Source organism: Lichenostomus cassidix, chromosome 4, assembly GCF_008360975.1.
Source record: "Lichenostomus cassidix isolate B80296 chromosome 4, HeHo_3.0, whole genome shotgun sequence".
In the NCBI taxonomy this organism is placed as follows: domain Eukaryota; kingdom Metazoa; phylum Chordata; class Aves; order Passeriformes; family Meliphagidae; genus Lichenostomus; species Lichenostomus cassidix.
This window is the reverse complement of record NC_139484.1, coordinates 20,139,529-20,276,958: the sequence shown is the minus strand read 5'-3', so window position 1 is coordinate 20,276,958 and position 137,430 is coordinate 20,139,529. Positions and strand designations below refer to the sequence as shown.

The following is a 137,430-nucleotide window of genomic DNA, read 5'->3' as shown; positions in this document are numbered from 1 at the left end:
CAAGTTCTTACAGTCCTTGTCCCAGTTACATCTTGTTGCGAAAACCACCAGAGAATGATATATTAAAATTTATTCAGACAGGTGGCAGAGACAAAATTAAAGCTAATAACTCAATGAGAAAAGAAATCAAAGGTGGTTTGGCAATCCTGAGGTGTTATTTCTTGGTCCCTTGGTTGCAGTGGCTCCACAACCAGTGCCCGAATGCCTGGGCTGTGCGAGTGGCTGCGTGCCACAGCTTGCTGCGTGGGACTTGGGACTGCCATGGTCACACAGCTGCACTAGCATCCATGGGATAAGGACCCTTGGAGCAGGACTGGTTGTGACAATGTGTGAAGGCTGGAAAAACCATGGTAATTGTCTCACTAGAGGGTTCTCTCTCAGTTTTACCCAAAGAGGAGACAACTATACTACACCATTGGAAGACTAACAAAACAACACATGCTGCATCTAAATGCATCCCTTTACTTCCATGTTTTGTCGATATTTTTTGACAAAATACTCAGCCCATTTTACATAATGATTAAAAGCATAGAAGAAAAAGGCTCTAAAGCTTGAGCTAGGTTGCCTGAGCTCGGTGTCACTCTTGGCTGCATAAGTCAGTAGTGAAACAGTCCCACCCTCCCTCCTCCACAAGGGCTGTTCAGCCCTCACCCCGTGTCACCCACCCGCTCTGTGCTGGCACAGTTGTTGTGCAGCTGTGAGCTGAACAGGCCTCGGGAACTCAGATGGCTGGGGAAAGCAAATGTTTCAGGGGCCAAGCTAATTTTTAATTTGGATCAGTTTCCTGATCTGGCTCATTGTGTGGTTGTCCAAATCCTTGTGCTGATCTTGTGCAAGGGCAAGACTGAGGTAGGAGGAAGGGTGAAACTTATCTTTTTGATTATGTTGTTGACTTCAGCCAGTTTAAGGTGGTTATGAAACTGTGATAAACTATGTGAGCTTTTTTTTTTAACCAAGGAAATATACTTTAATTTTGAGCTTAACTGGAAAGATGGCTTTAGAAGTGCACTAACCATATGAACAGGGCTCACTTCTAAATAACAGAAGACAAGGAGAATGTATGACTGGACTGAGAAATTCAGTGAGCTGATGTGATCACTGCATATTAGAAAAGGCAGCTGTTGGACATTGCACTACTTGGTAAAAAGAAAAAAATCTGTTGCTCTTCTGCTGTTTATGAACCAATCAGAGGCCAAAGAATTGCAAGGATCCCACCAAAAATTATTAATTGACTCTTAAAAAGACAGTTATTCTCAGCTGGCTTAAAAGAAGCTGATAGCTCAGCATGGGTTATGCCTACATCCAGTGATTTTTTTCTTTCCTGTATTCTCTAGAGTTTTCCTTTGCTCTTTGCTTAAGGCGTGGAAGAAACTGAACTTTGGAGAGTCAGTAAATCAGTATTTAATTAGTCATCAGAAGGCAATGGGCTCTCAGTGAGTTCTCAATAACAGACAGCCCTGACAATGAATATATGTGTGCTACATTCGTTTCCGTTTGCACTTTGAGGAGGAAATTACCTTGTAGGTTTCAGACAACCTGGCAGTCCCACAAAGTGTTGGAAAAGGTTGCCCTCATGACAAAAACTTTTAGACCAATTTTAAATGCTATTCTTTTCTTGCTTGATCCAAAATAATAAAAATTTTGACAAACAGGCTGGAGCAACTTTTAAATAAAAACCCTCCACATTTCATACAGTGTTGCACAAATCACATCTGTAAATCCTCTCTATAAGTAAAACTTAAAAGAAAAAAAAGAAGTTAAACATTTGAAAGTTGCAATCAATCAAAATTAATGTTGCTAGTACAATCTTAGTTAAGCACTCAGTTTGAGTGCATCCTGGTACCTGTCTTTAGTTGTGTGCTCGTATGTGTTCCTTCCTAAAGACCCCTGTGTAATTCAGTGATCAGAACAAATAGTGGTCAAATAATGGAGAGTTATTTTGTTTTCTCCCCAGGTTCATGCTGGAGCTAGCCATTATGAACACTGGTTTTGCAATATTTAGTTGCAAAATCAAGACTGGCTTGCAATTCACAGCTCATCTCTTGACACAAAATTCATCATTCCTTTCCCTGCCGAATTTAAGCTCTCTTCATGAGTGAACAGAAGCACTAGACCTTCTCAAAAAAATTCTCTAGTATTTTCAGTCCTGACAGATAAATGTATTATTTTTGATCCTGTGTTCAGACATACTTGAACTGTTTCTACTGACATTTTCTACATATACTCTGCCCAAAGCACACACTGAGGACAATTAACATTTGATGATGTTCTAAACACATAAAATCAATATAGTCTCAATGGGGCAAGTACTGGGCAACCTGAATTACAAGTGAGGATCTCAGTCCACTAGTAATATAGTTTAACTATTACTATATAGTAATATGGTTTAAAGGACCAAAGCACCCCAAGCACATCCAGAGATCCTGCTGTTGTTGGCAGTGTCAGAGAGAAGGGAAAGGACTACATGGCTTTAAATACAACAGTCAGTGGCTTTTTAGAAAGAGAGAGAAAATTAAAAAAAAATAAATAAGGCACACATTTGCCTCTTCAGACAACTAGTAGCTTTCAATGCAAAACATTTTATCTGGACATCTAAAAGTATCATATTTACAGACAAGGATCAAACATTCAGTATGGACATCATCACAGAAGGCCCCAGAAGAAAACCTTGTAGCAAGAGATAGCAATGCTGCCTTATTCTGTCTGAAAACCTGCAGTCAAAGAGGCCTCACAGTCAGTGCACAGCTGGTCTAGCTGCTACAATGTCCAGTTGCACAGAACATGAACCCTGCATCTTAGGGGACCCTACAGCTACTCCACCCTGCTCATGTGCCAAAGCCTTCAGCACCTGGGAGACAGCCCTGATGGACCATATTCACTTGTCAGAGAGCGACCAGATGGAGCATTGCAATTTATGGCCTGCAGTTAGACAGGCTTGCACTGTGAGCTAATCAAATCTTGCACACAATAGGTCAAGGTTGGTCCGTGTTCGTATGAGATATACTCTAGGGAAAACATGAATATTGTAAGTACCTAAAACAATTTAGGATTCATCTGACAGAGCTGCTAAGGCACGGTCCCGATTTTAGGCTAGATTCTCAGGCATCTGAAGTACCCAAACAGGTCCCTGGTCTGTTATGTAGAAGGGACACTATACTGCTGGAACCATGTTTCTCATTTTTCAGACAAGAAATAAAATTACAGTCATGCCTCATGATTAATTAAATAAATCATTCTTGTCTTTGCTTGTGGACATGACATTTTCAGAGGCAACATAAATGTAGAAAAGGAGCTTCTTTGGTTTCTATGATCCTAGTACAACCTGCTAGCCTTCTCTCTGCAAAATCCCATTTTAAAGCTTTTCTATACTAGGGCACCAAAGACATTTTAATTCCTCTAAAACTGCAAGCACCATGAGAACTCTTGAGCCAGACACATGCAAAATAAAGCAAATTATGTAATCTGTTGCTTTACAGATACATTCCTTTTCCTTTACATTCCCATTTCCCATCCATTCACACTCCCACCTAACAATCTTTACCTCAACTCATTTCCCCAGACGCTGGTTTACTGTGGTTTCATTTTTGTGATGATTTTAAGCTTCTTGGTGTCAATTCTGAATATTTTTCTTTGTCTGAAAAATACAGTATGATTTTTATGAATTTTATGGGTAACTATTATGCTCAAAAAACCATGCAAATTTTTATCCTAAAATAATCTAAGACAATGACAAGTATGTTGCTTGGGAAATTAAGTAGTCAGAATATAACTAATCAAACTGAAATTTAGCCAGGACACTAAAATTACATGGTGAGCTAAACAGAAATGTGATCCTCTTGGATTTTGGTGATTTCAAGTGGTCAGGACTCACTCTGCTCTCCAATTTCCCTCTCAGCAGAACTCCTCCGGCATGCTGTGCTGCAGAGGATGCTGCAGAGTGAATGCTAAAGCCAAAATGAATTTTATAAAGCTTGCATTCTCTCTATGATTACAATGCTCAGATGTACCAGTTTATCAGTCTACAAAAGAATTAATTTCTAGATTTTCTTTTAGGCTGAAAAGCATCCACATATTATGTGCGTTGTTTTGACTTTTATTTTTCTTTGCCTTACGGTCATTCATCTTTGCTGAAAGTGAATCAGAGGAGCAATGCCTGCCTTATCGTTGGTTTGTGGTGTATAATCATGTTAAGGACAGATCACTGGTCTCCTCCTTACTCCAGTGCCATTTATAACAGACAATTACCCCTGCATGGTGCAGTTGTCAGGATCTCAGGATTGTAAATGCTCATTATCAGTACGGAGACAGCTGAATGCAGTGTGTTTCTCTTTAAAGCTGATTGGATTTTCCAGAGCTGTGTGTCATCCTGGAAGTTTTTCCTAGTGCAGATTGGTTTTCCATCTACAGCCAAGTAAGGTCTTTTTGATGTGAAACATGTGGGGCAGAATCTGGGTACTGCTCCCACCTATTCCAGGCAAGGACTAGAGCCCAGAGGAAAGAATAGCAGTGTTCTACACTGGGAAATCTCCAGCTATTGTGTTGTGTTTAAAAGAAACCCTACCAATGGCAGTGTCCATGTTCAAATGACAAAATAAAGGGTGAGGGGGGGTTGGATGCAGTGGCATTGCCTACAGAAAGGAAACACACCAAAGCACTCTTGTTGGTTTTAAAATTAGGTGGAGAAGATGCAAGGAGTTCTAAGTCTTAACGACCTCAGTTCTGCAATTTGCCACTAATTAGTTCTACAATGAGTAACTGGGAACAAAACAAGGAGTGACAGACTAGGTCAGCCAGTGGTTTGCCAGCCCCTTGTCTCGTGTTTCCTACTGGGGCTTTTATGAGATAATTCTTGATTATGTATACATTATCTTTTAATAGTAATCAGGAGTGAAATTGCATGTGTTATACACTATACAAACATGCACTAAAACACTGCACTTGCTCTTTGATCCTGGAGAGCATGGCTGATATTTGTGCTGCTCTTTCTGGTGGGCATGCACATGGCTTAATTTTTTCCCTGCCAACCATCTCCCTGACCCCTGCTGTCCTAACCCAGTAAGCCCCACATTTGTTTCTTCAATGTCTCTTTCTGCAGCTTACATTGTGTTTATGCTCTGGAACTACTTTTCTCCTCCGTGTATTTACGTCCCTGAGCTCACCCCTAACATTTTGTTCTTTCTTTTCCTCCTTCCCACACAATGAAGACCTCATTAATTCTGTCAAAAGAGTGTCTTACTTACATTTTTTCTGCAAGTTAGTTGCTTCTTCTCAGAGTGATGCACATATATACAGCATGCTGAAGAAAGACTTCTGGAAGCATCAGATATTTTAGCACTCCCAAATGCCTCATTCCTCCTTAAAATTCATCAGGCTTCCTCAGACCACATAGGATCTGTACTTTGAGGATTCCTGGACATGTTATACATTTCTGTATCCAGAGAAATTGCACATACCCCAATTCAGCTTAACATATGTCATAAGCAGTCAGTCAGCACCGAGAAACTGAAACACTATTGGTTTCCTGAGAAAACTGTGGTCCACAGCTCCCACATCATCTGGAATTGGTTTGTATTCCGCTTGCAAGGATTTGCCATCTGAGTTTATCTTGGAGGGAGGTGCCTTTGTGTGCCTTTTTTCCCTTTTAAAACTCACCATCTTGGTGGCTACCACGAACACAATTGCTGATATTATAAGCACTGTATGTTATTACATCACTGGGGACCTGGCAGATGCTACATCAGCGTCCTTGCATTAATAGCCTGGCTAGAGAAACATCCCAAATCTAGACCGCTCCACCACCGTCTATTATTAAGGTGTACAAGCTATCAAGAAGACAGTACCCTGCAGGTATGCAGGTGTTGCTTATGCAGGGGTGGGGCACAGCTCAGCAACAGCGTTTAGAAAAGGAGGCCAAGGCTTTTAAAGGGACCGTGCTCCTCTCACCAGTGAAACAGCAAAACCCATTAGTTAGTCAGTCCTCTTTTTTTGTCCATTAAAAGGATTTCCGTAGGTAGGAATGCTGTAGTTCTTTTCACACCATGAGTCTTTATTTCATTTGTGATAAGAAGTTTATTCAGCAGGTACTTGTTTACCAAGCAGCAGGTAGCTGGGAGGACTTCAGCCCTTTTGTCCAGCTGGGCCAGCAGAGAGGGCATTCCATAGCTCTCCTTCCATCCCTGTGTGGATTAGTCCCATGTTCCCTTCCACCACACATACATTTTAGTAAGATTAGAAAAATGCCAGCTTGATTCTCACCTACCAGCCATGCCTACGGAGGCTCACATGCAGTGCACACCCCGCTGGCAGAACTTTCTTCCCCTTTTTGTAAGGAAAGCAGTGTTAACCTTCTAGCATCAACCTGCAGGAAAGTAGGCTCAGTTACACACTCTAACCAGCAGATCTTGTGAACCCAGAGCCTTGCTTTCAGCAAGACAGGCATGATAAAATCTTCCCTCTTTCTTCAATAACATGACTAATAAATGTAGAAATTCCTTTCTCCTCTCTCCCTTTGCCAATATCTGTCTTATCTCCGGTTCTTCCTTAGACATAATTTCAAACATGAAAGACATGTCTATACTATGAACAGGCAACCTTGATTCTGGCATGAGATCCATGGCACGCTGCAGCTTAGTGCTGGAGAGCTGCAGCTTGAGATCTGGCATCTGCAAAACCTGGTAACTGGAATTTCTGCTGCTGGCTTGCTGCTTGCCTGGTGCAATCCTACGCCTGGGGTTAGCCTGCTCTGTCTGGTGAAGGCAGCACCAGGCTCCACTGCAGATTTCTTTCCAAAGCAGGTGCACAGCTGAACAAACATGGCAAGCATTTGTGAAATGAGCTCGCCATTAAACACTCTATCCAAGCAAGTAAAGGGAACCATCATGAAGCCTTCCTGGAATTTTGGCAGCATTTCCAAGAGATCATCTGCAAATTGCTCGAGATGGGTATTACATGTGTGCTGTAGGCAATAAATAAGAGTGATTTTAAGGGGCAGTGTATATTGACAAAGTAACACCTCTCAGAATAGAATACAACCACTGGCATAAGCAGTAGAGACACACTAACAAAACCAGGATCTAGGGAGTGTCTTAAATGTGTGTCTGATAGCACAAATACCAGATAAACAGCAAAGTCCAAAGAATGCAAAAGGTTACAACCACACTAAATCCACTCAGTTAACATTCTAGTTTATTGTTATTAAAGCTCACAGTAATTTTACCTTAACTTAAGCACCCAGAATGCTCCCAAACTCCTGGATGTGCAACCCAGCTACATTACAGCCTTATCTCTGAGTGAGACAGATGCATTCATCAGTCTCCCACTTTGCCTTTCGCTGCAGGCGGAGAAACACAGGCACATTAGCTGAGGGGGAAACCATGGCGTGCTTTGGCCAGATCCCTGGTCACTGAGTTACAAACAATAAGTCTACTCATATTTTGCCCCCAGATCTGAATTTTGAAAAACCCAGGTTTTTTGGGTTTTGTTTTTTTATTTTCCTTAAGACCATACATGTTTTTCTCTGACTTTGTCTTTTTGTTTCCAATGCAAGTGGCTACAAGGAAGGAAAAAAATCCTCTGGCACTGCCTTAAATGCAAACACTGAACCTTTGTTGCATGTGGAGGAAAACCTGCAGGCAAAATTGGTAAGTGGCAGAAACAAAACAGCTGTTTCCAAAACCAGGCAAGAACACAATACTGTGTGTTGTGACACAAGTCACAGAATTGCAGAATGGATTGGGTTGGAAGGAGTCTTTAAACATCATCTGCTCCAACCCCCTAGCAATAAGCAGGGACAGCTTCAACCAGATCAGGTTGTAGAGAGCCCCATCCAGCCTGACCTTGAATGCTTCCAGGGTGGCATCCACCACCTCTCTGGGCAATCCTTTACAGTGCTCTACTACCCTCATAAAAATGTCTTCCTTATATCTAGTGTGAACCTACCCTCTTTGAGTTTAAGACCTTTTCCCTTGTCCTATTGCTACAGGTCCTATTAAAAGTCTGTCCCCAGTCATGATCATGGGGCAATACTGAGATTCTCCAGTGAGGAACCTGATGTTTATGTGCCATATGAGGAAAGATTTAGGGCATATGTTACACGGACAGGTATTTGTCTCAAGGCATAATTAATTTCTGTGTAATAATACAAAGAAGAACTGTAGTGCTGGTAGCATTCTTAGCGTGCTTCAGTAGGTTGTGACATTTCTTTTGGTACTTTTTTCCAAATCTGAATAAATTCCTTTCCAAATTAATTCCTCTTGCTCTACTCCCAGACTCAGTAGATTATTTGCTGGGATGCTGGCCTAATGCAATAAAGCCATTCAACATTGAACAATGTGTATGTGGAGTGATCTTTTGTAGGTACAGATAAACAGCCTGTTTTGTGCAGATGAAAATTGCTAATTCTCCATGCTCCAAGCTGAGCTGAAGCCCTTCAGCTTCATTAATGTGGTGCTGAGCTGGAGTTACTAAAAGTGCCTAGTTAGGGCAGCTCTACGACTTTGTTGGCTGGTGGACAGCAAAAAGGAAGATGCTTGCAGCATTCCATGTTGTCTTTGAAGCCTTCCCATTGGAGATGGGCTGCTTGCTCTTTTTCAGCACCCAGTGATATTTGACAAAGGTGGGAAGACTCCTACTGCACTCAGAAGATGCCAGAAGGGACTTTAAGAGTTTTGAATGACCTTCACTAACACAAAATCTTTTAAATTTAAAACTAACTTTTTCTTTTATGGGAAAGGCAGTTGTCCAAGGTAAATGAGATAAGTTTGTAGTTTAAAAATAGCTTTTAAAACTGCATGGTTACCCAGCCAACCCCAAATTTTAAAGCATTATCCAACCACCTTACCGTACTGTGAATGACCACTAGCTAATGCCAATTGACTGCAAAGCCTCTCTTTTATTTTGTACTATCTGTTTATATTAAACAGAGTTCAGCTTGTGGTTCTGCCAAACCTGGGGTCACAGCAGAATGGGAGTTTGGTACGAATTTTAGACAGAACAAAAGGAAAAGAAAAAGAGACATGAGCGTTCAGAATTTGGCCAGTGAAAAAAGAAATCTAGAGCTTATTTTCTGTTGATTGTTTTGCCCTTCTGAGCAGATAAAACAATATGAAGGTAGAGAGGAAACTGGTTTTGCAAATTCTCATAGACATAAAAGATCATAAAGCCTTGAAATTCTGCTGTCTCAAGACTTTTTTAACCCAGTCTTGCTATTTTCTGTGAAGTAAGACTACTCCCCTTGCCCAGGAAAAGCAACTTTATGCTAGAAGAGGCCACAGATGGGGAAACAGTTTGATCAATGTGGGAGGGATCAGTCCAAAATAACAGTAAAATATATGATACCATCAAAAACGGCGTGTCTGGAAGGAAAGTTTTGAGCACAAATTAATATTGACCTTAGCCAGAACAACTTGCTCTCTTCAACATCTGCAGCTGTGTGGTTACTAGGGAGTTATCTGGCATCATATGCTTTTTCACATCTGTCTACTAAATCAGAGATAGAAACACAAAAATCTAGCACAAAGGGACATTATATGGATTTGTGACACTCCCAGAGGGATTAGTCTTTAAACTAACAAAGATATTACAATGGGACACAGGTATAATGTTGGACTTATATTCTGTCTGCTCCATTGTGCAATGGAAAAACTGTATCTATTTTCCTCTGATGAGCTCTCTGAAACTTCCAAACATGGATAAACAGAACTGCAGTATATATGAGACAATAAGTTTGGCATACATACATGAAACTTCATACTTCTGGGATGAGCAAAATGAATAATCTCAATTTATATTAATTGCCTTACAACACCATGTGTTGTGTGAGGAAAAGCAACAGTGGGAACAGATTGAGAGAGGACAGAGAGATTCACAGTTTAGTTCATATGGTATTTTCATAATTCTTCATCATTTTCAACTTCACTAGCAACTTCCAAGGACTAAGCTGTGAAGCCTTTGTAAAAATGGGTCTGACAGGGTTATTCACAAGGAGTAACAACATTTTTCAGCATGTTGCATGTGAGTTAGTGAAATGAGTGGTATGTTGTATTTTCCCTGCCTGCATCATCTCAGGTTATGTTGTGGTCCAGTCTAAATGACAAGGTGATGAAATTGCATAGGTGTAACATGCCTTTATTTCAGCAGCATGCATGACACAAAGTACTAAAATCCCTGAAGTATAACAGTCTTGAATATTATGGTTCTAAATTTTCAGGTGTCATTGGGGTATTTGTATGTTATTGCCCCACGCTTGTGAAATATGGGAGTTGTTCTTAAATTATGTTCTGACCTTGTAGAAAAATGTATAAAAAGCTCAACCAAATAAAAATGCAATGACATTTGCCCTCACTTTGAACAGTGGAACTTCTAATTAATAAAAAAATTGTATTCTTTTTTATCTTTATCTAGTATAAAACTACTTTTAGGTTAAAAAGAAAAATATGAGATTTCAAATGGGCAGTGCAAATTGATGCAATTGGAATGTACTAAGAGATTTAAGGATAAAAAGCCATAAATAGGTAACCTGTATCAAACAAATGTATGCATGAACAGATGTTAACAAAAAAAAAGTCAATTTTCATTTATAGCTATTAGACATGATGAAGAAAAGCTGTGCGATTTCTTCTGGAGAGCCACCAATATAACTTGAACCTTACAGAAATGGAAGAATAGAATCATAGAAATCACAGAATCATTGGAAGGCTTGGAAGGGACCTTAAAGATCATCTCATTCCAATGCCCCTGCCATGGGCAGGGACACCTCCCACCAGATCAGGTTGCTCAGAGCCCCATCTACCCTGGCCTTGAGCACTTCTAGGTATGGAGCATCCACAGCTTCTCTGGGCAACGTGTGCCAGTGCCTCACCACCCTCACAGTAAAGAATTTCTCCCAAATATCTAATCTAAATCTCTCTTCTTTTAGTTTAAAACTGTTCTCCCTTGTCCAAATAACATTTTCATATAACAAGAATAGAGAAGGGGATTGTAGACACAAGGTAAGCAAAAGTAGTGGTGGCAGATGTTAGGAGTAATAGAGATACTCTTTATGTGGCAGAAAACTATTGAATTTACTTTCTGCTGGATTAGCATAACAGGGCAGCTCAGACAGATGTCAGCACTAGTGCAAAAGGAGGGCTGCAGCAGCAAGGTTGGTTTAGATGACTGAACAAAAGAGCTGCTGATTTGAAGGAGATGCTTTTCAAATAGCTTTAATACCATGAAGTATGATGCTCATCACTATCATGATTAATGTGGTAATATGGGCTTGTCTCTTGATATTTCTTTCTGTAGTGAGAAAGTTCTTCTCTTCTTGCTTCTTACAAGACAGTGGACTTTGCCCAAAGACAGTCTGCCCCCAAAAGCATTTTTTAGCATGCTAAAAATCTGTGTATATGGCCAACCTGGCTCAAGCTGACACTAAATGGAATGCTCATGGAATGAATATTTTGGATTTGTGTTTACTTGCCCCAAGTTTTGACTGACTTTATTATAATTTCTTTCATTTGGTGATATATATAGCTCCAACTCCCAAAAAATACATCTTTGAAATACCCTGATATCATCTAGTCTGTGGTTTCAAGGGTTAATTTGGAAACACACACATCCAATTAATAGAGCAAGATTACTTAGAGCAAGGGAACTAAGAAGCATAATTACAGCACAAAAAAAAAAAATTACAAGTCTAAAGTGAATTCAGATTTTAAACTTAATTTTATTCATCCTTTTTCTTGATCCTTCTTTTTTTCCCCATGAACACCGAAGCTGCTTGTGTATACATGTATACTGAAAGCAAATTTCAGTGTCCTGCAGGAATTGCAGTAGAAGCTCAATTTATTTTCACAGGTAGATAGAAAGAAAATAGATAAAAGAAAATTCCTGCACAGTAAAATAACATACCTAGCTCATAACAGCCAGCTAAACACTGACATAAAACAAATAATGAAGAGCTTTTCAAATGTGCAAGAAATGCAGTAAAGATGCTGTAATGTGGAAAAGTGAGCGGGTTTTTTTCCCAGTCATAAGTAAAAAAGTAGTTGCCCTAAATACATGTAAACAAGGCCACAGCTGGTGTGAGGTTTCCCTGAAGGTGGTGTTTGGTGGCAGCCTCAGCATAGTGCTCACACCCTCCACATCACCACTTATTCTCTCTCACTGCAGCCCACCAGGACATCTGCACAGGTTATATCCATACAGATGTTTCTTTCAGGGGTCCAACTGTTGCCTCATTCCACCCCCAGCCCCAGTCACATCCCGAGCATTCTGTGGGGCAGCTTATGGGGGCTATTCTTGAGGAAAAGTGTGATTGTGCATTCAGCCCTGCAGCCAGTGTGGGCTACACCCACATCGCCAGTCCAGCTTTTCCATTTTTGGCTCTACACTCCTTAGACTTGTGTAATCTAAAATTCAAGCTTTTAAGCTTCAACCATTACAGCCAACACTAAAACACATCCAACAACCTCTTAATATCTGTGAAGTTCTTTCAAGTAAATCCAAGATTTCTTGAGAAGTTAAATCTGGTTGTTTTGTGACGATTTGGAACTGAAAACAGACAGCCTGGGTAACTGGAACTTTAAAATGCAAACTCAACAGCGTATCCAGTTTAGCTTTTGGCATCATATTATGTTTGTCTCAGCAGTAATAACAGTTATTATGTTTTAAAACAAATATCTAGCAAACAAACAGGTCAGATGTTGTTCAAAAAGCAAACGGCAATGATTTTTTTCCACTTGTTTGACAAGGTGATTCATTTACACGCTCCTTACTAAATCACAGGGTGATTTTAATAGGAGAAATCTGGGGTTGCCTGAGATGGATAACTGGGTCAAGTTACCCTTTGGAAGAAGTCAGCGAACAAAATGTGGAACAGAGGAATCCACTGCCTTTACCCTTTGAGCTTCGTGTAAATCTGCTCTGGAAACTCGGTTATGTCTCATTTTCTAGGGCTTAACCACAGTAGCAGGCCTGCAGGGATGTACTTTCACCAACACCTTAAGCAGCTTCTGCTGCTCAAATAAAACCCCAGAGTCTTTTCCCTCCACTCCCATGCCCCATTCCTCCTGCCCCCTTGCCACTCCTCTGTGAAGCTGGTCTTGGTTAGAGCTGAGCAATGGTTTGGCTGGTTTGGCTTTGGTGCCTGGCACAGTTCATTGCCTGGCTGTGCAAATGCTGGTGCTGGCACAAGGAGGGAGTCGGGGGTGGGGTTGAAGAAAAAAACAAGAGCTGTATGGGACCACAGCAGGGTCAGCTCTCCTTGCAGCTTGAAGATGCAGCCAAGCCAATTTACTGGCTGGCTGCTGCCAAAAACATCAGTCCCACATCCTCCTTCCCCCTCTCCTCTACACCTGTCTGCAGCTGTGGAGCCAGGTCCTTCTTGCTTAGGCATCCCTAACATCCGAGTGACCTTGCTTAGCTCATTAAACCACGGGACAACTCTTGATGTGTTTTAACTGCATGGGAGCTGGAACAGCTCACTGAAGGATCAGAGTAAAACAGAGCCAGGACAAGAGAAGTGGAAAGAGTGCATGGCCAGCAGCAGGGAGAGAGGTTGAGGAGGAGGACAGAAGAACCACCCCCTTCCAGCAGCAATGTCCTGTTTGTTTGGCTCAACTGGATCTTCTAACTTCCCTCTCGCACTGTTTTGGGCAGCAGTGTAGGCTTATGTCAGCTAAAAGTGTTGTGAAACAACATCCTATGTCTCATTTCAGCCATGCAGGTAAACAAGATTTCACATACCTACAGTTAAGAATATGCTGATACACATTTTGCATTAAAGCACTATCTCAGGAGCCACATATACTTTCACAGGAAGCCCAGCAAATGGCCTTCAGAGAGGTTTGCTGATCTGCATTTCAAAACTGTGGACCATTATGCCAGGAGTAGTTCTCTCCTGAATGATAGCTTTAAGCACTTGTTATTGATTTAAATTTTGAACTAGCTTGTTTTGATTCAAAACATCATTACACCTACAACTTCATTTGTGCTGAGTTACTGTCCAAGCCTTCACATAAATTACTTCATCAGCTTGCCAGAAGTCCCAAGGCTGTGGTTCCCTGTGCAGACACTGAGGCTGCAGGAACTCCCAGCATCTCCTTTCTGTTTGTCCTGACCTCCAGCTGCTGCCTCCTGTTCCTTCAGCTTTGCTGGGTAAAGTTCCTTTACTTTGTGGGGCTATGCTTACTAGCTTGCTAGATATCCAAACTCAGGCACAATAAAAATAACCCAGCTGCCCCCTTTTATTTTTGCGTGGAGGTAGTGCCTCAGGCTGTAGTTTCAGCAATAATACTGGTTTATTGTATAGCTGAACACCATAATTTCCCCCTGCATGCACACACAGTTTATACCCATCCACTTTTCACTTACAGCACCCTTTCCCTTGTGCCAGTGTGCACAGCTGTGCTAGGAATGGGAATAAGGGACCTAATCAAGCCGTAAGAAAGAAAAAGAACTAAAGGCACTTAATTCTCTTCTCTGGTTCACAGGAAAGTTACACAGATTGTGTGATATGCTGATCTGCCTCAGGTCATAGTTAAACAGATATTTGCAGATATTTTCCTTACAGAGATCCCCACAGTTCTTTTCATTTCCCCCTGGCATATTCCCATTCTTGAGCATCTTCCTGCATTGTGCCAGAACGTAGGCAATTTGATTTCTGTATTAAAGTCTATAACAGCAGATAGCTCTACGAAACAGAAATTCTCCTTCCACTTTGTTATTTATGCGAACAATTTGCATTTTTAAACAAACCAAGGTTTAAAACAGTAGCAGAACTCACCCAAACAGTCACAAAACAATCAATATCATCCAAATCTGTAGCAACCTTCCTAAGAAGATAATCCAGCATGGAATAGAAAAGCTACTGAGCAAGAGGGAAGCGCCCTCTTCACTACCAACAGGCACAACAGGCTGTCCTGGGTGCCCCAGGCATTATTGGCTTTGGCAGAGCAGACCGTGCCAGATCCAAACCAGTTAAACTGGCTCCAGAAGCACCGAAGGAGCCCAAAGGCAAGTAGTTGTTCACCTGACTAGGACAGATACAGAAATAAAATAGTGTCAGAGGTTCTTTCCCATTGCTGTTGTCATTTTGGATTACCAGGGTCGCTGGGCTGACAAATACAACTGGAAAGTGTGTGAGCTATGGAGATGGCAATTTTGCCACCTCCAGATATTCCAGCCTTGGTGATATCTGCACTTTGGTAGGCAGGCTCTGCCTAGCACTGGTCTGTCCACTGTGACAGCCATGTACCCTGCTGATGAGCTGGCCAGCAGTGTTTGGCAGTGCGTGTGAGGTGAAGGGATTGCAGTTATCTGAGAAGCGCTGCTGGCTATGTTGTGTCTGTGGCAGTTTTGCTGCTGATGAAATAGGGTTCCTGGTCTGATAAGGAAGAGGTGGGGCACATAATTAAGCAACCGAGTAGCTGGGAGCAAGTCTTGGGGTATTTGTGTAATGGTTCCTTGGGTGGACTGTACCTGTTTGGGAGAAACAATTTCTGCTCTTTATTAAACTAACAGTAAAGATAATTTACATGTCAACACCGTTAACTATTTCAGCAGTAGGGAGGAGATAAAGTCACAGACCTGCCCAATTAACTGTGAGCAATGTCTCATTTTAGTTCAATAATATCTGGAATTACCTTGACTTCTGTTCCTCTCAAGAAGGAAGTTCAATGGAACTCAAAACCTATTCAAGCCAAATCAAGATGCCCAGGCAAGCAAAATAGCACCACAACCTACTGCCTTTTCATGACCCACATGAAGAGGGTTCCGTTTAGGAGCAGGTCTTAAAGTAGAATGGTCAACTCATCTCTGTGCTCCGCTGCTGTCAGAACAACTTTGCTTTGTTAAACCTTCCAAAAATGTTCAGTAGGTGGAAATGAAGTTCACAGCTCACCACTGCTGCTCGCCTGGTCTCCCCACTCTTCTCACAGCAGCATGATCTCTCTGTTTACCTGCTGCGCTCCTCAGAGCTTGTCAGACCCGTTTCCTAAACCAGTTCAAATCACCAATCCAGGAGAAAAGGGATCCAGGTAAATAAAGCAGGTGTCTAGTCTTACTGGGCAGGTAATCTGAACAAAGAGTGTAATAGCATGCAACATATACCAGAAGTGATTCAAAAGTGGGGGCACAACATGCATATGAGAGTGATGGAAGTGGGAAGCTATTTTCAGTAATTATCTTTCTACTGTGCAGAGACCATTGAGATGTAGGATTCCCCATTTTCTTTTTATCACCTGCCCCAAACTAGTCAAGTTTTGCCTTTGTGCAATAATAGAGTGGTTATTTTGTTGCTTGCTGGTGAGTGAATTCTAACACAGTCTAAATTTCTGATCCTGACTAGGCAAATTTCATTGGCATATTAATGGAAGTAGGTAATTAGGCTGAAGCTGGCCAACTCTCAAAAATTAACATTTTATCCAAGCTTAGAGTGAGGGATTCCACAGGCTCATATGCTGATTTTACCAATAAACAGGTGATAATCCACTGAGTCATGCTTTTGTATCCTCAGGCACAGTCGATGAGAAAGACAGTATTAGAAAGTTATCAGTGAAGGTGAGAAAAGCAATTTGCAAATTCAAAAGAAACTGTCAGCAAGAAGGAATAATTTTGAGGAGCTTGGAAATATTTCAATCTAGTCACTGTGAAATTATTTGCTACATTTAGGATCCTAAATGTATTTCCTAACCAATTCACAAAAACAAAACCACGCAAGCAAGACAAAGCTATCACTATCACAGGACTGCAGGTCATATTGCTTACATGAAAGGTTTTATGTCAAAATACTTTAAGATGACCAGACATAATTTCTGGGAAAGCAGAGACACAGGAAATTCTTCCATCCTAGCTGGACAGAGAGATGTTCCACTTTTCAACTAAAGTAACTGCAGACCAGTGGTTTCTTTACCTCCAGCCTTGCTTCCCAAAACAGTCTTCACGAGCTGCTAAAGCCAGAGGAAAAATGTTCAAGGTTGATATAACCTTTAAATAACAACCCGTTCAGCATTGGGAAGTTTTCCAACTCCTATTTGTTTTTTAAAAGTATTGTTCACATTTTCAGTGCTTTTGTCATCCTTCTTTGTTCCATTCCTGTTTATTCCTACCTCCACTACCTTGTCTGTCCCAACCCAGGCACCCCATTTCTTCAAGTCAAACAGTGCCCACCTTCTGTTCTCCCGGCCCCAAGTCTTTGCATGAAAAAATATATAGCAGTGTGTGTGCAGCTTCATCCAGGCAATCCTGCTGCCCACGTTACAGCAGGAGCCCCCAGCACCTCTAGCTGCTTCTCTGCACTCCTCAGAGCCTCATCAAAGCACTGCCTCCGGGTCCTTCATTTCCCTAATACCTGCATCTTCTGCTTGCTAAGGCAGCTCCTGAGACAACCACCTCTTGCCCTACAGCCTTGCCCTTCAGAGCTGCTGTGCCCAAACCGGTGAGCCTGGGCTCTGGCAGGAAAGGAAGAACCACCGGGCTGCCGTGTCAACAGGGTGGCTCACCCTGGGCCAGGATGGGGAAGAGAACAGAGGAGGAGTAGGAGACAGTGTTTTAAATACTCTTGAAAGCAAAGGCTTCTTCTGTTAGCCACATTATTCCCCAGTTTCAGTTTACTGTGCAATACTGAGGTATGCTCTTCAGTCAGCTGCCTCTCCATCTTCTTTCTCCCCACTTCTCTTTTCTCCCCTCCCAGGATATGCCTATTATTTTCTCTCCCTCTTTAAAGCTTCTTCAAATACTAGGCAGACCTCCTTGGAGAGGTGATACCCTGGCCCAAAAGAAGTGCAAGACTGGAATACACATAAGATCAGTGTCCTGCTGGGAATATACATTGTTGCTCTTAGCCAGACAGTGGCCTGGCACTTAAAAGAAGTCTATGAGATTTGTGTCACTGTGTCGTAATAATTTCCCTTTTCTTAGCAGGAGAATATCCTTTTAAAAAGGCCCCAGTCAGAATCTGAAAAACGAAATGGGAATATTACTTTCAGTTACTACAGACTTTTCACTAAGCTAGCAAAATAATAATTCTGTGCTGCGTAAGTGAAATGGAAATCACCCACCTGGAAAAGGCAGTTGCTTCTGAAAACTCAAGAGAAACATGGCTTCTAAAAAAAAATGCTGTCTACAGAACACATCTTTGTTACAAACTCACTAAATTTACGGGAGTCAGACCCCTGTTTTTCTTCATGGGTTGGAGGAGAGATACTACCACAAGATTTGAGACCATAAAAGTGAATGCCAGGAAATGTATCTCTAATTGATCTTAACCTTCCTTTTCTCCCACATCACAATCTCCCCTAGTTCTTCTGTGTCAGCTATCTTTGTGATGCTCACAACAAACTCCTCCCGTGGTTATATTTCTATGCTCCTGTAGAACATTAACAAAATGTCACGCTTTTCCTGAGAACACTGTCAGTAGTTAATTACTCATGGTAATTACTAACCCGGTGAAGTGTTTGCTTTACTAGGCTCTACAAAGATACATTTTAAATGCCTCAGGGTAAGCTAGCTGCGAAGAGAAGTTTGTTGTTTGTTTGGAGGCTTTTTTTTTTTTTTTTTAAACAGTTTTTCAGTTTGGATGCTCTGGTATGCAATTAGGCAGATAGGTTTAGCCTGGTGAACATGGAAAACCTGAACAGACTATTCCCATTTCCCCTACAAATCTATTTTAAAGCAAAGAACAATGGAATGTTATTTCTTCTTAGAAATAATGGATATTAACTTAAAAAAAAATCTTTGCAAGCCAAAATGAATAGTATCTGCCCCCATTTTTCTACCCAATGGCTCCCACGAACATTGCTAGAAATCACAGAATTCTTTTCCATCCTGCAGAAAGTTACCCTCATAGGGCAACATTTCACAACTATTATTTCACAAGTCACCAGTCCCATCCTACGAGACATCAGTCACATTGATATCAAAAGTGTGAGTAAGACAAGGTTGGCTCTCCTGTTAAGGACAAAAAAACCCACAGCAAAATTGTCAACTCCTTACTGTTCTAACTCAGAATGTTTTCCCAAGTCTCAGTACGCTGATATTCAAAAATTATGAGATAAATTTTAACAATTTTTTAACATAAGGAACATTCTTATACTAAAGAAAACTCACACACAATCTCATCAGATGTTATTCCTGAGGTGAGATGTTACAAATGCAGCAACTAAAGTAGAAAGACAAAATTATTTCCCCACAATTATTCATTAAATCAGTTGCAGAACTAGTGCTAGAATGTAAGACCTTCCTGGGTCCCCAAAACATGTCCTGACTGCAAGTCATGATGGCCTGCCCTTTTTTGCCATGTATGAATGATATAACCATGCAGATGTAGGAAGTGATTTTAATCTGACTGCAAAAGAAATGGAAGCCAAACTTCCTCTGGAGAGTTTTCAAATCACAGAAGTTTCCTGGTAAAACTATTCATCCCGTGTATTTAAAAAAAAAATAAAAAAGTTGCTGTGTGTTGCTGTACTGTATCAAGGTTACATTAACACAAACTGAATTTTCAATGCAACAGAAATGCAGTTAACACAAACCTTAATCTGGTCACCAGACTATAAACTGGTGCAATGAAAACAGATCATATTTAATTTCTTTCTGCTTTTTTTTTTTCTCTTTTTTTTTAAATATGTCTGCCAGGTGTTTGGTTCCCTCTCCAAAAAAGTTCTGATCTTTTCGGACTCTCATCCAAAAATCTCTTCAGAATAACTTCTTGAATTCCATCTATTCCAGCTCTGCTTTGCAATATAATAAAGCACGGTTTGCAGAAGAGCTAATGTCTTTTATTAGAACAAGTGTTAGGGATGGGAAAATCATCCAGGCTTTCACATATAAAAGACAGGACGCCTTTTTGATGTAGACAGTATTAAAATTTAGCAAAGGTTCCCAGGTGAGTATCAATGAGTTAAAGAAGGAAATAAAAATTGTTTGTTTATTGAGAAGCCTTGAATTACGTATTCTTTTAGAAAGTTTGTATTTAAGCAAGCCTTCACAAAAGCATTAAGCAGTGTGAACTTTACCAACACTTTTTGTTAAACGCTTAATCCACACCCACATCAAAACAAAGACAGACGGCTGAGCTCTTTACATATGAGAAGGTGACTTTTCACACATAGCCTTAACAGTAAACCTTTTGCCTTTTTTTCACGGAAATACAAAGCTCCAAGATAATAAAGTTTCCTTAATTTACATTTCTCCCAAGAAGTGGAAATTACAAAACTACAGACAACAAACATTGGCTAATCAGTCTAGAGAAAGAGGTCCAAAGGGAAAACTCAGAAATGGGTTTGTTTAAAAGCTGCAACAGGCAGAAAGGACCTTGAGCTATGAATGCTTTTGTTTTGCTAATCTACCTAACGTTCTATTGAAAAATACAAATCCTTGAATGAATGATTCTGACTTTGTTCTAGTGTGAATTAAGAAGCTGCTTCTTTAAAAAAATTCCAATACTTAGTTTATATTTAAACAATTCTTCTTGAAGACCTTTTCTCAAACAAGTCTTTATATGGGAAAAACAACTGTTGATTTTGTAGTCATCATGTGAGTAACTTTAATAAAAAGTCAGCAGGGCCTTGCCTACTGTGAGATTTTTTTTGAACCTGTAACCCTTAATCAGGATGGCTGTCAGCTGTAGAGCCTGAGGAAGCTGTCATACAGACAATATTCAAATGGAGCTGTGTTTTTCCCACAGCGCTGTTGGAAGGAAACCTTTTTTTGTCAGCAAAGCCGGAGAGACGTTGAGATCCCAAAGGTGAAACAGAGTGAAGAAGGGTCTCCCAGCCCGATAAACACTTTCCAAGAGCAGTGTACCCCCAGAGCTGGAGCTGCACACCACCAACAATTTTTGAACATCTTTCCCAAATATAGGTTAGAAGTGCTGAGAATTTGTGGGAAAGTTTTCCTTCGGAGTAGACCACGGCTTAATGTTTATTCATATGCTGTAGTAAGCAAATGAGAAACTAAGCACTTTGTAAATGCTGCATCATTTTGACTGCTTGATCCACTCCACTGACAGAACAGTTTGGCATAATTGCTGGCATACATAATATTTTCAAATGACAATTCTCCAAACAAGTCAAGGCCTGAGCTAACAGCAGTGAAAGGTGAGGAGATGCTGCCTACATATTGAGCTGAATTCTAGATTATTAAATGCCACAGACAATTAAGATTTATAGTTGATGTTGTCCACAACATAAATGCATTCCTCTGCCTTCAGAACTTTCAGTTGCCCAATAGGTGCTGGTATCTGTCTTCAGCTGTAGTTTTAGATGTAAAAGCTAATTTCTCTGCTCTACCCTTTCCCAGCCATTTGACCACAACTGTTTTGAAAGAGGCCCCAAACACCAACAGTGCTGCCTCTACCTGCAGTTTTGATTTAACATTGGTAGAACCACTCATGCTGTTGCTTCTGAGTCATGCCAGGAGTGGAACAGCTTCAGGCCCATGCTGCTGTGTATCTTCTCTTGTAAATCAGGCAGGATTACACACAGGGCTGCCTTACTAATGAGAAAAACACTTCATCAAGAGTGACTGACAGAAAGCAAAGAACAGCAGTTTAAAGAAATTCAAGAGACAACAAAGTATGGCCAATAACAAAGGCCTAGGGCTTTCAGCAACCTTTCAGTATTACACCGACGCTAGGACACTGTCCTGGGGTTAGGAGGGAGACCTTGCATTTTCAAACATAGCCTGTTTTGTTTTGGCATCTCAGTGTTTGGATATCAAATTCCTAACAATTAGCTACCACCACAATTAAAGAGCATCTTTTGTAGAAGCATTCAGACAAGCAAAGATACAGTGATAGCAGCACTGATGGCAAGAGGTACCCACGGAGCAGAATTGGGGTCAATACACCTGTAGTTCCTGCAGATACTCTGGCTCAGAAAAACAAACTACAGCTGAGTGTCAGCTATGAGCAGCTTGTAGTTGCATGAGCAGCAATTTGGAGCTGGTCAGAGTCCCTGCAGAAATGAGTTGTACAGACACAGGAGAAAGATATCTGTCTGTGAAAAAGAGCCTGCACAGCACCAATGGTGAGCTGTTCTTAATGTTTCTGCTTATACCTGGGTTCAGAAGAAAAGCTTGGTACTGAAAGTATTTTCCCTATTGCCAGAAGGAATCACTTTTCATTTTTGTCCTAAATCTTCTAAAGGTGCCTACAAATCTTCCAAATTTTTGCCTACAAAATTTGCCAACACATAAAACAGGTTCTGAAACCTAAACTTTTTCCACAGTAGAAAAAGATCCAGCTTTCCTATCCTGTAATGCTGTTTGGAACACAAAAACTTTGTAAATGGTGATACCATAACACCATAATGCAACACGTAATGCAGTTTTAGGTCCTTTAAATGAACCCATATTACATAGGCCAACCAGGTAGTTACTACCAGTTCTCTCTGCTCCACCTGGTCAAATTGCAACTTGTGTTTTACTGAGATGACACTTCCTGATACTTATTAGGGAGTTTGCCACAGCCTCTTGCTCTTTTTGATAGCATCACAGATTGTCTTCCCAGCAAATCCCATGGCACACACCATGTTTTTCTCTCCAAATCTTAGTTTCTGACAGAGAACCACAAATAACCTATTAACTCTCAGAAAAATGTGTGACCAGTAGTCCACCTGAGTGGTTTGTTTTGTTTTGTTTTTTTTAAATCATGCCATATTTTCAAGGCACTCTTCATAAGGTGAAAGACCAGAAATATTTTTAAATCCCTTTGATCTTCCAGGGCCCACAGACTGGAGAGGATAGGCAGTCACAGGCTTTGGGAATCTGCAAAAATTTACTTCCAGCTGATACTTAATCTTCCTGCTTTGACTACTAGCAAAGGTAACAGCTGTGATGCTACTCGTAATGATTTGGCTGTCAGACAAAAAAGCTTCCACAGCAGCACATCCAGTTTGAAGACCAATATGATCTAATCAATAATACATGAAAAAAAACCCCTATATGGCTAAAAAAAGCCTAGGATTGACAGTTTTTAGAAGTGTCTTCCAGAATGTATTTTTCTTCCCCAAATCACAGTTTAAGATCATGCCATGCAGCCATTTCTCTTAAATAAACAGCCACTGATGGTGGCACCTTGAAACAGCACCCCCATCTAGAACTCCTAGCATGCACACACCTTCTTTTTTAACTGCGCACCTGCTGTGACTCTTAGGATTTAAATACAACAGAGGATGCACACGGAGCAAGCATACTCCAGATGGGCAACTTCTTGCTGGAATTCTGATACCTCCCACTTCAGCAATAATCTCTCCCCTCCCTGTGGTTACTAAGCTAAAGGCACAGTCTGAGAATGGGAGCATTTTGTTTTACCACAGTGATGGAATTCTGATTTCAGGCTGAACCACTCTCCTCACATAAGCTGTGATCATTCTGCAACAAGGCCCATTATGGTGAAGGTAAAGGACAGGCCTGTTGCATTAATATGTAAGAGATTTTCCCTTTATCATTAAGAGTTTTAGAAAGCTGAAGGGTTACTGAACTTCTTAAGAATAAATAATAAAATTACTCTTATTTTTTGTCCTAATGGAAACAAAATCATTATGATCACAATGTCTTGCTGCATATCTTTCTCTCAACCTGAATACCTTTTGCATCCATGCAGCTGGATTTGATGAAGCATTGGGGTCTCAAGGCAATTAGATTCCTACTAAGTTTTATGCAGAAAGGGAATACACAGAACACAAAGACTCTGAAAATATTTCTCTATGTATGCCTCTCAGGTATGTGCATAAATGCTTCTGCATTATATGCAGAAGCATAAAATTATTAAACATCTTGGAATCCTTAGGGTCCTCCTTCTTGGATTTTGTCCTGAGACTACAAGAAAAACAAAGCTCAGTCAGACCTTGCACATTCTTGGAAACTCTGTCAAACAACAAGATGCAAACCCACAGGAAAACTGACTATATCCCCAGACCAGCCCATCTCATTCCAGCACTTGGCCTAAATAACAGAGTCCTTGTTCTCCTGGGTTTCGACCTTGAACTATCAGGTTTATCTTACAGGGTTCCGTTTGGCCTTGGCACACCAGCTGTCTGAAAGCATTTCCAAATCCAGAATGTGATGACTCTGTACTGGCACATCATACCCTGACCTAACATCTGAATGGGGCAACACAGGTGAACTGTTTAGAATGCTCACTGCTGCAAGGGTCACCGGAATTTCGAGCTCCTTTTGAACATAATGGCACACTAGCTCAGAGAATTAACAAGCAGGTAGTACTGTCTGTTTGCTTACTGTTTTTATCTTAAGCATTTCTGACTGGCCACTGCTGATCCAAAATGGAAGTCAAGCTACACGGATTTGCCTGTCTTCATGTGAGCAGCTCATATGTCCAGGTATTCTAACTAGGTTCTAAATTACTTCCTAGCTCTTCATCAACCTCTTGTTTTAGCAACACTGGGCAGAGTTGTGTCATCAGCTGTGTCCAGTGCTGGGGCCTCCAACATCATAAGGATATGAACCTCTTGGTTCTCTTTAAGGTGATGAAGATCATCAAAGGGCTGGAGCACCTCTCCTAGGAAGGCAGGCTGAGAGAGCTGGAGGGGTTCAGCCTGGAAAAGGCTCTGGGGTGACCTCATTGCAGCCTTACAGTATCTAAAAGGGGGCTTATAAAACAGATGGAGAGCAACTTTTTACAGGTGCAGGTAGTGATAGGACAAGGGGGAATGGCTTTAAACTAATAGAGCAGAGATTTAGATGAGATGTAAGAGGAAATTCCTTACTCAAAGGGTGGCAAGTCACTGGAACAGGTTGCCCAGACAAGTTGTGGATACCCCATTCCTGGAAATGTTCAGGCGTTGGATGGGGACTCTGAGAAACCTAGTGGGTGGCATCCCTGCCCATGGCAAGGGTGGATGGAACTGGAAAATCTTTAAGGTCCCTTCTCCCCAAATTGATATCAATAATTGATACATGCTTGGAAAAAAGGAGTGTCACTGTATGAGATGGTGGAGGTCAGGAGAGAAGCACCTTTCCAGAATGTCACTGTTTTTAAATGACCTAGGCTTTGAGCTAATATTTGTTGCAGGCATAAAGTGATTGGGAGATTCCATTAATATCTCTCTTCCTTTAAAAATCTACTTTATGCAAGCAAGTAGAAGCTTTTAATCAAGCAAGCAATAAAACATGGGCAAAGCATGGACAACACTGCAGGACTGCACAGGAAAAGAGAACAGTGCAGCTATTCTGGAATGGTGGTGTCAGCCTGGAATGACTCCCCACTGTGACATTTTTATTCCACAAAATCATTGATTTATTTTGGATGACAGTACACATATGCACAATTATTCTGAAGAGCTATTCTGGCCAACAACACTAGGCAGGCAAGCATGAAGCTTGATTTTCAGAGCCATAGGCAGTTTTATTGCTGTCTGGGTCATTTCAAAACCTGTGGGAAGATCATGATTCCAACCTCTCAAATCCCAACACACGCTAGAGCAGTATGAAACATTGTCATTTATGTTTGCAGAATTTTATTTCAACTTCTTTGAAAACATAAAAACCCTTCTTAAAACCAATTAGTTTTAAGTGCAGACTAAAACCAAGAGAATATAAGCTGGAAAACATTAATAGATTTTCCTCTTCACATTTTAACCAGCTAAAAAATTAATAGAACTTTGATAAACTTCAGTTAACAATAAAATTGATTGTGTCTATGCATGCGTGAAACAGTACAGACTTTCAAGTTAACTTAATCTTTCTGAGAGTTTTTTAAGCAGGTCTGTGAATAGGCCTGGAACCTTGGACAATTTTTAGCTGCTGAGCCACAGAAATGCAGGAACCTGTGGAATTCAAGATGTCTCTGGGTGGCTTCCAGAGGGCCACAGAGAGATAAGGAATTAAAACCAGTAAATGAAAGTTTGCTGGGCAGATAGCTGCACAGCCATAAGGAATTTTTTGTGAATCTGCAAATAGGGAGGCTGATCTAGACTGTTATCAACAATTAGAGAGGAACCATCTGTGCCTGTTCAAGGTCCATGTAGAAAAATATCTGGAGAAGTTTGCAAAGTCACTGTTGTGTGTTGGCCTTGAATCCTATCAGTACCGATTAAAATATCAATATTGTTAAAGAGCTTATCACTACTGCAGTTATTAGTTTTAGTTGGGACATCATAACAAAATTTTTTACTGCTTATTCAGGAAAATGAATATGTTAGGCCTTAAGCTACAGTGCTTATTCTTTCTAAGTCCTAGCAACATGTAGACAATGAGTTTTAAAAGCCATATGATTAAGTTAAGGGTTGAAGAGATAAAACAAACAGAAAAATGCTTGTCGTAAAGAACCTATATGCTCACGTTGTTCTAATATATATATATATTCTTCTCAGAGGCCACAGATGTATTTATACCAGAATTTCTGTGAATAACGAACAAGTTTCATCTGTTTAATAAATATTTGTCTTCATTGGTCTTGAAAAACTGAAAAAACAGAAAAAGTAGTAGTAGATGCAAATGCCACAGCTAGGTAAAAACTCCTCTGTACCTCAGTACATATTTAAAGGTACTAAGCTTTAACTTCAAAATACTAGAACGGTTTTATTTTTTCCATTACCTGTGGTACATAACCACACCTCAGCAGTGAGGCTAAACCTGTGATAGCCAAGCAGATATTCCAATAGTTTTAGATGCACAAATGAATTAAAAATAACCTCAAGAAGCTCTTACAAACAGGCAAAAAAAAAAAAAAAAGGAGCTATCAGGAATGTGAACATGGATTTTGCACAGGATTAACTGCTTAGAAAGGCTCAGAGTGAAAAGCATATTAATCCTAATGTAGCTGAGAACTCTGTCTTGTACTGAGCAGATCATATAAAAAACCTGTCCGAGATTTACTGTAGCTAATGACATTAGATTTAAAATGCTTAACTTTATACTCAGATTCATATTGTTTTCTGAATTGGCATCATTGATAGCAAAGGAATTTGCTTAAAACAGAGAGAAACGAACCTTACAATCTTCATGGATGCAAATCCTGTCTGCAGCTTATTTCTCTCTGAACTGAATAAACTGCAGAATAATCCAAACCTTATCTGTGCAATTACTGAAAGTGAGCAGTGATACCAGAAACACACATTTAGAGACAGAAATAGCTGTCAAGTCATTCAGCTATGTCATTAAGAACTTATATATATATATATATATATACACATACACACATATATATAACAGAAATACCTATTTTCATGCTGATAAACATTCTTTGAAATTTCTTGTTTGTGGGATAAGAGGAGACCTTGGCCCTTCTGATTCCAAACAATTAAAAAAGCCACTAGACTTTGTTGCCAGTTTCATGCAGTCACAGGAATAGCAATTGCTAATAATCTCTTATACTAAAATCTCCCTTGCAGCCACTTTATGGTATTTCAGTCTCTACAGGGCTTAGATACTGTTTTAAGAAAATCCTTAGCTATTCTGGTTATAAAGAAAATAACCACAATATGAAACAGAAGCCTGTATTTTTGGTTGTTTCCAGATTGCAAATGTAGCTGTATCCTCAGTGTAGATCTTTTTGGAATAAACACTTCAGATCTTTATTTTATGGCAAGTATATTGTTATTCTTAAGCAATTATGTAAAAACTAACATTAATGGAGGATAATGATAACTGGAAACATACCTAAGGAACTGTGTACTACTGCCTCAAGCCACCCTAGGCTGAGTATTGTCTCTAAATCTCAAAATGACGCCACCAGTGTTAGTATGCTAACAAGATTTGTTATCCATAGATTATCTGGATAGAGCTGGAAGCCACTAAAAGAAGAGCTAGAAAGAAATGTTATTGCATCTTATGTCTCATATCTTATCATCAGCCTCCACTTATCCCTGTATCTCTTGACATGCAGAGCACTGGAAAAGTAGTCCCTTTGAAGAAAGCTGAGAACTTATGTGCATGGCATATACAGAGCAGATAAACTGAGGAATGATACACTACTCTATACAGAAGGGAAAAAAACCCAAAACATTGTAGTACCTAGACAAGGGAAGTTTTACAACCACAGATAACACACACAGATCTATGATACACCTAAAAATTTGTTGCAGGTGCAACAAAATTTATGTTTGCAAGACAGATAAGCTCCATAGAAAATTTAATTTCTAAGCGATGTAGATCAAATAGCAAAAAAACAAAAGAGATAGGAAAAGTGTAGTTGTATGGCAAAGAAGGTATTGCTAGCCAAAATGTGTGGGGTTTGTGTTCTTTCTAAGACTTGACACAGCAACGGTGGCATTAAGCAGAGCGCTGAGCAAATGCTCCCTATCACATACAGGTTACAGTCACACTGTCACCAAAGCAACCTGATTAGAGCTCTGGTTTTCCAGTGACACCACCCAGGGTCTGGGTACCTGGCACAGGTACGCTGATGTGATAACCACCTGCTTTCTAGGTGTCGTAAATGCTGAGCTAGGCCCTTATGGCTAAGTAGACATCCTTTAGTATACAACAGGCTGTTTGACATCAATTAAAAGAAAGGAAGTGTATGGATGCACCTTTTCTGAGTGACTCATGTATACAGCAAATTGTGGCTTCACAATTTGTTCTTTCTGTTATGAATTCGAGTTGTCTCATTCACTAAAGCTCTTGATTTCTTCCTGTTAGTCAAGACTGACTTGCAAGGTAGTTCCTTTTATCACAGACTTCCTTAAAGATGCATTTTTACAGTCTTTTTTTCAGAGTAGCAAAATACAATAAGGAATTAGAGAATGCCAGAATCAATTAGGTTGGAAAAGACCTCTGAGATCATCAAGTCCAACCTTTGAACACCACCATGTCCACCAGACCATAGCACTTTCCTTAAACACCTCCAGGGATGGTGATTGCACCCCCTCCCAGGGCAGTCCATTCCAATGTTTAATCACTCTTTCTGTGAAGAAATTCCTCCTAAGGTCCAACCTGAGTCTCCTCTGGTGCATCTTGAGACTATGTCCTCTCATCCTGAATGAAGTAACCCATACTGGTATATTTAGTTTGCCAGGCGTGTTACAAGCAACAATAATATACTTGCCAGTTAGATTAAATATTGTCATTTTCTCAAAGGATGATCTGCTCCAAGCACATGAATAAACTTCATCTCTAGCCTTATTAAAATCTCCATAATTATCACACAAGAAGGGAAAGAAAGGAAATGGTCTGTTTTAAGAACATCTGGAAGGTCTGTGATAAATACAGTAGCAAAAAGCAAATTTTGAAGAAAAATATTTGACTGACATCCTTGAGGATGGCACACTTTGAAAGTAGCACTGCCACTATCTCCTTTCTCCTAACCAGTAGGCCTCAATTGTAAAGATGAAAGCACTTAGCAGTCTCCCAGACTCCAGTTACATCTCTCTTCTAATACAGTCTGTCCTCGGACGCCAGAAAAAAAATTACCTTGTGCTCATGTGTAAATGGCTCAACTTCCTTAAAACTTAAGCTTTAAGAGACACTCTGTAGAGATAAGAGATTGTTTCAGAGATACTTACTGGGCTTCCCTCACAGCAGCAGCTCTGTCGTTCCACCCACAATTATAAAAAGTGCTGAGATTCGTGTCCTGATCAGTGCTCTGAAAGTAAGGCCAATAAATAGCCACTAGTATTGGGTTCCTGATGAGGTAAACTGCTGACACACAGCAGCCCGCCTCTCCTCACACTTCTGGGACAGACACAGACGGTGAGGCAAAGTGCTTCCAAACAGCAGCTTTAGGCTCATGACTCCCTGTTTTTCAGAATCTCATTTCCCTCAAGAATGGGTGTTTTTTAAACCCTTGCAGCTTTTCTGCTTTAAGGAGAGCATCAAGAAAGCCTGCCAGCAATTTCCTGCAAGGACAGAGGGGAAGGGAATTTGATTTTTCATAGCAGATCATCACAAGCTATCACACACTTTATGTGCTGGTAGGTATCAGGCTGGAAAAAAAATTGTGTTACTTTATCACAGACCTCAAACTCAATTGCTTAGCAATATGGCCACACTGATGTAGCTGCTGAATAGAAGACCAGGATTTGGTCTGTGCTTATTAGATTTCTATATACAAGCAATTCAGGACAATAGGAGCAAAAACCTGCTTTCTCTATAGCTACGTGATATTAGCAGCATCTATGCTTACAGAAGAGAATGTTGGCAGAGCAGTGAAAGCATATCTGTGTACATTATTCATGCACATTTATCTGTCAGCAGATACAAGTCAAAATCTTCTCAATAACTACATTCAATATTGATTAAAATAGTGTGCATGTTTTACCATAACTGGAGACAATATTTTATGTGTTTGATAAGCAAGACTTGATATCTCAGTAGTGAATCAGTCAAGTTTATTTAAAAGACAGTGCAAAATTTTGGCTTCCTCGAAGTTCCTTTATGAGCGTCACAGGAATTTTACTTCTAAACTGTAACTGCTAAGGTGCTGCAACTCTGTATTGACGAGTCCCCTAATTCAAATTCACTAGACTACATTTATTTGGTGTGTTAAAGGAGACTAATGGTTAAAGTACTCATGTCTCTTTGTGGCTTAGGTAAAGCATCAGAGCTCTATACTTCACAGATTTCTGGGAAGCTAATAAGATGTGTGGCTGAGGCTGTAAGCCAAGAAGTGGGCAAATGGCAGCAGAAAATCATTTCAAGTCACTTCAGGATCTTTGCTGAGTCATATCAGTTTCAGTGTCTGTGTGTGCAAGTCGATGTGGATTGCATATCACACTCAAAACTATCAGAAGAGATTTTTTGCCTGCTTTTAATATTTTCATAACTAATTTACAACATCTGCCTGAAAAAACACCACAACAGATTGAAAAATGCAGACTCAGATGGTGTGTCTGAACATCTCATATAGCCATGATTTGACAGATCCAAATCCAAGTGTTTTCCACCATTACTGAAAAGCAGTATTCTCCTAATAGTCTGTCTGGTAGATAGTGAAATTAGTATAACATTTCTACTAATTCATTTTCATTTTTTTGATGTAGCAGCTGATGAGTCTGTTATTCTCATTCATGCCTCACCTCTTTTAGGCCCAGTAAGTGACTCAAGGCACTTCCCTTTTACAAGGTGGGTGGGCAGAGTACAAACTGATTTATTTATCAGACGAAGCACTGAGAGGCACTTTCACACAGAGAAATGAGTTCTGGATCCCATTTTTCCCTGGTGTACTCTTCACTGCTCCATGAAAGGAAAAGAGACCATCCCTACCAAGCAGCAACTCATAATAACTATGCTCAGTTCAACAGTGTTTTATCATAGATTTGGTTGATAGATTTGGTCAAAAGGTCAAACTATTCCCATGGAGAACAAAAGTGGCATCTCTGTATCACCTGCACAGAATCAGACACAACTCTCACCTTAGCTTTGCCTGCTTCCCATGGGCCAGCACTGCTCCAGACTTATTTATCTCCAGGTAGCTCTCACCTGTAGTCACCTTAACCAGACAAACTTTTCCATGGCATGAAATGAAGAGGGGTAAGCCTTGATTTCACTGGCACATCAAAGCAGACCTGCAACCCACATTTTTGCTGCAACCCTTGCAACAAATTCTGGTTTATACAGTCAATGGATGCACAGAACCAGCTCTGTCATTATTACAACAGAGCTGTGTTATGTGGTCATTTACAATTTCAGTTCTGTAGGACTTTTTATTTTACTGTGTGTCTTTTTTAAAACAGTATATTGAAAATTTATAGTAGGAATACAAACCACTTTATGGGATCATAATTTTAACAGACCTCCAAAATAAAGTTTTGCTGATGGAAAAGAGCAAGTCTATCAGGGAGAAATAAACATGTTCCTATGCTCACTGCTAACATTTGTATTGTCAGGGATCTTCCTGTATCCCTAGATACATAAAGACTTACAACAATATAGCCCAGGAGTTAGTGGTAAAAAGATTTTCTCTGTTATCCTACTTACTACAACAGTGTGCTTCGTTCAGTCTAGAGGCTTCTTCCATTTCACTCAGAATATCACGTGAACTAAAATAACTCAGAGTCAAGGAAGAATACTAGACTGTATGCTGCAGTTTATCCCATCTGTTTCTAATTTAATCATGCTAATTAGCTGAGCTATCATAAATACATTCTCCTTCTGTCATCACTGTTCACATTCTCCATATTTATCTGCAGATGCCAGGAGCACTTATTTGTTCCTGCTACACGGTAAACATTGTTGTGTCAGGAGCCCTGCTGTGATAAAACTTCCCTAACAAACAGCCACCCTCAGGGAAAAAAACCGTGCCCATCTCGGTAACAAGTGGTAACAGGCTATCAGGTGGTGACAAACACTGCAAGATTTTACATCTAACAGGTTGTCACACTTCACCAGTTCAAAGCATAGATTTTCAGGAGCCCAGGACTAATCTTAACTATTTTTTTTAAACCTTCGTTAGCATATTAACCACGCAGTTTAATTCTGTGTTATCTATTAGATGCAGGGAAATAGCAAATATAAGGGGGAATGTGATTACATATGGTACTATTTTGCAAACAGGTAGAGACGAATAGTGCCCCTAAACTCTTGGGATCACAGACAGGAGTTGCAACCAGTCAAAAAAAAAGGAACAAGAGGACTCTTAAAATTTTGGCAGCTTTTTAAAATATTTGGGAGTCTGTTTAAAATCACAATTCAGTGTCATTGCTTCTGCACAGCAACATCTTAAACATACGGTTTGTTTGGATACAGTAGTCACAAAATTCAGCTTGAGAAACTTCACAGGAAAATATTTAATTTCTATTTCCTGTTTCTCTGTTGATATTTCATAAACTATAATCAGGCTGTGCTTTTTAAGGATGCCTGTTGTTATAAACCGATAAATAAATAATTAAAATCAAATGTTCAATGTCAGATTTTGAGGTTTTTATGCAATCAAACTGTAATCCAGGTCACAGATTTAGAAGATACACTTTTCTTATAAAGTAGATTCTGCATAATTCAGAAGAATTTTACACAGAACTGTATTTTCAGATGGATAAAGATGTGTAAATTCCTCAAAATCAAAGGGAACTGATACCCAGGAGGGCAAAGCAGACAAAACAGCCCATCAGCAACTCAACCACATGAAAGACCACAAAGAAACTCCAAAGCCACCCACGCAGCTGCCTGAGGAGTCTGTCAAGGAATGAGAGGCTCTTGTTCAGCTCATGTTGCTGCTGGAAATGTGTTTGAAGAGCTTGGCAATACATCTGGATTTTACAAGTGGCACACAAAGATGAGAAAAATGAAATCAGATTGAATTATGTGCTGCAGTACACTGGTGGTGTCACATCTCAGCTAACTAGAATGTAATTTAATTTACAAGATAATGGAATGATTTCCTGCATTTGTTACTTCCAAAGGGGCAGCTGACAAACGTCCACAGTGTAACTACAAACTTAACTAGACAGTCACCTAAAAGGCAAAGAAGATAGGATCCTTTTTCTAGTATCTTAAACTGTATTTATTTTAAAATAGTATCTGTTCTAGATACCCAGAAAGCCTCCATTTCTGAAAAATTAGTATCCGGCCTTGAACATTAGAGACATGTAAAACCAGAATAGAAATGGTGACGTTTCTGCATCCTTCAGAAACTACCAGTACTTGCTGGTAGAGTAACAGAATAACACAGCTCTTGTATCACTTGCTATTGCTTTTTACCTCTTTGGTTTATATAAAGCTGACAGAAATGCCCCATTTTACTGTCTTTCCAGCTACAAATCTGAAAACTCTCAAAACTCTCAAAATTCTGCTTTCCTCAGTAAAGAAGAAAGAAAGATGACAAGATACTTAAATTTTCACAGTATTTGCCAATAAGCATTCAAAACAACACAAATTTTGTTCTCTACTATGCCAACATAGCTAGCTGCACTGAAACATGAAGAGAGTTTTTGATGAGAAAACACTTATTTTAAACAAATTATTTTAGACAGCTCAAATTTGCTGCAGGCAGTAGAAAGGAGAATGAGGCAAAACCTGGAACACTGAAGGTGTTTGTCCTCAAGACTTGTTAAATGCTCCCTTGTTTTGTTCATGTTGTCAATCTGTAGTAAAATGAAGAGGGTCTTAAATACACATGGTGAGACTGCAAACTCCTTATTCAGTCTCTGTTTAATCTTCCACAACACATTTTGTTTAAATTTGTGAGTGACTCATAGCAGTGGCTTCAGCCAAGCTTAGCACAGACAGACTTTGTGCATGCCCACACAAATACTGATGAGTCTATTCCCACTGTTGGTTTGTAGGATTCCCACTATCACTATCTTGAGCTTTTTTGAGGAGAGATTATTCTTTGCATAGGCCTTTGCCAAAGCGTCTCATATTCTGGTGTTGGGAGTAGTTGGAGACAAAAGTCTCTAAATGTTCATTTTCATTTATGACCTAATATTGCAGATTACTTTTTACATTAACTCAAATGAAATATTTGTCCTGTGAATTATGCTTTTATAGGCCTCTGCATAATATTCCTTTATTTACAGTGCCTTTTAAAACCAATTTATGTTGCAACAACATTTTCAAAGTAAGAATCTATTCACATGCCATTGCTCATTGTTCCACACAGTTAGGAGACTTCTGTGACTTCCCTCCTCATCAGAATTGTGCTCCAGACCCTTCCCCAGTTCCACTGTCCTTCTCTGGACTCCCTACAGCACCTCAATGTCTCTCTTTCTTGAGAGATGAGAACTCAAGATAGTGCTTGAGGTGTGGCCTCACCAGTGCTGAGCACAGAGGGACAACCCCTGCCCTGGTCCTGCTGGCCACATTATTGCTGACCCAGGCCAGGATGCCATTGGCCTTCTTGGCCACCTGGGCACACCTGGCTCATACTCAGCTGCTGTTCAGCACCCACAAGTCCTTTTCTTCCAGGAAGTTTTCCAGCCTGTAGCTTAAAAAGCCCAGGTGATCATTATATGATCCATGAAAGGGTTCCACTCCACCTCACTTTTCTGAGATGGAGTCTTTACTTCCAGTGCCATAGTTTTAAGCAACATCAATTGTGTCATCTGACCTGTTTCCTGGCTGATCAAATGCCCATGTCAAGCCTGAGGGAGGCTGTGGAAATGCACACTTTGGGGCAGAGTAGGATCTTTCCTTTTGACACCACCCTTCAGTTTAGGTTAGTGCCAGTGATCCTGGCACCACACTTGAGGGCCCTGGCGGCCTATTAAGTGCACCAGCAGTAGTGAAGTGTAGCAGGGTTTAGTTGTGATTGAAGTTTCACAGCCATTCAATAGAGCACTCTGAAACATTCTTGTACATTTAAATGTCTAAGAGCCAACCAGTTCTTAATCCTAACTTTTAAGTCTTTAAATATGCAAGATTGTGTCATACACAATATACACTTTACTGAGGCACCATGGGAAAGTATATACACTTTAGGATTAGGATAGGGTTGAATTAAGGAAATTTGGCATCAAAATTGAGATGGGGAGTTGGCTTTATTGGAATATCATCCTGAGAGCTTTTACACTTGTTTTCATGCAAACCCTGTGAATCTCTTACTGGCTTTCTATTGCATTGGAAGATACCTGAACTGTATATGATAACAGGATACTTCTAGCTCCAGATCTGCCTCACAGTGAGAAGCAGATTTGTTGAGCTTATATTCAGGGAATGAATGGAAGTCAGGTGTTTTCCTGAAGAAATTTGGTGGTGACAGCTATGACTTCAAGGTACACATTTCAGGACTTTTTCTTGGCATTTATGCAGCTAGACTAGGCTTTCTTTGTCTGTAAGGAATCTATTATTACCTATGGGTCCTATAATGGATTTGGTGATTCTGAAGACTTTTTTGTGTTTAGATGCAATATGTAAAGTAGATGAATTCTGAACTGGTAAACTCTAATTTCTGGTCATTGCTTCACCCTTTTTTAAAGAAGGCATTTTTTTCTCAGACTTCACATAGGACTACTGTAATTTGCTCTGCATTTACAAAGTCTCTTTTTTTTTAATCCAAGTTATTCTAGTTGATCTTTAGTTACAATTCTTACTGAAAAATCCTACCCTTTGATTTCATAACCAAATTAGGCTGATCTAATCCTTTTGTGTGCATAGCTGGAACATTCCACATGTACCAAGAGGTGCATTTTACAATTGACCAGCTAATTAAGATCTTTGAGTGTATAGTGTCATCAGGTCAGCCTAGACCTTAGGGCAGCAAATATGAGTCATTTCTCTTCTGATTATATCATACTTTTCCCTGTTTTCAGATCTATTTTTTCAGCAATCTCATTGAAAAATTGATTAAAATTTGGGGGAACCTGGCTTTATATGAGCTTAAATACTACATAATGTACCATAATTTAGGGGAAGTGACAGTAAGAGAAGTATCTAGAAAATCTGCTCCGTTCCTCCTATTTATTGTAATCTATAATACAGTACCTACTTGTAAAATGAGAACTGGAAGATACTGCTAGCCAGGGATGGAAGTATTTCTTCTGTTCACATTCTGCTGTAATCCATCAAACACCAGGATAGACCTACAATTTAGATGTCTTTAATGTCCTCCTACATTTGATGATGGTAATCAGAGTGGTTAACAATTATTCAGTTCCTTTCCTAGTTGTTTTTGAAACAAATTATTTTACAGATACTTAAATCTATCAATTTATGTAAGCTTTTGATTAAATTTGGCAGCTTCCACATTCAAGCATCCTTCAAGCTTCTGAGAAGGCTGGAAGAATTTCACAAAACTGTTTGCTGCTAATGCTGTAACACGAAATAAGTTTTGGGCTTCACATCAGCCGTGATGCCTCATCACAACAATGGGGCCTAGTGAAAGAAGAAAGAAGTCGTTTCTAATAATATTTGGGTTCACATGATCCGAATGGCTACCAGATGGGGCTCTGAGCTGCCTGGAGATCAGTCTGGGGGGTGGGAGTGGCCCCTGCACGGTGCAGAGGGATGAATGGGCTCTCTGTGTCCCCACTGCCCCGAGTGGGAGATCCAGCTGATCACATCTGGTGAGAGCTGGGAGGTGGGCCACTGGAGTAGACATCAATAGGGAACCCATGGGCAGAGGGGCTGACAGTGCTTCCTAAGTTGTCAAGCTGTCCCTTAACTGTCCCTCTTACATGATTTATTAATTCTCTGGCATGATGGAGTAATCTTTGCAGCTAGAACATTTTCAGTAGCTGCATGGATTTTAGTGCTGTTGGCTTCAAAAATGCTTTCTCAGTCAGAAGTCAAAAGTTACAACAAAGGGAACATGAAATGGAAAAAAATGACTGAAATATATATATTTAAGTTTCCAATTATCAGAATAGATCATGTAATTATAAAAGCACACCAGATTACTTATCTGTAATACAGGGAATTCTAACAGTAGTTATAATGTTTGTATTTTTCATGTAACAATTTAGCTCTGTATCATACAGGCAAAATTACAGCTAATTTTCTAATATTTGAAACATTTGTTCTCAAAGATGGCAAATGGATGTTTACCTGTAGTGAACTTAAGAATCAAACACAAACTTATACATTAGGCTAAATAAAATCAATAAAACTACTTCTCTACAATTCATACATTAGCTATCTATCAGAGACAGTGAATTTCAAAGCACTTGAAAAAGTAGAACTCAAAGCTAATATTCACTCACAACTTTTGTGTGTGAAACCAGCTGTTCATTTGGAAGTTAAATCTTCTGTATTATTGCACAATTAAAAATATATATTGAAATTAAAGATGTGATAATGTTTAGCTTGTAGAAAGGTATGCAGTGTGTTTTGTTGTTGTGAAATACCTCATTAGGTGTTCACTATTTTCCTTTTTAGAATGTATCTTTTTGCATATTCCTATTAGTGGCATCAGATCAAGAAGTCCATATTGCACAGAGAAAAAAAAAAAACATGATAGGATGATTTGCAATGATTCTTAGGTGCCCTAGAGAGATTGTTGAGAAAATTGTGCTCTCTGAGCAGTTTTAATTTCCTTATGGTGAATACCACTGCATGATTGAGCTGGACACTATATCCCTTGCGTCCTAGCCCAGTGATTCCATGGATGTGAGCAGGAGAGAACTGGTTCCACACTAGGAAAGGAGGCACTTGTAGCACTCTGTGATTGGAATGGAAGACGAATAGAGAAAATCCAACCTTATTCCATTGAGCTGAACCTAACTTCTCTGGTGGTTGCCCCACAGTTTTGCTCTGCACTGTTAACCAGTAACCATGATTAAGCCCAGAAGCAGCTGCCTTTTAACACTAACTGTGAAGGCGCTTCACGTGTGAATACTGATTTGTCCTGAGTACTGTGTGCACTAAAACATGAACACAAAAGTGAATCTTGTGCTATGTAGAACACAAATGAAAGAAGATAGCACTGAAGTCATGCAAGATATTGAGGTTTTCAATCTGATTTTCAAACTAAACTGTTTATATTTACGTCAGTAACTCAATCTGGATCCTAACCAGAAAAAAAAAAAGAAAAAAAAAAAGCAAGAAAAAAAAAAAAGCTGAACTCATAATCTTTATGCCTAAAAGAACTTCTCCTCTTTTTGTAGCAAAACCAGAATTCCAATGATTTACCTTCTTATTTGGACTGTCTTTTACTATAAAGCATAAGAGGCAGTAAGCAATCTTCTAAACAGACAAATTACTCCAGGCTGCATGTCAAATACTTCAATGTCAGATACAGCTAAGGAGGCACATTCTCTTCATGTGATTCTTGCAAGTTATTAATCAGTTTATTAAGCATTGACTCAAAAATTTCAGATCAAGGAGGAAAAAAAATCCCTTTAAAGGATTGCTGTAGACAATTCAGCTTTGAGAGAGGAAATGAGGCACAGTAGTAAATGCTGAAGCAGGAATTAAGGGTACAAAAGCAGCCCGACCAGTATCTCTGAACACTCTGCTTCTACCCCTGAATGTTTTCTGTACAGAAAATAGTTTTATTTCTGTTTTGCATTCAATTCACTCTTCTTGGGCCTGATTTTTCTTAGTGAAACTAACTAAGAAAATCTATGAAACAAGTGCTTTTTGTAAAAGATGTGGAAACATCGTCCCTTTTCAACAAAGAGGTTTTATGTGTTTTCCTTACCTGCTGCACTATGGGAAAACAAACTTCCATTCACTTTGTGCAAACTGTAATCATCTGTACTCTTGTTTTACTGTGCTCATTGCTGCAATTATAGAAATTTCACGTTCCCAGAAGAAATATGTTGTAGTTAAAAAATACACATATATACATATATACTCCTGAATATTCTACAGTCTGAGAGAGAGGAAAATTACTTGCTGGCTAGTCAGTTTAGGGGCTGATGCTTTCACTTGGTGTTCCACTGCACAGAATAAAACTGACCTGTTCTAGAATTTATAGAAATATGTCTACACAGGCAAAGGCTAGACACAAAGACTGAGAAAAAAAAACCACTTGAACAACTGAAATTAATAGGAAACACCAAATATATTTTCCTCCATTCTATCTCATAGTATGGAATGGAAATGTTTATTTTGTTGGCTGATGTTTATCCACTAAAAATAGCAACAGACAGAAATTTTATAAGATGTGATATATTTGTATGAAGGTTGAGAGGGAGCTGAATAAATCAATGACTAATATAGTGATGAGGGACATAATGGCTTATTTCTACCCATACTTGACATCATGCATTAATTTTGTAGAATTATTCAGGTCTTGAAACAGGGCAGAAGAACAATCTTGATGCCTCTCAAAGGAAATGGTGAGGAGACAGCTAGGAGAAAGAGAGCTAATAGAAACAGAACATAAAAAATGTTTATGAAATGCATCAAGGCAAGCATTGTCGGCTCCAATTAGTAAATCTAGAAGAAACATCCATATCCCAAAAATTAGAGTTTAAAATGTTTTGTGATGGAAGTGATAGAAGAAAGATGTCCAGTTAAGCAGAAGAGAGGAAGACAATGTCACTGCATTGCAGTGAGTCCAGTTCAAATTTTAGTAAGCAAATAAGAATCTCCACATGTAGGGTCACAGAATCACAGAATAGATAATGTTGGAAAAGACCTCTATGATCATCGAGTCCCACAGTTAAGCCAGCCAAGTCCACCACAAAACCATGTCCCTAAGTGGCACAACCATTCAAAAAAACAGTTTTTTGAACACTTCCAGGGACACTTCCACTACTTCCTTGGGCAGCCTGTTCCACTGCCTGGAACCACTGCCACCACCCTTTGGGGGGGAGAAATTTTTCCTAATGTCCTATCTCAACCTCCTCTGGCACAACCTGAGGAGTTTGCTCTTGTCCTGTCACTTGTTACTTGGCAGAAGAGGCCAACCCCCACCTGGCTCCAAACTCCTCTCAGGCAGTTGTAGAGAATGATAAGGTTGTTCCTGAGCCTTCTTTCCTCCAGGCTGAACACCCCAGGTGACTCAGCTGTTCCTAATCAGACTTGTGCTCCAGAACCTTCCCCAGCTCCATTGCCCTGCTCTGGACTTGCTCCAGCACCTCAGTGTCTTTCTTACAGTGAACTTCCACTAATGCCAGTTGTTGTTGATTCATTCCCACAGATAACCACAGGGATAGACAACAGGCAATCATCAAGGAGATATGGTACCTCCTAGGTGGAATCCAAACTGGGAACTTTTCTGTTAGCACAGCCCAGCTGTGCAAGTCCTGTGGCTGGTGCAGACCTCAGCACAAATGTGACAAGCTGCTCCAGCTTACAGCAGGAGTCACCTGGGAAGAGTTCTCCCCAGAGCTGCATATCTGGGCCACAGATCAGGCCAGCAGCTCACCCACTTCACCTGCACACCTAGAGACAGCATTGACTCATTCTGCGGGGGGACACTGGGAGCCAGACTGCTACAATGGAGCCATGGTGGGCTGGGAGCTGGGTCAGTTATTGTGAGAATGGGGACATCAGTGTCTGTGTGGGAGAGCCCGAGGGGCCATCATTACCCCTGGAGGTAAACTCCAGTCTGAAATGGTGTAACTGCTGCTTACACAAGGCTGTGCCTGTGTACATGGGGACACACATGCATAAGTCTCGTTTGGGATTTGTGATGACAGGTTGTTTAGCTAAGGGGGAAGATCCTGGTGTTAGGACCATATTTGGAAGAGGAATGGGTTTTAAATTTCCTTTGCAGTTCTTGATATATTTTTAGTTTGAATTTTTTTGTGAAAATTGGCTTCTCTAACTGGTTTTATGAGTACAGGGACAAAACACTGAAATGAGAAAACTTTATTCCTACTTAAATGAGAAATTTACAGTTAACCATAGAAACACTGCTCCCACAGACACACGCTGCCACCACAAAAAGGGAATCTGGTCTGTTATGTTCTCCTCCTGGTACTGCACTCAGCAAAACACATAGAAACATGTCATTTTAAGCATATCCTTAACCCTTTCCTGAATCAGAGCTTAAAATGCTCCCAGTATTCCTTCCAGCCCAGTACAATTATTGGATTAGATGCATGAAGAGAACAGCATAAGGGAATGTGCTTATTCCATGGGAGAGACTATTTATTTTAGACTTTCTACACATACTATATTCTTCTTTGTCCATTCCTGCTTCATTAATATTAATAAAAGCTTGTGTATTCAAGACATTTGTAATGCTGAATTACATTACTCAGTGGCTCTAATTATGTTATTTCTTCAGTTCCAAATTGACTCCCAGCTTTACTCATATTACCAGGTATAAATAAGAATATGATTCATCATTTACAGAAAGCACATTACATAAGTCAGTTACACAGTTGCACAACTGAGCACACAGACTGTCTGCACTGAAGGTACAAATAAAGAATATTTTCTATCCTTAGTTTGAAATCAAACTTAGACTACTGTACTAATCATGTGAGCTCTGGCTGAAATAAGAACAGAAAACATTCATCACATGTTTTAGATGTTTCAAACTAATAATAGTCTGGGACCAGTCTTTAAAGAAAGACATAGCTGTGCTTAGGAAGTGTGAGAATCCCAAGCACAACTGCTGTGAATAAAAGCTTTGTTTCTTTGATTCTGTCGGATTCCTCATGAGAAAAATTTACTCCATATGTAGCACATATAATGGTTTTGCAATTCTAATGAAAAGTGTTAGCTACAGGCAGATTATACAGCATCCAAACTCTGCTACATTCAGCAGAGAGCTGTGGCCTACAGATGTGGCTCCAATAATAGTAAGTGAGCTCATCCTCAGTGTGGAAGATTATTCATTAGGGAGAGAATAATGTAAGTGATATGATCATTACATCACCTTTTCCTGTACATTATTCTCACTACAGCTGACAGGGACAACATTTCTTGGTCTAAAGATACATTATTTTAAAATTTTGCAGAGTCTAGATAAGAGGAGTGTTTGAAAGCATATGTAAAGATTTATTTGATAGCAAAGAAGGGCTAATGCTGCAGGGTCAGATTGCTTATTCATTATTTCTATGTATTTCCTTCATATAAAATAGTTATTCCATCTTGTTATATCCCATAGCTATAAACACTAGATATTTTAATTGGGGATATATTTTAAATAAAATTTTAAGAAAAATATTTTTAAATCTATATAATCACAGAATCACAGAATCATAGAATGAGGGCTTTTAGTTCAAATATAGGATCAATCTGCTTAGTGCATAAAAGAGGTTTTAATATTAAACTCAAAACTGCCAAAAGTTAAAATGTCATAATTTTATGAGGATGGAGGACCTTGTGAGAAGGCCCTAATGTGGCTGCTCCTGCATCTTTCTCAGCCGGAGAAGCCAGGTACTGCTCGGGTAATTAACTAGGGCTAGGGTCAGGGTTGTCACTAGGGTTAGGGTTCTCCTAGGGTTAGGGTTGAGAGATTTAAAGAGCCTCGAGCTCCAGGCACACTGGCGCTGGAAATAGGGTGGAGTGAATGAAGAAATATGAAAGTATTTCTTAGCTTTTTCTATGCTTTTGATAATACTGTTTTATATATCTATACTCAAGGATGAGGGGAAAACCACACTCATTATGACTGAGATGGAAGTTTTCATGATTGTGTGTTTACTGATACCACTGCATAAAGAGGAGTAAAAATGTAAATTAAGATCAGAAACCTTCCCAGTTTTGAAATTATGCACATTTTGGTCTCATTTTTCCAAATCACACTGTTGTTCCACAAAGTTCTCAGCACCAGAATGAGAAGTACTATCAAAAATTTCCAAAAGCCTTAGCTTAGCCTATACTAGCACAGACATACACATTTGTATGTCATGGCCTCATTTTTTACGTTTCCACTAAATAAAGAGATTGTGAGGACTTAGAATGCTCCTGGTGCAAATCTTACTGAGCATGTCCAGAACTGAACTGATGTAGCAAAAAAAATACCAGTTTCAAAATGCAAACAATACTCCTATTTGTGCAGCAGACATTCTTCAGACAACTAATAAAATTTTAAAAATAAATCTATTCTCTCCATTTAGTGTATTTGATCAAATACTGAGGTGAGAAACAGGAACAGACTTTTCATTCAGTTCTGCTGCTTTCCCTGGTGAGGACCTCTTTGCATAACCACTTGCCACTGTCACTGTTCATAGAAAAGAAACATGTTGTTGGCTTAAACACAGAAGAGTGCAACCGATCCAAACATCTTGTGTAAGGAAATCAGCACAAAATATTTACCCTGGTTTTGGCTTCTTTGCTATTGTATCTACCTCATGCACTTGTTGCATTCACAAGGATTTCCTGCTGTTGTGTGCACCAAGCTGATTTACAGCATGTGTTTCTGCTTCTGTACTATATTGTTTTTCCTGTCCAAACAGTTACCAAGCAATGCAATATCAGTCACCACACAGTGTAAATGCTACAACACCAATAGACAGGTCTCCCAAATGCAGTTAAATTAAATTCCGGAAACCTGCTCACAGAGAGAAAATTCTGTTTTCCTCTCATTCCCCTCAGATGTGAATGCAATGGAAGATATTTTCTTTTTTTTAAACTTGGGTATTTCATTCTTGATAACTATGATTTATAAGTTGTCTTTAAATGGAAGAATTTCCTGATATAAAGCGTTTAAAGATTATTACAGTGTACTACATGTAACAGTCTGACTGCAAAGGGCTCACTTCCATAGAAAAATGGAACACAATAGCAGTGGGTATTATCCATAAAACCAGAATACTTTGCCATCACCTCTCAGAAGACCTGTTAGACATGCATCCCTATATAAAAAATGATTGTTTAAAAAATGTTTGCTATGAGCAGGGGCAGGAGCTTCTGGATGCCACTGCTGATATGTCATGAGCAGAGTGGTTGGTGGCTGAAGGCTGCTGTGGTATGGGAAGTTTCACCCAGACTAAGGATTATGTTTTGCCAGTTTACAAACTCATGTGGGAGCACGAGGCAACTTCTCCTGGAAAACTTTGTAGTGTAGATGAGGCCTGAGGAAATGAGGCTCTCTGGTTCCAAGGCCACTTCTCACACTGGCAGAGCTAAGTGCTTCCAGAGCCCTTTCCTCATCACTGATCCTTTCCACGCCTGTGCTGACGCCCTGTTTGTTCTACTGAAATTGTCTGTGGAGCTGAATAGTAAACCAGATCAGAGAGCTCATCCAACTTTAAAAGCTCTCCTCCTCCCCTCCTATTTTTTTTTTCTATTTTTGAGGACATGCTGTGGAGAGAAACATCCACAGAACCAAGCCCTGCAAAGCTAGGAACCAGAAACTTATAACATCACTAAGAAGCCCAAAGGAAATTAGATACCTAATTAAATCTGTGAATCTGACCTTATACGACCTGTTTAGAATTGTGAGAATCCATCTCTTCAGATTCTGGCAGGTTCTTCAGATTCTTCCCTGGTGCCCTAAAACTCAATTAATCTTCCTTTTCATTTAGTCCGTAAATGGTACTTTAATCTGTTGTTTTCTAGATGCTGAAGTTACATTTCACAAGTATTTCACTGATTTAATTTCAGTGGATGCTGAAAAATGTACTAAAATTGTTGACTTAAATCCTAGCTGAGGGATATGCAAATGCAACAGTATTCCAAAGATATTTGCATTAAAGATCTAATTGAATTAACTGTTCACACAGCTTCTACAGTCAGCTTGTCATGGCCTCCTTTCAAGCTTGGCTACATCCATTTTTGATAGAGAGATTTAAAAGGTTTTCTCCCTTCCCCTGGGATTAAAGATAGGGATGAACACTAATTAGCCACCTGCACCCACACCACAGTGCTACAGCTTGTTTACCTTACAGAATCTGCTGCACCCCTGGGGAAAAATCAGTGTGGTGAATTTTTTCTTTTAAATATTTCAAGTTCAGTTTTTTCAAGAAAGGTTTAACAGTTTGCACAATTGTTAGCATTACTAGGAGAGGCAAGAGTCCCTGTTTCTCACAGTGCTTCCTGGATTCAGTAGAAGAAATAATAAATACTGATTCTTTTCCTCTTCTTTTTAATTTTTCTTGTTCATCAAGCAAGTCACACGTTTGGTGTTAGCTGCAGCACTTTGCTGCCCATAACATATAAAATGAGACTTTGAAAACAAAAGTAACATTTAGCAATCATAAGAGCTTTACTCATATCAGAATGATGTAGAATCCACTAAATAGGCAATTGAAATACAAGAAGCAAAATCAAAAATAAATGAAAGAAACTTCTTAAATCCTTTAATGCTGTAATGCTTAAGTAGTTTCTTTTCTTGTCACACTGTAAAATGAAGCACTATTCAGGACTAGCAGCTGAAATAGTTGCAATTTAAACTACATTCTGATTCTTTTTTGCTATTTTTCCTTAGCTTGGTATTTTCTGACTAAGAATGGTAAAAAAGTGTTCTGCTTTGTTTGTCTTTTATAAGTTCTGACTCAGTGGCAGGCAAGTACTACTTATGGGCCTGATGTAAAGCCCAGTGAAGTCAACTGGAATGTTTCCAATGACTTAATTAGACTTTGGATTGGGTCTGAAGTGCAGCAATTTGCTCAACTCTGGAGCATAAATTACAGACATAAAAAACAAATTATTTGTGTGTTGCGGGATTACTGACAGCAAAATGTATGATGTCAGAAAAATAATAGGCAAAGATAGCCTGCACAAGTTGGAAAAGCTTAAAATACAGCCAGAGATAGGGGAATACTCTTTGGCAGGAATAGAGACAGTCTCAGTTCCAGTGCCAGTGGAGGAAAGTTGAGTAATTTGACAGACAATTATGTGATTAATCTAGCAGGAGAAGACACTATCTGTCTCTCTCAGTCACCGCTCTGCTGCCTGAGCATTGGACTAATATCTGAATGAGATGATGGTCTGCTGATCAGCAGGAAGGGCTCAGAGTCTGTAACAACTGATGGAAACCCTTTGGAAATTTTAAGAGTTCCACTAGCCTAGACTCAGGGCAGAAAAAGAACAGTGCTAGGCAAGCATATTGAGTTTGTTGCTAGAGGAAAATAAGATAATGTTGAAGAGAACAGAATGTGAATGTTACTTGAGAAGTCAAGCAATCTCCACCTGAAGCATAACATTTGGTTGTAGAGAAATATCTCCCAATTATTGTTCTTCTGAAATTCCGTACTGCATGTCTTGATGAGTTAGGAGTGATACAATGACCTTGGTAGGTACTTATTTCAGTCAAAACTTACTTAATTTCCCCTTGTTTGAAAACCTTGGGATGCCAACATTTTACCTGAGCTACCTCAGAGAAACTAACTAAAATATTTGTTACAAAAGGGTTATTTGGTTGAACTACATCTTCTCAGGTGAGTATTTTATTCCAGCACACAATAACCCAATGAGTGAAGAGTAATTCTACTTTGAAAAATTATTTATTACTTGTTGTTCTGGAAAAGCCAATCCAAACAAGAATTGTTATCCTGGAATAGTTGATTATGCAACAACTATGTCAATCCACTAGCTTGGACTATGTATCTTTAGCTTTCCCTATTAGCAAATCAGGGAAGATTTTTATTCAGAGAAGTATTTACATTTAAAAGTTTGTATTTTAAGAAAACTAAAAGAAATATGAAGAAATGTTGGTAAAATGCCTTTACATCAGTAAAGTAGTTAATATTACATTGTAAGCCACATAACTGAAAGTTACGTATTTTGTCTAAAAAGTTGGTATGCAAAACCAACTTTTAAAACTCTAGTTTTAAAAAGACACAAAGGTGCAAGTTCAACTTTAAACTGAGGTGTGTGTTTTAGTTAGCAGGTTTTGTCTCACATAAATTTATATGCACAATTTATTTATACAGTAGCATTTCCTCATTTAAGTAATGTTTTGCTATTAGAAATTATGTCACTACCCCAAAAACAAACAAAACCCCCCGGTGAAAAAGTAAAAAAAGAAGTTTTAGCATTCCCTTTCTATTCAACTTTCTCCATATTTTTCTCCATTTGATTTCACAAATTTGATTTCAGGGTTGAAAACAGAGGATGGACAGAGAAATTGGACAGACAAATGAAAAATAAAAGCCAAGGTTTTGGGTTTTTTCTATTATTACACAAGATGACACAGTAAGAGACACAGAGAAGGTCCTGAATAAACACACCTTTCCTCAGATCACACCTGTGCCTTAAAGTATGGTAATCTTTTACCACTCTATCAGTCTAATAACAGGTTCTCCTCACAAACCTTTCCTCACTTACTGCCTCAAATTTTCATGGCTATCATAACACCTTCCAAACAGGAGCAGAAAGAATAGGAAAGAGAAAAGCATAGACAGAAGAAAGCTTTTGAATTTTGGAAAGAAAAATTTTGAGTAACAGGAAATGTTTGTCTTTTAAAAATCACTAAACAAGAAAAGATATTTTTCTGAGAGAATTCTTTCCCTTTCTTTTTATACTGGCAGAAACTGTTGTCTTTTTTTTAAAGCAGCATCTATTTTGTGCTGGGCAGATCAATACAACATCACCTCACACACTTCTGCTTTTGTTCAGTAAAACATTCAACTTTTCATATGTATACCCTGTGTCAATTAATGTCAACAGATAATAAATTATTTGATGTAAAAAAGCTTTCTTTAACATTATTAAAACAATTTTGGTAGCATTCCCAGGCAATATTTTTATAGTAATTTTCCCACATAAGATGGACACTTAGTATGAAAAGTGACTTTCAGTTCGCAAAGTTTCATTTAATTTGGAAGCCAACATGATTTAGCGGCTAGACGAGTTTAAAAGACAAGGAGCCAGAAGAGTTTAACATTTTCAGGGAGGCTGATCAGTTCACTGAATCACCTTGGGCTACTCAGTTAACTGTTCTGTTCTTCAGTGAAACCATCTGTAATAGTGGGTGAGAACACCCCTACATCCCCCCAGAAATACCCAGCCTCATTGAGAAACAGATGCTTAAGTCTGGTTCTGTTCTCTAAAGCAAATAAATTACAAAAAAAGCGCAAGACAAATATGGCATGAGAACAAGACATTTCTTTAGCAACCTTAAAACTCAAGCTGAGCCATAGCTGCAACGAAAGCCTTGTCAACTGCAATGCTGCATATCATTGAGTTAAAAGCCAGCACAAAATACACTCTGATGTCTACTTGATTACTAAATGCTTGTTTTGAAACTAGGAGGCAAAATTCAGACTTCACTTATATAGCTGCAGCCTCACTGACTTCAGAAAAAGCAGTGGCAATCCATGGAGTAGCATCCTGTGAAGTCTGAACTTCACGCTCACAAAAGAAACTTTTAAGTCAAGAAACAGGCATTGCATTCTTTGTTGACACATGTGCTTAGTTGAAAGCACTGTGCCTTTTTATGGTACTTTATCAAAGAGAAAACAGTTGTCATGGCCATTGTTTTAATCTGGACACCAGCTCAGACTGTCTTGTGAAAAACAGCAACGCTATTACCATATAAAGCTGTACAGCAAATGGAAAATTAATGTGGCAGTGAAGGCACAAGAATAGAGACCAGGAACCCAACCAGGCTCCATTTCCAGATGTATCAGACACTTCCTTGATGATCATGTACATATCATCAAGTTTTGTTGTTCCAGTTTCCTTATCTACAAAATGAAGTTCTTGTTCAAGAGGTTCTGTGCTATGAGACTGAGATGAAAAAAAGCTTAAAAGGTCTGCAGTTAAGGAGGAACTACACATTGTTAACTGTGGCAGCCTTACTTGATTGTTTTCCTTTCCAGTTAATGCATTATTCAGTTAATTTGGCTTATCACTGAAAACATTCTGCTGTAGAGGCATACACAGTTTAAATGCCCCAATGTGTCATCATCAGCTGAATTAATACTCTTACACAAAATGCACATGAATGTTGTACTTGAGAACATGCAGAAGGCCTGTATCCTACTGAAATGCAACACAGCATGTGGGAAATCTGTAATTTCAAACACCATTACTCGCAGTGATTGACAAAACCAAGGAACACAGTAGTATTTTCAGCAAAGCAGTGTGCTATCAGTGACACTCCTTTGCATAATCTTAATCACAAGGAGATGCTGCAATTCTGTCACTGCTCACATCAACAGTAGGGCTTGACCTTGCCACAGCACAGGGAGCCACTAATGCATACAAAGAGCCTCTCATGGCATTAAGCCAAAAAACCAGTGCATTTCTGTGCACAGCTGGCAGAGGCAGAATAGAAGGGAGAACAACCTGACAATCCCCTGCTGCTTTATTTACACCTCAGTCTTGTTGTAGTACAACGGCTTGGGACAGATCGAGCTCAGAGAACTGGACATTATTCAGCCATGTGTTCTGGAGCTCGGCTGAATCCTTCATTTTTTTTTGCAGTCAAAAATATCTTTTTCTGTTGTGGTGTGGTTTAGGGTTTGTTTTTGGTTTGGGTTTTTGTTTTTTGGGGGGGGGGGACGGATTCTTTTGGGGTTTTTTTTGAAGTGGGACAGCACGCATCGAGTGTACTGCTTGTGCTCCCCTACCAAAACACCACTCCGAAGTCCCTGCTGTGTGCTCTCAGCTCGCACTTAACACGTCAGAAAACCCAGAGCGCAGAATGCCCGGGGAGCTACCGGCATCTAACGACCGAAAGCCGAACTACAGCACACAGCCCCGGCCCCACCAGCGAGAGGAAAGCCACTGCCCCTGCACGCCACAGATTTGCACTTGTTCTCGGGCTCAGAACAGCAGAGATAACAGAATGCTAGGGCTGGAATGCAAAAAAAACCCAAGTAAAATTCTTATTACTCAGCAAGATTGTTTCCTATAAAGCCCATCTCTTTGTATTTTTTTTATGTACCATTACAGCTCTTTTAGTAATGTGATTTATCCTGATTTTATTAATGAATATAATTTCATGCACTTGCACTTACTTCAAACAAAGTTGATAGCGCTATGAACTGCTGCTCCTTCCAAAACACATCAAAGAACGAATATTCTGCAGCAATATTAGACATTTATATATCTGAATGACATTTTCCCTGCCTTGCTAAAAGACAGGCTTCTCCAATCACATACAGCCTCCTTATACATGAAGAAAAGTACCTGGTTTCTGGAAGATTCTGATTTGTGCTTCACTTAAATGCACGGCAAAAAAACCCCAGTTATTCCCTAGTAACTTCTCTGGGTCTCTAAAATAAAACAGTAAAAATATAATCAATCAGGTTGGTTGATTTAAAACTCAAATATGTTTGCTTTGCAAAACAAAATAATAATACTAATATTACAAAAACAGCATTAATTTGCAGTATGGACTTTCTTTTCAAGCTGCTGAAGGATTAATCTTGGTTTGCTAAATGGTTGAACCAATTTTTGACAAGAATCTTTTTCTGCAAGCAAGGTGGCAGTATTTCCTTCATTTCTGTTCATTCAACCAGCTCACTTAAATGGATTACTTCAGCTGATTTTTTTTTCGTTATTTCTACATGTAAATAAAAAAGGGGTGGAGATGACAGGATAATCTCTACTAGTTCTACACACTTGAAAGACTGAGTGATCAAACCAATCGCATTCTCTTCCTACAAGTATACTTCAACTTTTTTAATAAAACCTTTTCCAGTGCAGAATATATTCAGACAATCTCCTCAAGAGGAAGGTTCAAATACATTTGAAGTAATTTTATTTAAATAAAAGCAACCAAAAAGAGGGGTTTTTTCCTCATTATTTTCTTTCAATTCCTGTATTTATTGACTAGGAGTTTGGCATGAACCACAAGTAAAAGTGTAATAATTACTTAGCAAAAGAAGAAACTAAACAGTCCTCATCTTTCAAAATAATGAAATGTGTATAAAAATTAAGATGTTATGTTAAAGTCTGAAATGTTTCCCCTGTATGTAACTATACCATACGCTCTATATTAGCAAAAAGGAATTGTAAATTATGCATGAAGACTAGAATAAACACATTTTAGTAGTTACCAAACAGTGAAAAATCAGTCTTTAGGACACAATACAACTGTAATTTGATATAAACAATCATTTAAATCAAAGTTTTCTGTTCACTTACTCAAGATTAATTTTCATGACGACTGATTTAAACCACTCCTTCAAAGTGTTACTGTTTACTCATTCCAAGCTACAGGAAACATTTTTTTCTGCAAATACTGCTGCCAGACTCCTCGCTTTTTCTAGCTGCAGTCACACACTTACTTCTGTAAACAGGATTATGGCACTGGCTCCCTTGGATGTGTGGAAAACTTCTGGCAGCCGCTTGCAGAAGCCACCCCTGAGGCCTTCCTCTGCCAAAACCTTGCCACACAAACCCTCTACAAAGCCCTGGTGGCATAAAGAAACTGTGAAAAGAGTACATTTTTAGTACAATGTAACTAACTGTTCACATTACCGAAAGCGATAGCCCTCAATTCACACCCAATTACTCATGTTCTACCTTCATACCACTAAAAACATTGTTTTAAATGGCTGTGGCTCTGCCATCTTCCTTCTATGCTTAAAATACAACCATTCACGAGTTCTGAAAGCTTTCAAAAGCCTCGATTACCCTCAAATACCTTCTTACCTCAACTCTAAACATTTCTTGACTATACAAACCTTCAGGCCAACACCTTCAAGACATTTTATGAGGTGTTCCTCTAAGGTGGAAGGAACAGCTTTTACCACAACATGGTTTCTATCATTTGTGTTGTATTGAACGGTAACCATTTGTCTAAGAGAAAAAAAACAACCAAGGAAAATATTCTTCCCCAAATTAGGGACTGCAGTGGGATATTCTGGCCAGAATCTGTGGATACACCTTCCACAGCAGTAAAAAACCCAAAAACTTCTGGTATAACTAAGAAGCGTAACCATCGTGTCACATGCAGCCCTTCTATCCTGTCTTTTTCATTCTATGTGGGACGGTGTTAATTAGTTGCTTCCACAGGAATTCTTTCCACAAACTCCAACCAGCCCTTCTTTAGTTTGCTCTGTCGTGCTAAGATATTATACTGCTGCCTGTGCCATCAGCCCATCATTGTTTAGGTGCTGCCCATCTGAATGTTGAGCACCTTGAATCTCATGTGCCATTAAATCCTCATGGAAGGAAAACAGTAAAAATATCGGGCTGGAGTTCTAACCTTGATCAAACCTCTCCAGAAGGCCAAATGTTACATGATTACTAAATTTTTGAGGAATAATTATTTCCAAACTCAAGCAGACTGCATTTTTGTAGTTCCCTGAGATGTAATGAAGGAATGCAGATCCTGGGAGTGTAAAAACTTTGGGTCATGCATAAAGCACAAAGATGCAGTCAGTTATAAATAGCATGCAGGAATAATGCAACCCTTACTATAATCTGCTATAACTACACTGCTGTTCTGCATGAGGGACATGAAATCCAGATCTATTCTTCATCAGCAGAATTAAATCCAAGTTTGTTTACGCACAGAGATCCATAAATAAAATGATATCATGGAGGAATTAAACTAAAACATTTAACAGGCTGTTCAGATTTGGTTCAGATGGGTTTGGGACAACTCAGACTCTAACATCCTCAGTCTCTCAGGATGGAGTTTGACAAGACACAAATGTCATCATGGACTACTAAGCAACAGGCAACTTAAAAGCTTTTTTTTTTCTAACCAGATCACTTTTTTTTTTTTTTTTTTTAAACTGTGTTCCCTTAAGCATCTGGCTTTATCACCACTATTAATATTTATGCTAGGTACCTCAAAGTATTTATTTATTAATGCCCCCTAAACACTTTAGATTGGTCACGTGTTTGAGTGATGATCAGGGAATCACAGAATAATGGAGTGGTTTGGATTGAAAGTGACCTTGAAGATCATCTAGTTCCAACCCCTCTGCCATGATGTCCTGGTTTTGGCTGGGATGGAGTTCAGTTTTTTTAGTAGCTGGTACAGTGCTCTGTTTTGGATACAGTATGAGAAAAATACTCTGATGTTTTGGTTGTTGCTAAGTAGAGCTTACCCTTAGTCAAGGACTTTTCAGTGTCTCATGCTCTGCCAGTGAGGAAGTGCACGAAAAGCTGGGAGGGAGCATGGCCAGGACAGCTGACTCACAGAATCATAGAATGGTTTGGGTTGGAAGGGGTTCTATTTCCAACACCTCTGCCACGGGCAGGGACACCTTCCACTAGACCGGGTTGCTCAGAGCCCCAGCAGATGTGACCTCGAACACTTTCAAGGATAGGGCAATCCTCAGCTTCTCTGGGGAATGTGTGCCAGGGCCTCACCACCCCCACAGCAAGGAATTTCTTCCTCGTATCTAATCTTAACCCTACTTTCTTTCAGTTTAAAGCCACGTCCTCTTGTCATATCACTACAGGCCTTGTAAAAAGCCCCTCTCCAGTTCCCTTGTAGTCCCTTTTAGGTACTGAATGGCTGCAGTAAAGTCCCCCCAGAACCTTCTCCCGGTTGAACAACCCCAATTCTCAGCTTGTCTTCACAGGAGAGGTGCTCCAGCCCTCTGAGCATCTTTGTGGCCCTGCTCTGGACTTGCTTCAACAGTTCCACATCCTTTTAATGCTGGGAACCCCAGAGCTGATGCAGCAGTGCAGGTGGGGTCTCACCAGAGGGGCAGAATCCCCTCCCTCACCTGTTTTTGAGTCCCCAGCCTAAATAAGCTTTTTAGTCAGGGGGAAAAAGAAAAAATCTAAATTGAATTTGCTACACACTTGCTTACTTATCTCACAACCTTCCCACTACTGCTTTAAAAACATTTCATATATTTCTTCATGCCTGCTGGAGCATGGCTGAGGAAGATCAACGGGATATGAGAATGCACCCTTTATATATTTTTATATTTCAGGAATATACACAATTATTGTGGCAGCATGCACCTACCAAGGGCACAGTTCAGGAACTTCTGGCAGCAAAACCAGCTGTGGGATGTCCCCTCACACCCGTGTGGCTGTGGGATGTCCCCTCCAAACTGTGTGACTGTGGGATATCCCCTCACACCCGTGTGGCTGTGGGATGTCCCCTCACACCCGTGTGGCTGTGGGATGTCCCCTCACACCCGTGTGGCTGTGGGATGTCCCCTCATACCAGTGTGACTGTGGGATGTCCCCTCACACCCGTGTGACTGTGGGATGTCCTCTCACACCCGTGTGACTGTGGGATGTCCCCTCACACCTGTGTGGCTGTGGGATGTCCCCTCCAAACTGTGTGGCTGTGGGATGTCCCCTCACACCTGTGTGGCTGTGGGATGTCCCCTCACACCCGTGTGGCTGTGGGATGTCCCCTCACACCTGTGTGGCTGTGGGACGACCGCTGTGGCTAGCGTGACGTGGGATATCCCCTGTCCTATCCCACACCTGTTCCCCTGGCTGTTACCTCAAGAAAAAAACCACATGTCAGAAAAATCCTTAGAAGCATTTCCCGTTGCTCCCCAGCTGGAGCGGGGCGCTCAGCCGGGTTGCCCAGCTGAGGGAAGCGGCTGCACATGGCAGCTCCCGCCCCTCGCTGGGACCTGCTGGGTGAGGGGAAGGAGAGGTTCCTCGGCTGTACCACTGCGGGCTTTGCGGGTGAGGACGACATGAGGAGACTGCCGCTCGTCTTAGCACCATCCGGCTCCTCCGAGCCGACCGGGGCCGGATTCCAGCGCTAAATCCAGCGCTACATCCCACTCGCTGCCCCAGCGCCCCGGCGCGCTCCCCGCCCGCCCCTTCCCCCCCTCGGCGCCCCCCCGCGCGGCGAATGGTGCGAGCCGCAGGTGTGGCCGGCGGGACAAACCAACAGCGGGCGGGGGGGAATCGGCGCGGCGGGAGGGCGGGACGGGACGGGGCTGGCAGCGGGCGCATCACCGGGAGCGACGCGGGCGGAGCGGCCGCCGCGGGAGATTGAAGTGCCGGGGCCGCGGCGGGACGAGGAGCGTGAGGCGCTGCCGCCGCTGCCAGCGTCGCCCGCGGGGAGGAGAACGGGAGGCGGGGGCCGGTAAGTGCCACGGGCCGGCGGCAGCGGGAGCGGCCCCGGCGGCGGCGGCGGCTGTGCCGGGGGGGCGGCCGGGCGGGCAGGGCACCGCGGGGCTGCTGCCGTGGCTGCCGGGGGCCGCGGGGCCGCTCCCGGGCGGGCGGCTGTCCCCGGCCTGCCCGCCGAGCGCCCGTGCCCGAGCTGCGGTGGGAGGAGGCGCGTGGCGAACCGGGAAAGGGCGCGGGAGGCCGGGAGCACCGCGCTGCTCGCCGCAAGGCTGCTGGCCCAGGTGTTGGCACGGGCGGGCCGGACATGGACCGCGAAACCAAGCTTGCTTTAAAGATAAAGTTAGATTTTTTTGGTTTGGCAAAAAATATTTTTAGCTTGAGTCAGCTTCCTGGGTTGATCCAGGGTATGGGCAGTGAGAGGAGAAACTCGTGGCTGGAGCTGCTGCACGTGGTACAAGTGCTGGTTGAAAGTGTTAATAAAGCTACTTGCTAGTTAGAACATCTGTATTAACTCCAATTCGAGCATCTGTAGGAACCCTAATTTGAACAAGAGCTCGTGAGTTATAATTTGGTTATTCTCACCTTGATGGAACATTTATTTTAATGCTGAGGTGTTTCAGGTGCCTTTGGGTGGGTGCTTTTCTCTTTGAGCCTTAGCAAATATGTGTATGAAGTAGATTTATTCAATGAGAACTAAACCTCTTTAGAAATTGGTTGATTCTTGTATAGCAGCACTTGGAGAAAACTGTGGTTCACCATCACTTTATCAGCTTCAGGGGTTGGTTGCAGGAAGAGCAGAATTTTAGAGCACTGACAACTTCAGAACACCAGACGACTTTAATGCTTTAATTTCTATGTATTCACTTATGAGAACCACATTTACATCCTGTCACATACTGAATGGCCTGGTGTGTATAGGCATTCTTGAGTCTAACAGATGTGATGAAAGGCATTTGCCCTTCCCCTCACCAGCCTTTAGAATCACAATGACAAAAAGCTGAAATATATGAGAAGGCAGATTTGTGAAGTATTAGAGCATAGTTCTGCCTCTAAACATGACAAACAGGGCAAGGAAAAATAGGATATTCCACGAAACTATAAGTGGATGCTAGTTTGATAGGTCTCAAAAGCATCATTCCAAATTACTTTTATCTACAGAAGAAACACCTCTCACAAATAGGACTCTACTAGCCTGAGTTCCTTGAGTGAATGCGGTAGCTGAGTCAGTGGCAGCAACTGTTTCTAGTTCAGTCTTGCTAGATGACCTTTCCCATCTTCTGGGGGAGAAGTTTAAACTTTCATTCCAGCCCCTTGCTGGTATTTTTATCTCCTTCCTTGTCTCAAACATCCATCCCTGTGCTGCCTCACAAGCTCTCTGTGTCTTGGAGGTTCTCCTGCTGGTAGAGCCTTGTTTTAATTTCTTTCACTTTCTGTTCTCCTTGTCTAGAGAGATCCGGGGAACTGGCATTTGTTTCCTGTTCCTTTCTGGCAAACCCGAGTTTCTGTTAGGAAAGAGGGTTTGATCCTGCTTCTGAGGAACTGGCAGAGCACAAGGCTTGGCCTGGCTTGTAGCTTCTGCTTATTTAATAACTTATTATTATTACCTAGGGATATCAACTCAAATCACCATCCTCCCTGGTCTTATTACTGTCAGCTGAAAGTAAAAATCAGGGTTTCCATTCTTTCTGTCTTCACTTCTCTTTCCTGCATCTTATTTTGCTCATTTAGGCTAAAAAGTAACTAATAGCATCTTACTTGTTGCTTGTGCTCCTTAGAGCTTTGTAGCTCTTCCTCCCAGGTAGGTTGCACAACCACAGCAAAAAAAGAAACGCCCTAACATGTTTGAAGAGCATCCTTTCTTGTCACATGTTGTGCATCAAAACTGGCTGAAGCCTATTTACAATGCCATGCAAAATTTAATCATGCAATTGCAATAAAAATGTTTGGGCTTCTTACAACTAAGAGTGGCATTCAAGAAAAGTAGTACATTAAAAGTATTGAACGGCTGTGGCTTTTTAAAATCTGTTTTTAATTAAGTCCCCTTTTACTATCTGTTTTAATTCCATCTTCTTTCCTGCAAGTACATGGAGTTAAAAAAATAACCTTTCAATCTCATCGGTTGTGGGTAGGGGAGAGGGAAAGTCCCAAACCAAAGCTTAACTAAATGCACAAACCCCACATACTGTGGATTAGGTTTCAGACAAAATCATACAGTGTGAAGGGGTTGGAATGGACCTTAAAGATCATCCAGTCCCAACCCCCCTGCCATGGGCAGACACACCTCTTACTACACCAGGTTGCTCAAGGCCTTATCCAACCTGGCCTTGAGCGCTTCCAGGGTTTGGTCATCCACAACCTCCCTGGGCAACTTGTTCCAGTGCTTCACCACCCTCACAGTGGAAAATATCTTCCCAATATCTAACCTAAATTTCCACTCTGTGAGTTTGAACCCCTTGTTTCTTTTCCTGTCACTACAGTTCCAAGTCCCTCTTCTGCTTCCTTTTAGGCTTCCTTCAGATACTGGAAATTTGTTTTAAGATTTCCACGCACACTTCTCTTCTTCAGGCTGAGCAGCCCAAATTTTATCAGCCTGTCTTCGTAGGGGAAGTGTCCCAGTCCCCTTATCAACTTCGTGGCCTCCTCTGGACTTGCTCCAACAGTTCCATGTCCTTATGGGAGCACCAGAGCTGGGCTCAGTATTTCAGGTGGGGGGCTTAGCGGAGCAAAGTAGAGGTAGAGAGAATCCCCCCCTCGCCTCGCTGCCCACGCTGCTTTGAATGCAGCCCAGGATATGTTTCGCTTTGTGGGCTGCGGGCGCACACTACCGGGTTATGTTGAGTTTTTCACCAACCATCCCCCCGTGTTGCTTCTGAACTAAAAAGCTACGGCATGATCCTGAGCGGGGGCAAGGCTGACAGCCCGGCCCCGGGCGCTGTGTCCGCCTCCCGCTGCTTCCTCCTCCTCCGGGACTACGGCTCCCAGCAGCGCCCGGGCTGAAAGTGAAAATAAGCGCCAGGTTACGCTCCTGTTTGCGCCCTCCCCTCCCACCCTCCCTCCCTCCCGGCGGGCCGCACGTGTCCTTCCTTTCCCTTTTGTTTTCCGCCCGCAGGCCGGCTGCGTGCCCGGGACGCGCTCACTCCCCCCGGCACCGGGACCCGCCGGAGCTGCCCCCGGCCCTCCGCAGCAGCCGGGCAGCCGCGGGAGCCACGGAGCTGCGAGCCCGAGCCGCGCGGGGAAACTTTGCCGCCTCTCTCCGCGCTCCCCACATGCGAGTGGACAACGTGAAGCCGGCTGCCGCTCTTCCTGCCGCTCCGGTTGCTGCTCCCGCGGGTGCCGGCGGGCCAGCGCTGCCCCCCGCTCCGGCTGCTGCACCTGTGCCCGGCCCCGGAGCTGCGCCGCGCCTTCTGCTCGCCATGTGGGACTAGGAGGGTGCGGCGTTCTCCTCGGTGAACATGGATGCGGCGGACAGGGCCGGCGGAGGGGAGCAGAGCCATCCCGGCAGCGGCGGGGACGCCCCCGGGGACACCTCCATGGACCGCTACCTGCGATCTCAGGGCTTGTACAGGAAGAAGGTGGCCAAGGATGGGTCCTGCCTTTTCAGGGCTGTGGCCGAGCAGGTGAGTGGTTATATAAACAAAGCTCCTTCTCACGAAAGCGTGGGAAATGGATCTCATCAGTGGGTGGTAACTAGTGCTGAAATGCGGACAGGTATAGGTTAAGGTTATGCAGTCATGTGCCAGAGAAAAACACGACTTTGTTAAAAAAATTTCCACCTTGTTAGGTGAGAGAAGTTCTGTGTGTACAGCTGCTTCCTGCCACTAAGAAATCCTTATCTGTTTTGACCTTCCACCGCCTCCTCAGAGCTTTTTTCAGTGTAGGATCTCAGCAGTGGAATACAGCTGCTTGGTATGAGACTGTCTAGGAAACGGAATTTAATAGAAAGGGCTGAAAAGCCACGTTCTTCGTTTTGTTAATTAGTTTACTATAAAATTAGAGAAAGTGAGCAGTTTATTTTCTGTTCTTCCTGTTGAATTCCCTTCCCCCATTTCAGTGTTAGTATTTAAGAAAAAAAGCGACAGCGTCATCGTGTCTTAAGTACAAGCAAACAGCAGTGGGAGCTCTGGTGCTTCTGATTGTGGGAACCCAGATTCCTGTGCTAATTATACACAGCTTACTTTTTAAAAAAAATATTCCTTTCCCCACTGAATTGGTAAGTTCAGGCAAGCAAACACTATTGATTGGAAGTGGGTGGGGTTTTTTTATCTCAAGGGAGTGTATATATAATACATATTGCTATTGTGACTTTTTAATTAATACATAGGTTTCTCTCACACTCCAGTGTTGATAGAATTTTTTCTAACTGTTACATTTTTAACGTCCAATTTTTATTATAGAATCATTTAGGTTGGAAATGACCTCTAAGAAAGTAAAGTCTTTAATTCAGACTTATTAAGTGTTTTTCTACAAATTTGGTCTAATGTATGTACTCTCCATTCAGAAAAACTGAACTGAATTTGAAAGTGATTTATGTTGAGGGTGGTGTGCTAGAGACACTGCAACTTAAATTGTCTGAAACTCCCCTGCACTGTAGTGAGATAACTTGAAACCTGTGATGAAAGCAGTAGTTTTCCAGTGGAGATTTGAGCAGGAGGTAGAATGCAGGTGTCATTTTGGGATCTGAGTTCCTGGCTTCCAAAAGAGTGTTTGGGTAACAGGCCTCTTAAAAGGAAGAGAAAGTAAACACTCCCTGTGAGACTTGGTTGGATCTCCTTTGAATGAGTGTATGTTGGTAGTTGGCTTCCTCATTGCCTCCTATTATAACTTACATCAATTAACTGAAGTCCTGTACAAAGGAATCAGTTAAAGATTAACAATAAATGCTATTCATTTGCTTAGTAAATCCTCATAAAATTGAAGGTTTGAATTTAGCGAACCTCTGAATTCTGCAGTTACTTAATTTTTTATTAAGTAATTGAGGTTTCACTTGCATGAAGATGATGCTGCTGAGTGAGTATGCATGTTAAATATTCTTAAAAATAAAACTAGGGTATTTCCAAGCCTGTATTTAGGCAGCAGTCATTAATTATTTGTGGCCTGTCATCAAAACTCCTGAGATCCAATGTCACCTTGCTCTCTTTCTCCCTTTGTAGGTGTTGCACTCCCAGTCTCGGCACATTGATGTTAGGATGGCTTGTGTAGACTATCTTCGGAAAAATAGGGAGAAATTTGAAGCAGTAAGTATTTTTGTTTTCTTTGTCAGCATTTAAAAAAATTACTGTCTTCCTTCCACTTTGGTATATTCTGCACCTCCCTATGTTTGTGGCAATACTCATCATAGCTAAATAGCAGCTGATGCTCTTTAAATTAATTAGCACATATGTGGTAGTAACTAATTTTCATAAGCCTGGAGAAACCTGTGTGCTCCTTGGACTGAAGTGATGTGGGGTTGGGAGAGTTTTTTAATGTTCACGAAGAAAGAAAAACAAACTTACTTAAATTTTATTAGTTTATAGTGAAGCTACTGAAATCTGGATTTTAATGCCTACTTTACGATTATAGTGCCTACTTTAATATAAGTCATTAAATGTTCTTATTGTGCTAATTAATTGCTTTTCCTGTATATAAGGGATTTGGCTGATGAGATTAATGAATTTTTTTTCAGGGTCTGCAGTTAATTATTCATTGACACTGTAGTTTTTTTTCCCCCTAAACGTCTGTAATAAAGTTTTTCGTCAACCATGGATGCAAAATATTTTAAAATTGATCTATAATTGGTCAATGCCATCAGTGTTAACATCATGAAATACTTTTTTTTCTTCCTTTTAAGAGAACATGAATCAATAATGGTGCTTCTATTTGTGTTTGTATGGGTTCTAGTGTATATACTGTTACCTGATTTCCAGGATAGACAAAAGGAGAGTGAGTAAGGATTTGCTACTAGAGGATTATTACTCAGCTCTCTTCTTCTGTTCTAAATTTACCCAGATCCAAAATACAAAGACTATTTTAGATATGCACTGGCATAGGGAAGAGAAGGAAAGCAGGAATAAGGGTGTGTGTCTGTGCTATAATTTCTGACAAAGTGTCCTATGTTTAAATGTGACTGGTCACATTATTTTGAAAGTTATCAGGAATGAGTGGTATAAAATATAGCAAATCTCTCCGGGACAATGCTTCTGACTTGACTCCTTCCAACTGTCTCCAGTCCACCCAGGATTTACCAACTCTTAGATCAGACTCTTACGTTTTTTTTTGGTCATTGAGGACTTGTTAAATCCCTTTCTTTCCAGAATTACCCTGCTGAGTCTTATATCTGCTTCTCTACTTTTGTTCTCTTGTTCCATTGTGTAGTGTTTTGAAATACCATGCTCTTTTTGACTCTTAAGTGTGTGTTGTTTCCCGTACTGTTGTTTCCTGTCCCTGCTTTGTTAGCCCTAGCTGGTTTTACTATGATTTTAGTATTGTTTTGGTCTCTCTCCTCCAAAGTCCTGGTCCTAGTGTTTTGTTTTTTTTTTTTTTCCCCTCAGACATTATTCAAGGTATGACCTCTCCTGTGTCCATCTTTGCTGTCCTTCTGATAAGTCTCCTTTTAAAAAGTTTCTTGTGAGAGTAGGTGTTTGAGATTTATTCTCATTTCCTGGTGTTCTTCCTCCTGGGGTACCTTGCTTCAGCTCTGCTCATCTTCTTTGCTGCCTGTCTCTCACTATGCTTTGTGTTTTCTCTCTGGAATACAGCATTGTTATCCCTCTTTAAAAAACCCAAGCACCCAAACAGCATAAACAACAAATGCCTCTTTCCCTAATCTCCTGGTTCAGCTGTTTACTTGCTGCCTCCTCAGTAGTTATGCTCTATTGACAAGTATTGGTGGTACTGCCTGAAGTTCCTCTTCTCTCTGTTGTAATAATTTCAGCTTGAATTTGTGTCTTTCTTTCCACTAACACTGTTATAACCAAAATTTCAGGAGTGTAACCAGCACATTAATTTCCATCCTTGACCTTTCTTGAAGTGTTATCTTGAATTGCTGCTGTGTTACATTCATTCTCTAATTCTTCAATTTCCTATAAGAACTTCCTGGTGCCCTTCCCTTCTTCCTGTGTGCATTATCTTCAGGTCAGTTTAATTTTGACACAAAAAGCAACTGCTGTCTGTGATCATGTTCTACTGATCCACCTTTTTAACTTCACACCTGATTGCTTCTGTCTAAATTAGAAGGTTGGGCCAGGCTTGTTGATTCTTCACACTTCAAAATGGCTAAAGCAGGACTTTTAATCTCACTACTGCACTCAGTTCTCCTTATTATCTTGTTTCTTAATCACTGTGGGTAAAGAGGCCATCCAGCTTGCAGTTTAAGTTCATAAAGGAATTTCCTTCTTTCTTTGGACCTCTGTGGATCTTTATTTCAAGTAAATCAAGCATATTGTGACTGAAGAGCAAAATGCAGTCTCTAGCCAGTATGGTTGAAACACTTTAAAGTTAAGGTGTCTCAGTTACTGCAGCGTCTTTTTTTGGTCTTGGCTAATGTGAATTTGGCTTCTTCATGTGTGTTAGGGAGTGCAGCTGAAGGATCACTTTCTTAGGCTGGCACTTGAAGTGTAGCCTGATTGTTTGCATCCTTTGTTGAAAGTAAAAGCAGTTTGTTTGAAGTAATACAGAAAAGACAAAAAAAGTGCTTTATGAGTTGGCTGTGCTAGATCTTATCACAACTTCCATACTACAGAAATGTGACTCCTGTTCCTGATTGTCCATTGCTGTTTATTTACCAAGATATTTGAATTCAAGTTCACATGTCCTCTCTTCAATGATGCTCTGCATGCCTGGGATGAATTGCCCATAAACATCTACATGACATCACCTTTGTTTCCTTCAAGATTCCCAAATTGGCTGCTAAATTTCTTTTCTGGGGCCTTTGTTGGGTTTGTTTTGGCTTGTGTGAGGACTTTGAAAGCTTTTGATGGGCTTGTTTTCTGCAAGGCAAACCTATATGTTTGATTGTTTATTCTGTCATCTCCACATCACTTTATATGGAGGTTGTAAGCTTTTTGAGGGCAGGGGAGTCTTTAGTTTCCAGTGGTACATTCCCATTGGTACAGTGGATCACAGACTGGGGATTCCTCATGCTGCACTATTACATATAACTAATTACTGCTGTTTTTTTTTTTTTTTTAAATGCAGTTCATAGAGGGGCCATTTGAAGATTATTTAAAAAGTTTGGAAAATCCACAGGTATGGTAAACTTGATTTATAATAGAAAGCAGTACTGTTGTTGAAGTTGATGGCTGATTGGATTTTTTTTTCCTCTGAAATATTTTTTTGACTGAGCTTAGGATGTCTTTAAATTATGTGAGTGTATACTTCTATGTGTGTACTCTCTACTGTAAAATGTTTAGGGGAATTGTACTTTTATGTCTTGCTGAACTCCAGATTCAGTGTTCATACATTTATTTTAAACAATGATTTCTTGCATGTCTTGATCTGCCTATGAGGAGGTATAATTGTGTGTTCATTTGAACTTAGTTTTCTTTTGTTTTCAATACAGGAATGGGTTGGACAAGTAGAAATAAGTGCCCTTTCTCTTATGTACAAGTAAGAAAACTTTTCGATATGTTTTACTGGGATGATTTCTGTTGTTTTGTTAGTAAATCAGCTGGAATAGCAAAGATGGAATTATGTTATACGATAGTCCTCTGTAAAATTACAAATGCACTTTGAAAATTGCTGCTGTCAAGGGATTAAATAAAAATAGGAAAGCGAGCTTAGAAGATGACATTTAGTCTGGGATGTGAATATAGGTTTGCAGTAATGCCATGTATCTCACCTGCACAGCTAGTAGTGGGTAATCTCATACAGTTTGTATTTTATTAATTTTAATATCATAGTTTTTCTGTTTAAATTGCTTTTCTTCCTGTTTCTCACCCATGCTTTAGCACTATTGCTAAGCTGTGGGCTGTACCCATTTCCTATATACTAAATCTTTCTTCACAAAGTAGATGGAAAAGATGTGCTGAATATTTATAACTGCTTTCTAATTATTGTGCAAGGGAGTGAGTAATCCACAGCATCTTCACTGTCTGCTGTTTGTAAACCCATTAAAAATTCAGTATTTCAAAATGTTTACTCTAAATTAATGGCTTTGTGTATTGATGAGACAGCTGAAAAGAGGAAGGAATCAAACTAGTTAAATATTACTTTTGGGAAGTTTGAGCACTACATGTGGGAAATTGCATGGAATTCTATGAGGTGGATGGGACAGCTCAGAATTGGGTGTGCTGCATGGATGGGGGAGGTCTGAGCTGAATGTCAGGGCAAAGTTTGACTCAAGTGGCTTAGTGAGAAGGTCTGATGGTTAGACTGAGCCAGCTTGTAGAGGGAAATAACTCAATTTAAGTTGACAGAATTGGATGCCTAATCACATCAGAAATGGGGTGGTCATGATCTGTTGTACTTCTGGCCATGAGAAATGTATTCCCATAAATAGAAGGAGTTTATTTTGCAGTCATGCCACATCAGTTTCCAGGACCACAGCTGATAAATGAATGGAGACAAACCCTGGTTGATAATAGGTTTTTTTTTTTTTTTTAATCTCCATTGAGAGCATCGGGAGAGTTTTGTGGCATAGATGCAACTCTGTGTAGTATTTCACTGCAGAGGTGAACACACAAGAGTAGTTATAGCCATGCTTGTTTTGGGAAGATAGGCTTCTATTGAAAAGGCAATTTAGAGTCTCAGGGAAAGTAGGAATGGTGGTGGAGGTAGGGGAAAGAGTTGCTGCCTTTCCTGCATGCTGGCAGACTCAAGGGAAGCACAAGTAAGAATTTCCTGTTCTTTTCCAAGTGAATAAGTAAGCAAGTATCAGACTTTCCAGGCATAGGATAGAAATTCAATATGAATAGGTTTGATTTTGCTTTTACTCTTCAGAGCTCTCACAAATATAATTTGGTTGTCTTGTAAATTTTTATTTGCTCCCTGAAGTGGGTGTGTCATTGAGCTATGAAATCCTTTTCCTCTCAGAATAGCTTTTCCTGAGAAGTTGTAAGAAGTTTTGGTTTTTTTTTTAATCCAGAAGCTGTGAACATACTCAATTATTTTGCAAGACTGATAACACTTCTGCCTGTGTGAGGAAGAAGTGACAGGTTGCTAAGCAAAGAACTCAAAGGGAAGATTAAGCATGAAAGAGAGAGAGAAAAAAGTCAGTTTAAAATCATGATAGAGTTTGATTATAGCAGAGAAATGACTAGGTGTTTTTTGTGGTTATGTGTGTTCCTTGAGTTTGACTTAGATACTCATATTTTTATTGATACTACTTTTAAAATAAGTTCTCAACTGCTACTTTTTTTTCCCCAGGAAAGATTTCATAATATATCAGGAGCCAAATGCTTCTCCTTCACGTGTAACTGAAAATGGCTTTTCTGATAAGGTAAAACAAATAAAATTATGGCTATTGTGATAGGCTGGATTAAGACTACTTTATAGGCAGCAAGTAGTTGCATGCGAGTTTTATTATTTAACACAATGAAATATTCTGAGAATTCAATTTTAGCAGTTTATTTTGTACATATTTAAGGCAGCTATACTGTTAATACATGCAACACTTCTTTTTAAATAGATGGTACTTGGGGTGTGGCATACCGTCCTACTAATATAAAATTCTGTAAAAATCAATTTTCAGCTGCTATCTCATATCTGTCCTAAACTCTTCTTGACTTTTGTTCAAATTGTGTTTGGTTTAGAAGACATCCACCAAACATTTAGATTGTTTTATTGATATATTGATATCCTGAGAGATAACAAAGCACATGGGTACCTTAAATTGAATTTAAAAGGCAGTGCTTATGAAAAATCAAGTGAGATGCAAAGCCTAAAATATATCTGTGTGAGCCTAAAATATATCTGTGTGTTTTTTTTAATAGGTATTGCTGTGCTTCTCAAATGGAAACCACTATGATATTGTGTATCCCATAGAGTATGCAGAGAAGGCTGCTCTGTGCCAGTGTAAGTATTAAGCTGATTAGTTAAAAGAGTATTTTTACTAAAAATCTTAAAGCTATCAGTGTTAGGTTTCAGGAAAAGGCTCTGTATGAAAGTTTATTATAGTCATTTTTAGTAGCTTGGTTTTCCTTTTGAGTTGTCAATGACTGTATGATTACCATCTATAATGGTGGGATAAAAACTGATAGCTGGTAATTGATTTTACTCTTCCACTTTCTCCTCCTCTTTCCCAGCTCTGCTGTATGAGTTGCTTTATGAGAAAGTGTTTGATATGGATGTAAAGAAAATCATGGCAGAACTTAGTGCTGTTGGTGTGACAGAGGAAAGTAATGGGAGCAGTGAAGTCTCTACTTCAGATTCAGAAGATGACAACTACAGGTAAATGAGATTGAAAAGTTAGCATAAGATGCCTATGAACACATGTTTAATGAGTTTTCTGAATTCCTGGTGAGTAGTAGAATCCAACAGTTAGGATTGAAAATGTTTACAAAATACTAAGAAAAGAAGCACAAAGAAGTAGTGTTAGAAGTGTGAAAGAATGCAGTGTGTAATCTTCACTTACCTAAGGGAGAGGCTTCTGGCTCCTCTGTTTTTCCTGCAGTCTAGCTTTGAGTCTCTTTGCATGATAGATGGTTGCCATCTCACATGTATGTCTTCCTGTTTAGAATAGCAGAATTCCCTGGGAGAACTGTCAGTGTGCCAGTCTGGCATGGTAAACTGTGAGAATTACTTGGCTTATTCTGCAACTGAGTAGAGTTACAGGAATCTAATCCAACTTGTGTGGCTTCCACATCTGGGGGCTGGAATGTTTGCTTGAGATGAAGCTAATGGAGACACAGAGATGTAGCTTGCTCCATTTTGATCTTGATCTTTAGGAAGTGGGTTTATCTCATTTTTGCTGGATGCTCTAGCAAGCTTTGAGATTTTGACCTGATTCCTTTTGCACAGCAAGTCTTTTACAGTGCCCTTTTTGCAGTTACATATTGGCAGTTTTTCTTCTGTTTTAATGGGGGTTCTTAACTTCTTAAATGGGTTCTTAACTCTGGCTTGTATGAAATTCCATTGACACTGTGGAGATGTTGCTTCCCACTGATTGTTACAGTCCTTCCTGAGGGCTCTGCTGTGTGGTAGAAGTTCTTTGAACTTTGGGAGCTGGTTTCTCCCACAGGTTGGAAAGGTTGGAGGAAGGTGATGGAAATCATTGCAGAAAAAGAAAAGTTTTCTGGGAAAGGGATTAGCTTATTTTCGTGTTTGGAAGAAAAAAATACTAGGGAATGTTGCCAATTAAAATACAAAGTATTTCTGCCTCAGGAAACAATTATTATAGCTAAATGTCAGAGAGTGGAAATCTTCTTTATTCCTTTCTGTTCTTGGAGCTTTCCTGGGATTCAAATGCAGTAGCATTATCCTGTATCTTTGGGATTCCTAAGAAAATATGCTGCTAACCTCCTCAGCACCTTTGGAAATAAGGTCATATGCTCACTGGAGACTGTGGAACTCAGTGTTTTTGATTTAAACCATACGTCCTGTAATGCAAGGGCTGGTGTGTAAGTATGTGACTCTTGACCTAGTTAACACAAATAACAAACACTTTGCTCTCTTTATGAAGTTCTAAATCTTTTGCTTGTCTTAAAGTTGACTTCAGCTTGTTTCATCAGCTAGTTTTCCAGCAGATTCTTTTTTTTTTTATAAATACAAACTTTTCAGTTATGTTGTTATTAAGTGTAATAGTTTTGGGAGAAGTTAATGCTGAGAGTTGCCTACAAGACTTGTAGGGAAAAATACTTGGACTTCCTCTGTGGAAAGTATTTTTCCAGTGATGTCAGGTGTAGAAAATAAGAGTAAATTAGAGTGCCTGATGCAAGCTAACTAACAGTAGGTTTTGGTTTTGAGGATTTTTTTTTACATCTACTTTTGCAATGTTTTCCTCATGTAGTTGCAAAAACTTTAAGAGGAATTTTGTTTCCCTTGTCTTCCACCCCTTGCTTTTTTTTTCCAAAGTGACAGCAAAGTCAGTGCATGTAAGATAGACTTCTAAAACTTGTACTTAAACCCAAAAATCTAACTTCTGTATCATGTAAAGAGGTAGTTTTTATTTTTGACAGGTTTTTCACTTCAAGAGATAAATATATTCTGTGGTATGCATATTGTCAGGAAAATGGTAGTTTCAGTATTTTTGTCCACTTCTAGATGTGTCTTACCTGATTTTCAGGCCTTAGTAATACTGTAACTCATTATAAAAACATAACTTGCCTCTGTTGTGTTACAGAAGTAAAGCTACAACAGTTGGTGATATGAACGGAATGAAGTCTCTTTCTGGCAACAAGGTATTTTTCTGTTGAGATTTATTTTCTTTCTAATAACTTGTACTCTGCTCTATTTTTTAGTATTTAATGTTCATGAGAGAATCTTGAGTTAATAGCTTCCCTACCATATAATATCCTAAAAACTACCTGCTTCTTTCAAAAGTAATGTATATTTTTGTTGTGCTCAGAGGTGGGTAGTATCCTTTCTAGTTCTGCTTAGTTCTTAGTTTTATTCTGGTATGGTTAAAAGAATACTATTTAATTATTTTTTTTTCAAAGCTACTTATGCTCTGTGTATTTTTGGCTTCTCCATGTTTCAGTACGAGGTTTGAGCGCTATGACTGGAAAATGGAAAACTGGATATGTTCATGTAGTTGACCGTTTAGCACTTTGTTTTGTTCCATACAGCACCTTGAGAGCAATGGGAATCCCAACTCGTTGGTCCTGCCTAAAAAGGTTCTGAAATCGCTGGATCCCTTGGTTTACAGAAACATTGAATACGATGTTTGGCTCCAATCCAAATGGGGTGAGTAACAGAATACTTAAATTGCAGCTTTTGCAGGCTGTGTGAAGTGAAGCCCTCCTGAAGAACTGATGCAGATGGCAGTTTGGGTTTAGTTTGGTTTTCCTCTCATGGATCAGTGGGCAGACATAGGGCCTGAACACCTGGTTTGCATTTTTACTGCATCAAGAAAGTAATTCTTTTGGTATATTTGAATTTACAGTAATTATTATGTTATTGTATTAACAGTAACTGCTTCTGTATTTACAGATCAGCAAAAACAGGATTTCTCTATTGCTGCTGGCATGCAATACTCCATTGGAGATAAATGTAAAGTAAGTAATACTGAATTATAGTTTATAGTCACATTAACATTTTGCTCAAGATGCCCATTTTTCCTCTTTAACTGTTTTGATATTGCTACTTTCTAAATACACTTGGCTTATGCCTTCAGCTGAGGATATACTTGTTCTTTAATTGTTGGCATTGCTTGTGACTTACAGCATACATACAACTGATCAGTGCAATTTTGCTCCATTAAAAAGTCACAAGGTTAACTCCAAGAGTACTTGTAATAAAAAGACTTGGGGCCTCAACATTAAGCATGGAATTGTGGATCCTTGTATTTGTGTTTGACACTGGAGACAGTGATTACTATTTGTAAATTGGCTTTGATAAGATCTCAGTACTTCCAAATAATAAAATCAGCTGGCTTTAGTTAGTGCAGATCCTGAAGCCTAGGGCAATTCTTCCTCTTTGGGTGTTGCAAGTGTGTTACAAAATTGGTCTTTAAATTCTATTAAGATTTGTATTAAGTGTTGTTGCGTAAGAAGAAGCAATTTTTCCCATTAAATTCTCAAATTGTAGATTAGTCTCCTTAAGTGTGTTAATTAAACTGGTGGTACTTGGCTAAACATGTTTCTTTCTAGGACATTTGACCATCTATTAAAATTATTAATATTTATGACAAAATATTTAGTTTGGGTAATCATGCAGCTCAGGGCCTCTTTGAATTTGTCCTTTTTTTATTTGTGTAGTGGAATCAACCACAGTGACTAAACTGAAGGGAAAACACATCTCTAAACTTAGAAGAACCCCAACCACAAAATACCCCACAAAGCCACAAGCCCCCAATCCCCTGCCCCCCCAAACCAAAACAACCTAATGTGGAGTTGATTATTTATTGCTTAATAGTACAAGCTTAAAATTTGCATGTAAGACTCTAAGGCTGTCTTGTGTAGTATTAATTGAATGGTACAGATATTATTAGTAGAAAGAACTCTGGTAATTAACATATTCTCTGAGTCAAATTTTTTATGTATGTGGCAAGACAATAAATATATGGGATAAAAACATGGGAAGAAAGATAAAGTAAATAGTGAAAATTAGAGTTGACCAAATTAATACAAATGTGAAGCCAAATACTGTAGTGGAACATTAAGAAATACATTTTTTATTCCACAGAAGAATTTTAAGAGCATAGAATGTCGGACAAGTAACACTGATCATCTCTCGAGAAAATTTTTTTGTTGTTTTAAAAAAAACTTTATGAAGAATAACTCCCGAAGTAATTGGTATTCATTATGTTCCTAATTAGACTAAATTTCACTGAAGTGAAGTGGATTTTAATATGGAAAAGCTTTGAGTTTTATTGTAAGAGAGAGTGTTTTCAGTAAAGCTGAAAAGCCTGTGTGCACTGATTGCTTTTGACTTTCTCATGTGGTTTTGAAAAGAATCTTTCATTAAGTAGTGTTCCCCAGGAAGCTGTTTAGTATTGTGTGTGTTTGTTTTAATAGTAACTTTATTTCTTTTTGAAGAAGCAGTAGAGATTGTCTTTTGATTAATGTACTGAATTGTGATTTGTATTTCTCAAGTCTTCTGTTGCCCAGAGGAAAAGTTCTGTTTTAACATTGTTGATATTTTAAAGAGTTACCTCCTCTCACTGTCATCTTTGGAGCTAATCTACTTTTTTTTCTTATTCTTTTTCCTTACAGGTGCGCTTAGACCATAATGGGAAATTTTATAATGCCCATATTCAAGAAGTTTTTTCAGAGAATGGGCCAGTTGTTGTATTTGTAGAAGAGCTTGGAGCAAAGTAAGTGTTTCATATCTTTTGGAAGAGAGCACCAAATGGAGCAAAGCATTACTTTGGTTCAGAGTTAACTTCAGCCCCTGAAATGTATCTGTTTTATTACTTGGAGCGGTACTATCACAAATTTGTTAAGAAAACAGCATACTAATAAATAAAGGAAAAAATTATCATCACTTCATAGTTCTTTCTGTAGTGCCAAGTAGTCTGTGTATTTCTTGCAGAGTAGTGCAGCAACTACATTAGTAGTATTTTTTTTTTCTTTTTCACAAGATTCAATCCTAAACAGATTGACACCAGCCCAATAAGGTGTGGCTTGTACTTAATAATTAGATGCTAGATTTGTGAGAAGCTTTTAATATTGAAAGGTCTGTTGAAGCACTGAGCTCCTCTGTTGGTTGAATGGCTCTGCCTGATTTCATCCAGAGAGAGAGTGCCAAGTTGCTGTTTAGATCAGCATCATCTTTGCCCTACTTGGACAAGAAAATGTTCAAAGTTGTTGTTGTGGGTTGCAGATTTGATTGTTTTGGATGTGCAAGGTGGGGTTTTTTGTTTGTTGCATTTTTTTTTGTGGGGGAGTGGGCAAGGAGAGAGCAGTTTAAAACATCTTGAGTGCTGCTGTAAGTCCCGTGACTTCTGGGTCAAAAAAACCCTCATTGAGTGTAGTTTGGAAAGAGGAAACACTTTCAGTCGAGGTAAATGAGTGAAGGAGAAAGATGACCATTAATCTCATTTAATCTTAATTGAAAAAAAAAAGCTGCAAGATCTGAAGATTATCTTGCAGTTTGTACCCTTTTAAAATTGAAATTTAACCTGTTTGAAAGTCTGCCTTTCAAGTAATGTAACAGTTGCTTGGACATCCTATAGCATCCTCATTTAAAAAGGCAGTAATTATTCTGGGTTATATGCCACCAATATAACGTCTTTCAATGTTGGCACCTATTGAGGTGTTGGTAGTGAGTTTATCTAAGTATAGTGCTTTTGTCTAAGTAAATCGTTTTTGTGATCATTCTTTTTTTTCTGTCTGCCCTGAAGCCATTACAATAGGTACTTCACAAACAGCTGATCATTCTTTACTGGATAAGTCTGTGTCAGCTTACCAGGTTTACATAAAGAAAAAAAAAGGTTTGCTGTTTTACACATTGCTTGAGTGTAATCTTAAAGGCAAAGGATTTTGAATGCAATGTTCTCAAAAGTGGAGAGATCTGTCATTATTGGTGAGCATGTATTAATTTATGCAAGCCCCAGTCTGGTCTTTTAAAATATTGTTCTTTCCATAATTCCTTGTTTTGTAGGCATGCTGTGTCACTGAAGAGCCTTAAACCTCTTCCACAGACCTCTCCTATGGAGGGCTGGAACACTGTGCCAGGGAAGAAGATAAAAAAGTTTTACCCAACATGGGGGCAGAATGCTCAGCCTGGTAAGATGGTACCTGTCTTTGTGTGGCAGAATCTTCTGTCAGATGTTTTGTCCCAGAGAGCTTAAAAATTGAATGAAACAAAAGTCTTACCTGTTTTCACATTGTTATCGCAGATGCAGAGGGCAGAGGGCCAAAGAATCAGAGCAAATCAATCAAACCCCAGTCAGCACTACCTCCTCGACTTCAGCATACTGTGGGAACCAGGCAGCACCAGTTCTTGTGTTCTGGGCCCCAACCTCATCAGACCTCAACTGAGCAAAAAGCTCCAGGCAGGAATCCTTCCCAGTCTGTAAGGTAAAACTGCAAACACCATATTCCTTGGCTGGAACTCCGAGCAAGCTTCTGGAAGCCAAGGTGGCTGCTTTTTAGATGTTTCCAGCATGCTCTTTTGAAACAGGTTACCATTGAATTCTTAAGGAGTGTCCCAAGTCCTTAAGAATACACACAAGTACAGGGACAATATTTTTTTCCTTACATCGCAGCAACTACCTACAAAGCCTCATTTTTTCTTGGAAAATGGATGTTGGTGTGTGTTTTTGTTATAGTTGTTGTTTTTCTTTTTGGTTGGGGCTGAAATAATGTTGCTAATGCTTCTTGGGTGTGGCTAAGATGGTCCTTCAACTTCTGCTGAAGGTGTCAGAGGGGGCTGCTTCATGTTCTGACTTACCACTTGAAAGGAGTGTGAGAACAGCGTTTTGCCTGAATTTGTTGGCAGTGATTTTTTGATTCCTCAGGCTGCTACAGCAGAGTTTCTATTTCCACCACTGCATCTTTCTTCCTCCTAACCCATGAGTTTGTATTGTGTTTGATACTGAATTTCTTGGTCCAAGTGATCTCGTTTCCTTTTTCCCTACACAGAAAAGTGGAGCGTGAGAGAAGTGAGGAGCTGAGCCATGGCAGCAGGGATTGTAACTACTTTGGGCTGTCTCCAGAGGAGCGCAGGGAGAAGCAGGCCATAGAGGAGTCTCGTTCCCTGTATGAGATCCAGCAGCGGGATGAACAAGCTTTTCCTGCTCTTTGCAATGTACGCTTTATTCATTGTAATTAATAGTGCATTTTCCATACTTGTCTGTGAACCTTTCATTAGCAATTGGCTTGCTGTCCTTGAATCACACTGCAATTCAAACATTAAGGATATTTATTTTACACTCTGTTTAGAAATACAGGTATCTGCAATGCTTTATATGTTAAAGATAAGAAAATACACATAGCAGTTTATCCTGGGAATAATTGAAACATCCACCATACACAGTTCTTCAGGCATGTAAATATGGGAGACACATGAGTATCTGTAGCTGTAGGATTTTGGAGAGATCATTCTATTGATGCAATTTTAATGAAAGTGAGTGGGAGTCTCAGTATATCCAGGGAAGTGAGCAGATCCTGTGGGTAAAGAGCTACTACTCTCCACATGGGTTTGTTCTAGAGATGTGTGGAGCTTTTTGGGTTTAAATCCTAGGGACAAACAGAAACAAGAGCAAGGCTGAAAAGAATGAGTAGGTGAAAGACTGAAGTCTAAGGGTCTGTCCTAAGGTTGCTCTCTCCATCTGAGCAGTAAGTTTGCTGTATTTGTTCACCTGCAGGAGGAGGATGTGATTTATTGTCTGAGTGAAACAGATTTTGTCATGTGACATGAATGCTCTTAAAGGACACTTGACAAAATGTAGCAATGAATGAGAAAGAGTGCATGAGTCTGCAGAATACTGAGCCAGACTCCCCCCTGCCACCTTTCTGCCTATCACAGACATAAATATTATGTGTCATGAAGACATAATGGTGTAATAGCAGATGATGGCAAAGTGTCATTGGACTAACTACATAAACTGATATTTCTGCTTTTTTCAACTTCTTTAGAATCAGTCAGTCTGTCAGGCTGCTACACAGACTGTGGATAATGTAAACCAGAAAAAGTTCTCAAATAATGAAAGAAGAAACAGCAAGTGGACAGCAGAGCTGGAAGAGCAGAAGGAGAAAGGTAAAACTAAATGGATTTAGATCATGGGTTTTTTTTTTGTTTGCTTGGTTTTCTTACCAGCCTCAGAATTTATTCAAGATGGGGTATCTGTTTAGGCAATGAGGGGAAAGTTATCCTAAGCAGCAGTACCAAACTTAACTGGACTTGAAGTAGCAAGGGTGCAGTTTGTGAAGAAAGTACATTTTCCTGCTTTATGAATGTGGGTGAGAGAGCAGACACCTGGGTGGGGTGTTTGTAGTAAATGGGAAGAGGAATGAGAGAAACTAAAAGACTTATCAGAGCTACCATAAATTAGATCCTTTTGAAATTCTAGAGTGTGTGGCAGAAAGTGCCAGAGGGAGGAACATTAAGAGTCGTTGATGAGAAAAACAGGTAAAAAGTATTCAATGTGGCATGGTCAAGAACTGGCATACAATGGTGCAGAAAAGGGAAGAAGATGGTCTACAGAATAGTTGGAAAAACAAACCTGTTTACAGTAGAAAGATCTGTCACATGGTCAAAATTTTGTTTTCTCCCTCCTCCCAGTCAGTTATAACACTCTTTAGATTCTCTTCATGGACTTAAAGCTTTTCCTCTTCTGTGAGGAAGTGGAACATGGCAATAATAGATGAAAGCTGTAGCTGTCAGGAGGTAGTTACTAAACCTTTACTAATTGCAGCTGCTAGTGGTTGGTGGGATTTTTTAAATTAGTATTTTAATTTTTTTTTTGTCCTGTCAGCTTTGCCATAACTAAAAACCAAATTTGATCTTGGCTTCTTCCACTTTTTTTTTTCCTGACTAAATAAAATTCAGGCTCTTTAGTCTCCTTATAGAAGCTGCTCCTTCCCTCATTTAAAAAAAAATTTTTTTTTGTTCCCTTATTTCTGGCAACAGCAGAGGCATTGCTGTTATCTGTTTATGGTATGTGTGCTTCTTAGTCTCACTTACAAGATAGAATCCATTCTTGAGTGGTCTCACAAGGGCACATCTTACCTGGTTTTCCTTCTCCAAACATCTGAAAACTTGTGTTGTTTGCAATCCTGTTTCATCAGCGATGCCAAAAGGAATGTGACGTAGAGAAAGCTCTTTATTCCAGTGTCATGGTGGATTTGGCTGAAGAGCATGGCATGTCCAGCTTTCTCTGCTGTTTGTGACGCTCTGATTTGCATTGCCCCTTGTGAAACAAGGTTAACAATCCTATGGGAATCAAGTGTACTTCCTTCTGAGTGTTTAGGGATTCCTATTGCTGCTCGGGAAATTGGCAGTAATTCTCAAAATCAATACTGTTTTCATTTACACTGTTGTCTAGCGGTGACAGAGTATATAATAAGTTTTTAAAAAGTTGGTATCTACTATTGATAAACTTCTGGGCATGGGTTTGATTGACAAGCAGTGATAGCCAGGTCTGAACATAAGCCAGAAAGGAAAGAACTTGTACAGATCTTATTATGTCATGACTGGTTTTTAACACTGTCTGCCCCACTGAAGTATTTACTGGTGCTTGAGAAATGAAACTTTGTGCAGCAGTCTGAAAACTTTTAAAAATCTTTTAATCCACTGAAACATTCTAAACTGTTTTCTTACTCAGTCAAAAGTACACAACGCTTTGAGCTTCTGTTATCTTAACAATTGAATATGAAAATGCAGATCAGAACACTTTCACTTTAGGCAAAGTACAAACTTCTGTTTCATTAGGAGCAATTTAGGAATGTGTTTAAAGGGACAGTTACAGTTCAATCCTGCTTCCCTCAAGCATCACTGAAAAGGTTACCAAGCATCAGTAAAGAATTCCTGTAGAGCTTGTAGAACCCAGGTTGAAGTAGCTGCTCTGTTACTGCCTTAAAAACTGTTTGGTTTTGGATGCTTTGATCTTTGGTAAAAATAGAAATTTAAGTTTTCTGAAGTAATAAATACTGAGGTATAGGTTTGGTTTTGAAAGTTTAATTTTGGAAAGACAAACTAACTGGCTTAAGTTGTGATAGCCATAAGTGGTGTAATGGTTCATTTACTAGGTTATGTCTTGGTGTTGCAGAGTCAAATTCCAGGCAGATCCACTTAAGTCAGAAGCTTGAGCCAAATTCATCTGAGGTAATCTTAAAGAAAAGACCAAATTTTTTTTTAATGTTATTGCTTCTCTGATACATGATTAGCAGAGCAATAGCTGCCTTTAGAGCTGTGATTGCTGCTGCTGCTTTACAGCTTTTAGTGAAATACTCCTAAGGTTGGAGGCTTGTATTTCTGTCAGCTTTCCTCAGCCCTGTAACCCATACTTAAAGTCATTCTCTGCAATCGGAGTCCTCAAACCTGGGCTATCGAGAGCACTTACGAATCTGGATTTGTAATTGCTTAGTACAGTCTGTACTTCCAGTATAATGGGACCACAGAAGATTTGATGTTTGCTAATAGCTACTGTGCTAACAGACCATGAGCTCTGAAGTTCAGTGAAGATTTGTGGCCTCTTGTTGGCTTTTAACCTTTGCTGTCCTTTCAATGAGCAAAATGTTACACTTGTCTAATAGTGATGGGTGCTTAGCCCACTTTGTATGGAGTGTGGTTTACTGTTTTTGATTAACTCTTTGTAAAGTTGATTTTGCTATTAGACTAGCTGTGTCTGTTTTTTTTAACTTTGCTTTAGAAGAATAGTCAAGATGAGAGTTATCCAAAAGCTTCATCTCCTTTGGAACAAGTAAAAACAGATTCTCCGATTCTTGCTGAGCAAGTAAGAAATGTTTGTTTGATTTCAAAGTTTTCCAGTCAGGAGACTTCAGACAAAGGGGAGCTTCATCACAGCCACGTATGTATTACAATACTGGCTTTTAATTACACAGTCATTTCTATGGTGATAATGCTAAAATTTCATTACAGTTAGGAATCTGTTATGTCCAACATAAAAAATGCAAAAGGACAGCCCTTGATACAAAAGTAGAAGTATATCTTATTGTTTTCTGAGAGAGGGGTTATTTCATATCTTTCTACCAAGGTAACTGTGCTCTTCCCTTTAAATCCTTTACCTTTGCCTTTTCAGGTTTCTCCAAGGTTATTGGTAATTGCTTATGAGGGTGGCTTTTCTTTTGGGTGGGAGATACTTAAATGTGATGCTTGTGGAGGTGAGGTGGTTCCAGCACTGATGGCTCTGTGGTACAGGCATGTGCTGGATAAAGCTCAGAGCAGTGCTGTTCACACAGTGATGTAGCTCAGGTCTCTTTGGATATGTTCCTAGTTAATACTTCCCCGTGGTGATGGTGGTAGTCTGGATAAGACTGAGTCATCAAGGCCGCCAACCATGGTGTGATTCAGATTTGTTTGTTTTTACAGAACCTGACTGAGTGCTTGCCGAGCGTAACTCCGACACCCTCTCCAGTCTTCTCTGAGGTGCATTTACCTCCAGCAGTGCCTTCTGTACCAGCCATCGTGCCAGCTTGGCCAAGTGAGCCAGCAACCTATGGACCAGCAGGTTTGCAGAAATATTAACATCAATCAGAAACTAATAACCCTGGAAAATACTTTCACTCTTACTAAGTTGAAGATGCCTCCAGGAGACAGTCTCGTATAATTTCACATTCCAAAGGCAGGCATTCATATGAATGTAGCTTCTCACTGCTGAAATTTGGTTAGAGTTCTAACAGGTCATTGATTGCCTGTATGTACAGTTTGCTTTACTCCCAACCTGAAGGTATAAGAGGGTTGTGTAGTCAATAATTTGTCATTTTTCCTCTTGAGTGGGATAGCATCGAGTTTTGAGGATCTGCTTAAGGTAGAACACATTGTCAGCATGTTGAAACCTGATATGTATTTGTGCTCTGCGTCCCATGTAATAATAAGCTCCTTGGTTGACTAAAGACTCAGCTTGGGGCTTGCATGTCTGAAACTAATGAGATCCATTTGGACCTGAGCTGCAAAGCCAGTGTAGTGGGTTTTTGTGTGCTGTGCTTATCTTCTGGTCTGTGCAGTTAGCTTAGAATCAATATTGCTCATTAGATCAGGTGCTGCATTTTCTCTCATGCTGCTGTTTCTGTACAGGAACAAGCTTTCAGATCAGCATCCTTTGGTCACATGAGACAGTCACAGCCCTGTCACACTTGACTGTGTCTATGACAGAAGATGTAGCCCAGTTACCTGAGCTCAGATTCAGAGTTGACTATAAATGACTAGTCAGAATTAGAACTTCAGACATTCACATGAAAGTTTCAGTTCCCTCATTTTTTCTGCTTCCTATTTCCTTGAGGCATTCATAATTTTAAAAACAAGTATGGGATCAGTTCAGCTATTTCTAAAAAGCTTAGCTTACCTGTTTCATTCTTTCTGAAAATTATTCTCTGCATCTTGAATGAGAAGACATTTTCTGATGTCTTTTGGTTTGTGACTATATAGCTATGTATACATATTTATATAGATATGTATTGATACCTATACCTGTTATATTTTTATATATATATATGTATGTATGTTGGGTTTTCTTTCCATCTAGGTATTCCAGCCCAAATACCTGCTTCTTCATTGATGCCAGGACCAGCAACGGGACCTGACTCTATTGTATCACAGGCTCAGGTAACATCTGCTTCAGTTGCTGGACTTCCTGTGTGGCTACAAGCAGTTAACCAGCCTTTAATGCCTTTGCCTCAGACTCTGAATCCCTACCAGGATCCGCTATACCCCGGATTCCCTTTTAATGAAAAGGGAGAAAGAGCCGTTGCACCTCCTTACTCCCTGTGCAGTACTGGGGAAGACTTACCTAAAGGTGAGAAGCTCTGGGTTTTACACCATTTTCCCTAATAGGTCTTCTTTTCTTAAAATGTAGATAAACGCAGCTGGTTTTGGTCCTGTTGTCATTCTTTGACAAAAGATCCAATAGTTGTCATTCTGTGATTTAATATGTGGGAGGGAATATTAGTTAGGGAATGAAGAGTTGTAACTCTTTAGTTTGCATTGGCAACATTGTGACTATTTCAAGTGGTCACACGTGGAAATGAGACAGGATCATTTCTGGTTCTTAGCTTGCCTCACCATAATTTGAGCTTTTGTGCATGTAAAGAATTATCTTTGGAGAACTGCTTCCTGTCAGAGTAACAGCTTTGCTCCTGTCATTTGAAAGCTGTTCAGCATTTTCCTACTTGTCCGGAAAATCCAGGTTTTGGCATACTATAAAACCAAGGTATGCCCTGACAAGAATATCTCATGTCAGACTGCAGAGTGGTGTGTGTTTAGTGAACTGTTTCATTAAAAACCAGGAGTTCACAGACTGTTAAAACTGAAATTTAGATTGCTGTTGTGTTCTAGATATCTTACTGTGGCAAAAAAATCCCAACAAATCAATTGAAGACATGCAAGCCATAACTTAACACCAGTGTTCTCTACTGAAATGGAACTTTATAGAGTTTTTGTATTAGATGAAGTATTTTAGGTATTCATAAATATTTTTGTGGTTTTTTTCTAGATAAGAATATTCTTAGATTTTTCTTCAATCTTGGTGTGAAGGTAACTCTTTGAACTTATGTTTTCACGTTTGTTATAAAAATCTCTTCTAAATAATTGTTGGTGCTTGGAAAGCAGAACCTTTGTTGCGGCAGCTGTACATTTCAAGCCCATCTTTCTGTTTGAATACTTTCTTATTTTGTATTCTGTTAACTGGGATTCCAGCAGTTGTCCACACTGCAGTTCAAGTCAGCAGAAATCAAATTCATGTCAACAGCATAGTGAGAACTACTGGCGTCCAACTGTGGCTGTACAGTCAGCAAATTGTGCTTTACAAAGTCCCAGATAAATTGTGAATGTGAAGGTGCTTCTTTTGGATGCTGTGCATAGGGAATGAGAAAATGCCCTTAGACCTCAACCCTGGCTGTGTACTGGCAAAGCCACTACAGTACAGATCCCAAAGTCTTTCCCTGGGGACATTCCCTTAAGTAACCTGCATGACTGTCATTTCTGCTCAGGTTAATGACAAGTGTTTTCCCTTTTAAGTAATTATAGTAACGTGCATGTGTAAATGTGGTGCAAATTTGTTCTCTTTGGGGAAGAGGCTCATCCAAAACCCAACGTTTTCCATTGCTTGGCATGGACTAGTTGTTTGCTTTCTTTCTCCCTTCTGTACATAAAAACATTCCTTTTTTACCTTCTTCTTCTGTCAGGCAAACAATTTTGGGCAAGGTGCTGAGAGCTCTTGGGCTTATTTCATGTGACTTTGGCCATAGCAACGATATTCTTTGGTAGCTGGGCATGGAAAGAGGAAATAATCAGCACAGTTTCCATTGTAAATTTGATACCTCTGCCTAATACAAGTCTCGTTGCTTAATAGAAAATCTGTAAGTCATTAATTAGCAAGTGTCACCACAATGTATTTAAACAGGGTGAGTTTTGTAAGATGACATGTTTGGGACTCTCTTTACTGGTACTTTGGTTTATTTAAGGTGTAGTCTGACGTTCTGGTGCTTCAGCACCATCTGCTGGTCCCAGACCACATTCTAGTGGCTGTGCTCATCTGCTGGTGTCACAGGGTACAGCAGGCCTGGGAACTACCTTGTCTGTGTGCAACTCTGCTCCAGACCCTGCCCTGCTGGTAACCATATCCTTCCAGCTGCAGAGAGGGAAGGGGCTCCTGGAGAAGAGGTCTGGCTAGGCTTTTCAGGATGGTTTGCTCCAGGGACTGTTTCTACAGATTCCAGTTCATTAACATGGAGGTAGAGAAAAGGGAAGGCATCACCACCTAAGGTGGACAACTTCAGTATTGTGGACTTTGCAAAGTGAGCTCTAGTAGAACAAAATGCCAATTAGTAAGTGTGCTTCTGGAAAATGAGTTTGAAATGTTTCTCTTCAAACATATAGTAGAGCTTGACTCATAAAGTCAAGCACTGTGTATTTAACTATATAGAAATTGTTACTAAGTTTTCTTACTGGTAACAACTGTAGCCCATTTCAACTGCATTTGGAAGCAAAACAAAAAATAAGAACACCATCCTAGAGTTGTAGGATTTAGAATTGAGGGCAGTCACTATAAAGAAAATTAACTTATAACGCCTATAATTAACTGTTTCAAAATGGTAAATGACTGGTGTACTTTTATGTCTCTCTGAACATTCAAAAGACAAAGTAACTGATTTTTAAACCTTTTTTCCCGCTGTCTTGCAGGCATACAGTTGTCCCATGTGGGCACCCCATTCTTACCTGTACCCCCTCCACCAGGCCTATTTAGCTGCTTGTAGAATGTACCCAAACGTGTCCCTTCCCGTGTATCCGCACAACCCCTGGTTCCAGGAGGCTGCTCCATCTCAGAACGAAAACGAGACTGCACGACCAAACAGGCACTTTGCTGTTCAGACCGAGGCCAGATCCAACGGTCAGATTCCACAGGCTGACAGATCTCCAGCACTGCCTCTGATCATACCTTCAGCTCAGGTGTCAGAAAGTCAAGGACAGGTCTGCGTCGAACTGGAGAATCCAGCACAAGCTCTTCATGCGAACTACGAGGAGTCTCTGAGAGGGAAAAATATATTCCCACAGCCACCCTTTGGACACAATCACTTTCTAGGAGCTGTTCCAATAGCACCTCCTTTCTTTCCTCACTTTTGGTATGGGTACCCAGTTCAGGGTTTCATTGAGAATTCAGTAGCGAGACCAAATGTTGTCTTGTCACCTGAGGACAAAGAGGCAGCAGCTGGCACGTCTGCCAACATGTACGTGAGCAAAGAATGCAGCCCTCCAGTTCCTGGAGTGAACTGCACAGAGCAGCTCCAGAAGACCAACAGCAGCAGTGGCTCCAACACCATCCCATTCCCAGTGGCTGCTGCAGGGACCCCAAAAGACACTTCAACAAGGGCACCTCAGCTGGAGCAAACCTGTGCTTCAGTGGCTCCCAAGCAGAAAACATCCGGGCAGCAACATCGCCCTCCACAGACACAGGGCACGGAGAGGCCGACGGCAGGGCCCAGCACACAGCCACTGCTGGCAGAACCTCCTAAAAACGAACTGAAACCCAGCATGCCCAGCCGTAAGGAGAAGCCTGCTAAAGGGAGAGATTCCAAGGGTGCTGGGAATGTACAGACAGAAAGCAGGGCCCAGAGAACAAGGGAGGAGAGCTCTGAAGATGACAGTGAGGTTTCCGACATGCTGAGGAGTGGCAGATCCAAGCAGTTCTATAACCAGACTTACGGAGGAGGCAGAAGGCCTAGACCTGACAGGGGTTATTCCAGCAGGGGAGGATACCAGTTCCAAAGAAATGAGGAGGCCTGGAAAGGACCACCTGGCAGAAGCAGAGATGATGGCTACCAGTATCAGAGAAACTTCAGGGGGCAGCCATACAGGAATGACAGGAGAAGGGCAACACTGGGAGATAATCAGAGAGGGCAGCAAGCATAGAGTGAGTGGATAATTGGAAAATTTAAAATGCAAAAAGTAATTTGAAGTAGCAGTTTAAACTAATCTTTTCTTTTTAGTGAAGTTCAATGATATGTTTAATTTTTGGCAAGTAAAGACTAGGAGGATGTCAAGTCCTACCCATAGGGTTTTTGGGAGGATTCTAGAGTTTGTTTGGCTTAGCAGTTTTTCCTCAATGTCAAATTAGAAAAAAAAAATAGGTTTTTAGTGTTTGATAATTTTTTCCCCACAAAGGTTTGCGTTTGTGATAGAAGATGGGTATGTGCGTTTACTAGAGTGACAAATGACAACATTTGATGTGATCTAGATTCTAAAATTGACAGTAACATTGCACCAAATATAAATGTATATTTTATCATACAATGCCTTAGTTCTGAACTGAGCTAAAGGAATTCTCAGCCTACTGCACTGTTGTCTCTGATATGCTTCCAACCCAAAGGCCTTTCATCTCAAAAAGAAAAATATCTGTCAAACTTGAATGTTTCTCTTGTGTGTTACACGTATGGCAGCCAGCTAACCCTGTGTCTTAGGTATGTTGTATATAGTTCTTTTCATAATCATAGGGTATATTTTTGAATTTTAAAAAGCATTTATTTGTTGAAATCAAAATCAAGACAAGCAGTCAAGAATACCTGTGTATGAACTGATAAGAATGGCTGTTTCCACCACGAATTCTTCTTAATGCTGGTGTGACTAGAATGGTGCCTATGCCAACTGAATAATTACAAAGACAATAAAAATGTAGATGCTATGCATTTCCAAAATAATTCTGCATCTGTTATAATAGCAGAAGTTTTTGTAATGCCACTTTAACACTAATGCACTGACAAATCCTAGACATTTTGTGAGGAGATGCATAAAGTACGTGTTACGTTTTTTTAAGTTTGTACGATTGAGCTACTGTTCAGTATTCTTTTGTTGTTGCACTGTTGATGTTTTGCATGTACAACTCCTTGCTGGAACTACTTTTAAAAGCAAGAATGGAGAGTCTCAGTGTGCTCTGCTCTTCCCTACAATTCAGAAGAAAGTGGCTTCTGCCTTATATTTTTACACTGTGTCAGAGTTCTGATGCTGTTTCTTCTGAGCCCGGTTACGATCTCCGCAGTGTTCCTGTTGCCTTTGCAGTCTGGATGTTCAGCTGTCCAGACTTTGGAGAGTGCAGTGTGCACAGTAGTCACTCAGCTCTGTTGCTCTGTAAAGTTGAACTGTTGTGTATATTTTTATATCTCTGTATACAGTAGTGTAGGTGATGGTACCCATTCATTGTGTCTGAGATTGTACACCCTTGGTGCAGAAACCAGAGTGATAGTTAGATGATAAAGAGTTTGTTTTCAGATGCATGCTATGTATAAAACCCTAATTAAAATAAATGTTTTGTCTTTTCACTTGTTTTCTAAATTATAATTATGTGTTTAAACCTGTTGCAATGGCATTAAATGAAGTGTTGTTCTTACAGGGCCAACTGTAGACAGCAGCAGAACGAACAGCATGTGGCACGCAGCAAATAGGGGGCATAAACTGAATTTGCAGTTTTTGTTCATAGGGGTAGGAGTAATGCTGAAGGCTTTTTGGTTTTTCTTAATTGATACTTTTTCATCCAGAAATGTATTCAGGATTTCAAAAGAGGCAATCTTCAGTTTTTCAGGTTAAGAACGAAGCAAGCACTGAGGGATTTAATTGCTGTTACCCTTGTGGTTTTCTGTTTATCTCAACTGCTTTCAAAAGCTTAAAAGAAGGGTGCTTGTCAAGCTTACTGGTGAATTTGAAACTTTTAACTCCAGTTGTACCCCAAATTTGTGCAGCAGTCACTGAAATAATCGTTCTGTCCCAGAGCAGGCAGTTCATCAGAAGTTCTGTTACAAGAATGAAGGCAGCAACACTTCCTACAGAAATTTGTTGGGAAATAATGGGGAAAGGAGGCATGGCAGCAACTGGGAGGGATGTGCTTTTAGAATTTGCTTTTAAAAACCAACTTCTTTCAGTTGGGCCTACACCCTGCCTTGCTAGGACACTTCACTCTAGGACAGTGAAGGACTGGAAGGTGTAGATGTATTTTCTCCATTGCTGAACAAGTAAGTCTCGTTTCTCTCTTTTGCTGAAAGAGTTGTAAATTGATTGGCCCAACCTCTGGCTTGGGGCAAGATGTTTTAGATTGCAGGATCCTCCTGTTAGTATATGTAATACTCAACATATAATGAGCCGTGAGACACAGCTTCAGGTATTTACTAAACTACATCTTTACCATACCCTTATTAGAACTAATTAAGAGAAGATGCACAACTCCAGTCCAAGGGGAGTTAAGCTGTGCAGAATACAAGTTTTAATCAGCCTTTGGAAGTTTTTGCCTGAACAGGGTGGTAGCATAAGGATGTATTTGATACCTGCACTTCTTCAGGGAGTCCCTCTACTGGTACAGGACCGGTGGATTGCTCTTACATGATGGAGGTAGTGTGTATATAATGCTCAATACTGTCAAGGTTATGAAATAACCACATTACTAACACAGAATAGCTTAAAGAAAAAAAGACAAACCACTCCTTTCTGTAGCTTCTGAGGCAAAAATGTAAACAAAGAACAAAGCCATGTTTTCACTTACATTGTTTTTCACATGCCAATGAAGGCAGAGAAGAGAATGTTGAATCAAAAGTATCTTTTCTTACTTTTAAAATACATAGCTGAAATTTGTTTTTATATGTCTGTTTAAGTAAGCAGGAACCTTTAAATTTTCTTGCTGGGTCCCTGAAGGACCTTAATGTATATGGACGTAAGATATTTTTTATTTACTTTTATTTTTGTCAATAATAAGGATCAAAGCTTTTACTTTGGGAAAAAGTAATTCCTGCATCTTAACCTTATAAAAACTTGGTGGAAGAGTTAAATTGGAAAGAGGGAAAGGATGTTAATATTTCTTTTAAGATAATCTCACTGATTATTTTTGTCGAGGTCTGAGAAGATGCACAGAGACAGATAATTAAAAAGATGCAGCCACCTTCTGTTACATTCTTTGTATTGCATCTTCTGTGTGTGTGCTGCAGTAGGAGAAAAGGGGTGTGTGACATCGTATACATGCTTCTGAATTAGTAATTCAGAAAAGTAAGAAATTCTGCAGTGTCACAGAAGAGTTGAAGTTACGTGGATATTTTATTTATGAAACCCTCATCCAGAGAGATTCAATCTTTTTAAAAGAGGAGTTGCTCCTGTAGCTTGACATTTGTAGTAAAATTCCCTCTTATACAGAGAACAGCTTCAAAGATTTATTTTAAAATGAAGTTCAGTCAGTACTTGGTACATGAGTAGGATATATTAAATTGAAAACCCTTATATTTTGAAAAATCAGGAGACCCATTTGCACAATTTCAAGGTGGTCTATTTTGAAATTCTTACACTGAAAATAGGGCTGTGTCACCAAAATATAGAAAGTGGCAGTTTTACTCAGACTAGGATGTTTACTGCTACTGTCTCAGATGTTAAATGCAGCAAGAGATTTTAAGCTCCAAAAGATAAATTGTTCTAAAACCTGATCTGAGCCATCTCATCACAACTGTTTAGATTCCAATATGCATGGCTAGATGCCAGTTAAAAATATGCTGGGATTCAATATTTAGTCATCCAGGAAGAAGTAGTTTCCACTCTTCTTTTGTTCAACATCCTTGGGAAGAGAAAAAAGGTCACCGTTATTTGAAGTAGTCTTTGGCAGACTTGAACATAACTGAAATAAAAGGCAGTTATCTAAACTCCTTTCTGCTTCCCTTATTACTCTTACTGGTTTCACATGCAGGTTTCCAGCACAGCGGAACTATCCTGTCAATCTTCATTTGTTCCTTATTTTAAAATCTGGCTTCATATTAAACAATCACAGCACCTTTACTGTAAAGATGCTCCTCTCTTACCTTGATGGAATTGAGTTTGTTTATTCTTGGTCTGTAATTGTTGGGGTCTCTTCTAAAAGTGATTTCAAGCTGAGATAAAAATTTATTCATTCCAGCCAAAAGAGTCTGTGGACTGTTAAGAGAGAAGAGTATTTCAGCTACATTTGCAGAAGTTTTATACAATTACAGGCAACTTTGAGCTCCATCCTGAGCTCACTCAGGGCTGGAAATGCATATGTGAATGCATTTGACATACCAGGATGGACTATATTTTTAGTCAAACCCTGCCTTAGATGCTGCTAAAAGATAAGAGGTAGTATCTCAGTGTGGCTTCTAGCTGTGACCTTTACGTTCTTTTTGTTTTCTACCTACATGTGTGTGCTGGCACACTTAATACATTCAAAGAAAAAAACCCCAACACTTCCACCATAAGCAAAATCTAACAAAGATCACAAGGTAACTTTCTCAGCATCAGTGTATGATTGTGATTTTTGAATTCCAATGACCAATGATGGTTCTTGGAAGGAATACCATCAAAGCCAGGGTAGCAGGGGTTGCAGACACATGGCAGACCAATGTGTTTATGTCACCTGGCTTGTGCTAAGTACTCACTGCTCTAAAAGCCTGATTTCTAGTACGACTGCTAATGAAAAAATCTCTGTAATCTACATGAAATTATTTACAGGAACAAAAGTAGACCTATCAAAAGGGACAGCTTTGAGAGCATAAAACATTGGACACTGTGTTGCTGTCAAGACTTGCACTTCACTACATCTGCATACAGGTATCATTAGTACACTGCTTTCTTTTAATACATCTGGAAGTTATTTTCATGATCATGGTTTACAATTGGTAGTTTTTTGATTCCTTACTACTGCTGCCACTTATTTGATCTCTTCTGATTGTAATTTAGCCATCGTACAGTTGCTTTAAGGCTGGTCTAAGCCAGGAGCTGGTCTAGTTCTTGAGGGTTTGGTTAGGTTCTCCAACCCTGCCCCAACTCTGGGTCTAGGCAGCCTGTGAGGATCAATCCCATTTTCTGTTCCATGATTCAAAACTAAAGTCAGAAACCTTAGAGCAGCCTTGGATGCAGCTAAAATTTCCATAGGCAGGGGTGACAATCTTGCTTGCAAGTCTCCTACCTGTTTGCCAATGTGTTCTTGGAAGGAATGCCATCAAAAACAATCACACGATCAGCAAGATATGTAGCCATGATAAAATCATGTTCTACCACAAAAGCTGTTTTTTTAGCATGGAGAATGAAACTGAAATGAGGGAAAAAAAGAAAATAAGAGAGATTAATGTGATCTCATTGTAATACCACTGCAAATTTCAGTTCCTTCCCCACCACGTGTACTCACCGTTTAATGACTCTGGCAGCCATCAGACGCTGTTCAGAGTCCAAATACGCTGAGGGCTCATCGATCAGATACACATCTGCAGGTTTACCCAGACAAAGAGCTAATGCCACACGCTGCAACTCACCACCAGACAGTGTTTGAACCTGGTGGTGTGGAGGGAAACAAGGCCATGTTTAGTTTAGGTACAGGTTGAGAGTTAAAGATGACAATTAGGATATTGATTCAGGCAATTAGTACCTCTTGGTCGATGATGTTTTCTATCTGAAGAGGTTTCATTACATCAGTTACAAACTGGGGGTGTGTGTAGGCATCTCTGATCTTCTCGTGCAGTAGCTGACGGACACTTCCCTAGCAAAAGGAAAATGTTGCTGTTCAGTTTTATGCACCATAAGAAAAGCAGCAGAAATAGAATTAAAAAAAACAAGTCTATCTAAAATAGATATAGATATAAAATAGGAATAATTAAAAAAAAAAAAAAATCTATCTGTGTATTTGGTAGCAAACGTGACACTTAATAAATAAGGCTGAAAGGTACCGTGGATTTAGGGCTGATTTTCTGTGGTTTGTAGCTGACATTTAGGACTGGGACCTCACCTACAAAAAGACAAAATTAATAACGTAAACAAGAGCCTTTCCAGCATCTTTAAAATAGGTTTCAGCTGAGCTATAACACATTACCTCCTTCATCAGGCGTAAGTCTTCCTGCAAGCATTCGGATAAATGTTGTTTTGCCAGTTCCTAAAAAAAAATCCCACATTACACATTAATTACTATTTAGTAATTTACACCTCTAACATTTAAGTTACTGATCAACAACAACAAAGAATACATTTTAAAGTTACACTGCTTTGAGAATTCCTATATTAACTTCCAGCACTTGCTACTACTTGCTTTTTCAAATGAAAGAAACATCTTAAAACTGCCACCTAAGTTTTTTTTAATGGGGTAACAGAAAAACACAGTGGCATTGCTAACACTCAGTAACTTCATGTTCTCCCTAGTCAGGGAGCAAACTCATGGTATGAAATCTTCATGAGGAAAACAGCTTAACCTGACTCCAACCCAGTAATCTTCAAGTCTAGCTCCCAAAGTGAAAAAGGGCTTTAGGAGCATATTCAGCGCTTGAGAAGCAGCTTCCAACATAAACTGCACTTACCATTTTCCCCTAACATCACCATAATTTCAGAATCGGTGAATTCTCCAGCTACTATGGATAGTTCAAATTCTCCCATCTTTTTTTTCATTCCTGGATATTTGTACATACACATCTTTTTAACCTCTTCTTCATTAGCTGTCTCAGCTACTTTAAATACCAGAGATGCATCTCGAAACCTTAGATTTTCTGTTGGAACATAGCCATCTAGGAAAATGTTTATGCCTATGATGGGAGGAAGAAAAGATCATTAAAAAAGGTCTGTAACAAAGTAAAACAAGATGAATTTCAATTCCTGGCTGTAAATTCCATTCAGGTAGTGAGAATGCTGGATTTTAAATGGTATGCTAAAATAAGCAACAAGACCTCCTCTTTTAAAGTGTGCACATTATGCAGATTGAATGAAGAAAAGCTTTAGCTAACTACTGAATTACTGTAGCAGCACTTCCTGAAAACCCACTATTAGCGATGTGTGGAGTATGAAGGAAGTACTGCTGCTGGGCCCATTCTCTCAAAACCAATTTTTGCTGAGTCTCAGTTCTACAAGCATGGTCAATTCACATGAACTGTCTGTAGACAGTTGTCTACATATGTCTGTACTGTGCAACCTCTCTCCTGCCCTTTCTCTACTACTTACAAGGTCTTTTGTGTAACTCCACTGTTTACAATACACCTGCAAGTATCAAAATTATGTCCATAGCAAGAGATCATTTCATAATTAAGGCTTTTGGGTGGAGTTGCAAATTTAGAATCATGTAACACAGAAATTCTGCAGAAAGTGAAACAGTAGTTTTTTCATTGCTGAACTGTAACAAGAAGAAGACATGTTTATATAACAGACAACTGGCATTTTGCTGTCTTTTTAGGTATGTTTAAAAAGAGAATTATGGCAAGAATTACCTTCTCTTACGCTGAAAGGCATGGTAACAACACCATAAGCACTTGGCACACCATACAGGCAGCAGATAAAGTCAGAGAGATAATCTAACACACTTAGATCATGCTCCACAACAATAATGTACCTGAAAAACAAAACCAGAGAGATGCTTTTTTACTACAATGCAAAACATTTTTCTTTCTTTTCTTCTTACTCTAGACTTGCATAAACAAGAGCTATCAACATGATTTTTAGTTAATATGGTTGCTTCACTTTATACTAAAAAAGAGAGAGTTCAAATCTCGCATTCTTTTAAACTGTCCAATAAACCTGTCAATGATAAATTGAAAGTCCATCTTCAGCTTAAACGGTCAGCTTCTTTATGTACAGTAAGTGGAAGGATATTGATTTGAGTGAAAAATACTTAGCACATTTTAAGAAAATAAAAATTTTTGTGAGAAAGGGTTGAAACAGTCATATTCAGGTGAAAGGTAACCACCAATATTTTCACATCCTTATTACAAAATTCTCAAATGGGACAAGACACTACAGGAAATAAGTTTCCAAAGTGCAAAATAATAGAATATGACTGACTTGGAATATTTGAAACATCTGTAAGTGTACCAAGAAGCGAGAACTTCTAAGAAGATGGACTGGATGTTTTTTCCCTCTGTAAACAGTCATGCATTATTACAGTCTAGCAAAACATTTGAAGCTTGTATTTACCTGTCAGGGTTTATTAGGGACCGAATAGTAATGGCAGCCTTCAAGCGCTGCTTGACATCCAGATAGCTGGAAGGTTCATCAAACATGAAGCTAATCCCAAAAGGAAGAGTGAAGTCTTAGTGAATGCAAGCTTTCTACTTATTAGACATAATAGTAACATTTCAACCATTAAGTACATGGAAATAAAAAATTATCATTATTTATACTGAGAAAGGGAGACAAAAAATGAGAACTGTGCACACTTGCCTTCATTTTCTATAGACTGTCATGTGAAAGTGAGTTAAGTATTACTTTGCCAAAAGCTCTGACAAAGTTATCAGAAGTTACAAGAAATCAACATTTAGAAGTCCTACACACTCATTCTGATTTACCTTAACATGAACTGAAAAGTGCAAAAACACTTTAGAAGACTGGAAGAAGGACATCTTCCAGAAAGAGAAAACTGGACAAGGAAACCCACTTGAAACTCACACCAACCAACCAAAAAGCAGCAGCTCAAGCAGAACGAAACCAACCAACCAAAAATGCATCACAGCAAAAAATTCCAAAACCCTGTAACTTTTCTGATCTTGCTTTCTTGGTCCCAAGGAGTCATGAAACAGCAGAGATTAGACAGGAATCTCCTGCCTGCCAGACAGGAGAGGAGGGACACAAGTTCCAAGAGGTGGGGAAGCAGCTGTACCGTTCTCATTCAGAGAGGCTAAGTGAGGTGTGCTCTCCAACAGGATACATTCAGGTGGGATTAGGGAAAAGTTATAGAGTTGAGACACTGAAATTTAACACTGGCTTCTGAAATCAGCTATTTCCACTCAGATAAATAAAAGTACACAAAATCCAGAAATTATACATGACATAAATAAGGATTTCAGCTGATGAGTTGGCAGAAGCTTTTTAAAAAAAAACCCTTTAAAACATTATTTAATAATTATTAAATATTTCTCAGTATCTCAAACAAAAGTATTATTGTTAAGAATAAGTGTAAATTCGAGGACCATATTCTGAGACAGAGTATTAGAAGCAATGTGTAACAGAAGTAAATTAAACATACATATCAGCCTTCTGAATGCAAACAACTGCACAAGCAAATCTCTGAAGTTCTCCTCCTGAAAGGTCCTCAACATTTCTTTCTTTCAGGTGTGTTAAGTCTGCAAATAAGTGGTTAATTTTAGGTATGATATAACCAACACAACAATCCATTTTTTTTACCTAGAGAAATATGTGTAAACATAGCAAATATTCTACACAGAGGAAAACAGAAGGAGAATAAGCATTGAGTTTATACAATATCAGTATCATACTGCTAATACTAAGTCCCTAAGTCACTATGGCTTCTCTGCAGCACTAGTTGCATGGTTGCTTCTTATCATGCAGAAGGATTACATTTCTATTTCTTCTCCCACCATATATTTGGCAAAGATTTCAGGCCCTAAAAAGAATCTATACCAGCTCTAAGAGTGTTTATTGTGAGACTTGGTTGAAGAGTTCCAATTTTCAGGAAAATCAAGTCCCTCAAACATTACAGCAGATAGGTGAAGCCAGTATTTTCTAAGCAGTTGAATGAACAGCCCATTTCATGAATAGGTTGCATCACTAATAAATTAAGTGGGACTCCAAGCCCATGCTCTTGGTGGCACAATGGCAGCCCCACCTTCATTACCCAGTTCTACCAAAGAGAATTCCCTCGTGAATTTAGCAACAACTAAATACAAAATACCTACAAAACATGACTTGGGCTGGATTATGCACATGTTCTTATTAACTGTATTAATCTCAGAAGTCAGTGTTACTCCCACAACAATTAGATCTATTCAAGCTTTGGGGAGAGAATGGTATATTAGGACAACATTTTCTACATGCAGTGGTTCTCCCAAGGGGGATGCTAAGATTTTGCCACACTTGAGAGCAAGCAGGAGCAGCAGATGTTAAATGGAATTTTTCCAGATTTAAAAATAAGCACTTTCTACTATGGAATAGAAACTGCACTCAGTTCTGTTAACTAGCACGTATCAATCAGTTTGCCTTTGCCACTAGAAAGTGTTATTTGTGTTATTTATATTACAGCATGCCCTAGGCTTTACACTAAAGCACCTTTTCAAGTTGGTATAATTTACATCTTCTATCACATTATGGTAACTTGATCTTTTCAGTAAATATGTGCTTCTCAAATCCTTTGAAAATTGACTGTATAAAATCACTTACCAAGCTGCTGACATACAACAGTTTGTGTCTTAGTTTCATCCTTCCTATCCAAAATTGATCCCACTGTTCCCTGTATGATAAATAATAAAAAAAGCCAAGTAACATTAAAAATTTCAGGCAATTCTGAATTATGTTGCTAAGTAAAACCTTTAAACACAAGAGAAATACTACAGAAGAAGCTCCCAGCTTTCTATTAACTCATGAAATGTCTCACCTTTGCAGCTTTAGGGATCTGGTCCACATATTGAGGTTTAATGATAGCTTTAAGGTCATCTTCCAGGATCTTGGTAAAATAATTTTGTAATTCAGATCCTCGGAAGTAAGTCAAAATTTCTTGCCAGTCAGGTGGATCCTGTGACAAAATTAAAAAATTTGTTCACTCATACCATTAAAAAAACATAGTAAGAAACCTTAAGTTTATAGTTCCAATCAATATAGCAAATAGAATATGCTTGTAGGATGACAAACCAAAAAAACCCTGAACCATTCCAAACCCAAAATTTAGCAATTTTTTTAAACAGGTATCACCAGCTTTAAAAAAAAAAAAAAAAATACACAATTAAGAAGCTACTGTGCTGTACTGTGAACTGAAACTACTTCATGGGGAAAATGAGAGCATGGATTAGTGTAACTACACTTATCAGCTATCTGATATAGCTAATACAAAGGAAAAGGACTGGAATGATAAGAGCACAAACTTGCACAGAAGATGGAACAAATTCTGTGATTTTCTCTGCTTCTAGCTAACATTTCTAAGGAAACAGAAGGAGAAGACAAAGGAAAAATGATAAATTGAAAAAAAGAAAAGGAGCTCTTCAGAGCAATCACCCAGAAAAAAGTCCCCCCTTGCACAGTGTACTACTCTGAGTGGTGCTGAGTTAATTACTTGGATGATAAACAGTATGGAATCAGACTAACACAGTCACATTTCCAAACCAAGCAAATACACAGAGGAAATGCTTCATCAGTTTTAGAGCAGAAGCAACATGGAAGATTCAATTCATACCACGTGTTTCTGTGGTCATAATGATATGGCTCCTTCACAGGAAAGTCTGATTTTGGAAGCATGGTAATTCAATTAAGTACACATTCAGAAAGTCAAAAGTTTTGCTATTTCTGCAATACTACCACCTGAAACAAGAAGTCCACAAAATAATATAAACCAAACTTGAAAGAAAATGTAAAATGCACGTGGGAAATTATTATTTCTTTGCAGTTTTAGGTGGCAGCCATGAAATGAGTAGTTTGTTAAAATATTACTCCTTCAGGTCATGAAACTGCTGCAGAAAGTTCTAACACACTTGTTCTTAAAAGTACTTCTTGAAGGATAAGTTTGCATCAGAATGCAACTGTCCCCATGCAATTTCAAGGTAAGAAAGTGATATCAGGAACACTGATAGGAGGAGTCCTAATATTTATTATTTATGCCTTTTCTCTAATAGCATTGACTCTTTAGAGTAGTGCTAGGTAAAGAAGTCCTGGTAAAACATTTTGCTCACTGGCTGCAGTTCAACTTGGAGTAAATACAGAAAAATGAATTATGAATTCCAATCAAGGCCAGCAGACTACAAGCTGTTGGATGTCTGGTTCTCAAAAAATACTATTTCTAAGTAAGTAGCAACATGAAGAAACTAAGGATTTTCAGAGCTCAGTATTAAAGTGTACAGAGGAAAATATCTTCAACTACTGCTTACATACTAACAACATACTTACTTACATACTTAACATATGAGAAACCCTCCTCAAAAGAATCAAAGATAAAAATGCCTAAGAGATCACAAGGATACATGGTAAGTGCTCATAGACACTAGAGCTTTCAGATAAAACCAAGGTTAACTTAGAAGAAACTCCAATACTTGGGCTACTTAAATCCCTGATGGGAACAGGTAAATTGTGCAGGGAGAAAAACTTGACATTTTTAAGGACTGGTATTAATAAAACCCCAAACCCTTAAGTGACTTCAGCACAGAAACCTACCTCTGATATGTATCTTTAGTGAGTTACAATTATCATTAGTATCTTTGTCTTTCTTGGGAGATATACACAATTTGCAAGAAAACTTTTGTTAACAACACTGCTCTTAATACTGTCCCTGTGTGGAATAGGTCACTGGCTGTCAACAACACCCTCACAAATACAAAAATTCAGTCCAAAACTACAACCACTAGAATGCCAGCTCTATTTCATTGCTGATACGTACATCATATTTTCCAAGATTTGGCTTCTGTTTTCCTGCTAAAATTTTCAAGGCAGTTGATTTTCCAATACCATTGGTTCCAACCAATCCCAGTACTTCACCTGGACGAGGGATAGGCAACCTGTACACAACATTGATAACTCTGTTATATTAATGCTATCAGATACTAACATTTGGTGCTCAAGTGAATTTTACAACCCATTTTCATACTTTCTGATTATTACAGCCTACTTGCAAATGTCTAACTCAAACTGTATCAAATTCCTTAAAAATAGAAGATAATAAGACATATTTAACAACAGTCAGTTTTTAAATAGGCGCTCTGTAAAACAATCACTAACATTTTATTTCATTGCAATACGTTTTAGTAAGAAACACATAATTAACATTCCAAAAGGAAGTTACTGAGGTAAGAACCAAGAACACCTTGATGGGCACTACATTTACACTATCAAAAATTTGATTTTTTTTGTCTCTTTTACATTGACATTTTAAAAATAAAATACCTGTGAAGTTTGAAGGCATTGGCACAGTATCTATGCGTTGTTTCTTTCTCCAGGTTGCTAGGTAAGTTTACAATTGACAAGGCTCCAAAAGGACATTTCTGGAATTTAAATAAATTACAGATTACTACTGCATACAACAATTTATTAACAAAAGACTATGTTTTGGACTGCACCCAGCTGTGCATTTACATTTTGAAATGGACTTCTACCAAATTTCCTTTACACGGTCAACCTGCCAAGTAAGTTCTACACCACATTTTTCACATTAATAGTCTGCAATTTAGACTGTCAGTCTACAATACAAATAAGGCACACTGCATATATTCTCCCCCTCTTCCACAAAAAACATCTTTCTGCTACTAGGTGTCTACAGACACAAACTAACAAAAATCCCAAACAATGCCAGGCGAAAACAAAGCCACAAACAAAACCCACACCCCACAACCCAACCAGTTCAGTCAAGTGACACAGTTCTTCACTTTCTATAAACAGTGACAGTTAACTGGGTCTGATTAGCCCAGGAAAGAAAACTGCTTTTTGAAGTTATACTATGCATTACTAAATATAATAGCAAAATAAGGAAAATGTAGCATCTTAAATAAAGTAGTTTAACTTTTACCTTGATGCAAATACCACAACCAATACAAAGTGTTTCTGAAATCCATGCTATTTTGCTCTGTGATGTGACTTCTATGCAAAGTTTTCCTGGTGAAAAAAAAAAAAAGATAAGATCAATACAGTTTCTGGTGAATCAGAATTCTTGCCAGTGCTACAAAGTTCCACAGAGGGACATGTAACTGATGAACGTTCACTGAAGCTTCAGATCATCTACAGGATTGAAAAGTATCATTATTACTAAGAATTGTTCATGCTTTCAGTGATCTTTCTAAAGGTGTTATGAAACAAAACCCTGACTGATACACAAAAACAATTACAAAAAACTAATGTCTTCTGGTGGAACTTGATTTAAAACTCTCCAATTGCTTCCATACTTTGTTAAATTGTGTGTCTTACCCATTCGAACCACAGGACAACTCTTCTTGCATTCCTGACGACATTTCTTTGGCTTACACTTGTCATGGTTGACTATAGCAATTCTGGTTAATTTGTCTGCCATAATGCACAATTTAGGGTTAAACACATACACCAATTATGCGAAGGAGTAGTGGGAGTCTTCCAGACCTAAAGAAAAAAAAAGAAAAAAAAAAACCCATAAGAGACCATGCTACCTACTGTCAGCACAGAGAACACACACATCCCAAGTTATCACTAGAGTAGTGCAGAAATGAAAAATGAAAATTTATTATATTTTTTCCTTATTTAAGCAATGTGGCAAACAGAGCAAAGTCAGAGATACAAATAACAAAGGTACTGATGTGTAGATAACTGCACAAATTTTTAACACCAACTTTCTACCCCATTACGATTTTTCCAGTGCAAAAATAATGTTGTGATTATATCTGAAAATGGATATAATGAAGAAAAGCACGTTGTAGTAAGAACGTAAGAATCTATACAGCTGCATATTTCACTTTCACAAGCTGCCTTGTGTAAAGCACCCTTATGTACACTATCAAATTATGACTACAACTATTGCCCCAAGAATTTTATTAGAATATACATTTACAAAGTGTATGCCAATATTCTGTATTAAAGTATTAAAACAGTGTAAAATGTAAACCAATTTTCAAAGTGAAAATTCATAGTTTCATATAAAAATTAAACGAGGCAATATGACATACACAATGATGTTTGATTCTTTAATCTTAACTTTCATTAGTTTTTAAATAATTAGTTACATTCTGCATTTCCTAATATGGTATCAATACCTATAATAGATTTCAATAAAAACAAGTAAAATTAACAACACAGAAAGGCTCTGCAAAGGGATTTGGCCACGCTGGATCCATGGGCCAAGGCCAATGGTATGAGGATCAGTAAGGCCAAACACTAGCCCTACCCTTGAGTCACAACCACCCCAGGCAGTGCTACAGGCTGAGACAGTGTAAGGAAAACTGCCTGGTGGGAAAGAGCCTCGGGATGCTGAACAGCAGCTGAACAGGAGCCAGCTGTGCCCAGGTGGCCAAGAAGGCCAATGGCATCCTGGCCTGGGTTAGCAGTAGTGTGGCCAGCAGGACCAGGGCAGGGATTGTCCCTCTGTGCTCGGCACTGGTGAGGACACACCTCAAGTGATGTCCAGTTCTGGGCCCTTCACTAAAGAAAGTGCTGGAGCTAGCTCAGAGAAGGAAATGGGAGCTAAGGAAGAATCTAGAGAGTAAGTCCTGTGAGAAGTGGCTGAGGGAGCTGGGGTTGTTTAGCCTGGAGAAAAAGAGGCTCAAGAGAGCCCCTGTCACTCTCCACAACTGCCTGAAAGGTTGCAGCAAGGTGGGGATCAATCTCTTCTCCCAGGTAACAAGTGACATGACAAGCGCAAACAGCCTCAGGTTTCACAGGGGAGGTTTAGATTCGATATTAGGAGAGATTTCTTAACTGAAAGGTGGACAAGCATTGCAGCAGGCTGCCCAAGGAAGTACTGGAGTCACCATCTGTGGAGGCATTTAAAAGACATGCAGATGTGGCAGTCAGGGACACAGGTTAGGGGGCAGTGGTGGGTTAATGGTTGGAGTCGATAATCTTGGAGGTCTTTTCCTACCTAAAAATTCTGTAATTCTATGGAATAGAATAGCGGTTTACAGACTATGTTTACTACTTATGGCTATTAGATGAAGAAAGGTTGTGAGTTGCAAACTCCTGAAGGAAGCAAGGATAAAATAGGTATGGCATAGTTATCATGTTAAATTCTACCCTTCCATAAACTACAGTTGGAAGGAATCCTCCAGATACTACTGCAATATGAAAGGAAGGAAGATGGACATGTAACAGTCAGAAAAGCAGATGTTACTGTATCCTTAAATCCAATACTACCACACTTATGAATAAGTGGTTCCTTTTAAAAGTGGTAGGCTTATTCCTTTTTTTAATTTCCAAAGTATTTTTAAACTGATGTCAAAAGATATTGTTCACCTGATATAAATGAATGTAACTATTAGTCATGCTGCCAACCTTATTGTGGGAATTTCTACTTATATTTCATTTTTTCTTTAATATTTTAAGTTTCCTTAGCCAGAAATTCCTATTAATATAGCTGATGTTTTCAAATAAACGACTGAATACTAAAAGAGAAAATTAAGTGATTTCACAGTTCTGTATCATCAGACAAGACTGACAAATAGGGCTCAACATTGAAATTACATCCATAGACCAGGCCAACACACATGGAATATTGAGTCTGCAGTTCTCACTTTAATACATTAATGAGAAAACAAGAAACTGAAAGCCTTATTTTTAAAGACTATAATGGTGTCTGAGTCCAGCTGATTTTCCTGGGGACAGATACTGGATATTGTCATTACTTCCAATAAAGATACATTCTTTGGGAAGATATCCCAGCGCTTTTCATTAAAATCCTGTAGTTTACAGCACAGAGAGTATTTGGGGGTGAATCACCCCCTTTCTGTTTTCCCAAGGGAAGTGCCTAACTTGGGTCAGCCCTTTGTCCAAGGCTTGAGGAGACAGACAGACCACTGTGTATCTTCCTGCTCAGCTGTAGGTAGCAGTGAACCAGTTCTGTGGGTTCCAAAAGTGAGCTCCTGAAGACAAACCTGCCGTGGCTCACTCAGCAAGCTGCCCTCCCCAACCCCCAAACCCTGCTCGAGGCTCCTGCTGAGCAGGGCCAAGAGCAGCCCAGATATCTCCCCTCGGCCACCCACTCTTCCAGCTGAGGTTTAGCCTGAAGCTCCAAAGCAGCAGAGTGGGCTGGGGGCTCCTCTCAAACACCAAGGCAAATATGGCTTAAAACAGTCAATTGTCGCCAACTTTCTCAGCAAGTGTTCCACAGTCTTGGCGGGATAATCACACTGAAGTTTATGCTCACTGCTGAATCACTCTGGTTGGCTGGTAAGCAATGAAACAGCCCAAGTTCGGGTTTTTTCCTAATTCTAACTTACATGGGAAAATGCCCATCTGTGGTGGGCATTTTGAAGGGGTCAGAGAATTAAGTATGTACAGTAAGTATCTATTAAAATACTTGGTGGTGGGGGGGAATAGAAGTAATGAAGCAGCACAGAGACATACACCCCTCCTGCTCTGCTCCCATATACATGGCAGAAGTGTCAGTTTATCCAAAATTCTCCAGTGGTCTTAACCATTTTCATTAAAAAAATGTTTGTGACTCCTGCCACTTCTGCAATATTTCCAGGACTATGCTGATGTCTCGAATGACAACTGTCCACAAAAAAAAATAATAATTTCTACTAAGAACTCAGAAACAAATAAACAAACTGGCCAAAACCAGACTGGACTCAAGTTCCATATTTACATCCAGTTATCTGAGTGGCATTTAAGTTAGCATATGGAATAGGACAGTCTGATTCCAAGGAGAAGACAGCAGAACGCTCAGGACACTGAACACAGACCAGCAATGCTACAGTACAGCACACCAGTAACTGTGCAGTGCAGTCAGCAGTTTGGGGACAGGAGAAACTGGTACTCAGAAGCATCTGACTTCCTGACTGTGCTTCTCCTTTCCATATCAAGAAGAACAGAATAAACAACAGAGTACAAAAATATTAATTTACTAATGACAACTAGAGTAAAGAGCTATTTTGAATTAGTGAATGATGATAGAGTGGCAGTAGAAAATCTGCCTGGAATGGACTGCCAACACAGGTGAAAGAATGACTAAAAACTGCTGGCTAGAGAAAAAAGAAAATGTTCTAAAAACCTTGGCAGCATCATTTATTGAAGCCAAAAGCTGTCCATTATGTACAATTATGTCATTTAATACAAAAAATCAAACATGTCTAAAAATAAGACACAAAACATGTTATCACAAGCATTTTAAGTCAGCATTCTTAGGCTGACACAGCTGCTGCACACTCTGACACACCAGATTACAAAAAAAAAAAAAAAAAAAAAGCAGCGCATATGCAGACTTTGCTATCTGTCACAAAAGGCAACAGCCATGTACAATCTGTGGAATAAGTGCAATGCACTTGCATTAATAATATTTACTTCTTTCACAGGCATTATGGCTAAATTAGAATTTACTAAGTCAAGGCAATTCTGACTGAGATGGATTTGAAATTGCATTGAATTATGCAGATTTAAATATAGAAAAATGAAAACATTAAAAGTAAATAAAGACTGAAACAGAATCAGAGACTATTCCAGGAGAAGATGTAAAGGCAAGGTCTGAGTTCAGAATTGTGCCATACTTTAGTTACTTTGCACAAAACCAGTGAACATTTTATAAAATTACGTTGGTTTAGATGTCAGAGAGAAATGCTGTGGAAAGATGAGAGGATGAGCAGCATTTCCAGTTGCCACTGAAAACAAGCTCAAGAATTGCCTTTCAGTTCCATTGCTGATGGACTACACACAGTGATGGCATAACAAGAACATGAAAGTTAAGAACTAGAATACCCAAAGAAAATTTAAATGAAAGATAAAACAGATTTTCAAGCTGCATATGGGAGATCACTAGACCTGTAAGTTTCAAAGCAGAAACCATAGTAAATGATACCAGAACAAACAATATCTACCAAGAATTAAGAACTAGACTATGCTTAAGCTTTTGACATTTGTTTTAGAAATTAAGGCAATGTAAAAAAAGAAGTTTAGACATGCCCCAAATTTCCCTACTGTATGAAATCATTATGTTACTCATAAGACACAACATGAATAAGAAAATATGATGTTCACATGAAAGCATATGGTCAAATATACTGACGCTGCAGAACTAGTGGGTGTGTTTAGCTTGTGCTGAGCAGCATTAATTATCACTCAATCTTTAACATTTCCCTTTAACAAGAAGTAAAATGCGTGAGAATGAATCCATAAATTAGCAATCTAATGAAAGTATTTCACGACCACTTGCTTAGGACTGGAGTTTAGGGAATCACAGCAGGGAAACTTAAATTAGGACGTGGAAACTGTCACAGGAACTTGCAGGTGAAATATCCAAGTGCATTCCAGGGAGGAAACACCACCATGGTCCTTGAGAAAAGCCCTGCCGACTTCTTTTGTTTTTACACATACCTCGTAGAAAACGGCCTTACCCTACTACCTTATCGCACCTGCAAGAGGTCTTGATCTCCTCACCGCCCCACAAGCACACACGTGGCTATCAGCTTCTCCCAGAAGAAGGCACAATGCCGCTCTCCCCCCCACCCCGGGAAGGAAATTCCCCGTTTTCACAGGAGCAAAATGCCGGCGTCCTCTTTCCCTGAGCCAGGCCACGGCCAGCAGCACGGATCCCGCGCTGCATCCGCAGGGAAGCCATTCCCGGGCCGGGGGCAGCAGCAGGGACAGCGCTCTCTGACCCCGGCTGGCACAAAACCCGAGGCGCCGGGGATGACGTACCGCGTGTGCAGGCAGCGCCGGCCCGGGCCGTGCCCACGCCGGCAGCGAGCCCCGACTGCCGGGAGCCTCGAGCCCTGAGGCCCGGGCGGGGCGCGGTCGAGCTGACCCCTCTCCCACGGCAGATCGGGCGCGGCCGCCGCCCAGGCCGAGTCCAGCGGCGGCGGCCGGGCCGGCAGCACGGCAAGAGGAGGGGGGCCGCTTCCCTACCGCCTCCATTCCCGTGCGCGAAGGTCGGAATTGCCCGCCGGCATTACTCACCGGGAGCTGAGGGGAGCGGCGGAGCGGGGGGAGCAGGGGTGGGAGAGCGCGCGGCGCCCTCGCGCCGCGGCGGGGGAACGGCGTCCGGTGATCCCGCGCGCGAGCCCGCGCGCGCAACGTGCTCGCGCCGCCGCCGCCACCCGGCCAAGATGGCCGTCGGGCGCGGGGGGCGGGGCCTGGGCGCGCGCCACGGAGAGCAGGGGAGGGGAGGGAAGGAAGGGCGGCCCTCGCCGTGGAGAGGAGGGGAGGGAAAGAAGGAAGAGCGGCTCTTACCATGGAGACCTCGACAGCCGCCGTCCGGAGGGCGCGCAGCCTCCGGGAGCGGGTCGGGCCGCGATGCGGGAGGCACCAGCCGTTCCGGCTCGCCGAGCCCGCCCTGCGAGGGGCGGCCCTGCTCTGAGGGGAGCCGCCGGGACGGCACGGCGCGTTCCCAGGACAGAAAGGTTTGCTGGCCTCTACCTTCACTGGAGGGATAGTCAAGGGCAGCAGCAACAGTTAGACCGGGTGCTTCTTTTCTCAAGGAAAGGTGTTGCCATTCCTTTTCACAACTGCAGTTTCGGCGTTAGGAACCGAGCTCCAATATCGGATACGCCCGGCGATTGACACGACGCGAAAGGTACCAAGATGGAATGGTCTTGCTGGACTTTACCTGCCCTGGGCAGCCTGTCATCTGCACCTGGGACACTGGGGCTACGTGCTTTCATTCCCATCGGGAAGAACTGTCATTCTCTTTCGGGAGCCCATCACCTTACTAAGGATATAACCCCCAATAATGATTATGTCCAAGGACTGCTCCCCCACAAGGGGTGCCACACCAAGGTCCTGCTGGCCTTTACCTGCCCTGGGCAGCGTGTCATCTGCACCTGAAACACTGCGACTACGCGCTTTCCTTCCCGTGGGGAAGCACTTTCAAGGGCCCAGCACAGGAACCCGGGTTGCATAGCGGACACCGAACACCCGCCGGGATAGCTGGCACACGGAGGAGCCGGACGCGGCCCTGCCCCGGTGCCAGTCCCGCCCCGCCCCGCAGTGTCGTGTGAGGGGAGCGGGAGGCGGCGGCGCTGAGGGAGCGGGCGGGGCTGCGCGTGCGCACTGCGGCTCTCCGCCCTGCGCTGCGGCGGCGGCAGTTCCCGGCGGGATCAGGTGCGAAAGGTGGGAGCTGCGGCTCAGCCCGGGCCGGGAGGGGAGGAGGAGGAGGAGGAATGTCCAGCCCGGGTAAGAGCTCGGCTGGCTGAGGTGGCTTGTTCGTGCCGGGGCTGCCCGCATCGCCCCGCGGCCGGAGAGCGGAGCCCGGGCTGGGGATCCGGAGGGGCCGGTGTGGGCCGTGAGGAGGTACTGCTGCTGCTTCATCGCCGATGGTTACGCTTTTTGTAGGCCTGGGGGACACGGCTGCCGTTCACTGTTGTAAACCTGGTTAATTATCGTTGTAGTTATTTATAATTGTTATGATTAATTGTAATTAATATAATTAATGTTCATTGAAAGCCCTACAAACAAGTTGTGGGGGGACGGCTACCCATTGATTTTTTTAAAGCGGTTTCATCCTCTGGTGGCAGTGGGTTTTCTCGGCAGCTTCCGCCTGATATTTATACTTTACACGCCTTGTAAAGATGTGCTCGTCCTGTAAGGAACAGCTTGTAGCCTTACGAGGTAACTTTGGAAGTCTGGGCTTTCACAAAAATTATATTTTTTAAAAAGTATTTTTTTCAGATTGATTAGGAATACATGGAGAAAATTGTTAATATAATTCCCTTAATTATCTTTATATTTAGTGAAATATATTTGTGACAATGAAAGACTAGTCATTTTCGCTAATAGGCTTAAAGCAATGTGTTGAAGGCAGAGTAAAAATGATAAGTTTATTAAAGTTGTATTGAGAGAGTAATCTGAGGGGTCAAATGTACAGGTGAGCTAGTTGTTGACATAGGGTGCTGCTGAACACTTACTATCATTATTAAATATTAATTGAAAGTTAGTAATTTGAATGTTTAATGTTACTGTTTAATCTTCCACCTGAGTAAAAGATAGGAAGCATAGTCAGAGTCTGGATTTTGGATATATCTTGAGATCTTTGAAGGCTTTAGACCAGCAAGGGTCTAGCCAAAGGAAATGAGAGCAGGGACAAGAGCTTGTGAGGTAAAATGAGTAGTGCAGTTAAGAAAGTTGGTATGAAATTTCTGAGGTATGAAATTCCCTTCTGCTAAGAACAGGAAAAACAGTCTTATGGATGTTGTAAAAACGCTAAAGTAGTCAGTGCAGCCTTTGTTCCATTTTCCTGGAAAAACTGCAGTTAGGTATTTGCGAAAACTGAATAAAATTATGTGATAGTAATACAATCAGAATAATACTTAAAAAAATAAAATAAAAGAGAAGAGCCAGATGAGCTCTGATCCCCTGAAGGATTCTGAGGAGGTGGTTTGGGGAGGGATTTGTCAGTAAGACAATTAAAAATATGCACCAGTATGCACACAGGAAATATTCTAGTGTGGTTTCTTAAGAGTAGTCTGGATCAAACTTTTTTTTTTACAGTAGCCATTACACTTAATAAGGAAGGAATATGAGGAGTCTGTCTTGAGTTTTACAGGATTTCTGCCATTGTTCAAGCTGCTGAAGTGTGCTCTAAAAATAATGATTTTAAAGGGTTTTTTTAAAGAGCTTTTGAAGCTGACTTGTAACTAACTCACTTTTACACAGGGGTGTCATGAAACATGCTCCTGGAGAGTTCAGTTTTGAGTGTATTTTCACTGTTTCCTGTAACGTTGAACACAAAATTGGAGGGATTGCAAGCACTGTACAGCTAAGGGTTGGAATTAAAACCGTCTTGAGAAGATTGGTAGCAGGTTGGAAGTCAGTGTAACTAAGCTCAGTTAACAAAAACTGAGGGAGGAAGAAAACACAGGAAGAAAAAAATCAAAGACCTGATTAGTGGAAAGGGTGTCAGCGAGCAGCAAACAGTATCCCAAAAAATACTGGGCATTTATACTGCACTTGAGCACTGAAGTGCATAGTAAAACAAATATTAATTGAGAATTATGTTCTTTCAACTAGACAGGTGTTGCTTTGTCACATTAACAAGTGTGAGTAAATATAAAGACAAGGGAAGTGATTACTCTGTTAAAAAGGCCCTTAGCTAAAACGGTATGGTTATTTTTTTAAACAATAGTACTGGATACCTAGACTCTGCAAAAATTTTAGGTTTATCAAACTTTGTGAGGGGAGCTGGAAAGGCATGGACACACTAGGAAAGAACAAACTAAGAGCAAATTTGATGAGTGCCCTCACATCAGTGAAAGGGTTACTACATAAAGGCCAGTGATTAACTAATCTTTGAGTTCTCTGTAGGGCAAGAGATGCTTGTTTTTGGAAGGTAATACTTGATTTGCATGCTAAAGGAAATAATTTAGCTTTTAGGCTGATGAAACCTGAAGCTGGGTGTCCACAAATCTCTTGCTGGAAGAGTAAATATCTGGACAGACATCTGCAGAGGACAGTCTGGTCTGTCAAAGGCCCTTACAGGTGTGTGTTGAAACAGTTCTGTGCATACAACATGGTGGAATTAGAAGTTTTGATAGGGAAAACTGCTTTGGAATCTGCAAGTTTCCTTGAGCCTGGATTTTTATGGAGCTTTAATAGGAAAGGCCCATGATGTATCCTTCTATGTCTCCTCTTGGGTGGGTAGTGTGCTTGGAGAAGGGTTTGCTTCCAGGTGTGCACCTTTTAATGGTGTCTCCTGCTGGTTACACTGAGAACAACCCGGCTGGTTTGGTTGGGAAAGGCAGGCTGTCCAGCCATTGAAATCCATTTCACTCTGCTCATAAACTGTACTTGCTAAAACATCTTCAGTTGGCTGTTACTTCACAGGGCTGGGATGTTTTCTGGAAAAGAGTGAACTTCTCTGAGGAAGAGGAGGGATAAAGAGTTCAGGGAGGCAGGGGAAAAGCCACTACTTTGTCTTGATCAAAGGATGTGCAAACCACAGAGTGAAAAGTGGCAAAATGGAAGCGTGGCATTGATCACGTCATTAAGCCATTCATATATTCACATTGTTAATAAGGAAACAGCAGCCTGTTCATGATCTTCTGGAATAACTGAATTGGAAAATTGGAGATGTTTCCAGCCAATGCTTCTATAGATGCAGTGTGTCTTTCCATTTTTCAGCACACGTCAAAGAGAAGGGCTTTTAGAAAAATCAGTTGTTTTTACACAGCCTGAAAAAGAAAAATTTTATTAGGTGACTTAAATTCCTTTTAGAGCTAAGTATTTGTGTGTCATTTAAAACGAGGTACTTTTACTTCTTCTAGTAAAATGTTCAGAAGTGTTACTTCAGTGAGCTGGCCTGTTGCTGCATTATTTTTCTTTAGTACTTTTATCATCAAGGTTTTAAAGTTCTGAGAGTATTGGGGAGTTTCAGCAAAGCTATCCAGAATGTATTGTTCTTGAGCAGGGGTTCTGTCATGAAAATCTGACTCATTTAGTTCAACCATTGAAAATTTTCAGTCTGTGTCATCATTAGTACATAATATGTGGCTAACTTACTTGCCAGCAGTGGTTTGGAGTTGAAATTTGGATTTTGAGTAGTTTTGTGTGTTAGATAGGAAGAAACAAGCTCAAAATGGTAGGAAACACGAATGGTGCTTCTTGCTGTATATTTCAGAACCCCAAAAGGTAATGCCTCAAACTTTTGAGAACCAGGGCAATGCAAGTCTTGTATTATTAAGATATTTAGAACTTTGCTGAAGCTTATGAGAAATCTCAACATCGTTGTCTTAAGGGATTCTGCATACTTTGAAAATTCCAATACTTTTTTCTGAAAGCAAGTATAATCAACTTCATGATATAACCTGAGTGAACTGTGTAATTTCTGTGATTTACGAAACAACCCAAAAACACACCTTGAAGCAAGAGTAAAAACTGATACAGTATTCAAAAGAAGTTTTATGTGATGATTTTGAGATATGATCACTTGAATTACAAGCGATCAATTAAACTTTACTTTGTGAGGTTGAATTTTCTATGTATATTTTCAGAGGCTGTAAGAACAGTATTTTTGGTGTCTATATAAATCTGAGAATTAAAATGAGTGCAACTCAACCTCTCTTAGTCCATTGTCACAAAAGTTAAAAAAAAAAAAACCAAACTGCATGGAGTTTGGACTAATAGGTCGTTTGAGCTTTAAAATTCACAAGTCCAAGAAAATAGTCTTCCCGATGCTTAATAAACATGATTTGTATTTTGGTGCATGCAGCGTGGGGGTTGGACTAGATGATTTTTGAGGGTCCCTTCCACCACTCCAAACCAATCTATGAAAAATGTTTGTTTTTCAAGTAGCTGATACCTGAGTGTTTCGTAATTTTATTCCGAGGTTTCTTTCATTTGGATGACATTATGATTCATTCAATATATATGTGATATCTGTGGGATTAGCTGTGTAGTGTCCAATTTCTCTTCTGAGAGGATGGTGTTTGAACAAGGGTTTTGTCTGCAGCCTCTTGTTTTGTGACACTTGCTGTTGTCACTATTTAGATTTTACTACCCATGCAATTATTTCTTCAGATTTTTAATGGTAGTTAGGACTGCAGTCTTGTATATGAGAAAGCAGGTAAAATATCTGTGTCAAGTCTTACATTTGCAAAATTAAAGCAGAATACCGAAGGGACAGTAGAAAGCATTTGGTGCACTTCAGAATTCAGATTTCCTGTGTCCCATAAATAATTTTTAGCTGTGGAGTCATTGGTACATAGAAGATGTCTCTGCCTTGTGTCAGTTCTGTGGTGGGTAAGGCCTGGATCCTCAGGATACCAGCCTATCTCAGTACCTTATTTGCTCTCTGGGAGAGGCACTGCAAGACTTTCTCTGAGATTAGCAGAGCATGACATGATGTTATGCATATAAGCAAATGATGAGAAGTCAGCTCTAATTCTGACTTTTTAGTGCTCTATGTTAAATTTTAGGCTTTAATGTAGTTCTTTTCATGGAACTTACGTTTCTTTGGATTTTTAAAAAAATATTTTAAGCTACTTCCTAGGAAATAGTAAGGTGCTTCATACTATATAAAACCCAACTTAATTAAATTGTTGTATATGTGGTGATAGTCTGGGTATTGAGACTGAGTGTGATTACTTGAACAATGAAAGTTCACAAATTAACAATTGCAGATGAAGTTGTAAAGTTAAAGAAGTGGTCCGTGAATAAATGTGGCTATAACCAATTGCTACAAATTACACAGTTTGTTTAAACTCCCATTTTCTATTTTAGGGAGCAGTATCTCTTGCTCTAGTTTCTGAAGCTGCATATTAAGAGAATTTTAAGTGTATCTGTGAGAGAGAATGAAGTTGTATTGGTAACCTCTAAATCAACATTTTTAATTTTGATTTCTTAAAAACCAAACAACTGTAAAAACCAAATTCTTAAACCCTCTATATGCATAAATTAGAATGATATAACTAAAATATGTCTTATGAACGTTCCAAGTATGTACTGAATCCTAAAGGACACAAAATTTACATATATGTGGAACCTCTTAGATATATTACACATATATATTCTATGTATTTATACATATTGTTTCAAATATAGAAATAAAAGGTTCTACAGATATGCAAAAATCTATGCTTATATGGGTATATGTATAAACCACAAATTCTGTAGGCTGTTATAGAAATGTAAGGCCAAAGAATTAAACTATGTGAACAAACAAACCCCTTTAATTTTCCCACTAAGCCAAAGATATGTCAACTAACTCATCTGTTTTCTCTTACTAGAAATGACTACCCCAAACAAGACCCCACCTGGTGCTGATCCAAAGCAGTTAGAGAGGACTGGTACTGTTAGAGAAATAGGCTCACAAGCAGTTTGGTCTCTTTCATCCTGTAAGCCAGGTAAAAATCACAGCAACAATGTAAGAAGTTCAATGTGCGTTTATGTTTTGGGAGGAAGACATCCACAGCAGTAAAACAGCTGTAGTATAGGCTGTATGGGTAGCCACTACAAATAATTTTGGCCTTCTCTATATGTGATACAATATGGAAGTTAAAATGGTATCTGAAACCCTACTATGAGGAACTACCTCCTGTGAACTAAACAGATATCTTGTTTTATACTAAATGGTTTTATTTTTTGCTTGTACAGTGAAAAAAACCATAAAAGCAGAAACCCCCCCAGCACTGTGTAATTGTTTCTGTGCATTGGCATTTTGTCTGGGAGTCTTCCATTTTTAACTAAAGATAATGATGCATCTGGGGCACCTAAATGTTCTGCCTGAACTTTGTTCAGGGCCGCCATGTAATGGACTCAGCCGTTACATGGTGGCCCTAAAATGGTGCAAGTAAATGAACCCGTGGTCCTGAGGTGCAGTTAGTGATACCTGCTCAAAATACCTGAAAATCTGTATTCTTTCCCTTTTGGGTGGTTGAGTTGCTATTGCAGAAATATCTATTGGGAATTGATCTGCTGCTGTCTTGCTGCAGCCTAGGGTCAGTGATCCCTTTATGTCACAATGTCATGCCCAGTCTGAATGACTTTGGTCTGATATCCTGAATATTGGAGAAAAATACTGTAGGGTTTTGTTGTTTAAACAGGATGAAGGAAATTTTTTATTGCAGATTAAACTGCAGTTGCTACATTAGTACTGTAACTACTGTGGACAATCAATAAAAGCATGTGATTAATAAAAGGACCGATAATGAGAGAATAGAAAATACAAAGCTGGAGTTGCTTCTTTGAATGTGATGGCATTAACCTTTAGGAATATTGTTTTTGCCATTAATTCCTTCTTCTAGCTTGTCCTTGAAAAAGCAAAAATATTTCAGGACATGACTTGTAAAGAAAATGTTACATTGGGGTAAAATTTTGTAATGAACGGTCTCTGCTAATGATTTTTCTTTAGTTCAGTAGTTAAGTTACAGAAGAGGTGGAAAAGTCCAAATGTTAATTATTGTTCTGGCAACCAATATAAATTACTACTTAACTGCTCGAAATTCCAGGACGTGTTGACATGCTTTCACACCTCACAGACATCAACAGTACTGAACTTTCACAGATTCGCCTGTTTGAGTTTTGTGTCAGAAAAGCGTAGGTGCAACTTGGATATCTGGAAATATTTCCTAAATATGTTATAACTTGGGAGACATTAGTTTGTAACAGTTAAAGAAAAGCAGTGTTTGCCTCACAGAAATGGGATATTCAAGGTTATCACATTTTTTTTTTCTTAGGGTTTGGAGTGGATCAATTACGAGATGATAATCTAGAAACTTACTGGCAGTCAGATGGATCACAGCCTCATTTGGTGAACATCCAATTTAGGTATTAAAATATACTCTCTATGGGTTAGGGTGCTTTCTTTAACTTTATATTGATTACTGTTCACCAGGATAGAAATTTTGAAAGTGCAAAAACTCCTGGGTTAGTTCTGTTACATAACAAGTAAGAAGTCAGATAGCATTTATGAAAACGAGATTTTCAAATGTTATGATAATTCAATGCCTAAATAATCAACAAAAATGAATGTTTAGTGGTACATCAGTTGTGGCAGCACCACACTTACTCACGTAAGGTGATTTATGTCCTGATTTTGTGTCTTTGAGTGTCATTTGGAAGGTAGATGACTGCTGCTAAAGTAGTCCTGTATAATCTGTATAATCAGCAGAATTGGAGAAACCTTTTTCTATTCTGTCCTGTGTAGGATGCTTTCAGTACTTTTTCTTTAACCAAACTTGAGATGAGATGTTTGTCACCTTTGTTTGTTTACTTTCTTGAGAACAGCTGGGTATAATAAGAGAGCCCGTATTTGAAAAGTTAAACTTAAGCTTCATTACGTGCAAGTGCTTATTTGGCATCTTGACCTGTTTCTTGGTATACTGACATTTCTGAAAGCAGACAAAGGAGAATGGTGAAAATCAACTGTGTGTGCATAATGTAATGTAGAAATACACCTAGTTCTTTAAGGTCAAGTTTCTTATAAATCACTAGGCACACTTGTATTCATTTTCAGAACATTTAAATCCTTAGTTATTGCAAGCTAGCAACAAACTAATCCTGAATATTTTTCTTTATTATGCTTACATAGCTTGTGTTGCTTCTTGCAGAAGAAAAACAACAGTGAAGACCTTATGTATTTATGCAGACTACAAATCTGATGAAAGTTACACTCCAAGCAAAATCTCTGTCAGAGTAGGAAATAATTTTCATAATCTCCAGGAAATCCGGGTAGGTCAATGATACTTTGCTTTCTGTCTCAAGGCAGCTCTCTCATTAGGACATCTGATGTAATGAAGTGGGTTGTGGAGGTAAAATATGGCATTGTGCTTGAAGGGAAAATGTCTGGGTTTATTTTGATGTTCACTTTTCATTTTTGTCTTTTAAATGTAGTAGGCTGCTGGTTTCTGTTTTTTCATCAGGCTCCTTTACCAAACATCATTATAATTAAATAATCATCCTTAGAATTAAATATATTCATAAATTATGTTTTAATTTTGAGTATAGTTTCTAATCTTTTGTGAAGGTTTTTTTTAATACTCAGCAGTCACTGAGATGTAAAAATATTGGCTGGAATGCAGTTTTTTAACAAATGAAGCAAAATACAATTTTCAGTTCTGCAGATATGCTTAAGATTTTGAATGAGATGGAGTTGTAGTGTTTTGTTAATGTTTTTATTTATAAAAGTGTAATAGGCAAATGTAGTATTCTTTCAGGGTGACACTTCTAGCCAGAACAACTGTGATAAGATTTGAGTTGCTTTAACTGCTTAGTTTTGCTTACCTTTTGGTAAATAGTAAAAGCAGATTTGAACTAATCTATGATCTTGGTAGAAGTCCACCTTGAAAATTAATCAGGTTATTCATAAGCAGCGATCTTTGCTCGTTCCGAGTCAGGGTAGACTCATATTTCAAATTCCTGCTCTGGAGCTCAACAGTTACTGACTGATATTTTGGGAAGGTTTAATTTACCAGCCTTATATGGCAATTATTATAATAATAGAAGGATTGGGATGATGAAAAAAAGGTGGTGCCAAATGGTGGCTTGAATTTTTACTTCTGGGATTTTTATTGTTTTCACTTTGGTTTTTGGTCCCAACAATTCAAAGTACCAACAGCAACTTATGAATAGAAGGTTGTAGATGCTGTGGGATTAAAAACAAGTATAGTAGAGATGTCTGTCAGCACTATGCATCTATCTGCATCCTTTCAATGATTTGTGATCTCTCAAGTTTTGGCCTATACTTTCGTCCTAAATCTAAAATGGAAGGCTCTCGACGTGTTTATTTTTCTTTAATTAATGAAATATTCTTCTGGAAGAAATCAATCACCACATTATTGTGACTTTCATCAGCTGCAAATTCTTGCTTTCAATCTTCATAATTGTATCATAGCAATTTGAGAGTTGCACAGGATATGAAGATCATCAGCTGGATCTTTTCTGTTAGGCTGCGGGTCAGTTTCCCGAGTGTCCACTAGATGTCAATGTTGGCCTTAATTATCAGATTGATTTTTGCACTTTTATCTGCCCTTTCAATAACTAAATGATTATCCTGCTTGTAATCATGCTTAGTACAGCACTATATATCTAGCTGCCTAATTTAAGTTTCTTATACAGTGGTACACTCCCACTCTTGAGGGTATGTGTGTTATTAACATATTAAAGATTTATAGAAACGATAAAATGTATAGCAAGTGTATTAGTCTTCTGCAGTGTCTCAGGCAACATTTCTTTAGCTCTTTCTTGCTAAACACGGGATTCTATGCATAATGTATGTAGTTAAAAATGGCACTTCTACATGAAACAAATTACTAGTATTTTTTATGGTATATGGATGTGACTATAATATGATGCATGACAGAGTAACTCTTATGCATACCACATGTTTATGTGCTTTTTTTACTTCCAAACTGAGGAGAAAATATGGTCACGCTTCTTATTGAGATACAATACTTTGATGCTGTAAAATGCTTGTGACTGTCATCACCATGATGTTACATGTTGCTATCAATTTTCATATTTCCCAAACTGCTTGATACTGTTTCTTAAATTTTCCTTCAGTCCTGAAACTTTCTCCTTTCTTCAGCTTCTCTGACACATGGGGAGGTTATTAAAGCCGTGCAAACTGTTATGAGCTCTTTACAGAAATCTGCTTAATTATACAGTGATTCCATTGGTTTCAGTACTGATTAACTGGGTGGAAAATCAGGCTAAAGCATTTTATATTTTTCCATGGATGCTTGCCCAACTCATAGTGTCTAATGAATGTGTTTTCTTTCCTAATGGTCTAATTTTCAACACAATGCAATAGCTGTTAGGCTGAATTTTGTCACAAATATAAGATTAGCTTTAGTTTGTGATCTAGTATGTAGGCATGTCTTTTTTGGAACCTAAGATGAAATTATTTTCCAGATAAAAGGCTTTTTCTCCCCCTTGTTTGTACCCAATTGTAAGAGTGAGAACAGCCATCACTGTCTGGCAGGATTATTCCCTTGCTCTCTGCAGTTAAGGTGTGTGCAGTCAGCCTTCTCCTCTGACTTAAGTGTCTTAGTATCACAGCTGTCAAGCTTGGAGAGCAAATATTTTCTCTTTTCCAGTCATGGAGTTTTCCCACATGATGGTACAAACAGTCTGGATGGACAAAATAATCTGTGGAGGCATTTTTGAAACAGCATCCAGACTCCTCAGTATATAATTTAAGTTACTATACTTTCTCATGATCTGAAAATAACCCAATGCAAAGCATGTGAATGAAATGCTGGCTGTAAGAGATCTTTGGTCTCTTCAAGTGATGCTCGTCTGCTTATTGCCTTTGTACCTTTCCAAGACATTTAGGTGTTCAGCAGTTCATCTTGCTGTAAGAAGATTAAGTGTTTTGATGCTAAGTGCAGGTAGTATTTCAGGGTATAGTCTATGTCCATATATAATATATATATACTCAACTGGTTGTTTCAGTGGTTTCTGCTGTCAGCCTATAATGGAGAGTCTTAACACAGACTCAGGTGAAAACTCTGTAATCTTTATACACATTTGATGGCAGCAGTGTGAGGTCTTTGTTGGGGGTTTTGTTTGTTTGCTTTTCCTTTGGATTGCTGTCTCGTTTGTTTTCAGTTTGTTTTCTATCCCTTTTGGCCTTGCTTGGTGTTTTGTAACCAGGTGCAAGCACAGCAGCCTCCCTGAGCACCACGGACAGGGCTCCTTCCTCACTGTTTGGAGAGATTTTGCACTAGAGAGGGGAATTACCAACTGGAGGAATGCCCAAGCTGGGGAGCTTTTTCAAGGGGTTAGTTAAGCAACGTGACCCTACTGTAATGTCTTTATTCCTACAGTGTCCAGTGACTGGACTTACCCAGACATTTTCTGAAATCCAACAGCTAGCCATGTCCACCTGTTTCCTGTATGTGGAGTAAACTTAGATCCTGAGGAATGAGAACATGCTAGTTTGTCGTGGGGCTGTTGCAAGGTAATCAGTAAAGAAAATGTATTCTTGTGTCTCTAATCAAACATCTCTGAGGTGCATTTTAAACTGCTTACCACTGAAGACAGAGTACTGAGTTGTTACTCCTTTAGATTCCTGACTAGGCTTCAGGTACTTTGGTTAGAAGCCATTCCTCTGTTTTCTTTCTTCCATTCAAGAAAAGAGGCATTTCTAACCCCTAGTTGTTCCTTGGGGTCAGAATGTCAGCTAAAAGTAGTGTGCTTTTTACAATCTACTCTTGATGCTATGAAAAGACTGAGTAAACTTTAATCTTACAGAATTTCAATCTGTAGTTTTTCTTGTCTGTCTCTAGGATGCTCCGTAGACACAATCATCACACCAGTTGATAATTTGGATTGTTATCTTGCTGTTGTGCTGGTTGAGTATGGATTTGGTTCATCAGGATGCGCAGTACCTGTTCCTTACATCTATACTGGTACTGAAAATCTACAGAGCAGGGGTATAGAAAGCTCCACTGGTATTGGTTAGTTATTAAGCCTTGTGATTGATGTCAAGGGTAGGAATCAAATTTTGGAAGCAGGGTTGTTTCCATTTGATGCAGTTGGTATTCTGTACGTATTTCCATCTTCCAGCAGAGGATATTTTGTGAATCCCCAGATGGGATGTTCACTTGAACTATCTACAAAGGCAGATGAAATGATGTAACATCACTGTTCCCTGCCAATATCATCATCACTGTAGGTGATAGGACCTTTTCATCATTCATGTGCTTATGGAAATAACTAATATATGCTTCAAACTGTGGGAATTATGAACAGGATTATAGTTTTCCTGCCTTTTTATACTGTAGAATGGTAATACATTAGAACAGAGCTTACTGTGCAGTCATGAGAAATGCAGTTATTGAAATATTGCCTTTTATGCTTACGAGGTGTGTGTATCCAAATAGAGAAGTCCACATTAGATCTAATAGAATTATGAAAAAGGGAAGATAGTTTTGGCCTACACACCATAAAATTGTTAAGCGTTTTTGTCTAACCTTGCTCTGAAATAGTATTTTAAGAGAAATAAACATATTTTCTGTTGGATCTTAGAGGAAAACTAAACATCGTTTTTATGCTGTGATACATGTTGCATATAAAATATATTTTTTTCTTTTGTATCGAGCATTCAGAAACAAATCTTCCGAGAAATCTTTTCTTGCCACAGAAGGGCTCAATTAGGCGAGGGTACCTTAAAGAGGCCCTGTATTTTTAATACTGTCAGTCTGACTTTACTTTCTGAAGCAGAGGAAAAGCCATATGAAACAATGTGGCAACAGCTCTGTGGAAGGCAGCAACTTGATGAAGAACAGAGCTTTCCTCAAGGGAACTCAAGTACAGAGAGACTAGGAACTGATCGAAGCACTGAATGTTACACATATATGAAAGCCTCTCTTGCAGTTACAGTCTTTCTCATGATTATTCAAGTTCCACCATGGAAAAGAAATTGGAAAATCACCACCCTCACAGTTAAGAATTTCTTCCTAATTTGTAATCTAAACCTTAGTTTAAAGCCGTTCCCCTTTGTCCTATCTCTAGGTGCCCTTGTAAAACATCTCTTTTCCTCTTTCTTGTAGGCTCCCTTAGGTACTGGAAGGCCACAATTAGGTCACACTGCCACCTTCTCTTCCTGCAGAAGTGTTTGATTACATTGTTTCATCTCTTTTCTGTGTGTGAAGTTCTAGTAGGAGGATTTGAAAATATTTCCCCAAAATCTTGTTTGTTAAATATTTTACTTCTGTAAAGATCTTTCTGGTACCAGTGGCTTAAAAATTCAGATTTTTAAAAACATATGTTATCAGTGCAGGTAAACTGTTCTCCAACATGATTGGGGCATTTTTCATTGTCTTTAATGCAAGCTTTCACTGATGTATTCTAATTATAACACTGTAAACAAATTCTCTGGTGGTCATGAGCCGCTTGCACATAGTGCTCTGTGTGTGAGGGAGAAAGAGCCAGATGCTTGAACTTTTTGTATTGAAAACCAACTGCAAATTTAGGTGAGCATATTCTCTAGCACTCTTTTCGAAGGGTGTAGGGATAAAACTACTGTTGTGGAATAGTAATCATATTACTCATCTTGTAGGAAGGTGATTTTTTTTTTTTTTTTTTGTAGTCTATGCAGATTATCTGTTATTGAACCAGTATCCCAAGTCAAAATCCACATTGAGTTGTGTCCAGTTTATGCCTGGCTGAAACTGGTAATTGTGTTGTTCATTTTGGTACCAGATTATACTTGCTTGATGTTTTTGTTCAAATGAATTAGTTCTGTGTAGGATCGCCTGGTTTGAACTGGTATCACTTACCTAAAAACTCTGCAGGAAAAGCACCGTACACACTTAAGTGTGAAGTTCCTTCCAGTTAAGAACAGTCCTTAAAACTTATTGTTCCCATTTTTTTCATCAGTTTGTTTTACTGACTCAGCTTTTCTTGGTGACATTTTTCAGAAAAGTATTTATTTTCAGTGGTGCTTTAATATTGATTAAATAGCTGTTAGGGATTTATGTGTGTATACTTGTGTTGTTCACCAAGCTTATTGCTTTATGGAATCCATATTTCCTTATTGATTATCTCAGTGATTGTCTCCAGGACTACAGACTTCCAGACTGAAAAGCCTACTGAAATAATTTTTGTAGTATCTCTATAATACCTAAAGCAGTAGAATAGAGCCATGAAAAACTGCTGGTTTTCCATGATAGTTTCTTACCGTCTTTGTATCCCTGAAAGATTTGTTCAGGGAAGACGTCAGTAATGAAGATCAGTGTACCAATAGACTAGCCCCATTACCATTCCTAATTAGAAAAAATGAAGGGTCTCTTCTTTGCAGGAAGATACTGTTATGAAGGGAGCACATGTACGGTGAAAGGAGCCACATGTATGTGGTAATAAAAGTTCTGTGAGAGTAGGGTCTGTCATTTTTCTTCTTGGCACATGTCACCAGTGGCATGGCCATGCTGCTCATGTACAAAAATTCTAGCTGCAGCTGTGGAATAGTATTGTTTTTAACTCTACCAACTTGTGCAGCTGATTTACACACACACACACACATTGTGCTTTTGGCTTTTGTGAAAGCGTTTTATGTAGCCTTTAACCCTCAGTGCTACATGCAGCTTTGTTTCTGTTAAACCATTGCATTTTCTTTTTAATGCCTGGGTAGAGCAGAGATGCTGATCTATCTCCCTTTAATAGCATTACCAGATTTTTGAAGCTCTTGGAGAGATCAGTCAAATGTCTGTGTTCTTTAGCTCCTAGGGATTTGTCCAAATATGTATATTGATGTACAGTAGATCATATCTATCTAAAACAGTAGCCTCCATGCCCTTCACTCCCTGAAATTTCAAGTTGTAATCAAACTTATGTGCTATCAGGCTGAAGGAGGAAAAGCATGTTTTTCTTTTACATGCTCAAAATGTAGTGAAAATCCCTGTGGACTGTCGTGTTTACAAGGGTAACTGTCTGCATTCAATTGTGGGTTATAAAAGTGCTTGCTTGAATAAATACACAGAGCTATCAGACAGAACAACCAATAGTTCGTTGGACTAATTGACCTTGTCAGTAGAATAGAAACACTTGCAAATAAAATTCCCATTGCCAGCAAAGTTGCAACTGAAAACCCCTGAAGAAACTGTGTATATCCTCTAACTATCTTGGAATGCAATGATTCAGGCAGCAGACATGTGCAGTGGGAGGGGGCAGGAGGGGGGAGTCATTAACCAAGAAAGTTGTATGTACCAGCATTTTTCAGTGGGCTCTTCTTGCAGTGTGAGGCTATATGCATTCCTCAAGTAATTAAGTAGTTCACTTTCCATGTTCAGAGTTATATTCTCTACTAATCGTTACTGCTTTTACCATCCCTCAGGTCCCCTTGTATGATTTGTTTTGCAGGTCTCCTTTTATTATAATGTAGCCTTTTCAGAAAAGGCGAAGGTGTTTGGCTGGTAACCACAGCATGTTGTAATGAGGGTGGAGTGTGTTTGTCATTCTGCTGCAATGGTTGACTTATGTGAGTGCCAGTGTCTATAACCACACAGGCTGTGGCAGTTTATCTTTTTGAATATATTTGGATTGCATAACAGTGGAAAAGAATCACAGTAAATATCAGAATATCTGGTCTTCCAATCAAAAGCACGATGGAACAGTTTTTTTCTTTACCCAGTGATGAGTCATGTATCTTCCCATTAAAAAAAGGAAAATACTTCACTCCAGAAATAAGTCTTCACAAGTGAATTAGTCACATATCAGACATTTCCTTTTAAAAGTTTGGATAATGTCACACAGGTGGAAGTAGTATTAAAAAAAAAAGCAACAGTGAAAGACACAACAGGCTTTACTGTGTACTATAAAAACATGATTTTATTTTGGTTAGAAAACAAAACAGGAAAAATGGCATTTGGAAAATAAAGTCTGAAAAACGGTCTACTTAGCTGCTAAATAAACTTCAGAGATGAAGGTTTAAAAAAAAACCACCAAGATTTGTAAAAGGAGGCAGGAGGGGAATAGTGTATTTCACCTTAAGTAAGGGACAATGTGTAATAAGGGATTTTGTGGTTTTACAGCTCGGTGCATGTGTTTGAAAGCTGTTCTCTCAGCAACGTGGGTGGCAGGTTATGCTACCATATAATGTATTGTAGTTGGCTCTCCACACTTGTCAGGGTTAGCGTTCAACCATTCGGAAAATTTTCCCATTGTTCTATCATGTGAACCAAGGCTAGTGTTGAATTCCCAATAACCTTCTGCAGGAAAAAGAGGTTTAATTAGAAAGTTTGAAATTTGATTACTTCTGTTATTGTCTTAATGCACTTCTCTCTAATTTAGGTGCTTATCTGCAAATGCAGTCAATTTTTGCTCAGAAAGATAAAAAACAAACTTAACTCTGTACTGCAGTTGCTTCCATGCTTTAAAAAGAAAACTTGTATACTCAATTCTGTCTTTCTTCAGCATTAACACTCTATTTCCATCTTAAACATGTTTGCTTTAGATGGATCATAGCTTTTGGCAGCTACTGCATTTTTAGCAAATAATACTGTTTCTAGTAAGAGTTGCAAAAAAAAAAACCTTTGTGTGAGGTCCTTGTAAACTGAACCTTGGGAACGTTATGTTATTTCTGTATTTTCCCTTCTTTTGTGCTTCTTCTCTATTTGTGTCATGGTTATAAATTACATCGTTTGAACTAGAGAATTAAAAACATTTCATTTTGTGATTCCTGTAATTTTAAAAAAGAGAATGTTTGTTTTATGTGTATTTTTTTTCCTTTTTACCTGTTATTTCAGAGGCTGGCACACAGAGAAATAAGCAATTATGGTATTGAAATTGCATTGTGCCAGCACCTCCGGGGCATAATCCAAAAAAACCAGAAAAATCGCCTGCTGGGTTGTATGCAGTAAGCTTGTGTGAACATCAGTGTCTGCTGTTCACACATCATTTTTTACTGGAAGTTCCTGTTGGAATAAAGGTTCTGTGTTTGGAGAGTGCACTGGGATACTTGTTGGTCAATGGTTTTTCAAAGTTTGTAGGATTTCTAATTACAGTTTACCAGTGTAGGCTCACTAGATACATCTTGCAGATAATCATTAATGTTTCAGAAGTAAGAGAAGCAAGCAGGGATTTGGCAACATAAAAACTGTAACAAGAACGTCTTGGTGCTCTTCTCTTCATTTAAGCATTCTCTTGAAGACTGAACATGGGAGTGAGGAATAAGGTGGGTGGATGGAGGGGGAGGTGACAGCATGACAGAAGACACTCACATACTTAGTTTGCCTACTTGAATATTTAACCCTTTCCCTTCCTTCCCCCTCCTTTTTTAATGCAAGTGTGGTGACTAGTTGACATTTTAAAACATAGAAGTGCCTCCAGCACTATGGCTTACAGTGGGTGTCAGTGTGATGCTCATCTAGAGCCTCTTCATGGTGCTCAGTCAGGTGAGCCCCCTCAGCTGATCAGAATTCATTTGAACTGTAGTTTACAAAACATATGATACTGTTTACTTGCAAACTGGAGCACATAGCAACATCTGTTTAACTCTTGTGTTTAATCTCTCTGCACTTGGACAGAAGGCTGGAGACCCTGGTAGGCAAACTGTTTAATGCTGCTTTTTACTTGGATGTTTGAAGCAGTTCTTGGTTGCATAAGGCTTCAAGGTTTGACCTAGGGAACATGAAAATCTTTGTTGTCTTTGTTGGCCCGCTGTATCATTTATTGGCTTTTGGGGAAGTGGCCTCTAGAAACCTGACTTTACAGTGATTTAGCAGAGCAAGGAGGTGGGTACCATTGAAGAAACTGTCTGAAACAAGAGACACTTCTTTAGTCCCAAGAAGGCAGGATGTTAGGAAGATCTTGGAAAGGTATCTTTATTTGGAAGGGAAGTTATATTTTTCTATAGTAAAGGGCCCTTCCATGCCTTGAAATTGTTAAATAAAGGGCTATCTATCTAATTTTTCTTTTTCTTCTTCTACTCTACCGCATTCTACAGTCATGCTCTTTCCCATTCTGTAAGTTCCCTAGACCTGAGTAATTCAAAATTATCTCCTCTGGTTTTGGATTCCAAATGTGAAAACAATGTGGGAGTCACACCACCATCTTTTGCTTGAAGGATGTAAAGTTGTGTCAAAGCTGACAGCAAGATGCTGCTCACTCACTCCTCCTTTCCACTTTCTGGAGAGGTTGCTCACCATTGGGAAACATCTTGCCTTTAAGCTACTTTTTCCCACACACTGAAATAGGATTGGGAGGATAAAGCCAGTGAATTATAACCAATCATCTTTGATTTACCTGATTGCCCTCATAGACTTAATTGTGAAGAATAATCCTTGGAGGGAGCACTAGATATTTTCAAACGTTAAGAAGTGCTAAATACATGCAGAAAGGTAAAAGCCGAGACTGATTCTGATCACTCTGGGTTCTGCTGCTAGCATAGTGTTAAAATCCTCCAAAGAGTAAAGCCAGCAGTCAACATTTAATTTGGTTTAAGCATAAGAAGAGAAATTAAAGGAATGGGAATTTTCTTGGATACGTAAGAAAGCTTTATGCTGTCATCTTAACTGGTGCTGGTCAGCTGGCACAGTACACTTTATTTTCTGTTTCACTTGAACAACTTGTAGGCACCAGCAGCTGGAAACATCCTGTGACTGTGTTCACCACTCTCTGCCAAACCAGCAGTTTGGCAGTGGGGTGGAGGGAGGAAGTGGCCCCAGTTAAGAAGAAATTAGGAGCCAATTGGCCCACCACTTATTATTCTCTGTATGTGTGGCTTCCATGTTGTAATAACTTTATTTGCATCAGTACAAAAGAAGCAATCACATTTGGCTATTCATAGTATGTATTGTTCTGCGGCAAAATTATCAGGTGCTGCTATTAATTAGGATTAAGAAAACCCCCAAAACAAGTCCATAAAATGCACTGGATGTGCCATGCTTTGTAAAGTCAGCACCAAAAAAACCAACCAAAAATTTCCATAAATTCAGGTAATGATAAAGGAACAAATCTATTTCATGTAGGTATGTGGGTGGATTTTATAATTGCAATCAGCCTTTTTTTTTCTTCATTCCTGAAGCCTAACATTCTAGTGAAAAACTGAGATTATCCACAGTGACATTAGGAAAGTAGTTCTGGAAAGGAATTCTGTTCATGTGGTAAACTGAAGCAATTTTCAGTGTTCAGAAGAAAATGCTACCTGGCCAATGGTAGAGATCTGGAGCAAATCCAAGGTTCTTGAGTAAGAGACTCAGTTGCTTCAGAGCTGTCATCTTGGCAGTTCTTTCCAGAGTAAGATCTTGCTCCCTTGACTCCTGAAATGTTCTTTTAGTCAGGGATTACATATCTGCGTGTAGCTTTGATGAGAACACTGCTACACAGAGTATAAATTCAGTTCTTTGCTAAGTTTTATTGGGTGGGAAGGGATTGAATGTGGTGTTATCCTGTTCCTTATCTCAAGTAGTGCATGGAAATGTTTCTATAGATATGAAGTATAAATTTATTTTTTTCTGAGGGCTGTTCTCTGTCTTAATCTGTCATAAGATAACCGAGATCATGTGTTTGAATCGGAAAAACCTTTCCCAGGATTTTTCCATTTGCTGTGCAAACACACAGGAGAGGGTGGAGTGAGAATAATAATGTAGCATATGTATCTGGCTTGAGGGCCTGTGCTTTCTAGCTGCCTCATCCAATTCCTAAAGTAGGTTTATCTAACAGTCTTATTTTATTTCAGAATGAATTCTGGAGTGTTTTATGTCTCATGTTAAAGGAATGTTAACAAATACAGTTTTTATTGAAGCCTTTTATGAATGCTGTTCTCAGTCACAGTCTTTGAGTGAACCATGAGGCCTAGCCCTTGATACTTCCTTTTTAATTATTATTTGCCCCCCACCCCCGTGTCTGTCAGAGATCAAATTCAACTGTGGGTATGAAGGATATTTTTGATTTTTTTTTTTTTCTACTAGCAAATGTGGAAAATCCTGATTTGTTTCTTGTATGTAGAGATTAATTTGTTACTTCTTTGTAAGATGATGTTGCTGAGCATAATTAGTAAGGTAGAAATCAAAATTTTTCATTGTTTCAAAAAGAGTTGCAATTCCATATCAGGAGAAATGATGTAGTAAAATTTTGAAGTAGGCTTCCCTCTGCTTGCACAGGTCTCTATTGTGACTATGATGGTCACCAAGTTGAACAGAGGTTTTCATAAATCAGCTTTTGGTACATCTGGCATTGCTGGGGTAGGAACTTTTATTGTGGAATTATTGGACTTCCTTATTTTTTTATACTGTCATGAGGAGTTAAAGATTTACTTGCATAGCAGAAATAAACTAAGCAGAGGAGCATATGTACCCACAGGACTTGTAGATATACAGTAAGTCACATAGATTTGCAATCCAATTCCATCTGTTTGTTGTTGACTCCACTTTGCTAAGCAGTAAGATGACACCCCACAGTAGCTCAAGACTTAGGACATAGCAGGCCGGCTGGTAAACAAGTTTTCAATTATGTCGTTTTTGTGCTTCCTTTGTTTTCCACTGCCCCCTCATTTTTCAGGAGCATATTTACAATGTAATTTTATTTTGATTCTTACACAGTTCATGCAGAAGAGCTCATGTTCTTGGTCTGTAGGATGTAGCACTAAGGCTATTCCAGATTGTATTTGTAGCAGAAATGCTGTTGCAGTGAGGGAATTGCTAGCCTAACAGTGTGTAGCACCACTGAATATCTTTTTAAATTGTACATTCTTTGAGTGACTGGTGACTTGAGGAAACTTTGACTCCCAGAAAGAAGCCAAGAAATAAAATTCATCTGGATTGAAAGAAGCAGAGTCTGACGTCCATATTAACAATAAAAAAAAGCCTTGCAATTTTTTTTGGACACACTTTCATATTGATTCGTAAGAAAACACAAGCAAAAGGTAAAAACTCTCCTTCATTTGTTACAGGACATTAAAGAAGTTCTGTTTAGATGTAAAATTAAATGCTTCCATTGGGCAGCAGTCCTGATTCCAGCTTTGCAAATTTATGGAAGTGTATTCTGGCTCACATGGAACTACCCAGCTGAACCTCTGACAGATATACTCATATTTCTTCTCTTTTAAAGTTCATTCGTATGAAAATATATCTCCAGTGAGACATGTTTATGAATTTGGGATCATTCTTAGATGAGACACAGCATTGCATTTTAAATTCGCACAAATAGTTTTCACAACAGTCTTTTGCATTTATTTCCAATGAGTAAATATTCTTTGAGCTGAGCATTACTTTGGCTCTGGTTTCTATGAAATGTTACTCTGCATTTGCCTATTAAAACCTGGTGTGCTACAACACTCTTGAGTAATCTTGGAGTTTATCAGGTTTTGCCCTGCTTGCCTTTACTGAGCATCCATGGAGTCCTTATCTAGACACAGAAATGTTTTACTTGTTTGCATACTGTACTTCTGCACGATTTGGGGATTATTTACAGAGCTTTAGGGTCTTTAAATTCCTTGATTTTTGGGAGAGGCAACCCTCTGTGATTCTCAGAAACAAGTCACTCCTGTGAAACCAGGAGCAATGCTTTCCCTGGTGTGCTTTTGGTGTCTTAAAGCAGCAACTTGTCCTCTTGCTGGTAAAGGATGAGTAGGATTTTTAAAATTTGGTTGCACTCGGGTATAATTTGTTCCAGTTTTTTTCTGACAAAGCCACTCAGGAACTACAACCTTGTGTAGAAGATAAAAAGTTAGAGCCATGCAGTCTTATGGGCCTGTCTTCTGGTAGAAGATCAGAAATCTAGTTCTCTTTGATATGTAATAATACCCTTTTCAGTGAGGGGAATGTATGTTTGTTTGTTTTTGCCTTTTTTTTTTTGTTTGGTTTTTTTTTGGTTTAGATGTAGTTAGATGTAGTTTCTTCCCCTCACCTATACAGAGTGCTTGAGAACTAGCAGCTGGCTGTTGCTACTATGATGAATTATTTTTTAAAATATTGTGATATTCCCATTTTCTTACATTTATTCATTTCCCATATTAATTTTCTGCATTCTCTGGGTTGCAAAGTGCATGGCGTGAAATGTAGTCACTAGGTTATTGCCGCTAAGTTATTTGAGATGGTTTGATAAAAGATTAACTCAGTGTGGCCAGTTTTCAGACACTTAAATCTTTAATATTCCTTGCATAATTTTTTTAAAAATACTTTCTTTGTATAATTTAACTGTAGCTATGTCTAGACATATTTCCTGGATATGGCTAAACAATTTTGAAGGTAAATTATGACCTGAGTTTTTTTTTCACTTTCACACAAACATAGTATCATTCCATTATATATGTTAGGAAAAATGGGAACTGCAGACATCTGCAGTACAGTTTTCATCCAATTTGCAAACTTCTGCCCCTTTGTAAAATTAGTTATTTCCCAGGAATGTTTTCCAGCCTTAACTTCCATTTGCAATCAATTTGTGCCGTGCACCCATGTAATACATTTATAGTGTTCCTCCTTGTACCCAGCATTTCTAGTTTAAAAAAAATATATATGTAGGATTTCTCCCTTTATGCTTTGCTGTCTCCTGGGTTTTAATGTATTCATTCTATTTGCCTTAAGGTTCTCTTGTATAAGGTCATTGTTCAAAGCACTTATTTCTTGCTTACAGAAAATTTTGTCTATAATCTCCCTTCTTGGAAGATTCTGTGGTGTTAATCATAGAATCATTTAGTTTGGACAAGATCTCTAAGATCATCAAGTCCAACCTGTTCTGTTACCTTTCATAGAAGGCAGCTGCCTTGTCCTGTTCTTCAGTCACCAGTTCCATTTGTAATGCAAATTCACCTGAGCTTCAGAATGGTTTTTTAGATATATGTTCAGATTTCTTCACAGTAGAATGTTCCACTTCCCCAGTGCAATCTGTTCCTGTTTGTGTAGCTGTCTGCTCTTTCATTCATATGGTTTCCCCTGCCTCTCTTCAGTAGATGGTTGAAATGCTACTCTTCCCCGAGAGCAGCGTGACTCAACTGCAAATTGTAGGAGAGGATGTCTTTATTTTAGGTGAGTGCTGCTTTGAAGAAGGACTAAGATTTTGATGTCTGAGTACAGGAAAATTGTAGGGCTTTTCAGAGCTTGGAGGGGAGAATTCCAATTTATGACTAAAATACAAACTTAAATAAAAGGGCTAGTAATGTGTTGTCTGAAGTACTTTTAAAGAACATGTGACCTGTTTCCTTACCTTAGTCCACATACTTAACCAGATAGGGTTTGTTGGTTGGTTTTTTTTTTTTTGATAGTTTTGTCACTATTTTGTATTTTTGTGTTATAACTAAAAACTTTGAATGCAGATGGTACTATGTGTTTGAGTGAACATGGGAAGTTGTAGTGGCTTTTGCTATGTTTGACAGTCATTGTTCTCCTATCTTCTGGTCAGGTAAAAGTTACTGAGGGTTTTCAAAAGCATTCCCAAAGTTTCTTGTATCAGTTGGTCATCATCTGCCAGATTCCTACTTAGTGGTATCCTTACATAGTTACCTTGTGAGTATGGGGCCTCGTCCTTACTTACTTGTCCATGAAATGAAGAAACATTGCAGTGAGATAAACTTTGATTTGAAGTGCTTCCCTAAAGGTGTAAAACATTTGTTTTCACTAAATGAGATTTGCACTTCTTTCTAATTGTGCAATGTGCAGAGTTTCCTATGTATTTTATAGTAATTTTGTTGGTTTTGTTTTGTTTTTTGAATGTACTGTTTCTTTTCTCACATCTCCATGTATAATACTCTGAGCCACTGATAAACTGAGTTCTGTGGTACCCTGGTTTAAAAAATAATAAAAATTAAATCCGTCATTCTTCTCTCAGAATGCTGGAATTCCAAGAAGTTTAAAGACTTGCAGCAAACCATGGATTTTCTACCATTCATTTTTAAGGCCAGACTGTCCAGATGCAGTCTGTTCCAGTACGTCTGCAACTTAAACTTTACACAACTTAGGTACCAGCAATACGCAAACTGAAGCAGAAAGCTTGTTTTGGACTGCATTACCTATTTTTTGATACTGTCAGCCAGGCCACCACTTCAGAGCATAAGCTGAAGAATTTTTTTGTAGCTTTTTCATCTCCAGTATGCTCTCTGCCAAGCTCAGGGGAAGTAACAGGTTCACATTGGAACCAAGTCCCTGTATCCCTGAAGGGTTTCCCCTGATACCAAGAATCTCAGAGTTGTAGTGCCCTTGCAAAGGTGTGGCATTCGTGTGGATTGTGACAACTATGGAGTGAGACTAGGTCCCTGCAGGAGAATGCTAATGCACTTGGGGTGTATTTGCCTTTCTTTCCTCCACTCTTGACTGATTCTTCAATGAGTTATGGAACCCATTTTTCTTGAAATCAGAGATTCAGAATTTCACAGCTGTTATGACTGATTTCAGTTGGAGACAGTATTCCTTCTGGAGCAACAAATTGCTGTTAAGGTGGAATCTCTTTTAGCTGAAACCAAACTAAACATAGATGGCTTCATGCTCTGGCTAGAAGGTTTGCTTTGGAGTTTTAGGCCTTATTTCCATACTTGCACATATGTAACTCTGTTCTAGACTGCATTGTCATTCTGTATTTGCTGGGTGGATCATTCTGCTTGTCAAAGGAACAGGGAGAAAGTTTTTGTATTTTTTTTCTGAAGTTCCATTGGATAGGATGGTTGTCAATTAAAACATACGCAGCATGGCAATTCTTCTGTAATGAGATTTGATTTGTGGATGTGTCCAGCATAAACTATTTTGTGAAAGTTCAAATTACCTCACTTAACAATAGGACTTTAAAAATGTGGGACTGAAAAGCAAACTGTTTAAGACTGTTTAACATTTTTGTTCTTTTCTGAAACAATGTATACCTCTTGGGGTATATATTTTTGAATAAATGTTGAGCTACCTATGCATGGTTCCTCACAGAACATACTAAAAAAAAAGTGCATATGGCACAGCAAGTGTGAAAACAGTGTTCCTTTCTTTCCAGAGAGACTTTCCTAGCAAACAGTCTGTGACAAATTCCTGATGGTTTCTGCAGGTAAATTTTCTAGTGAAGAGCTGTTTTCAGCCACATTCTAGACAGTATTCAAAAATTGCTGTCTAATTTTTTTTCCCTTTCCTTTTGCTTGTTTTTTTTTCTGCCACCCAGAGTTAAGCAGACAATATTTTCTGAAATTGCAATTGAGTCAGACAGTCGTGGCTGACAAATTCATGGTAGTTGAGCATTTGGCAGGTTATTTATTTGTCTCTCAGGCTGGATGTACCTGACTGTGCAAGTGCTGTGAGCAGATGCAGTGGTGGCAGTGTGACGGGCAGGGTGGTGGTTCCTTAAGTACCACGGACAGGGGCCCCTCCTCACATGTCCAGACCATCCATGACTTCCTCTGTCAGGAGTTTTGTATGTGGGCTGTTCAGCACAGCCTTGCCCTGTTGTAGGCACCATTACATGTGAGTCTTCATCACTTGGTACTTTTGAAAGAGCTATTTTTCCTGTGAATCCATATTCTGAAGCTCTTGGTATTCCACAGCATGTGCCATGGTACTCCATTTCCTCCATCTGACAGTAGGCTCATGTGCATACTTCCTCACCAGAGGCATCCCGTCGTGTCTAAGGCTTAATTGTTGTTCTCTTATGTGTTCTTCATTTGAGTTAAGAAGATTACAGAGACAAACTATGAGGGTATTCATAATGGAAAAGCCAAATTTTAATCCATTTCATGGATTAAATTTAAACTCATCCTACCTTGATTCCTGTTGTAGTATCAAAATTCTGTCTGAATCAGTTATGTACATCTGGAAAGATATTGCACTGTTTTCTCAGCAGAATCAAATAAAATGGTTCCTTTTTTACTGTAGGAGGAAATTATAATCAGGACACCTAATTCTAAAGATTACAAAAATGGACCAGTCACTGAGACCATTTCATGAGGTGGCTGGTGAATCATTCTGCCAAATGAAGTTTAGGTTATATCATACACAGCTCACTTGGCATTATCTGCTCACTTCAGAAAGTGATGCTATTATATAACCCACTGATATTGCCCAAAGTGTGTTGTGCTGCTTAAGTAATCAAAACAGGAAATTTGGAGAGGCACTGTAGGAATCTATGTTTGAGCATTTTGCATGCTAATCCTTGACCCACCAAGGATTTGCTTTTCTAGCTTTATTATTCTTCCTTTTCTAGATATTCTTTGTAGCTTGGCTTAAGTGTTTAATTGTCTTTATTTTAATGGGATACAACTTTCTAACACCTGGGTGTTGCTTAATTTTTACTGTTTTAATATGGAACAGAACTGTCTGAAGGAGGTTCTTCAAAACATTTTGGAAGGACCTTTTTCTTTTTCATCCTTCCCAGTCTTTCCCAAAAGTTACTTCTTTCAGTTTATTTGAACAAAGAGCTTATTTATGATAGGCACTTCTGGTGTTTGCAGGTTTCACTCTCTCATACAGCTTATTCTTCAACTAGTCTTCTCTCTACCCAAATGCACAGCTGACTCTTCCTGAGGGATGGACTGTGGTCTCCTAGACTCTTCACAAAATGCTGTTTAAAAGAATGGAAAACTTCTCTTGCCTAATGGACTGAAATGAGATTTCTTGACCGTTTAAGGAGGTGGCTGATTAAGACCACAGAGGCACCTCCTTAGGTGGTCGTCGCTTCATGCGAGCACAGAAGTGTGCTTTTCACAGTGGGTCCTTTGAGCCTGTTCCTGTGTTCCCTGTTAAGCTGCTAATGTGGTGTCCCTCCTTTGGCTCACTTGGAACTCGCCAAGTTTCTTTTGGACATGTTTCATTTTTTCTACTGGAACTGGTGCATCACTGCTATTAACTGGTTTTCTTCCTTCCTAAGTGAAGTGATGGCTGAAGCCCAAGCTCTGCTACTTCATGTGTTGACAGTTCCAATACTTGGAATTATGCAGAGGCACACGGATTCTCAGTCCTAGTTAACTACACGGTAGGATGCGGCAGCTATGGAAACAGAATTTTGGAAGTCAAGCCAGCCTTCTTTCTCCTTGCCAGTTGTTGTGTAGACATATTTGGGTAGCTGTAAAAAACAATGGCTAAACAGGAAAAAGCCTTTCCCTACATGGGAAAGTTTGTGTATTGATAAATATTTAATTTCTGTATGTAGCATTTCTTTTCCCTGAAACTTAGGTTTATAATCTGCTGCTTGGAAGAATATGTTATTTGAGAACACCTGCTTTGAAATGTTTATGTTTTTATATAATGGTGTTGTGAGAACTAGCTAAGCACATAGACAAAATTACATGTGTGAAGAAGAGTCTAGCCGCTACTTTTAATTTCATAGTTGGCTGAGTCACTCAAACAAAAAGCAGCTTTAACAGTTTTATGTGAAAAGTAGGAGTAAAATCAAATGCTGTTTGGTTTCACAGCCATTTGAATCTAGTAGTAAAAATGATGGAATAGAAATTTGATGAGGTACCAACATCCCAGAATCACGTTGTCATGCTGAAGCTGTGATGGCAGCAAGAATTCTCAGCTTTCTGACAGTACATAAGTCCTCTTCTGCAGTTTTCCCGGAGGAAAAAATGGGCTGCTTTTTCTTCCTATGTATATTTATTCCCCTGAGATCTGGGAGCCCTGTCTAGCATACATCTGGGATGTATTTGTAATTACCCTGAATGTGAAACTACTTACAGTGAGTTTTCCTTTCTATATCTTCACAAAATATACCTTTAAAGGGGAAAAAAAAAAAAAGTCTTATTTCAAGGATGTTAGCGTACTGTAAATATAGCAAAAAACTTTGGAGACACCACAGAATGTAAACAGAAATCACTGCATATGAAAAAGAGGTCAATATTCAATTTAAGTAGGATTAATACAATAGAAAAGCATTCTTTTGCTGAATAACTTCCTAGCCTATATATAAGAAGGCTAGTGATTGTAGAACAAGCTTCCTCCTAAAAAACTCTGGTCTTGTGTTCATCTCTCTGAAGTGTAGCCTCAAGTTGCTTTGGTCTGGTTTTTTTTTTTTTTTTTAAATTTTTATTTCGTTGTGTGGTTTGCATCTTCTATGGTAAGACACCCATTAGTTGCAATAGTAGCCTTGCCAAATATGTATGGAATTCTGTACAACCTCTGGACTGTACAATAAAGTGAAGAAACAGGGCTCTTAAACTGGCTGGGGAGGAAGTTTCCATTGAGAACATTAATTATTCTATGGCTTTCCAAATAATGTGGATTCCTGGAGTTGGGAGTGTATGTCCGTAGGTAAAGCTGTAGCACGCAGAGGACAGGAAAAATAAGAAAGCAACGGAGAGAAAGCAGAAGAGCTAGAGTATAACAGCAGCAAGGACAAGTGAGTGATTTTTCCATTTCAATTTTTATCCCTTTGTTCTTTTATTTTGATTTTCATGGTCGTCTTGTTTTCCAATTGTCACAAAATTTATAGTATTAGAAGCAAATTTTAAAAAACCACAAACTCTGGGCTTTTAGTATATTGTACAGTAAGATTAGCCTAGAGCTGCATGAACTGTCCTAAGTTACCAATACTGAACTTGCATTGATTAATTCCTATGTTTTCCTGTTTTTAAAAAAAAAAAAACTTTTCTGGAAAACCACAGAAATTTAGAATTTTTTATTTCAGTGAGGTGATTAGTAATGAAGCTGTTTTTTTTAGCTTTCTTTGAAGACAACTATGACTGAGTCTTAATGATCTACATAGAAGTTAAAAACACATGAGGAAACTTAATCTGGTATTTTCTTGTGGTGGACTAATGCTGTAGAGTTGGGTTGAAACGTGTGTTTCTGTGAATATGTGTATATTCTGTGATTTGTGCTTTAAAAGAACAAGCTCAACTCTGAGCAAAATCAACTGAAATGGATTTCGAGTATAGTATTTACTATAGGTGTAGCTGCCAGTGCCACCTGTACTTAAGGTTGTGTGACCTTTCCATTTTAAGGCTTAACTCTTAGTTACTTTAACTTTTGCCAAAGTTCAGTTCAGACAGATTTTTCCACGCCAGATATCTGCTTTGGGTTGAATTTTTTTTGAAAGTTTCAGCCAGAGCAGCTCTGTTCCAAGAATAAGGCTAGTGAAAAGTATGCTGTTTTGCTTGTGTGAGAATATTCTGGTGTCCTTCTTTGATGCTCCAGTGCCCCTAAGCTCTAAAGCAAGGAATTGAAATTTGGCAATAGTTCAGCCTTTGTGTTGAGGATGTGCCTTTTGCCTCCCTGTAAAAATCCACCCAAATTTCCAGACCGGTTTACAAGGCTTTGAAAAATTGCCATTTGCATGGGCTTAATATGAATTTCTTAAAAATTCACATTAAGCTTCCTTTAGATTCTGTTCACACTGGGAATGCTCCAGGCAGAGTAGAGCTGCATATTTCATCCCACATCTGCTAGGAGTTGTGATGGTTGGGTCTGGGTGCTGACATTGAGCTAGGAGTGGGCAGCATTGTCTCTTGTATCACCCCTGCCTATTCCCATGTCCTGTTCCTTCTCCCTGGTGACAGACCTGGGCCCTCTGGAAAAAGAAACTGTCTCACTCATCTGAAAGAGCATGACAGAAGTGGAGAAGAAGAATTTGGGAGCGTGTGTGTGTCTGGTTTATACCATTCCTTTGGTCACAAAAAATGTGTGTATCATGCTGGCAAAACAATACTTCCTTTTCTACTGAATGTTCAGTTTGGTTTTGTTGCATTTAAACCTCAGTAGTTGAATGGGTATCAAGGTTTTAATGAACTATGTGAGCATCAATTTTAAAAAAAGATTAGGCTCAAATGTCAGTACAGTAATGTTATTTAGAGGGCAGAAATCAAGAGCTCGCTTTTTTCAAACATTTAAGTCTAACTCTGACCTCTTGCATTTAGTACATTGTAATCTCCAACTTCATCACGAGTGTCGTGTGCTTTATCAAGGAGGCAACAGTTTGACTGGAATGGGAAAGGGGCCTATTCTGAGTCCAGGATTTGTACACCTAAAGGTTGTGTATTCGTCTGTTAGGGAAGTTGAAAAATGTGGAGTGAGTGAAGCTGAGATTTGGGGAATAAAATAAAAGGCTTTGTGCCTAAGACAGTTGAATGCTGCTTGATGAATTGTGTGCTGTCTGTGCTCAGTCGTGGCGTTTCTGCAAGAGGCACTCAAGTGACTCTTCCTAGGTGGCTGCTCAGACTGTGTCCAAGTTGCTGGGTTGAGAACTCCTAGCCATTTGCAGAAACACAGAAGTGCAAGTGAACTCAGTGGGAGCTAAACCTCTTCCAAAATCTTGTATTTCCCTTCAGACAGTAAAAACTGGCTCAGTGTATATGAAATTCAACATCTAGAGCCAGGGAACCTTTTAGTCTAATTAGCCTAACACCTCAGTTGCCAGTTTTACAGGTGAAGGAATGACTTGTCCCATCTCTGTAGAAAGACTCTGGAAGAAACTGGTTTTCTTTGTAGCAGGACCGGAAAATAATGTGCTGTAAATAAAGCATATAAACCACCTCCCTTGATCAGCATTGAAAAATACGCAATACTTTTGGTTTTGGAACCCTTTTTTATTGTTAACTAATCTATTTCATGCTGATCCAAGCATAAAAATCTCAATATCATAGCTCTTGAGCTCCTATTTTCCACTTTGAATTAGCAGTCAAAAATTGTAAACTCTGAGACTAATACTAAAATGCAAGTTTAATTAGTGATAGCCTTTAAATTTTCTTCAAAATCACAATCACTTGACCTTAGTAGTAGTTGAATAAAATGTTAGGAGAATTCTCATCCTCTTTACTATGAAGATGCAAAGCATCCTTGCTCAAGCTGTTTACTGCTACCTCACCATGATAAATTTTCCCTTTGTAAAGCTGCTTCAACAGGGCATCTTTTTCATCCTTTTGTAAAGTCAGCCATTACCTGAAGTTTCCTATGCAAAAAAAAGAAAAAATTTGAAAGGGGCAGGGCTACAACAAATAAGTGACTGTGTGTTTGTGGAAATGTCTAGCTCCCGGAGTGAAATGATTTGCTGCTAAGGTTTAGTGAATTTACTGCTTTGGAAATAATTTGTTGGAGAGTCTGCAGCAGTGGAGAGTTTTGGGTTGTGGTTTTGTGTTGGGTTTCTTTTTTTTTTTTTCCCTTTTTCTTTCTTTTAAGGTGGAGGTGTAAAAGATTTTTTTATTTTTTGTTTGTTTGTTTGCTTCTTTAAGTTGAAGCAGTCATCAATCTTTTTTACTTGTTTCTTGGGTCATTTTCTCAGGGTGTTTGCTGCCTCTGAACAGTAGCTCTCAGATGGGCATTTGCCAGGATGTGTCATGCAGTATTTTCAGGAGAAAGATGGGAATTTTGAGCTCCTCAAAGCACAGACATCTTCCTTAGAGGAGCTCAGCCGCTAAGAAAAGCACTCTTATTTGCTTAGCTGTGTGAAAACTACTTGCTAGTGGACAATAGTTTTTTGTGTTTTGTTTTCTTTCCCCCCCAAGATTTTTGTTTACTTGTGTGCTCTTCTGTGTGTGTTTGGAGCTGTGCTTTGAAGTTGGGCAGCTAGTTTTAAACAAAAGCTGTTACCATGCTCTGCATAGCATCTAGCTTGATTCCAGCAATTTGGTGTGTCCGTGATGTGGTTTAGAGTTAACAAAATGCTGTTCTTTGCTTGCCTTGACATTGGTTTGTGTAGGATTAAAATTAAAAAAGAAAAAACCATATCACGCTGGGTATGTTGTATAAAAGGCAAGTCAAAATGTGATTAGAATATGGTTAAATGGCTGTGCAGCAATTGTTAATTGGCCAGGTATCTGTCTTGATACATAAGTGAGATGAAGTTTGAGGTATCCTATATTTTTTCCTCTGTCACTTTCCTTTTCTCCCCAGTTCCCCACAGAATCTAAGAAATTTCTGAAAACCCAGACTTTGTGTGCTTTTAGTTTTCTACATAAGTCACTCTAGCATATTGTAGGCCATAGTGCCTAGATAAAAGAGTTTAAAATGTGTATTTTCTGTCACGTTTGAGCATGTTCTTCAGTAAGAAGATCCAAATAGTACTGCTTTTACTTTCTTGAATTTATATTGAAGTCTGTGTTCTTTTATATTCATTTTTATTTTAGGGTTAGGGCACAAAATGAGGAGTAGATTCTAAAAGGCATAAGCAAAGACAACTGCAGACAACCAAATTAATTTGTATCCAATTACACAAGCAGTAAATTAGCTATGAGTATTCAACTGTGCTATTTCAAATTAATTTGAAAAAGTAACTAAAATCTGATTTACAAGACTGCTTTATTAAACTTGTTTAATATGTGATCATTTGTATTAAGTATGTGAACTGTTGCTGAATGTTTCATTCTTCTGTCTTGTTTTTGGCAGCAACTGGAATTAGTGGAACCCAGTGGATGGATCCATGTTCCTCTAACAGATACCCACAAGAAGCCCATCCGCACCTTTATGATCCAGATTGCTGTTCTAGCTAATCACCAAAATGGAAGAGACACTCACATGAGGCAAATCAAAGTGTACACCCCTGTGGAAGAGAGCTCCATTGGTAAATTTCCCAGATGTACAACAATTGATTTCATGATGTATCGGTCCATCAGATAAAATTTTCTCATGAGGAATAATAAAGACATTTTGTTCACGACAGTATCATTGCTAAAGTATTCAGATACTTAAAGAGTGTAGGGTTTACTCCAGTGTAATTATATCTTTGTTTATACTTTGTACACTTTTGAAATAAAGATAATCTTGCATTACAGTATATTGTACTCTGTAATTTTGTTTCTTCTTGTAGGAGTCTGCAGGCTCTTGTACTCTCTGAGATGGTCAAAAACAATCCAGGCACTCTGAAAAGAATATATTTGACTGGGAATCAGTAATTGGTTTGATATAATACAGGTATTTTGAGGGGGTGATTTCTTCCCCTAATGATCATGCATGGAAATAGTTTGTTTCTCTGTGTAAAAATTGCTCTTTAAAAAGTTGCTCTTCTTCTTGAACAGACATGATTTAAAGACATTACCAGTAGTATTTTCCCATCATTACTTATGCTGATGTATTCTACACTTTTCTCAAGAGGGTTGTTTCGGCTTAGTGGCCATGTGCATGGATTTTCTTTGTAACTGCAAAGTAAATCAGAGAATTATAGAATGTCTCCAGTTGGAAGTGACCTGGAAGGATCATCAAGTCCAATTTGCTGCTTCTTGTGGAACTACCTAAAACTAAACCATATGACTAAGTGTGTTGTCCTGATGCTCCTTGAACTGTGGCAGACTTGGTGCCATGACGTTTTCCTGGGGAGCCTGTTAGTCACTGGACTGATAATACAGGGAAGGTGACAATAACATGAAGGAAATCAAACCTTTCCAAATTATTCAATATAGTATATACAGTAATGTAGATACACTGAGTATAGGTCATCTAGACATGATAGCTGTCAAAAACAGGAGAGTTAGGAATGCTGTGGCATCCTACAACAATGTAGGAATGAATGTGGTGGTCCAATGGACCTTCTTAAGTACTGAGATTTCAAGTGTATAACACAAGTAATCTCAGATTCAGAACACAGAGTTCTTTTGATGTGTGTTTTAAAGTGAAGAACGTTGCAAGGAAAATGTGGGCTCTGTCTGCTTGCTGTGAGTAGGAATATTTAACACCTCTACTAATATCTCATAATCTAATCACTAGTTATTTAATCTTTTAAAAAATTTAGTAGATTTTAGGAAGTGAGGTTGTTGAAGTACAACAGCCTTTGTTCATTACTGATGAAACTCGTTCTTCCTCATAGCACCATGAAAGTTGATGGTCAATCCAGTCTAATCTCAGCCAAGGAAAACCTTTGTCACTCTTCTTAATTGTGAGCAAGGAAAAGCTAATAACATTGGAGGCTCATCAAACAATGATACATCATCCTGCAGAGGAGAAAGGAGGTGAAATAGAGGAAAATGGGAAGGTTGTCAAAGGAGGAAGATTTAGCTGTTGAAATTAATTTTATATATTGATGAAACTGTTGTTTACTGAAAAGTTTTATCTTTGGCTGAATTCCACAGTTTTTAGGAAGGTCATTAAACAGGGCATTTCTGGATATTGATACTTGGAGTGAAGTGCATGACTAGTTTGGGGTCTCTATTTAAATGTGGACTCAGTCATTTCAGGAGGACCTTAAATGATACTTTACCTTTCTGTGTAAAGGATGGATCAACTGTAGAATTCCTGCTCAGCAGAAGCTGGCTGAACTTGTGCCTTTCACCAAGTCTGTCACTTCAGTGGATTTTCCTAATATAGTGTCAGGCAGTTGTACATTCCTATTCACTTAATTGAACCAAATTACTTTGATATACCC

The 137,430-nt window shown here is 39.4% G+C and overlaps 3 protein-coding genes across 16 annotated transcripts; 2 read left to right on the top strand and 1 right to left on the bottom strand.

The window, feature by feature from the left end:
• The first annotated feature begins 54,967 nt into the window (after positions 1-54,967).
• On the top strand, positions 54,968-84,083 carry OTUD4 (OTU deubiquitinase 4). 5 transcript variants are annotated; one of them, XM_085058155.1, is made up of 23 exons: positions 54,970-55,090; positions 58,184-58,691; positions 60,225-60,308; positions 63,247-63,297; positions 63,611-63,657; positions 65,416-65,488; positions 65,982-66,063; positions 66,294-66,438; positions 68,330-68,387; positions 68,775-68,892; positions 69,139-69,203; positions 70,863-70,963; positions 72,253-72,377; positions 72,491-72,671; positions 73,236-73,401; positions 74,232-74,352; positions 76,364-76,419; positions 76,967-77,125; positions 77,647-77,785; positions 78,800-78,879; positions 78,955-79,069; positions 79,766-79,806; positions 81,454-84,083. In XM_085058155.1, exons 2-23 carry the CDS (start codon positions 58,527-58,529, stop codon positions 82,678-82,680), a joined length of 3,399 nt encoding a protein of 1,132 aa, XP_084914281.1. In that variant the 5' UTR covers positions 54,970-55,090; positions 58,184-58,526; the 3' UTR covers positions 82,681-84,083. The 5 variants fall into 5 exon arrangements, with proteins under 5 accessions (XP_084914283.1, XP_084914282.1, XP_084914280.1 ...); XM_085058157.1 differs by having other exon boundaries at positions 54,968-55,090; positions 76,970-77,050; positions 78,800-79,069; XM_085058156.1 differs by having other exon boundaries at positions 54,968-55,090; positions 76,967-77,050; positions 78,800-79,069.
• Positions 84,084-85,820: 1,737 nt separating this feature from the next.
• Positions 85,821-96,768, bottom strand: ABCE1 (ATP binding cassette subfamily E member 1). The gene is made up of 17 exons (XM_085058160.1): positions 96,601-96,768; positions 96,206-96,291; positions 95,587-95,684; positions 95,084-95,201; positions 93,098-93,235; positions 92,884-92,953; positions 91,733-91,829; positions 90,685-90,774; positions 89,982-90,103; positions 89,085-89,306; positions 88,607-88,666; positions 88,464-88,522; positions 88,166-88,276; positions 87,929-88,071; positions 87,710-87,832; positions 86,589-86,700; positions 85,821-86,347 (listed from the first exon to the last, which is right to left on the bottom strand). Exons 1-17 carry the CDS (start codon positions 96,701-96,703, stop codon positions 86,300-86,302), a joined length of 1,800 nt encoding a protein of 599 aa, XP_084914286.1. The 5' UTR covers positions 96,704-96,768; the 3' UTR covers positions 85,821-86,299.
• Positions 96,769-102,076: 5,308 nt separating this feature from the next.
• On the top strand, positions 102,077-135,849 carry ANAPC10 (anaphase promoting complex subunit 10). Of its 10 annotated transcripts, none has more exons than XM_085058165.1 (6): positions 102,078-102,239; positions 102,834-102,883; positions 109,029-109,145; positions 110,478-110,568; positions 111,351-111,471; positions 135,462-135,849. In XM_085058165.1, the coding sequence occupies exons 3-6, from the start codon at positions 109,031-109,033 to the stop codon at positions 135,690-135,692; spliced, it is 558 nt and encodes a 185-aa protein (XP_084914291.1). In that variant the 5' UTR covers positions 102,078-102,239; positions 102,834-102,883; positions 109,029-109,030; the 3' UTR covers positions 135,693-135,849. The 10 variants fall into 10 exon arrangements, with proteins under 10 accessions (XP_084914292.1, XP_084914291.1, XP_084914290.1 ...); XM_085058164.1 differs by lacking the exon at positions 102,078-102,239 and adding an exon at positions 102,507-102,710; XM_085058166.1 differs by lacking the exon at positions 102,834-102,883 and having other exon boundaries at positions 102,077-102,239.
• Positions 135,850-137,430: the final 1,581 nt, after the last annotated feature.

What these genes read in the sequence shown, in the direction of transcription:
- ABCE1 (XM_085058160.1), bottom strand. Translation starts at nt 96,703, where the DNA reads ATGGCAGACAAATTAACCAGAATTGCTATAGTCAACCATGACAAGTGT. An exon ending in ACTTACGCCTGATGAAGGAG is followed by an intron (nt 88,523 to 88,606) that starts GTAATGTGTTAT and finishes GTCTTTTTGTAG; the next exon opens with GTGAGGTCCCAGTCCTAAAT. An exon ending in AAGAACACATTGGCAAACAG is followed by an intron (nt 86,701 to 87,709) that starts GTAGGAGACTTG and finishes CTCTCTTAACAG; the next exon opens with TCCACAGACTCTTTTGGCTG.
- ANAPC10 (XM_085058171.1), top strand. An exon ending in TCTTTCATCCTGTAAGCCAG is followed by an intron (nt 109,146 to 110,477) that starts GTAAAAATCACA and finishes TTTTTTTCTTAG; the next exon opens with GGTTTGGAGTGGATCAATTA. An exon ending in ATAATCTCCAGGAAATCCGG is followed by an intron (nt 111,472 to 135,461) that starts GTAGGTCAATGA and finishes TGTTTTTGGCAG; the next exon opens with CAACTGGAATTAGTGGAACC.
- OTUD4 (XM_085058153.1), top strand. Translation starts at nt 58,527, where the DNA reads ATGGATGCGGCGGACAGGGCCGGCGGAGGGGAGCAGAGCCATCCCGGC. An exon ending in AAAATGGCTTTTCTGATAAG is followed by an intron (nt 65,489 to 65,981) that starts GTAAAACAAATA and finishes TTTTTTTAATAG; the next exon opens with GTATTGCTGTGCTTCTCAAA. An exon ending in CTTTTCCTGCTCTTTGCAAT is followed by an intron (nt 73,402 to 74,231) that starts GTACGCTTTATT and finishes CAACTTCTTTAG; the next exon opens with AATCAGTCAGTCTGTCAGGC.